This window comes from Sceloporus occidentalis, unplaced genomic scaffold (genome assembly GCF_023333645.1).
Source record: "Sceloporus occidentalis isolate IW3139 unplaced genomic scaffold, rSceOcc1.0.p SCAF_248, whole genome shotgun sequence".
Classification (NCBI taxonomy): Eukaryota; Metazoa; Chordata; class Lepidosauria; order Squamata; family Phrynosomatidae; genus Sceloporus; species Sceloporus occidentalis.
Genome location: NW_028317228.1, coordinates 446,366 through 590,544, shown reverse-complemented (window position 1 = coordinate 590,544; position 144,179 = coordinate 446,366). Strand labels below are relative to the sequence as shown.

The window sequence follows — 144,179 nt, the reverse complement described above, 5'->3', positions numbered from 1 at the left end:
CTCAAACTGGTTTCATGAACATGACAATGAGTTCATTGTACTCCAATAGCCTCTACAGTCACCAGATCTCAATCCAATAGAGCACCTTTGGGAGGTGGTGGAGATTGGCATCATGGATGTGCAGCTGACAAATCTGCAGCAACTGCGTGATGCCATCATGTCCATATAGACCAATATCTCTGAGGAATATTTCCACCACTATGTAGAAAGTATGCCATGAAGAATGAAGGCAAAAGGGGGTCCAACCCGGTACTACCAAGGTATACATAATAAAGGGGCCAGTGAGTGTATGTGGTAGAGGTTAGCACAGACATGCATGGCATATGTATAAGGCTGTCTTGAATATAAGGCATGGCCAAGGACCAATTAAAATTGCAGTCTTTACAGAAGTAATAATGGGTAAACCTCCTCCTTCTATGTTCAGGGCACATTCAACCTAACCCTGCCCCTGTCCTACCTGCTCCTCTCCAACATCACACCTTCTCTTTTGCCCACTGAAATGTATGCTCTGTCTGCATCAGGCATATAGTCATACAAGAACCCTTATATCTATCTTAACTACAATATTTTTTAAACTTCCTACTGAGTAGGTGTTTTTTGGTCTTGTCTTTCACTTTACATATGAAAGTGGCTGACACGTGTAATTAATGGTCCGAAAATTTAAATTCATAATTAAATAAAGAAGCAGAAACAGCAGTGCCAGTCTGCTGTAGGTTATATTGATTTCACATAATTTAAATGTTTTACAATTCTTTTGTGTTTAATCCATAGTAATTAATTGACTTCCTTCCACAAGTAAGTAGTATTTTTGGTCTTACACAGTCTACAAACGTCAAATGTCGTTAGTATTCTGTGATTAAAATATAACATGCAAACATATTTGCGGTTGCACATATTTGAGGTTGTTGGCTCCTCATCAGTCTGGTTGCAGCTTGCTGTCCAGGGGTTAAATGGGAGGAGGTTTAATTATACCTCCCCCAACACATTAATAAGGTTTTGGTAGCAGTATACACTGCTTTGTGTGCCCACTATGTAGGAGGTGAGAGTAGGATCTCACCCTATTGAGAGTGTGCCTTGACGTGGCGGGTGAGCTTAATTATGCTTTGGCCAATTCATATAACCAAAACCTCTCATTTATATTATGTTTATATATTTGTTGCCAACTTTATTAGGGTGAGAAGCGCAGACAGTATTTTGTTTTTTGTATTAAAATATAACATGCAAGATATCAGTTATTTTTAGATATAGTGGTTACATAGGAATAAAAAAATCTTGGGTAGCTGAAGCTACTCTATAAAATAAAGGAACTATCCCGATACTGTGAGTGTCTCACTTGTTCTTCTGCTCTCAGAGATCCAGTGCAAAAAATTTAATTTGGAAGCATTTACATGTGAGCATTTACATGTGGGAAATTGGATAGAAAAAAATACAATTTTCTGATCACTGATGTTACACATCATTTATTGAAATGTAGTGTGCATTGTGACATTTTCAGGAGAAAATATGTCACAATGCTCATGATGCACATAATGCTAAATGCATTTCCACTGATACTGTATTGCATGCTGATGATAGAGTTGAGGTTTAGTTCACCAACTGGACGTTTAATCCATTTTTGTAGTTAATAGTTCTGATCTGGTACATTTGACAAAATGGAACATCTGTGGATTATTAAAATGCTTAATAAAGCTGAAATAAACATTCAGAAATTCTAAACATCCTAAATACCTGTAATTGTTGCCACCACTGCTTTAACAAATTCAAATTTTGCCCTAAAGCAAATTAAATCTACCAGTTTATTACTTAGTCCCACATAGACAGGGTTGAACGTAAAAAACAATTCCTCTTTATTGATTTGACAGATACAAAAAAACCCAACATACTTTACAAAACATACTTAACTAATCGCCTCCATTTAGTACTCCTACTCATTCATAGTGAATTCATTAATAACATCCTGTTCTGGAACTATTTTAGTACAAATTAGTAGCTGAGCGTTTTTCTCTTCCAAGAGGACAGTGGCTGTCATAGGTGCTTCCATTTTACTAGTAAATGTGATGCAATCATTTTACATGGTTCAAGAATATAATCTGATTAATGCTCATGGGGATTTTAATATTCAGCATGGAGAAAATCAATAACAAATACACTGCAGCCAGTCAATAACATGCACTTGCACCACCACATTTCTGACCTTTTGGGACCTCTTGTCCCATTTTTAATCATATGGCCCTCTGAGTGGCCCTTAAACATCTGCTTAGGGGCAGCTCATTCTGCAATTTTCCGAATAAATATGATGGCACAAATGTACCGTATCCACATAGGTGGATTGGCAGGTTAACAGGGCAACTGCCACCCACCTGTGTAAAAAACAGTGGCATAGAGATAAAGGGGTAAGTACTGAGTTCTGGACAAATCACTTTGGTGACCTCCCCGGGGTAGTTGCACTGAAGACGGAGTAGTTGCACTGAAGACAGGATGAAGCTTGTCAGGATAATTGAGTTGCGTGTGTTTGGGTATGTTAGTGTGTGGCTATTTTAGTGTGTGTGTCTGGGTTTGTTGGTGTGTGTGTGTATGTCAATGCTAGTGCATGTGTGTATTTTAGTGTGTGTCTGGCTATGTTAGTGTGTCTGGTTGTGTTAGTGTCTGTATTTGTGTTGGTGTGAGTGCCTGGGCATGTCCGAGAGTCTTGAGTCTGTGTGGGTGTTACTTGTGTAACTTGACATATTTTTTTAAAGATTCAATTTTCTAATACACGATATGCATTTTTTTTGTTCAACTAAGAGTAAAATAGTGTTTACTGTTGCTAGATTAGCAAAATAGATCAGTAAAAAGTCTTATTGTCAATCTGCAATCCAATGTAAGAAACTACATTACAAATCCATCATGCTTGGTTTATTAACCAAGGAAAAAGCAAGTCTCACATCTACAACAATCAAACATTTTAAGCATATCCAGCCATATTGCAAATTCAAACTGTGTATTTAATTCCAGGCTCTGGACCATTTTTTTTTGGATTTTACCCAAAATAAGTCTAGCCTTTTCATAGTTACATAGTTATATAGGCTGAAAAAAAGACATGCATCCATCAAGTTCAGCCTTTCCTATATCTGATTCCTAATCTTAATTAATTACATTCTAGACATAGTTGTTTTTAAGTTGGTTTTATTTAATTGTTCAGCAATCTAATTGCATCATGGAAATCTATAACAAACAAAAGTACCTCTAATTTTGTTAGTGCTGATCATTTGTTCCGCCGTACAGACCTAATTTCCTTTATTTATTTTTTTAACATTTATTTTTTTAACAAGTCCTACTTAAGCCTTTCAGAGAGTATTTTTGTCATTGTGATGTAAGATTGATTATTACTCTACAATCTGGTGTCTATACAACAATCTAATTTATTGTGCTCAGACTACTTTGAGAATGCCATATTTTCTTCCTAGTGTGCAATTAACCTTGGCATGACCTTTAGCTCTTGTGTGTGTTGCATGCACTATTTTTTTTAATTGTGCCTGTATTTTCACTTTTTAAATGCATTACTAGTTAATTAACAAGATACGGCTACATGCTTTTAATCCAGGCAGAACATCGTCCGTGAATGGGGAGGCTGAGGGCGCCGTCCTAGGTCAGGCCTAGGAAGCACAGAAAGTAAATAGATCTATGGCCATATCCACAACTGAGATCAATACAAGATGGTCCTCAAAAAGTCTATTAGTCTTGCCTAGGATTTTTTATGTTTTAAAAACGTGAAAGATGAAGCTTTTTTAAATTAATACATCAATGTTGCCTGTAATAATATTAATGGGAAACTCCAGCCATCATATGTATCATGGTGTCCACAAGGCACAAGATTAGCTGGATCTGTATTATACAAACCATAGTCATCAAATGATGGAGTGTCGCGGGTCAGCCATTAGCACTATACAGAAACACCATGAATCCTATACTATTCCCCATTTCATTTATTTTATTATTTTTTTTGTGAGTGGAAGTTTACACACTTTACACATTTTATAACCTGCAACAATGGGTAATTTTGTAGTTTCTTATGCTGAAAAAATCTGTCAAAAATGACTTCATAGATGGTTTTGGTGACCTAGGTCAGCCTTCTCTCAAAAAAATACAGCATTTGTTTTAATAATGCAATTCTATTTATTTAACTAGTAGCAACTGTTGAAAAGGGCGTTTGCAAGAAACAAACTACCTAACTGGATGATTTCTGTCTTTTTTCCCAATTGCAGTAGTTCAGTTGGTTTCTTTCCGCGAGTATGTGCAAGTACAGACACAACTGTTGATTTATAAAAAAGCAACACCTCCTGAGTACAGCAATATGCCACATGCTTAAGTCATGTTTTTTAAACATTGCTAGGTCAAAATTGGAACATGTGCACACCGTTAGAATTCTTACTGATCTCTTTACTAGGACCATGTGTCATTTGACCACCATATTCCCTTAGCTCACCTCCTAGCAATACTTACACTAGTGTGGCTGGTCCATCCCTTACAATGGCACTTGTTACCTATTGTGTATTACACCCTAAATCTCTCTAGATTGTAAACTCGTTTAAGCAGGGCCCTCCTCACCTGTTGTCTCTGTTGTCTCAAATTGTTATGTTACATACAACTTGTGTCTACCCATTGTACAGCAATACGGAATTTGATGGCGCTATATAAAACAATAAATAATAATAATAATATATTCTGACCTCTGAGTCTGATGTTTTAGAAAACTGATAAAATAACCCCATAATTACCATTCAGATGTTAAGATGTTCTATTGGTCAGCTGAGAATATCAGCAGGATAGCAGGATAACAAGACGAGCCTTAAATCCACTGTAGGACACCAAAAAATATGCTTTAACTTGATTCTGTTCCTTCTTGAACAAAAGTCCAATTCAGACTTAGATATGTCGAAAATTAGCACGTAAGGTAGCGCTAATAAAAACAAGAAGATTTTTTTGATAAGAAATTGGAGGGTTTCTGTCACGGAGCTGGCTAGTCCGACCGACTACCTCCGCTAACTTGTGCTCCCTTAGCCTGGGACAACACACATTCCCCGGTTTCCCAGTCACTAGGGTATAGGGTGTCACGGGCAGGGCTATCGGCCGAGCCGCGACGTGGGAGTATGGGTGTACCAAGGGTTAAACGCCAACCAGACTTCCGGCGCGTTTGGTCACTTTCCCCGCAGGGCACCAAGCAACCACCACCAACCCCAACCAGTCACCCCAAAACTCCCAGTGTAAACCACGCTGCCACCACCAAGAACTTTAAAACCGGGCGTCTTAGGTTACCCAAAAACAATCAGACCGCGATAACTACGCAATCCCCAAACTGATATCTATATAGTTAACCGCTTAGTAACGTGACGTATTTATATGTATACAAAAGGCTATCTCCAGGCTGAATTCGATTAGAGAACAAAGACCAAACTGATTAAAAAATTTTAATCTGAGTATAAAATGGGTCACAGTGCTGTTACATAAAAATGCATATAAAAAAGAGACATAGACTTAGATAGTACAAAACAGTGTAAAATAAAAGGGATAAAACAAAGTATCATACCATACTTCCTTGGAGCCTTGATGTTGTCTCTGTGATGGTAAAAACAGACTCTCCCCCATTACCAATTGCCCACCTTTTTATCCCCCCCCAAGACCGCCCTTTTCCTGTTACCTGAGCAAGGGGATGGGAGTAGGGGGTTCAGAACTATGACCTTCTGAAGGCGGGGTTATATCTTCTCATCTTGGGTCTGGGATCACAAAATATGTAATATGACGCTGGCTGAGCTTGGCATAATTATGACACCAGGATCATCATAATTCTCTGGTCCTAGTGATCATTTTCATACCAAACTCCACACCTGTATCAGTTGGCACAAGGACACGTTCGCATAACACTTGTTATGGTCATGCCTGCATGGCGTGTTTGGTCTCCCTGACACCAGCACGTCGCAGGCATAAGGATGCAATGTACGATGGGGCCCAAAAGTTATGTACCCATCATATTTTAGACATTATACATTTAATAATTGTACCCTGTGTCTATTGATACACTGTCTCCACACCCCAGGGAGATGTTGCCAGGATGTCTGGCCTTCCACTCTTCCACAGGAATCCCTTCCTCTCCCAGGTGACAATACCCAGCATGGGGTAATCAAGTTTTATTTTGGGTTCTGGCTCCAAAAGGAAAGGTGTGAACAAATGTTACTGGACTTAGCCTCAAATCCCTTAACCCATTCAGTGCCAAGCTCCAGTTACTCATGCCGTGGCATGACACCTCCCCCTTTAAGATGGTGGACAGAGGGATTCAGCTACAGGCTAATAAATCTGTCCAACATTAACCCTCTATTCCCCCCTGACGAGACAGGCCATCTGCATTTCCATGTAGGCTGCCTTTTTTGTGTTGAACAGAGAAATGATACTGTTGTAGTATAAGACTCCAGCGAAGCAGCTTGCCATTGTTACCTGACACTCTGTCTAGCCAATGTAACGGGTTGTGATCGGTTATGACAGTAAAATCTCGACCATACAGGTATGGCTGCAATTTCTGCAAAGCCCATACCACAGCTAGACACTCCTTCTCTATTACTGCATAGGCCACTTCCCTTGGTAACAGCTTCCTACTAAGATAAAGTATTGGGTGTTCTTCTCCTTTGGAGTTTACCTGACTGAGCACAGCTCCCAGCCCAAAATTAGAAGCATCTGTCTGTACCACAAACCTCCTACTAAAATCAGGGGCCTGGAGGACTGGAGAGTTAGATAATGCTGTCTTTAGGGCAATGAAAGCCTTTTCACAGTCCTCAGTCCATGTAATTTGCTTTGATACCCTCTTCTTAGTCAAGTCTGTGAGGGGTTTGGCTATCTCACTGTAGTCTGGGACAAATCTGCGATAATACCCTGCTGTCCCCAAAAATGACATGACCTGTTTCTTAGTCTTAGGGACTGGCCAGGCCGTAATGGACTCCACCTTACTGGGTTCAGGGCGTATGGACCCCCCGCCTACTCTGTGTCCCAGGTACTGCACCTCTGTCATGCCTATCTGACACTTTTCTGGTTTTATGGTGAGCCCTGCCCCTCTTATTTTCTCTACCACCTTGCGCAGATGAACCAGGTGCTCCTCCCAGGTTTTGCTGAATACAGCAATGTCATCTAAGTATGCCACAGCATATTCCTCGTGGCCTTCCAACAACTGATTAACCAACCGCTGAAAAGTGGCTGGGGCATTTTTCATCCCAAAAGGCATCACGCTAAACTCATACAACCCAAAGGGAGTAATAAAAGCCGACCGCTCCTGGGCTACTGGGGTCATAGGGATTTGCCAGTACCCTCGGCTCAAGTCCATGATAGTTAAATACTGGGCACCTGCTAGCTGATCAAGCAGTTCATCTATCCTGGGCATGGGGTAAGCATCAAAGGTGGTCACTGCATTTAACCTTCTGTAATCTACACAAAACCTGGTGGATTTATCTTTCTTAGGAACCAGCACTACAGGGGAAGCCCAGGGGCTTTTTGACTTCCTAATTACCCCCAGCCCTAACATGTCTTCAATCTCCTTCTGGATGTGGGCCTTTACCTCTGGGGATACCCGGTAGGGTACCTGTCTTAGAGGTGTTTGGTCCCCAGTGTCTACATGGTGGGTGGCTAGTGTGGTTCGTCCTGGCTTCCCGGTAAATGTGTCACTAAAGCAGCTTAACATCTGATTTAGCTGCCTCTTCTGTTCAACTGAGAGCTCTGGATTGATCTTTGCATCCTGTAGGGATCCTTCACCTTTGGCTTCCTGTACCAGGTCCAGCAAAGGATCATTACTAGACTTGCGCATTCGTCTTCGGGCGAACATGAAAACGAGCACGAAGAGGCCGTTTTTTTGTTCGTTCCGAAGACACGCCGAAGAGAATACAGTGCCGGCAAAACGTAGGAGAAGACGAAGACTCCCAACCACGAAGAATCGAAGATTCTTCGTGATCGTCTTCGTTTTTGCCGCGCAGCCGCCAAAATTTCAAACAGGAGTGAGCTGATCTCGTCTGTCCAATCAGCTCACTCTTGTGACGTCACGCTAAGGGTCTCGTCCAATGCCTGTGCTGCTGTTTTTTGAATTCTGAAGGCGCCTTTATAAGACCAGAGCTTGCCTGAGAGATCCATTCATTTTTCGCTGTGACTGCTTTGGCAACACTCCTGTGCTGCATCCGAGCGTTACAGAGAGAGATTGTTCTGTTCTGTGTGAGACTGGTAAGCCTTAGCCTGCCATTTCTCACAGTGTACTTCATCCTCACTTCAGTGCTACTTAATATAATTAATAATAATAATTTGATTAATTTAATTTTTTTTTATTTAATTTGTCATCAACTGTAGTGTAAGTGCTGTTGAGTTGACAGTGCACCCAGTGTCTCAGTGGCACTGGGGTGCCCTTGCCCTGGGCTGGCACTAGTGCCTACTGCCTGTCCTGCTTAAATAAATTAAATAGAATTTATAAATAATAATTTAATAGAGTCTATAATTTAATAGTTCATTATAATATTATATATATATATATTTGTCAGTCATATATATATATATATATATATATATACTATAGTATACTAGTGTAGAGTGTACTGTAGACATTCATCTACTAGTGTCTAATTTAAAATCAGTAATATTAATTAATATAATTAATAATTGAATTCATTATAAAATTATATATATATTTGTCAGTTATAGTTAGTAATAGTATACTAGTGTAGAGTGTACTGTAGACATTCAAGACATCTACTAGTGTCTAATCTAAAATCAGTAATATCAATAATTCTATAATTCTTTCTTATCTTAATAGTTAATTAAATTAGCTATAAATAAAAGTAATAATATTAATTAATTACTACTAGTGTATAGTTCAGCTAATCTTATTAGTACTGGTGCTGCAGCTCTATAGTTTGTGCTTTGTTTTAGCAACAGCAAGAGACCAAGTCAATTTTTCTTAATTAATAATCTTTCATTTTATTTCATTTGTTTTGCTCACCTCAGTCCATCAGTGAAGTGAACTTGTTGGGCTAGTGAGTGCAGCCGCATAAGTGCTGTGTTTTTTTTTGATCAGCAAGCAGTGACGTTAACTGTTTTGCAAAGATTTTCTCATTTATTTTACATTTTATTTCAATTTTATTAAAAGTACCCTTAGTGTTTTGCTCACCTCAGTCCATCAGTGAAGTGAACTTGTTGGGCTAGTGAGTGCAGCCGCATAAGTGCTGTGTGTTTTTGTTCAGCAAGCAGTGAAGCTAACTGTTTTGCTGTGACATTTTATTTTATTTCTAATTCTTTTCAAGAAAAATTGACTGTGACGAGCTGTACTAAGCAAAGCTTCAAGCTACTAGCTGTAGTACTAAAATAATTCTAATCTTCTTTAATCTTAATCTATAATATATTATAAATAATATATAACAATATAAATTCTAATTCATAATCTATAATATAAGTAATTCTAATTCTAAATTCTAATTCATAATCTATATTCTTCTATCTATAATACATAATATATAAGTAAATTATTTCTAATCTATTAATATTATATAACTTAATATTAATTAATAAATCATACCGAATCTGATTTAACCTCACTTTAGCTTAGTGGGTTTGAGAGCGTCTGCCTAGAGGTAGACTTATAGTAAGGAAATATAGCTTTAGGCTAGCATAGTAGTAGGCTAAGCTCTTAGGCCCGTGTAAATTCAAATTAAAAATAAAATACTGCTAGTTATTAAATAGTTAATAATTTAAATAACTTTAGCACTTTGCCAGATTGCACACAACAGCACAGTGCAGTAGTGCATAGTTTTACTTTTTAAGCAGTAGCACTGAAGAGAACTTCCTCTAATTTTTTTGTCTTTAATTCATTTTTCCTTTTTTTTTAATTTTTTATTTTTTTATAGTTTTTTAAACACTACACTACACTACACACACAACACAAAATTTGAAATGGATCCTCCTTTTGGGACTAAGGAGGGACAAGCTCCATCTACCACCACCACCACCAGCACCACCACCACCAGTTCTAAGATGCAGCCTTTGCGTCAGTCTAGTCGGCCAAGTAGGCCAAGCTCTCGCTTATCATTTGGGGAAGCATTGCTTGAAGGATCATCAAGTAAAGGCAAGGCACCAAAAGCAGGCAGTAGTAGTGCGGCTAGGCCCACAAGCTCTATGGTTTTTTACGGAAAGCCTAAAGCACCAGAAGCACGTTCAAAGTTAAAGGGTAGCACAAGTAGTACCAGCCCAGTGACTAAAAAGAAGTGCCTTTTGCCCCAAGCAGCATCTTCCCCATCCACAAGCAGCATGCAAGGTACCAAGCAGAGCCAAATTAGCAGCAAGACTCAGAGGGGTCCCAAACAAAAGCGATCTCATTCCTTTGTAGGGAAAACCACCACCACCACCCCCACCGCCTCTACCACCACTAGTGCTGCACCTACTGTTCCCACTGGTACCGCCACGCCATGTCCTCCTAGTACCTCTAGCAAGCCACCAAGTCCTTACAACATTTTTGTAAAGACAGTTAGAGAGAGGGCTACACATAGTGGGACTCCACCTAGCGAGGTAGCAGAGGAGCCTGAGACTGAGAGGCCAAGTGCAGAGTCTATTCTTCCTGCTCGCACTACTACTAGTCACGAGTCTCACGACGATATCAGTCTTAGCTCCAGCCTAGCAGGAATTCCATTCGATCTGGCTAATGAAGAGCTAGACTATGAGCCAGAGGAAGTAGAGGAGATGAGTGGTCAGGAATCAGATTCCTCAGGGAGCAGTGTCCAAATGACTAGTGCACAATTTTCCCCTGAGCCTCCACCTTCTCCGCTACGATCATCACCATCACCACCAGCAGCAGCAGCAGCAGCAGCAGCAGCAGCAAAACCTAGCAAATCTAAAGCATTTAGCAGTCCCACTATGGCCAGTACTGTTACCACCAGTCCCACCACCACTAGTTCTGCCTCTGTTCATCCACCCCGAGCAGTAGGAGCAGCACCCAAGGGACACTCCAAGGCTATGCGCGCCCCAATTTGGGAGCACTTTGAAAATGTTGAAGAAGGGCGCTATGGAAAGTGCAAACATTGTGGGAAGCTAATAAGCAGAGGGAAAGTGTCTGGCCATTTTACCAGTGCTAGCATGAAGCATCACCTCAGCACTCAACACAACGCTGTGCTATTGGGGAAAGATGCAGAAGTAAAACTTAGTGCAGGCAGCATAGCTGGTGGCCGTGGAAAAACCCCAACAGCTTCTTCTTCTGAGCCAATAGCAGCAGCAGCAGCAGCAGCTAGTGCTGGCAGCCAGAGACCAAGGCAGGTTGGAGCACTGCATGTCCAGCCCACCCTGGAACAATTTGTGGCATTCCAATCCAAAAGGTCAATGCCCAAACAGCAGGCCAATAAAGTAACGCGACTGATTGGTCAGTTCATTGCTGTTGGAGGGGCATCCTTCTCTATGATCGAAGGGGAGCCTTTCAAACAATTGATGGCGGCTGTGGCTCCACAATATACAGTTCCGTCACGTTCCACTTTCAGCAGGAACATTGTCCCCTCATTGTATCGGTCCTGTGTTGCAGCAGTGAAAGAGGAGCTTTCCAAGGCTGCTGGTCAGTGTGTTCATTTCACTACAGATTTGTGGAGTGCACCTAGCGGCCAGCATGCCTTTCTTTCTTTGACAGCACACTGGTGGCAGCCCGGTGTGTCTAAGGAAGCTGCTGCAGCAGGCTACCGATCTTTCCTTCTCCATGCAGAAGTGATGGATGAAAAGCACACTTCCCAAAATATTCTGCATGCAATGAGGAAAATGTTTAGCCTTTGGGTGGGAGCAGAGGCGGGCACCAATGTTGAAGTTGGTTTTGTGGTAACTGACGGAGGTGCCAATATGGTGAAAGCGCTGCGAGATGGTCATATTGTTGGTGTGCGCTGTGCAGCCCACATCATCCATCTTGTAGTGAAGGCAGCAATGTCAGAAGGAACTAATGTGGCAGCAGTAGTTCTGTCCCGCTGCAGAAAGATCGCTGGGCACTTTCACCATAGTGTTAAGGCTAGCCAACTTTTGAGGGAAGAGCAAGAGAGGTCAGGTCTTCCCGTACACTGCCTACGCCAGGATGTCAGTACACGGTGGAACTCCACGTTAGACATGCTGGAGAGGATTTTGGAGCAGCAGAGGGCAATCCATAATCTTGCCTCAGAGCACAATATTGGGATTACCTCTCCATTGAATAGGGAGGATTGGACAGTGATCGCCCAGCTAGTGGCAGTCCTTAAACCATTCAGGGATGCCACAGAAAATTTAAGCTCAAACACTGCCAGTCTGGCCCAGGTAATCCCAGTGTTCTCCCATCTAGGCAGCAAGATGGATGTGTTCCTTGGAAACCGTGAGGCTGTTCAAGGTGGCACTCTACATCCTGACGTAGCAGCCATAGCCAGGAAGCTGAAGGATCTGCTAAAAGTACACCTTCGCAAACGAATGGAAGAGAGTCCCGAAATGATGCTAGCGTGCCTTTGCGATCCAAGAATTAAGGGAAAGCTAGCTTTGAAATTTAATGTTCTCAGTAGCTACCGGGAGCAATTGGTCAACAAGGTGCGTGACTGGCAGCGTAAAATGGGAATGCTGTCCGAGGAGGGAGAGGTGCAGGAGGAGGAAGAGATGATGTGGTCTGCTACTCCTAGCAGCAGCATCAGCAGCAGTGCCACAAGCAGCACAACACAGCTGAGTGGAGCAGCTGCGTTTTGGGAAGAGGCACTTGGGAGTATAGTTGGACCATCTGACAGAGCTAGCAGCAGAAAGGAGAGTAGTGCTGCTGAAATGGTCAAACTTTACCTCTGTGAAGTTCCTTCTGCGCCTAATGTTGATCCTCTTAGCTACTGGGATGAAAAGAAGAGTGTGTGGCCTGCACTCTCATGGGTTGCGCAGCAGCTACTATCATGTCCGCCAACCACTGTTCAAAGTGAGCGCATGTTTTCTATGACTGGAAACATACTGAGTCCACAGTGCTCACGCATGGCACCTCATCTGATGGAGCAGATCGCCTTTCTTAAATTCAATCTGCCCAAGTTGGGTTACCCAGCTCTTAGCTTGGAAAGTTAATTTTTTTTCTCTGTAATGTTTAAGGTAGTTTCTCCCCCTGGTTGCACGTGTTTGTGGTGTGGCAACGTCTGCTACCTCCGCCGGTGTAGCCAATTTACGCTAGGGCCTAGTGTCTGAGTTCTGGAAGTCCGCTCCCAAACGCCAAGGACTGACAGTCTTCGGATGCTTTGCCCTGGGGTGAAACAGGTGAGCGGGTCGTCAATTGCCCACTCATTCACCTTTTTCCGTTTCCAACGCTGCTGCTGGTGGTGGTGCCAGTATCTTTTGCCAGTTCGCTTCCTGGCTGAAATCATGCCTCAAATGTCCCTAATGGAGAGGGTAGTTTCTCCCCCTGGTTGCACTTGCTGCGGTGTGGCAATGCCTGCTACCTCCGCCGGTGTAGCCAATTTACGCTAGGGCCTAGTGTCTGAGTTCTGGAAGTCCGCTCCCAAACGCCAAGGACTGACAGTCTTTGGATGCTTTGCCCTGGGGTGAAACAGGTGAGCGGGTCGTCAATTGCCCACTCATTCGCCTTTTCCAATGCTGCTGCTGCTGCTGGTGGTGGTGGTGCCAGCGTCTCTTCTCTGCCAGTTCGCTTCCTGGCTAGTGTCATGCCTTAAATGTCCCTAATGGAGAGGGTAGTTTCTCCCCCCTGGCTGCGTCTGTTTGCGGTGTGGCAACGCCTGCTACCTCCGCCGGTGTAGCCAGCTTACGCTAGGGCTTTGTGTCTGAGTTCTGGAAGTCCGCTCCCAAACGCCAAGGACTGACAGTGTTTGGATGCTTTGCCCTGGGGTTAAACAGGTGAGTGGGTCGCCAATTGCCCACTCATTCGCCTTTCCCAATTCTGCTGCTGCTGCTGGTGGTGCCAGCGTCTCTTCAATGCCAGTTCGCTTCCTGGCTAGTGTCATGCCTCAAATGTCCCTAATGGTAAGGGCAGTTTCTCCCCCCTGGTTGCACTTGCTGCGGAGTGGCAACGCCTGCTACCTCCGCCAGTGTAGCCAGCTTACGCTAGGGCCTTGTGTCTGAGTTCTGGAAGTCAGCTCCCAAACGCCAAGGACTGACAGTGTTTGGATGCTTTGCCCTGGGGTGAAACAGGTGAGTGGGTTGCCAATTGCCCACTCATTCGCCTTTCCCAATTCTGCTGCTGCTGCTGGTGGTGCCAGCGTCTCTTCAATGCCAGTTCGCTTCCTGGCTGGTGTCATGCCCAAAATGTCCCTAATGGTGAGGGCAGTTTCTCCCCCCTGGCTGCGTCTGTTTGCGGTGTGGCAACGCCTGCTACCTCCGCCGGAGTGGCCAGCTTACGCTATGGCCTAGTGTCTGAGCTCTGGAAGTCTGCTGCCAAACGTCTAAGACTGACAGTGTTTGGGTGCTTTGCCCTGGGGTGAAACAGGTGAGTGGGTCGCCAATTGCCCACTCATTCGCCTTTCCCATTTTTCACTGCTGCTGCTGGTGGTGGTGGTGCCAGCATCTCTTCCGTGCCAGTTTGCTTCCTGGCTAGAGTCATGCCCAAAATGTCCCTAACGGTAAGGGCAGTTTCTCCCCCCTGGCTGCCTCTGTCTGTGGTGTGGCAACGCCTGCTACCTCCGCCGGAGTGGCCAGCTTACGCTAGGGCCTAGTGTCTGAGCTCTGGAAGTCTGCTGCCAAACGTCTAAGACTGACAGTGTTTGGGTGCTTTGCCCTGGGGTGAAACAGGTGAGTGGGTCGCCAATTGCCCACTCATTCGCCTTTCCCATTTTTCACTGCTGCTGCTGGTGGTGGTGGTGCCAGCATCTCTTCCGTGCCAGTTTGCTTCCTGGCTAGAGTCATGCCCAAAATGTCCCTAACGGTAAGGGCAGTTTCTCCCCCCCTGGCTGCCTCTGTCTGCGGTGTGGCAACGCCTGCTACCTCCGCCGGAGTGGCCAGCTTACGCTAGGGCCTAGTGTCTGAGCTCTGGAAGTCTGCTGCCAAACGTCTAAGACTGACAGTGTTTGGGTGCTTTGCCCTGGGGTGAAACAGGTGAGTGGGTCGCCAATTGCCCACTCATTCGCCTTTCCCATTTTTCACTGCTGCTGCTGGTGGTGGTGGTGCCAGCATCTCTTCCGTGCCAGTTTGCTTCCTGGCTAGAGTCATGCCCAAAATGTCCCTAATGGTAAGGGCAGTTTCTCCCCCCTGGCTGCGTCTGTTTGCGGTGTGGCAACGCCTGCTACCTCCGCCGGAGTGGCCAGCTTACGCTAGGGCCTAGTGTCTGAGCTCTGGAAGTTTGCTGCCAAACATCTAAGACTGACAGTGTTTGGGTGCTTTGCCCTGGGGTGAAACAGGTGAGTGGGTCGCCAATTGCCCACTCATTCGCCTTTCCCATTTCCTTTTCCATTTCCATTTCATTATTTTCCTTCTGATACACAACCAACCAACCAAACATAACACACACAATAACACAAATAACACAGTGACACAATACATAACACATATAACACACAGTGACAACACACATAACACACATAACACATACACGTACAATGCACAAATCACAAGGACCTTTCCTCTTGTTATTTGTCCTGGCCTTCACTTCTACACTCACTAGCATTAACGCTATAACTCACACTTCATACTATAACATTTTTCCATCCACATACCTGCCAACAGACCCAACTTTTTCAGGGACAGTCCTGCTTTTTTCCAGTCCTGTCCCATCTAATTTAGCTGTCTAGGTATGCAAATACACGTTGGTAGTTATAGCTCGGTAGGTAGCACTAGTATAAACATTAAATAAATATAATAAAGTACTAAATAATAAATCTAACTTTAAAATACATTTAAATAAACCCCTTAATTTTTTAAAACCCATTAAAATTAAATTATTATTTAGACATAATACATCTTTAACCAAACCAGTGCACTGCTACTAATCTTAAACATAACCGTACATTAACCCTAAGCTATTTTTTAGTTCTTGTCCAACATTTTTCCATCCGCATACCTGCCAACACACCTAAGATTTTGGTGGACAGTCCTGCTTTTTTCCAGTCCAGTAAAAGTTGGGTTGTTGCAAAGTATGCCATTGTGAATAGGTAGCAAATGTTAGGCATGTATTACAAGTGGTCCAAAATCAATTTAAAAATGTAAAATAATCCCTATTCTTTTATTAAACATCTATGGATGTGTGACTGTGTATGATAAACGGAGGCCAAGTTCCTTGGAGCATTTGTCTCTAGGTCATTTTGTGTACAGTACACCTCAGTACGTGTGTGCAACTCTATTGGTCGTTTCGGCAGGGGGCTGGCCTGCCATCAACGAATGAAGTGCGTTCTGCAATTCACTTGTTGATGCCAGACCAGCCCCCTGCCGAAACGACCAATAGAGTTGCACACACGTTCCTTCACGGCAGCTGCTGCTGCTCCGATGTGTTGTTAACCCCGTATTAACCCCTGCTAGGCAACCGGGAAGGAAAAGAAGATTAAACGAGCACGAAGAATGTCCGCGAATATTCGCCCGAAGAGAAGACAGGCACGGGCGAATATTCGCGGAATACGAAGGTTTTTTCCCCCCGAAGACGAGCACGAAGACGAACACGAAGAGCCCCCTGGTGCCCAAGTCTAATCATTACCTAGTTCTTCCTCCGGTGCAGTGCATACACTGAGTACCAAATTCTCTGGGTCATAATAGGCCTTTAACATGTTAATATGGTACTGCCTCTGCCTCTCACCTTTCTCATCAAGGGCTACTACATAGGTGGTGGGGTCTAAACGCTGTAAAATGGGGAAAGGGCCATCCCAGGCAGCCTGCAACTTATTTTGCCTGATGGGGTTCAGAACCATTACCTTTTGTCCCACCTCGTAGACCCGGTCCCGAGCAGTGCGATCATACCAATATTTCTGCCTAGACTGCGCTGCTGTCAGATTATCGTGTACTAACCCGGTCAATGTCTGCATCCTGTCTCTAAACTTTAGAACATATTCCACTACAGAAGTCTCTGGGGTATGTAGCTTCCCTTCCCATTCTTCCCTAACTAAATCTAGGGGTCCCCGCACTCTACGACCATACAGTAATTCAAAGGGTGAGAAACCTGTGGACTCCTGTGGTACCTCCCTGTAAGCAAATAGCAAATGGGGTAAATACTTCTCCCAGTCCCGGCCCTGTGATTCTACAAACGTTTTGAGCATCTGTTTCAGGATCCCGTTAAACCTCTCACAGAGACCATTCGTTTGGGGATGGTATGGGCTTGCTACCAAGTGCTGTACATTTACTTTCTTACAGAGACTTTGCATCAGGTTAGACATAAACTGCGGACCTTGATCAGTGAGCATTTCTTTAGGGAAACCCACCCTGCAAAATATACTGAGCAAAGCATCAGCTACCTTATCTGCCCTGACTGAGGATAAGGCGATGGCCTCAGGGTACCGAGTGGCATAGTCCACCACGGTAAGAATATATTGTTTCCCTGTGCTGCTGGGTATAGCTAACGGTCCCACAATATCTACGGCCACTCGTTCAAAAGGTACAGTTATGATGGGCAGGGGCACTAGGGGAACACGAGTAACATCTCCAGATTTACCCACTCTTTGACAAACATGACAAGACCGGCAGTAATTCGCAACTGCAGTGCCCATACCAGGCCAGTAGAAATTGTGGGCCAACCTGGATTTTGTCTTGGCCACCCCCAGATGTCCGGCCAAGGGCGTTTCATGGGCTAACCTCAGCAGCTCGCTCCTGAACTGCATAGGAACAACTAGCTGCCTTTCTCCCTCCTTGGGTCCCCGCTTGTCACTGGGTAGGGACTGCCAGTATAAAATATTGTTATCCCAAAATACCCGGTGCCTATCCGTGTCAACAACTGGTTGTTCAGCGCGATATCTCAAATCTTCTAGGGAGGGGTCACTGTGCAGAGCTTCCAGGAAATCCTTATTGCCTTCTCCCCACCTTGCTGCACCATGGAGTACAGCTCCCTCTGGCAGAGCTCAAGGGGTGGGGTCCCCCCTCCCTCTGCCCGCAGGTCAGACAGATCAACCCTTCCATCACCATCCTCCTCGTTGGCTAACGCTGCAGCCCTGGCACTCTGCTGACGTGTTACCACTGCTACTAGTGGTACACATCCCTGGGGCTCGCACTCCTCCTCCCCCTTACTCACAGACATCCCAGTCGTACAGAATTTTGACCCAGGCACATCACCCTCGTCCATATTCCTTTCCAGTTGCACACAAAACCCTCTCCCTAACCCGTCTCTACTAGGTTCGGTCATTTTGAATTCATTGTATGCACGTTTTACAACACACCCCATCTCATACGTGGAAGGCATTACTGGTTCTGTTATAGGTAGGGATTTATCTATCTCCGGCTCTCCCTCCCAGTGACCACATTTCACAGTGTCCCCCAAAGTTTCACACAGTACCTTAGGCGAAGCAGGGCTGTCAGTTATCCCTTCCGACTCGCAAGCAGTGTCCTCTGGAGCATAGTGACAGACCATCCGGCCCAAATCATTCCCCAACAGAACATTAACAGGGATATCCTCTGAAACACCCACTTCCCGCAAACCTTTCCCCGCACCCCAATCCAGGTACACACGTGCCATGGGCACAGCAGGGCGCACCCCCCAATTCCTTTGATGGACATGGTTCTTCCAGGGATTATGTCCTCCGTATTTACCACTTCAGGGCGCACCAAGGTGAATGAAGCTCCAGAATCTCTCAGTCCCATGGTCACCCGATCACCCACAGTTACACTCTGCAGGTTATCCTCCTTTCTCCCCGCAGGCCCACCCACAAGCAAAACTGATGGTGCCTCTTCAGTGGCGCTCCCAACCCCACGAGCAGGTTGGGGTGGATTTCTAGTAGGGCAATTAAAGCTCAGATGCCCAATCTGGTTGCATTGAAAACAACGGCGGGCATGTGACTCACCAGACCTAGCAATGGGGTAACCATTGGCAGTTGGTGGTGAAGTCCTCACTACTGATCTTGTGGACGATGATGGAACTGGAGCCCCTCTCCAGGTGGAAGTACCAGCTGACACAGCTCCACGCCTGGATGCACGGATGTCGGCGTAGTCATCTTCCAGCTCTGCGGCATGCCTAGCTGTTTTCGGTTTTCTTTCTAAAATCCATTCTCGTACATCGGGGCTCCGGGTCTGTAAGAACTGTTCCAGGACCATTAAGTCATTAACAGCTTCATAGGTAGTAACTTGTACCCCAACCCATTGCTTGTACGCGGTTTCCAATTGTGCAACATATAGAATGCAGCTGGATGACGCACTCTGCTGCATGCTCCTAAACTTTTTCCTGTAAGCCTCAGGAGTAAGGTTAAAAGTTTTTTGCAAGGCAGATTTGATTGTCTCATAATCGTTATCAGTCTCTGAGGGAAGGGACACAAACACATCCAAGGCTTTTCCTTTCAGTTGTGGGGTTAAATATCTCCCCCACTGGTCTGAGGGTAGTTGGTGCTGCCTGCACACTTTTTCAAAACTTTTTAAGAATACATCCAAATCAGTCCCTTCTTCCAGGGAGGGAAAATCATCCTTGCGTGTGCTGGGATCTGATGCATTGCTGTTCAGGGAGTACTGAACAGTAGACTGCAGCTTGGCCATTTCCAGCTCATGTCTTCTTTGTGCCTCTCTTTCTGCCTGCCTTTCTTGTCTCTCTGCTGCCTGCTGTTGAATCATCACCTGCATGGCCTCCCGAGGATTTGAAGCCATCAGTTGCCGAGATAACTCCGTTGTGCAAATGTCCATAGCACTTTGAGGGGTACAACCACTAGGCATTCCAATGAGCGCTCCTGCAGTAGTAGGGAGCTCTGTCACGCTTTCGGTGTCCGTCTCTGGCTGTACAGTGTGCCTGTCGGTCTCCATAAGGTCAGCAATAAGTTGTTCCTTGCTTTTGCCAAAAGTTTGTATATCCCTTGCTTGGCACATCAATTCCAGGGCCTCTTTGGGTTGTTTGCGATAGGCCTCCATATTCGGAAATGGTATAGAGAAAGAAAAACCAGAGTAGGGAGGGGAAACTGTTTTGTACTTTGTATGTCTTTTTAAATCAGCACTGAGCTCTGTCTTTGGAAATTACACAAAAAGATATGCAATTTCTTCTAGTGCTTCAGGCAAATCCAGTCAGCACTAAAAACCTCTAAAAAATATATATATATCAATATATCTATCCCACCGCTATGCCACCAGTTTGTCACGGACAGGGCTATCGGCCGAGCCGCGACGTGGGAGTATGGGTGTACCAAGGGTTAAACGCCAACCAGACTTCCGGCGCGTTTGGTCACTTTCCCCGCAGGGCACCAAGCAACCACCACCAACCCCAACCAGTCACCCCAAAACTCCCAGTGTAAACCACGCTGCCACCACCAAGAACTTTAAAACCGGGCGTCTTAGGTTACCCAAAAACAATAACTACGCAATCCCCAAACTGATATCTATATAGTTAACCGCTTAGTAACGTGACGTATTTATATGTATACAAAAGGCTATCTCCAGGCTGAATTCGATTAGAGAACAAAGACAGAACTGATTAAAAATGTTTAATCTGAGTATAAAATGGGTCATAGTGCTGTTACATAAAAATGCATATAAAAAAGAGACGTAGACTTAGATAGTACAAAACAGTGTAAAATAAAAGGGATAAAACAAAGTATCATACCATACTTCCTTGGAGCCTTGATGTTGTCTCTGTGATGGTAAAAACAGGCTCTCCCCCATTACCAATTGCCCACCTTTTTATCCCCCCCCCAAGACCGCCCTTTTCCTGTTACCTGAGCAAGGGGATGGGAGTAGGGGGTTCAGAACTATGACCTTCTGAAGGCGGGGTTATATCTTCTCATCTTGGGTCTGGGATCACAAAATATGTAATATGACGCTGGCTGAGCTTGGCATAATTATGACACCAGGATCATCATAATTCTCTGGTCCTAGTGATCATTTTCATACCAAACTCCACACCTGTATCAGTTGGCACAAGGACACGTTCGCATAACACTTGTTATGGTCATGCCTGCATGGCGTGTTTGGTCTCCCTGACACCAGCACGTCGCAGGCATAAGGATGCAATGTACGATGGGGCCCAAAAGTTATGTACCCATCATATTTTAGACATTATACATTTAATAATTGTACCCTGTGTCTATTGATACCCTGTCTCCACACCCCAGGGAGATGTTGCCAGGATGTCTGGCCTTTCACTCTTCCACAGGAATCCCTTCCTGTCCCAGGTGACAATACCCAGCATGGGGTAATCAAGTTTTATTTTGGGTTCTGGCTCCAAAAGGAAAGGTGTGAACAAATGTTACTGGACTTAGCCTCAAATCCCTTAACCCATTCAGTGCCAAGCTCCAGTTACTCATGCCGTGGCATGACATAGGGTATAAACCCAGTGTGTTATTTTAGACACACAGGGCTGGATATATCCAGCAAAACATACATTAACATAAAACAAGATATTGGGATACAAACCGCCCCCTCAATCTGCTTTCCAGAGATAACAGGGGCAGTAACGGGATTAACAATACAATAGGGTCCCAACCTCCACTATCTAATACTGGCCAAAATCAGTTCCAGGGATGGCCGGGGTAAATGTCTGTAGTGGTGGAATTGGGGGGAAGGAGGGGGACAACATAGTAGTGCACCTTGGCGTAGAGGGGTCTGATATTAAAGTAAAACAATGGCGGTCACTCCCTGGTTGCAGATCCTGCTTGCAGATAATCTCCTCAGCAAGTGATGAGATGATATACTGCTGGGAGTAGCCACAGAAGTCTTTACAAAGTCAGGGCCCATAGTCAGTAGGGAGGAGGCTGGCAGTCAGGCCTCTCCAGGAACCACGTTGATGGAGGGTTCCGTCACAGTTTCATACCGCAATAAAGTCTATGAAAGGCTAACGCACAGAGGGTTATATTGGAAATGAACAAAGGTGTGACTGAAATACAACAAGAATAACAAAATATGGGGGGACACAATTCTTATAGGGATTATGACATCACATGTTTACAAAGATGAAAAGACTCATCTTTCTGCTCAAAAAAACAATATAACACACTAGACATGTGCAAATGAAGTGATGGGGAAAGAAGGTAGGGAGACATTCAGAGAGTGGGAGTGAAAGAATACATACATTTTGGATGAAAACTCAAAGCCTTTTGCTTCAATTTTGTTAGAGACAAGGAACCAGATGGACACAAAACATATAGTGCAAAACACCAAAAGACAAGCCAGGGGCAGGAACCAAAGTGGGTAGTCAGACGAGACAGAGTCCGGAGTACAGAGATCAGCGAAGTCAGGGTACAAATGCCAGAAATCCGGAGGGTAGTCAGACGAAGCCAGGTTATACACAGGCACTCAGTAACAAAGGAATGCACTTGATAGCAGGAAACAAAAACACAAGGGCAATGGAATCCTGCAGCACCAAAAGTATGACAAAACCAATCAGAAGTTAAAAATAGAAAAAAATACACCTTTTTTAAAAATCTTTTTATACTTGAGTCTCTAGGGTGGAGCATTTGGAGAAAAGTCTGGGACTCTTGCTCCACTCCATATATTCTTGGCAGCTGCAGGTAAAGTACTCCAGTCCAGGAGTAGTATTAAGTATTGGCTTCACTCACCTGCTGTACTTAATGAGATAGGCTGAATAAAAAAAACAGCTCACTAAGAGCCTTCATTTTTGGACCAGCAAGCTGGGTGTGTATTGAGAATGCTCTGAAAAGGTTTTGTTAAAACGTTAGTTTTTACATGTGTGAAGGTGACGTGCTGACCACAAGTTTGAGGATGCAGCCGTGCCGCAGAGAAACCGGAGGTTGGGAGCAGCGATTCGGGGTGGCGGTCCCCGAGGCCAGGTAGGAGGTGGTCTCAGTGCCTCACAGCCAACCACTTCTGCATCTTCTTGCTCTTTATCTTCTCTCCTTTATTCTTTATTTTCTCTCTTCGTCCGCATCTCTGGGGCCATAACCTGTGGCAAGTTTCATTCCAGTGACGTCCTCTCCCCCAATCCTCCAATCTTGCCCAAATCAAAGGCGGTGAACTTTCGCCCAAATCAAAGTGCTTTCTGTGACGTCCTCTACCCCAATTGAAGGAACATGGGAGAGGACATCAGCAGAAGCATCGTCATTTTGCCCTAAGGTAAACTACCGCCCAAATTGTGCTGCTTTCACTGACGTCCTTTCCCTTGATTGGAGTGATCGGGGAGAAGACATCACCGGAAGTACTGCCATTGTGGGTGAATATTGCGACGGGTTATGTCCGGGGAGATGCAGACAAAGATGAACGAGAGAATATGGACAAGAGAAGATGCACAAGTGGAAGTGGTTGGCAGAGAAGGTAGGGAAACATTTAGAAAACATTAGAGACAGAGTGAACCAGAATAAGAGTGGGAGAGCGTGTGAGAGTGGGAGCGAAAGGGCCCACTAATTTTGGATAAAAATTCTGAACTTATTGCTTTGTTTTCTACCTCTTCCTGTGGGGTCTGTCTTAATTTTCATTGCTTCGAACAAATTGACAAATTTGCAGAAATTCAATTCATGTTCAATTCACATGAATCCGAATGCACAAGTGTAATATATATATATATATATATATATACACATACATACATACATGCTTGCTTTCACTACTGTCATTGAATGTCCAAGACTTAATGTTGAAGATTTCATAATTGAACTCATGGAAACCCCAAATTGCTTTCAACAAATATCTTGATGTATTGCACTGCACTGTTTGTTTTCTTACTATAGATCTATGTGTTTTTCAGCATCTGTTCCTTACTTGAAGAATGGTTTTGTCAAAGTAAACCCAAGGAAATGTATCACCTCAGGCATAAGGGATATTTGTGTTTATCTCACTTGCTATATATCACTGTGCTGTATATGGAGAATGTTTGAAAGTTACCTACTACTGTTAGCATTTTATTAAGATGAGAAGAAGGAAAAACAGGTTTACAGCTACAGGAAGACAGTTGTTTGATAAGTAGTACAGTTCCTACCCTGACATCTTCCTTTCATACAATTTTTATTTTTAACGAAAATTGGGTTTGTATGAATCAATGAAAAAGGGGGTAATCTCCAACAAAACTGACGAAAGTAAACTGCAAAAAGGGCGAAAATGTGTCCATTATTTACCACTTGTAGCCACCCCCAATGCAAGCCTTTTTGGTTCCATTACAAGCTGTTTTGGCACTCGTTGATGAGGTAAAGTGGGAGGGACTGTGTGTAGAAGGGTACATAACTTGTTTTCCAGTTGTCAGATCAAGAGACTTCTTGGTGTACTCCATTCTCAGGTATACCACACCTGTGGAGGATCGACATATCAGCTCCAACTGCTCCTTGTTTTAAATAGCACAATACACAGTTACCCTTTGGCCTTGGATGGTCCTACCTTTTTCCAGTGGCAGATCAAACATTGTTAATTGACTGGAATTGGGCCCACAGAAATTTGTACAGAGCTGCCAAATATGATGGCGATATAATAATAGTAGGCATAACAATACATAATAATATATCCAACCTACATGCATTACACTTGTATATATTTGCATCTTAATGAATAGACCCTAATGAATTAAGATTACTGTAGTAATCATTATAATATTAACTATTGCTGAACTTTAAAAAAGTGATGCACAGTAACATTTGACCTATAAACGGCCAAAATAGTTAAAACCCTCGGCATATAGGGTGGGCTTGTTACTTAATATACTTAGGGTATTTTTCCCCTTTGGCTCTAGCTGTGTAAAATGTATGCATGTGTAAAACTGTGAAAAAAAAATGATTTTCTCGTTCGCTCTCTCTCTCACACTCTCAAAATGTTTCCCTAACTTCTCTGCTGACCACTTCCTCTTCTACCAAGAACACCTAAGAAGTCGGGGTCACAGTCCAGGGTCAAAGCAGGCAGCAAAGATCAATAACAGGGTCACAAGCCAAGGGTCAAAACCAGGAAGACTTCAAAGTAGATAAGAGGAGCAGGTAACAAATAGGTACACAGCTCAACTAGTAAGTCCTGTGTGAGGTGTCTGTAGGGTTTATATTAACTATTGCTGAACTTAAGAAAAACAAAAGAGCTATAGCGTGGGTTCATCAGCTCAGATATTGTTTGCTTAACTGCAGAACGTATGCCATAGCAAGTTTTAGTTTTATCTTAAATTCTGCAATGGTTTTGCATCAAGCCATCATTAAGTTATGGTTTGTTTTTATAGTAAATATATTAAAAATACACATGTGCACACGTTTAACCCCTTAACGACCTTTGCCGGTTCAGGACAGTCACGGAAAAACGGTCACTTAACGACCTTTGACGGTCCTGAACCGTAAAAAAATTAAATAAGCTTAGAAAGTGATCAACGATCACTTTCTTTGCTTAATCGGCGTTGCTGTAATGCCTCGATGTCGAGACATTCAGTAACGCCGAGATCGGCATCAGGGGCCATGTCTGGCCCCTCCCCGGGGCGTCAACATCCGCCATACATTGTATGGTGGTGGACGCCCGTTTAAAAAGTGTTTAGGAGGCGATCAACGATCACCTCCTAAACTTAAATGGTGTCGCTGGAATGCCTCGATCAGGAGGCATCCAGCGACACCAAACACTTACCTCTGGATGGACTGTGACCGCTCTCCGGTGCCGGTGATCTTCACCATCAGCAAGATGGCGGCCGCCCTGTAAAAAAAACAATCACGTTTTAAAAGTTCGCTAGATGGTCTCCAGACCCTCTAGAGAACTCTGGCTCCACTTGCAGGTTGAATACAGGTACAATTACTGTGGAAAAAAACAGTAATTCAAAATACTGCTGGTATTCAGCCTTTATCAGATGGTTTTTTTTTGCTATAATTAGCTATAAACATCATAGTAAAAACAACTAAAAACATCTTATTTGTACATTTAAATGTATGTAACGACTCGCATTGTGGTACTGAAAGGGTTTAAAGATACTTCCACACTGCACAAGAAGTGAAGAATTAATTTCACCCTTCATTACCCTGATGTTCTGAACTGGCTTGCGTAGCCCTCAATCTAATTTGTAGCATAGTAGCACAGCCATTACTATATCCTGAACACAATACTCGAATCCCTATATTATGTCCTCAACATTTCAGGTGCCTACAATTTATTGGGGGCATGATAAAAGGAGGAGCTGGCCATGTAGTCATTAGCAGAACTGCAGCAAGAGCAGACAAAATAAACTAAAGATGAGGTCAGGCCGAGGTCAGGATTCCAGAAATCCACGTCGTCCAAAATCAGGCAGGAGTCAGCACCAGTATAGGAGTCAGACAGGCCAGGTCATGTCATGTCATGTCATACACAGGAAACCCACTGGAAGCGCACACTCATGGGTCTGGAACCACAAAAGGGCAACTGAACTAGCTGGGTAATTAATAGTTACAGCCTGAAGGAAGAGGATGGGTTAGCTGGATACAAAAGTTGTGAGAGGAAGGGGGTGCAGCCTGACAAACAGAAAGCCATGAGGAGGAGGAAAGCCAGTACAGGTAGGCAAAAACCCTGACACATCCCTCAAGAAGAGGGAAAGCTCTGGGTGGCCTACCTTGTCAAGTTCCCAGGTATGAACACGATAAATATATTACTCATTTTGCCTAATTTAGGGCAATTTAAAGGATTTTTTATATTTAACAGGAATCTCACGTGTGAGTGCATAGAATAATCCCAGTAAATAAGCGCAACTCTAAAACTTATTTGCTGTTGTTGATTTTTTTCAGGAATATTATATGCAGAATGTTGATTTCAAACAATATTTTACCGTTATCTGTTTGCGGCCACCTCATGACATAATGAAGAATTAGCACCAGTATATGAATTCATTGTGGTATTCCATTGTGGTTGTGAAGTGTCAGGATGGGAACTGTGATTGTGGTCTGTGGTGCAAAAGCTACTTCCTAAAGCTCGGTATTCTTGGTTGTTTGATAAGCCTAAGGCATAGTTTCTTTATGTGCCCATACTGATGACATCTGATGCAGGGCCTCTTGTGCTTTTTCTGGAACCAAATCTGAGCTTTTGAGTTGGGTTTAGGGCGTACAAGTCTAGATTCTGGAGCAGGATATCCTGGGGTGAAGGTTAGCAGAGAGGAACTGATTTCTAGAAAACGATTAGCCAGTTTTGCTGCCTCAGTGAGAGTAGTAGGATTATGGTCTATTACCGACTCAAGCCTCCGCTGGGCTTTTTTCTTTTAGAATTTCTCCAGCAGCACCAGCTGGATTTCATCTTCCACTGTGATGACTGCCATTTCATCCCACCATGCTCGGTAAGGTTCATTCGGTATGCTGCTATATTCCATACCCCTGGTGGTAAGCTTCAGGGAAAACAGCATATTTTGGCAACAGAATCCACTTAACCTCCCCAAAGTCTTCACAGTCCTTTTAGGAATGGCTCTGTAGGCTTCTGCTGCTCAGCCTAAGAGCTGTCCTGTAAGAATTCTGACACACTCATTTGGGTGTGAGGCCATCTGCAGTGCCTCTGAAAGTCTTGAAGGCTCCATCAACAAATGAGAAGGATTTGGGAATTGTTATAGACAACAAACTAGGCAACAATGTGCAATGTCAGTCAGCAGTTGCTAAGGCCAGTAAGGTATTGTCATGTATAAAAAGGGGCAACAATTCGCAGAATAAAAATATAATTTTGCCCATTTATAGATCACTGGTAAGACCACACCTTGTTTGTGCACAGAAGGATATTACAGCACTGGAAAAGGTGCAGAGGCGGGCTACAAAATGAATAAAATGAATGGAACACTTTAGTTATGAAGAAAGGTTAACTAAGTTAAATCTGTTTAGTTTAGAAAAACGGCGCCTCAGAGGGAATATGGTAGCATTATATAAATATATTCGGGGCCAATACAAACCATTGTCGTAAACAGGACTATGCATAGGACACATGGGTTTTTTACAGTAAGGGCAATAAGGATGTGGAATTTTCTGCCTGCAGAGGTAGTTTTATTAGCGTCTGTACAGACGTTTAAACAGCAACTAGATTAATACTTGCAAAAAAATTTAAATTATGGGAGAACAGCTTCTTGATCCAAGGAGAGATCTGACTCCCATTCTGGGGTCAAGAATGATTTTTCCCCCTAGTTTGTTGCAAAATTGGGAAAAGCCACAAACTGTTTTTTTTTTTTGCCTTCTTTTGGATCAACCTGCAATTAACAGATATGGGCTGAACTTGATGGACGCATGTCTTTTTCATCCTAAATAACTATGTAACTTTCTGCCTCATTAAACTTTTTAAAACTGGGATAAGACAGCTTTAGACTATGTTGAGAGCTAGTCTTTATATAAGGTTGAGACCTTTTCATCTTCCATCCGGTTTTCCTCTCTATCCATATCCTCTTGAAATTGCCCCATGATTACCAATTTCACTTCCAGGGGCACACATGGACCGCAAAGCTGGAGGCACTTCTGGACCCTAACAGCAAACTCTGATGCTGCTCCCTGTCGATTGCTGGTTCTCAAAGAACTGCCGATGGGAGACTCCAGACTGCCTGAGATGTCTCAGTAGGGATATGTTTCTTCATCCCATAGACCTCTGTGATAATCACATTACTCTTTCACTATGCCCCTTTTCTTTGGTGACTTCCTTTAGAACAGGAAGAGTATACTACTAAGTGCTTTGCTCTCCTCTACACCCTGTTTTCAATCTGAGGCTGTCCAAGTGGTAGTTTGGACCTGGTGCAATTTCACCACTGCCAGCAGTTTGTCATGAAAAAAAGGCTACAGGGAAACCAAGTATAGTAATGCTTCTTGTTCCAGGCAAGCCTTCCATTGTAAACTTTGCAGGGTCATACACTTTGTGCACATGTGCTGTAGTAGATTGCTCCCATTGAAATCAGCACCTTTTTATATGTGTTTTCTACTCAAATTGTCATTGCTATGGGTACTGGATTAGGCAGTAGTCTCTGTGCCGGGAGCAGGTTCAGAACCTTGTGTAAAGCAGAGGACTATAGATGTGCCTGGTTCCAAATAGCTGTCTGCTGCAGCTTTTAGCTTTTTCCTAAGCGCCATCTACAGTAACAGGACTGACGGACTGAAGAACTCGCACACGGCAGGCTGGAGACTAGCAGATGGACTGAGGAAACTGGCAGCGGAGTGTGGGGTGACTGAGATCAGGCAAGCCAAGGTTATATGCGGTAAGGTCATAGTACATTGGGATGAGACAGATGCATAAACTAAGGACAGTCCAATAAATCATCCAAACAGAGTGCCAAGACAGGAGACGGGGACAAAACCCCAGTCCAGAGCTTGGGGTCAAAACCAGGATGCACAAATCAAGCAATAACACAAATACTGCAATAACAGAACACTGGTATAAAAAATGTCACTGATGACAAGATTGGCCACAGGTGTGTCGGGAACCTGAACAAGGATAGCAGGGGGCATGACGACAGAAATACAGGTGGCCACAAAGCTTCCTGGTGTTGGTCACTGGTTCTAGTCCTAAAGCTCCTTGCATAGGTACACTTCCTGCTTTCCAAAGAGGAGGGAACATTTTCAATTTGAGTACTACAGAGCAATTGTATGAAATCTAATTCAGTTTCTGGTCCTGCCCATCCCAGTTGGTTGCCTATATCTGCTCTTTGGTTCCCGTGTATGATCCAGATGTGACAGTTTACCAGCATTACTTTATCAATTCCCTGTGCTGAAGTTCTTTCTTTTCTCCTCAACCAGCCCTTACAACTATCATATACATGTATGTGTTAATCTGGTACAAAATATCTTGCCTGTCCACATAGATATCTAAGCATCTCACAAACTACATATTCTGACTTCATGGAAACCTGACCAGATGCCAAATGGGCGTTCTCCAAAGAAATGTTCTTCCATTAGGAGGTGATTGGAAACAAACAGTTTAAAAATGCTGCATTTGGAGTTTTACAAACAAAATAAAATAACTGGTATAGGCTGGCCAAAAACAGGGGGCAAGAAGAAAAAAATTACATTTTGTGACAAGGTTTACAGATTTAGGGATCTTCTAGGGTAACAAACGACAAAGTCAAATCACAGAACAGGTAGTATTAAGAAATAAGAGAGTAAGAGAAACTTGCAGGATCTAGTAGTTGAAGTCTTTTATTGCACCTTGAGGCCATTGAAATCGTTCCTCTGAAACAAAGCACATTCATTAATCAATTAAATCAGAGGCTGCCACCTAGACACACACACACACACACACACACAAATACATAAATTATTTATCATGTGTATTACACATTTATTCTCATGGTATACAATGCATATCACACTAAAGTTCCAGAACCAGAACCACAACTTCAATTATGCCAAATCACCAGCTATATATTGTATCCCGGTAAAATATATAAAGAATCTGTATATTCATACTGCAACCCTGCAACCTATGAAAAGTTAAATATTATATTCAAATGTTTTAAGTAATTTTACTATATTTATTAACTGGTGACCATATTTACATTATCCAGCAAACCAGAATTCACCCCTTTAAGATGACTTAACTAAATTACAGCCTTGCACATAGGATACCGATTTGAGCAACATATGAAATGTGATGTGTTTTTGTGAGTAAACCAGACCAATTTACCAAACCTAAGTAAGACATTCATATATGAGTGCTTAATTTTATTTAAAACCAATTTTATGTCATTTATGTCATAATTAAGCCAGGTATGTCTCTATGCAATATAGCATATAGATCTGCAAATGCATTTTGGTAATTTTAAAAACATACTGTCCAGAACATACAAAATACCATTTAACGATAAATCTTCCATAAAATCTTAGGTAGGATAGTCTGGGTTTTTTTCTACTTAATTAAAATCTTTATGATATTCTCAAAAAAGTGTTGTTTTTTTTTGTAAAAATTAAAAAACAGATCTGATAAATTCAACATGATGGCAAAATGCCAGAGCTTCTATCAGCATATCTCCCTATGGTGTCCTGTCTCTGGTCCATTTACCCTTAGCCTGTGCACATATAGAAATAGGATTTTCACTAGAAACAAAGTGCATACCATAAAATTATTCAAGTATAACTGATAACCCCATGTGTCTGCACTCACTCCTCCCCCACAACTGCTCCAGGCTGCTTCCTACTATGAGCTGGGATTGCCCACTCCACTCCCAGCATTTCAATTATTGATTACACACAGACCTCCCCTCCCTATTCATTCCATCTGTTCGCTTTTACTTCTCCTCTTGTTCAGAGCAAAAAAGAAGGCATGTCTCTGTGTGTGCTTGATTGAGAGAATTTGTTCTCTCTATAGTGTTCCTATTCAGCACTGCAGCAGAAGAAAACTGCAGAGTAAGATCCACCCAATCTGATAGTCATCCCTTACTGGTGGCCTTTCAGCACTGAGAGGAGGACAGCTCCCTGCACTGCGAGCTTCTGCTGATGTGCTCACAGGAGGCAACTGTCTCGAGGTGATCGAACAAGCCCTTGGTGATCTGCTGATGTGAAGAGGTAAGTGGAATGAAAGAGAGAAAATTATATTCTCCACTTTAGCAACTACCCCATATCTACCAATTGTCCTGTATGAGCTTTGTGGTCCATTGTAAGCAGCGATGGTATTGCATGTTCTTAGCAACTTTTTGCAAAGCGATGTCTATGAAATCAAGGTTAATATTTAATTTTGAAGACTTTTGGAACGTTATTTTATTTCACTTGGGCAAATCATTTAACCTTTTAGTTACTGGGAGCATACCCCCAGATTGGCACAAAACATAGAAAATAGAAATCTAGTGCTTAACTCATGGTATTACTAGTAGTTAATCAAGTTAATGTCGTTTTAAATTGCATTGCATTGCACTTATTTTATTCTATACATATACCCCCATGACATATGTGTTTGGTATTATGCTTGTTAAAATCACAGCGAGGGATCGTAAATCTGCTTTATGTTACGAAGTGATCATTATTTTAAAGGATTTAATTGAGATATGATTTTGTTCTGAATCTTGCTATGGTTGAAATCCTTCATGAGAATGCCTGAGTATGAAACTTATTGCAGTCTAGTAGTTGGCTCAAAGTGCAGAGCTCATGCTGCAGAACCAGAGAAGTGCTCTGCCTGCTCATCCCACACAGCTTAAACGCTCTGCAGTACTTTCCTGTAAAGGACCCTTTGGTGCAGACAGGGTTAAGCCAGACCTGCAGGTTCTGTTAAGACTGACTCATTCCCTGTGAGCTGTCATCTGTCATACATATGCACAGCGAGGGGAAGGTGTCAGGGCACAGCAAATCTCATTACCAGAGGCGGTGTGCGTCAAAGGGAGTCTCCTGTGCTGGGTACTAGCCACGTTACCAGCAAGTGATCATTCATAATATATATAGCAAGACTCTGAATAAAGAAAAAAGAAATAGCAGTGCGAGTGTGAGTGTGAGTGTGAGTGTGTGTGTGTGTGTGTGTTTAAAATTCACTGAGCTGCATTGAACTGCAGTGCAGGATGCACGTGTAAAGGGACGCTTCTAGTTTGGAGGTCCCTCCTTTGTCACTGTATCTAGGGGAGTTCCTTGAAGGTCTAATTAATTAATTTACTTGACAAGAAAAGTTCATTCATGGTAACAATGAAATACTAGGGTATTTCATGAGTACTACAAAAATGACTCTGTAGTTAAGAGTCAGTACTATATATATTCTGAGCCCTTCATCCTATTTTCATTTATTCCAAATATCATAAACTTCCCATGTTTCATGCTGAGGTGACACTAAAACATTCCTTATAATGTATACACACATGTAAAGATGAACCCCCTATAGAATTAATCAGCAAACATGTAGCACATGTATTATATAACAATTCTGATTTTTTAGTAAGTAAATTATAGTCATAATAATTAGTGTTAACTTGAAAAATGGGTTTATAGTAAATGGTAATATTTATTCATAGACTTATTTGTTTTCTTCACCTCTTTGATTGTAACTGGGGTAGGATACCCTGTGTAATGATTCAGATTGCCTTTGCACCATTACATCATATCATAAATTATTCTATGTAGACAACATTATTACTTACCACCTACCATTGACTGCTGGAGGACTTTGCACTCCGCAGTGCGTTACCATTGAGAAAATTACACTATAAAAAATCACACTCCTAACAAAAGAATTCTTGATCACGGTACAAGCTCTGTGCATATGTGCCTTAGCTTTTTGAATTTTTTCATTTATTTATTTTTTATCAAGGCGCACTTATGAATAGATTCTAAAAAGCAACAAATGTACTCTTCTCTGCCTCCAATTTTTTTCTGGAAAACATATTAAAAAATGAGTAAGGAATTTTGCTTTGTAAAAATTGTGAACATTTGACATGCTCTTGGGGACATTTTTCAACTATAACAATAGTTAACTATCTCTTTAATACAAATGTAATACATTGATGAAAATTATTGAAGCAATACAAGCAATGTGTTAACACCCTTCTTGCACATTAACAGTTAACTAATCATTTACATCATAAAATACCGTACACTGGTAAAACCCATAAAAAAGGAAGCTAAATAAGCAAATACAGAGTGTAAAATTAATACATATTTTGGAAAAACTTAAAATACTCAATATTAAATGTATTTGTTTCTAACTAATTGCCAATTTAAAAAGTATATTTTTTATTTGAAGCACATAACTGACTATGAAGTTTGATGTTAATACTATGCACTTCTGCTTAAAGCTCAAGAGACTGTAACTATGTACATAATGTAATGTCATTCATACAAACATAACATTGAACATAATCAATCCAATTACAAATATATCTGTTTGCAAACACTATAAAATGAAGCCAGCCGCCACAAACATTTCTGGGGCTGAGTTGTTCCTAGAACTGAATTCAACCAGGTAGATCATTGTCAGAACAACGGAGATCCTTAAGTGTGCACAACACCTTAATATCAACTGAATTACCATTAACGTGCCAGGTACCAGTATTTGAAACCGCAGACAGGTACAAAAAAACGTAAAATGTTTTTCTAGTAAATATGCTGACAGTATAAAAAACCCAGCCAATATGAAATACAATGCATAATTAGCTGTATTATTTTCGATGATATGGTATGGCCAATGCAGATAGAAGCAGTGATTCTAATCCACAGGCTGCTAGAATTGCTATGCGTCCTTGTACCGCACAATTGTATCTGGTAGGTGGGTGGTGAATCACTTAAAATTTGCATTCTTTTGCGTCATTATACTGTGGTGCAGTGCTTTCAATTGATCATGTCACGATGAACCAAAACAGGGAGTGGCTATGGTGAGAAAAAATCAAGAATGAACAGATAAGGCACCAGTATGTGCGAAGCTTGTATAGGACTTCCTTTTGATCGGCAGAATAATTCTTATGTTATAAACCACTGGACAGAAATGTAATTTCTATCTCACGAATATCCCTGCCTCATATAAAACACCCCATAACGATCCTTGTACTAGCAGACGTCTTTAAATTTCAGTGTCGAATTTACGTTGCTGAGGTACTTACGCTACATCTCACAGAAGATCCATGGTTGCAGGACCTGATCACAGTGCAAGATTTTTCTTTAGCTGAAGGGTATTTGGGGAACATTTGGGAAAAATGTGAAAATTGAGAACGTTCGAGAATCTACTCATGTATTCGTAATACTGAGTATTGTGATGACAACACATTCAAGATAAAAAAGAAGTGATTAATGGTATTGCCTTTTTAGTTTGGAAATGTTGTCCATCCACTTAAACCATCCCCAAAATAATTTTATTTGGGTTGACAAACCAACATCTTTCCTCTCAATTGTTCTTGTACTTTTATACCCCATTCAAAATCTCACCTTATAAATGGTTCAATGACTCCGTTTGCTGAAAGGAAAGCTAGATGATGAAGGTGGGCAGTAACATCATTCTGCAGTAGGGATATAAAATACATCCCAAAAAAGACATAATCCTCCAAGGAGGAATCTAAATAAAAAAAAATAAAAAAGGACATTGCCGTATATTACACCAAGAGAAAAATGGAGGAACACAGAAAAAGAAATAATGTTTCATAAACTTTTGGGACATTATTGATGGGCCAATAAAAGGTATTAACTTTGACTAAAAACTCCAGCATATATCTCATAAGCATACACGCAAACAATTACTTTGTAAGGTACCAAACAATATGACAAATAGTATCTCGAAGTAAGGATATGTCTATGACCTGGAGGACTGTTTTACACCTGTGTTATTATAGACTGAAACACTAGTGTATATTCCATATTCTTGCAATAACTCCATAATACATAATTATAAAATGTAGTTCCAATATCATACTGGATCTTTTGTATTCTCATATAAATTGTGTAATGGCTTGATTACCTTGTGACACTATACAATATAATTATAGGGTCCGTTTACTGCCCCTGACAGCTCCACTAAAGAAGAATGCATGTTAAAGTACTCTGTGAATATGAAAAATATATTAAAGCACTTACCTGACATAGAAGTTGGTCCGACACTTCTTGCCACTGATTGGGTGCTTGAAGCCGCCAATTAGCGGCAGGAAAGCACTCCTATTAAATCTCCCCAAATGAGATCACACCAATGAGATCACCTCTGCCTACAGCTTTTCCAGAGCCAGGGCTGGAGCCGACTGGCAATAAGTATATCACGTGCGTGGAGGTGTGTTCAGCCAAACATATCTCTTGTAAGGAAATTAGCGAGGGGAGGGACACATGCTTTTGTCTGTAACATGTGTTAAGCATACCATTTCATAAAAAATGTTGTATTTCCTAAACAGAAACAAAAACCAAGCCAGAAATAAAACATGTCAAATGAAAAAGCCGAAGACAATGGAAAAAAAGCAAACCTTGTATATACTTCCTGGTTATCTATAATTAAGGTGCTGATAAAAACACCATGAGACTTATCTCTCCCCACATAGATACCAGCTTCCCTTGTGCACATGTAATCATTAATGACTTTAGTGACGCAATAAAAACATCTATTTTCAAAATATCCTGTATGTTAGCATAGATTGGATGAATTGATTTAATTTAAGGATATGTAACAATATTTTATGGTACCAAACATTTAAAAAAAAAACAAATTGTAAACTTTTCCACAAATGAATTTAAAATATATGACTTGTTGGCATTATCAGTAATTTTGTTCTTGATTTAGATTATACATAAAAAAAGAAAACTAAATAATATTTAATACTATCTAGAGATAATATATTACAAAGACTGCTTTAAATAATTTTAAATTATGAATAAACTGTGTTTTTTTAAGCCAAGTGCCCAATTACAGTTTGTGTACAGGTTAGATGATAAATCTATCAGACCTTGAACTCAATGGAACACTGATCTTGTAGTTAATTATATAGCGTTACTACCTCCTATGTTATAAACACATTCTGGATTTATGCATAATATACACTTAATGGGGAAAAGGGGATTTGATAACATTGTAATCACGTTACTCAGCTTCAGAAATGTTAGAGGTGACAAATTTATACATGTTAAATATTCTGAAATTTAGTTAAAATGTTATTAGGATTTTCATGCGCTGTTGGGTTACTTAAATGAGAAATACAGTAAGCCTTAAACAAGTCCGGTAAGGTTTCACTAAAGAACTCTCTAGTGAAGAATGCAATTTGTTATAGAACTCCTTCCTTGTATCTCATTTCCCATTAGAGCTTTCAGTATTCCTGACAGTGACAGACTACCTTGTATGGAGCAACCCAGATACAAAGGAAGGTTTAAAAAAAGCATCCATCTTCCTTGGCACAAAGCAAAGAACTGTGTAAAATCTGTAACTAAAGCGTTAGTTGTTTTGGTAAAATTATACATTATACACAAAATATATACACAGGTTTATCACTTTAGATATACATAGTTTACCCCAAGATATCATACCTATTTTATTAGTTATTAGAATATTTAAATAATCCAGGCACTTATGCACATACCTGAAGGCCTGACCACATATAAGGGTCCCTTCTGGAAAAATAAATAATTGGTTATCACACCAACTGTTTGAAAGACATGGTCCAAGAAGACATGGTAATGTCTTTTTCACATAGTACTAGCTATACTATTAGGAAATGTAATTGAAAGACATGTTATTACTCCAATGAGTGGGTTCAAATACACAAGACTCACAATGCACTTTTAATCGGGCAATGCATTATGGGAGCAAGAACAAAGCATCACATTACTGTTGGGTATTTAACTTGTCTTTATCAGAATACAATTGTGTACAAATGTTAGAATGGAATTCTTAAATAGATTTAGAAATGTAAGAATTTAAAAAGCACAATAAATCAAATTAACAATTGTCTAGAGTCATACATCAATGATGGAGTAATCAGGTATTCAAAAGCCAATTCTACTGCAAGGTTACTTAACGGTGTTATAATAATGATACCCTTCCATTGATGTGTCAATGGGGCTTGTTGGAAATCCCTGTTCTAACTCTAGTCCATAGTAAAAAAGAAATAAAAAAAACTCTGTCAAAGCACTAAAATTGATTCTAAGAAAGCACTAAAAGAGTTAAGTCATAGGGCAAGAAAGCAGTAGTAAACCACATAAGTTTGAAATGTTTTCCGCAAAAAATATATCTCTACAATCACAGTTTCATATATATATTTTATATTACACTGATTTTGGGATACTGGAGAACTACGGGAAATTGCACATTTCAAATGGCACCATGTTTGTAAAGGTGTTGTACTTTTTATTTACTGTAATCAAAGTATACCCACTATAACAGGGTGGTCAGCAGCTTTCTTTAAATGAAGAACGTAATCAAAATGCATTATGCAAAGCAGCAAGGATTTTAATGTAGTATACACTTTTCCTGATCATCCCCAATTAATAGAGTATGTTGGTCACTCTACTCCCCTATTGGATTCATGCGACAAGCTTCATTGTTAATAGACCTTGGAACATGAATGGGCAATTGCTGCTCTATCTTGTGGAATTTATTATGTCAATTAGTGTAGTATAGTAGGTTAAAAAATGACTTCAGTCTATCAAGTTCAACCTTTCACACATATCTACTTCTAAACTTCTAAAGTTCTATAGTTGATCCAAAAGAAGGCAAAAAAAACCATACTTGGGGCCATTACCAATTATGCCACAACAGGGAAAAAATTCCTTCGTGATTCCATATCGGCAATCAGATTACTCCGTGGATTAATTTTCTAATACGACTGTCCTTTTAGCAGTTGTAGCCCTTTATGCTATGCTTAACCAGAAAAGCATCCAGACCGTTCTTAACAATTTCCACAGAGTTAGATAACACAACATCCTTAGGCAGAGCGTTCCATATTCTTATTGTTCTTACTGTGAAGAACCCTTTCCTATGCTGATGCTGAAATCTCCTTTCCTCAAGTCTCAACTGATGACCCCGTGTCTTTGGTAGAGACCTCTTGGTGAATGGATCACTAGAGAGCTGTTTATACTGACCTTGTATGTATTTGTACAATGTGATCAGATCCCCTCTTAGACGTCTCTTTTCAAGTGAAAACAAGTTCAGTTTTTCAAGTCTTTCTTCATAACTAAAATATCTGTTCCTCTAATTAGCATGCCTCCGCACTTTCTCCAGCTCTATAGCATCCTTCTTAAAAACTGGTGCCCAAAATTGCACTGCATATTCAAGGTGAGGCCTCACCATTGCTTTTTAAAGAGGTAAAATTATATTTTCATCTCGTGATTTAATACTCCTCTTTATGCATGCCAATACCTTACTGGCTTTTGCAACCGCTGACTGGCACTGCACTTTGTTGCTAAGTCTATGGTCTACAATTATACTTGCCTATATTGAATCTCATCTGACACTTTTTTGACGAGTCCCCTAGTTTATCCAAATCATCGCTACATCCTGATCAGACTTTATAACCTTACCTAATTTTGTGTCATCAGCAAACACAGACTTCCAATATCTATTTCAAGATCATTAATAAATAAGTTAAAGAGAACTGGACCCAAGACAGAACCCTGAGGCACCCGCTTACCACAGTTGTCCATCTTGAGAATTTACCATTAACAACAACTCTTTGCACCCTGTCACTAAGCCAAGTTCTAATCCAAACCCAGGCATTTTCTCCAAGACCTATTCGTCCTAGCTTATACAATAACCGCTGGTGTGGAACAGTGTCAAAAGCTTTTGTGAAATCTAAATAGACAACATCTACAGCAACACCCTGATCTATACATTTACTCAAAACATCATTAAATGCAATTAAATTGGTCTGATGTCATCTGTTCTTCACAAAACCGTGCTGACTCCTACTGATGATATCATTGTTCACAATCTATTCCATCTCTTAATAAACTCTCAAACAATTACCCCACCACAGATGTTAAGCTTACAGGTCTGTAGTTCACAGACAAATATTGGTAGATATCATCAGGTTTGAAAAGTAGGCTTTTCAGTACCGCAAGAAGCTGAAGTGCCCAATCAGCAGGACCACTCCATTGATTAAGACCACTTACATTTCTTGTTAAGTAGTAGTTTGTACCAGAATCATATTTTAAGCATCATAGACTCTACTTTTGTATTCCAATGTTAAATAAAGAAATGCAAAAACCCATGACCTTTGTCAATTGCTTAAGAAAACACAAGGACAGTAATTAGAACGATAGCAGCATAGCTTTTCTTTGAATATAGAAAGCACAAAGGTACAAATGTTTACCATTGCCAGTAGCTGAGGCCATGCGATGGCTAGCTAGATAATATAAGCCATTCAATTAAGTATGTTAATGTTCAGGAGTATCGCAAACTGCAATGAATCCTGTTTGTGTTAATAGATAATGGCGTCCAGGGCTGCAGGATACGTTGAAACTACTGGGAATCACATCAGTTAGAAGATTATCTGAATTTCATTAAGTGATTGGATTTCTAGCACATAAGGAAATATTGCCCTATAGCTTGACAGAATCATCCCTCGGGACAATAAATATTTGTCCAGCAATAAAAGGCTGTCACACTTGTTATATCAAATGCTATTTTTGCTTTCAAGGTACAGAAACACACATAGCTTTAGACCACCTAAATGTTTAATAAAATTGCATTTATGTTTCTGCTACCATTTTGAGTTATTTATTTGTTACGAGCTAATATATTCTTCAGCGCTGTATGATTGAAATAACAAATTGTATTTACACATTCAGATTAAACAGTAGTTAGGACCCTGTCCGTGATATTGCCAAATTCATGCAAAGATCCTGGCAAGAATGATGGGTTTATGAGGGCCGCATAACACTTAACAAAAATAATCAGACTATATATATATATATATATATATATATATATATATATAGCAACTAGCCATTTGGATTTACATTTTGGGTGAAGACTACGTAAAAAAGAAATAGTCTGTTATGCCGATATAAATTTTCCCTATGGAATGTTACAGCTGAGCAAACATTTGTGATACTCCAGAATGGTGATATTTAACATTACCTGCTCTTGGCTGAGTTAATCTCATACTCTTGCCCATGTAGTTTTATATGATGGAACAACCTCAGGTGTAAAATATTGATTGGTTTTATATTAAATAACAACTGCTCTATGAGATTATTCTAAACTACACTTGTAAAATGGTTTGGTAACTTAATTGATGAAGGATATCTCAGCAGCACTCACTGAACCATTGAGTCTGGACTTATAAAGGTATTTATATTACCATCCCTAAAGCACTTTTTCTAATCGCCAGCAGTGAAAATGTAGTTTTATTTTTTAATTTGCAATGTTTTCCTACCAAAAAAGGTAAACCTAACGGCCAGTTCTACTCAAACATTCAGTTGTGCACCGCTGTACAGCAAAAAATCCCATTTCAGCATATACTACTGATAAAGGCTAAAGATTTTAATTGGAATTGATGATAAACATAAATTATGTATTTGTAGATATTACATACAGATTTAATTTACTGAACTGAAATTGAAAAAGACGAAAGGATAAGGCATAACTAAACAAACGCTATCTTTTCTTGTTCCTCCACTACATGGATTTCCCTGTTATACTCTATAGTCACATATTCTGGATATTCTACCCATCTCTTCTGTAATCTAAGCAAAGCACAGCCAATCAATTGATTAAAAAAAACCCACTTAATTTACTTTTATGTTTTATGTTTTTTTACTGTTTTAAGCATCATCCACCATAAGTTGTTCTCTGCGCCCACATCTATATTCTGTCTTAGAAACATAGAATTTAAAGCACATAAGAACCATTTGGCCCACCTAGGCTGCCCATTTTCCCTGTTGTAAAGAGTGGGACCTCAACCAATCCATGGTCTTGTCATATGCCTATCCTATTCATATTTACATTCTTTCAGTCTATTAAACACTATCGCATCTGCAGGGAGACTGTTCCATGTATCTACCACCCTCTCAGTAAAGTAGAACTTCCTTCCATTACATCATCTTCTGACCTTCTAGTTTAAGACTATGACTTCTGCCATCTGCAATGCAATTTACAGCTATTAGTTGTTCATGATTTAACATTTCACATTTAGCCTGTTCATTTTTTCAAATGCTTATTTTCTATCTGCTCTAAACCTTCTTCCTAAAAAGCCAACCCCCTTTGCTATTGGTCCAGTTACAGTAAGTAAATGCATCAAGTTTCAGAAATTATATAAAAAAAATATGCTGACCATGTTGGTTTGGGGTGAGCTGTGGTATTACCATACCTGGGAACTTCTGGGCTCTGGCTACCCGGAGCCTTCCCTTGTGGGACGCGGCCAGTACGGCCCACTGATGTCAGTGGGAGGTGATGTTGGGGGGGTTCCTGCTGATAGCAGCGGGAAACACCCCCATTTAAAGGTAGGAGGATTCGGGTCTTGAGTTTCCAGGTATGGGTATAACAGATATAACTGTGCTTCTCCTACATAGTTGTGTACAATTACAATGTACTCAAAAATATAAGCGAAAGGTATGTCTGTTAAAGAGGATACAGAAACCAAACAAAAGACTTCAGTTAATATCAGTAGGTGATAAACACTCCCTTTAATAAAACACATTTTAAATTATTAAGGCTAATTCATGCCAATGTTAAAATAGCAAAATAACAATTATTATTTTATTATTTTTTATTGTTTTAGCACCTTCATATTCCGTAGCGCTGTACAATGGGTAAACAGGACATAACAAGTAGTATATAAGATAACAATATGACTTGCAGAACAACAGGTGAGGAGGGCCCTGCTCAAATGAGCTTACAATCTAACTCTTGCTTTGGTAATGGGGCACAATATTTCCTAAACATAAAAGGAAATAATTATAGTGAACCCTAGAGTGTGATCCATTGTATTCTGCAATTTTATATTCACAATAATGGTAAATTTTATCATCATACAACTTTATGAAACCTACAACAATCATTTACGACACAAGAAACATGCAATATTTTGAAATCAATTATAGTTATGGTTCTGTAAGTTTTACTTTTCATACTGGATGGTGTTACCACCTCCTTCCAACTATCTGCACCTCTGTAGACAACACAGAGAAGCTATTATGGGGACATTGCGCCTAGTGAGTGCAAGGGATATTTTGGCTATTGCTAGTAAGCTTCACATTAAGGCAGTGAGAAATATGGAATGCATTGAACAAAACATTGACGTTCAAAGAAAAACACCAAACTATTTTGGTATATATACTTAGAATGCATTCACATGATCATAATAATTTAGTTATAACAAGTATTCCTATGTATGGTCTATAATAATAGCATTAATACAAGGGTAAATCCAAAATACAGCATATTAGAGTCTACGGTGAATTGTATGAATTAATAGTTTTTATATTCCTAAACAATGTCTTACTAAGAGTCACCAAAGAGTCCATCTGGAACATAATTGTGAATTTATTAAAAAAATATTTATTTTTGCATATAAGGGGTGCTCAGCTTAGAGGAAACACCAAGCTCGATGGGATCTGTTTTTCTATAGACAGGCTGAAAAAAGATAAGTAGATCTGTAGAAGTAACAGTTATTTCAGTTAAGGTCTAAATGTAATGCGATTCACAGCCATTAAACATAAGCTGCCATTTTTTTCTCTGTTTTTTTCCGCATGGTTTTGGCAAGCACACATGGGAGGATTATAAATATAATCTTCACATTAACAACAAGGGGGAATCCATCCCTTGTCATGTGTAAATAATAATCTTCAACTCACCTACTTCTTCAAATGATCAGATAAATATTTTGGCTTTGTCATTAATATCTCTATGTACAGCTCTATGAGTTAAAAATGCATCCCCCATACAATATTAGAGGTAATCCTTTTGATGATGTATTTCAAATCAATTGAAAACCACAGACATTTTCTGTGATGATTTCTTTTAGAATTTAAAAAGAATATTTGATACAAACGCAACCTTGAATAGTTTTGTTGGATTCTTTGAAGCTTAGAGGTTTGTCCATTTTCTCAATGGATAAAACTAACTACAGTATCTGTTAGAATTACCATTACCTCCCATCTGCTCGTGTCTGCCTGGTGCAATGTAATTTTACAGAGCGAAGTCATCTTGTTACAAAGCCTTTTCATTACTGCAGATCCATGCAGTTTCCGTTCGGAAACATTGGGTGAAACAGACCCATAAATCAATTTGACTTCTCTATGCAGATCTGACACATACTGTTATCAGTGGAGAAATATACTTTATGGTTTATACTTTATTTACTTTATGTGAAAGCAAATTTCAATTGCATTTTCACTTTGCATGCAGATGTGATTTTTGTAATATTTCACAAAATAAGTGTTTGGACTTTAACATTTTATAAAACATTATGGACTTGCATGTTTTATTATGGCAAAATTGAAAAATAATATTTTGTTTCTAGAATGATTCTTATAAATCATATTTGTTGTATTAATACTTTTATTAACATAATATATTCTGTAGGAACAAGTTAGGAATACATACCCTTTCAGCTCTTGGTGTCTATATCTCTGAGCCCAGGCTATAGTAGGGTACACAGGATAACCTGTTAGAAGCTATTACATAACTATTATTACTGGACAGACTAGATGGGATGAATGGTTCTTATCTGCCTTCAAATTCTTTGTTTCTATGTAGACTGGAGTACATCTTTTCCCTGTAAATCTTTCTCAAGTTTATGTGAAAGATTGGCTATTTTGTTTAGAACAAATGTACAAGTTTAGGCTAGCTAGTAGCGAAAGACGACTTGACCTGAGGACAGAAATAAATTAACAGCCATCCCAACTCTGATATGAAGAATTTGGTCCATTTTTCTGGCACTCACTCCCAGATAATGCAACAATGTTTTAACATGCTCATGTAGACTCAAAAAAGCATTTCTACTTGGGACATAATGTGTTCAGAATTATAGCAGGTGAAATATGTTTCAATGATTCAATTTTCCAATTTATTCATACAAATGTCTGAATCCACATCATTGTTTTGAATGCAGTTGCGTTCTGTTTATGTTTTAAGTAATGATGAAAAATACATTACAAGAGATGGTGAATTTAAGCCCAATGGGCAAGCCTGGACAGCAGGGCCAATAACATAGCAAACACTTTTCATGTGCACTACCCACTCTTTCTCATTATCTCCATTTTCCCTAACTCTTCCCCTTTTGTTTTATCTCTCAACTTGTTCTTTGATCACCCTTTCTCATTATCTATCCTCTGTTTCACTTTATTTCTCCTCCTATTTCACTTCATCTCTCCTTTTTCTTCCTACCCCACTCCTTTCTCTTTATCTCTTCTCTTTCTCTTTATCCCTCCTCCTCCTCGTTCTCTTTATCCCTCCTCCTCTTTCTCTTCATTTCTCTCTTTTCTTCCTATCTATCCCACCTCTTCGCATCTTTCATTATCTATCTCTGTATCTCTGTTCTTTCTCTTTATCGCTCCCATTTGCCCCCATCTCTGCTCGTTTTCTCTGTCTTCCCCTTCGGACTCTCTTACCCTTTGAACTTTCTTCCTCTATCTATCTCTCCCTGTGTCTCCACATTTCTTAACTTACCGCAGAGCTCTGTTCTGCTTCAATGATGAGGGCTGGGATATGAAGTCATACTTCTGTGCTCAGCATCTATTGGCGGCATGGGCATATGAACCCCTAAAAATCTGGGGGGACAGCATTTTCCCCCATCAGATCCCCACATGCATGTATAGATTAACTGAATAAGACATACAAACCCTATATTTGCAGGCATATATATAAATAATGTATGGAAACATAGCGTAGCAGATATGGATCAACAGAACAGCATTAAAGATAGAAACTCCCTAAATTACAGGCACAGATCACAGGTTGCACACCCCAAAGGCCAGCCCTGGCGTCCACATTCCCCACATATAACCTGACCAGCACTCAGATTACACAAACAAATTACAGTCCAGAGTGAGACAACTTTGTCCCCAAATAGCCCAGTGTAAGCCAACGTTGCCCCCAAACAGACCAGCGTGAGCCAACTTTGTCCCCAAACAGCCCAGCGTGAGCCAACTTTGTTCCCAAACAGCCCAGCTCACAAATAATTAAAGCAATTCATCCACACATTAATTCATTATTTCACTAATTCACACAATTCATCCACACGTGGATTCATTCATTCTCTTACTCATTCACACAATTCATCCACATATTAATTCATTCATTCTAACTCTTTATTTCAATATACTTACTACCCCCTTTTGTTACTTTTATCCCCACTTCACCCCTTCTCACACTATCTACCCCCTCCTCATACTATCTACCCCCTTCTCACACTATTTACCCCCCTCCTCATACTATCTACCCCCTCCCTACCCCTCTTCTCACACTATCCCCTCCTCATACTATCTACCCCCTCCCTACCCCCCTTCTCACTAGCTACCCTCTTCCTGCCCCTCCTCCTCGCTAGCTACCCTCTTCCTGCCCCCTTCTCGCTAGCTACCCTCTTCCTGCCCCCCCTTCTTGCTAGCTACCCTCTCCCTACCCCCCTTTGTAGGTTACTTACCGTGCAGTCCTGTGGTGGGAGCTTGAAACGCCGGCACCGAGACAGATGCCTCACGCTCCACCCACTGCAGTGGGGGCAGCGTTGAGGCAGGTGGCGGCGGCGGCAGGGAGCAGAGGAGATAGAAGGACGCCGAGCGGTTGCTTAAAATGACCGCTCGGCACCCCTCTCTCTCCTCCTGCGGCGTTTCTATTGGGGGGGTTCCTACGGCCCTGGGGGGGATTTCTTCATTAACAGTCCCCCCCGCATGAGTTACTGGGGGGGGATCTATCCCCCTCGTCCCCCCCCCGGTTCCTACGCCCATGATTGGCGGGAGCATTACGAGGGAGCAGTAGACATGAGGTCTGCATGAATAGACCTCACACTTCCTATATTTTGGGGTGGTTTGATGGAGATTCATGATCTCCCCAACCAGCTCTGCTTCTCTAGTGGCTTCTCTATTAATTTTATTTTTCCCACGACAGCCCTGTGAAAGAAATATCCAAAATAACCTATTATGTTCTAGCATTAGTATATAAATTACACTGTAATGTATCTTTTTTATGTATTTATAAATAATATACTTATTTTTAGCTCCTGCAGTGTACACAATAGTTTTCAGTGTAACAGTTCTATTAACAGTTCTATTAATTCATATTACTGGGCTGCCCAAAGACCAAATCCTCACTTCTACCTACTATTATTTAAATCTAGTCTTGGACATTTCCCCATTTTCTACTTTACAGGGAAATTGAGTGTTTTATAAGCGATATGAATTATGAACCAATTAATAATTTATCCCTGCCAAATCTTGTCAGTATAAAAATGTCTTAAATGTTAAAGGATTATCTGGCACCAAGTGCATCCAACAGGTGGTTTTAGAGGTTTCCTAAACAGCTAACTTAATTCATTTTATATTGTTTACTATTACACACAAATCCACAAAAATGACACTTATGTAAACTAAAACTCTTTTCTAAGAACAAGCATAACTGCAAAAATCTCCTCTGGATATACTACTGTATATATGTAAAATAAATAAATGTATTCATTTTGCGGTAATTATAATTAAAATGTGTACAGTGGCTTTTTATTCAGTTCATTAAATTATGGTTAATGGTCTAGTTGATAAAAATGATTTTGCAGCGAAACATTATTCCTGACTAAGTACCATTAGATTCAATAAAATTTACTTTGTTAATCTGCAGTTAAGCAATTGCATATGTGCATTCCAGTCTATACAATATACCGTATACATGTATTGTTTTAATCATTTATTGGGTTTATAGTGTGTATAATTAAGGTTCCATTGCAGGTTAGGCACCAAACCATATTGTAAGACAGTGTACGTGCAACCTAGAATGTTTCAAATGTTTCTCAGAACTTCCGCAATGATCAGATATATATTTTTCTTTCTTATTATAACATAGAAGGCAAACAAGACAGGAAAAGTATTCAATCCTGCCTTATGTCTACTTTCAAATTTTATAAACCCAGACATTCCATGAACATGATGTAGGTAAAAGCTCCATTCTGAATGTTCGTTCATTCCAGATAGGAATACATGTAAATAACCTCTGCTCTCTACTAAATCTTGACTTTCTTAATAAAGGGGTAAGCAATTTGGGGCACAACTGCACCACCAATAATTCTTTCCTAGCAATAAACAGGCCACAAAATTTTAAATTAAGGTACAGCTCCTGACTAAATAATTGTTTGATTATTATTAAGGTTTAATGTCATCTATACTGTATATTTAAGACTTAATTGATTAACCACAAACTAATGGATCAAATAGAGAGAACTCTTAAAATCCATAAGTGGAGCGTTCTTTGTACTTACTAAACTATACAAATTAATTGGTTAGCATTGTGGAAACATTGCCCATTCTTAACTGGTTGTGCTTAATAAGCTTTTTTTTTCTTTTTTTGCCTTGCAGATGTGTTCTTAAGAATTGTTATCTTATACGCTGCACAACAAAAGCACTGAGCCAATTCCAGAACAGATCGATAGTGACTAGTATTTGGAAATTGTAAACAATGGAAAACTCCTACAGAGACAGGACTTCACTAGTAAGAGGTGCTAAAGATATAGCCAAGGAAGCAAAGAGACATACATCAAAAAGTTCAAGCCGAGTAGTAGAAGTAGATCATGATGGGTATACTTACAGATCCAACAACCAGTACCCCAATGAAGAGCCATATGCACATGGAAACTATAATGAAGAAGGTAATGATGATGAAGGGTCTAGTGAAGCAACAGAAGGACATGATGAAGATGATGAGATGTATGAAGGAGAATACCAAGGAATACCAGGCATGAGTCAAGCTAAAGATGGCTTGGTGGCTTTGGGCCAGCCTATCTCTGATGAATATAAAGATCAACGTGAGTTAGAAAGTGAAAGGAAAGCAGATGAAGAAGAACTGGCTCAACAGTATGAGCTAATAATTCAAGAATGTGGACATGGCCGTTTTCAATGGACTCTCTTCTTTGTCCTTGGAATGGCATTAATGGCTGATGGAGTAGAAGTATTTGTGGTTGGATTTGTGCTGCCTAGTGCAGAGACAGATATGTGCATTCCTAATTCAGGCTCAGGATGGCTTGGTAAGTCTAATTTATGTTACATTATTAACATATTGTACTTGCATTGAGTCTTCTGTTGTTGCATGTTGGAGACTTCTGAAAATTTTAACAGATGTGTTTTAAAACCAACATTTATTTAGGGTTTGCATGCAAAATAAACACTTTATTTTAGCACAAATTTAAGTAGAAAAGAAACATGCCTTCTGAAGTACTCAAGGCAATCAGCTCTTCAGTGGGATACACCTCTATCCCCTGATTGTTTCCTCTTAAAAGGTCATTAACAAGCCACCTGATCTTGTTAAGCAACAGCCAATTTCAAGGGAGCAAGTTGGCTGAATTCTTATAAGGTTGTTCTCCATATGTTACACGTGTATTCTCCATTCATAGGCTCCATTCAGTAATAAAGCCCCAGACAGTGGTGACTTAAAGATAAGCAGCAGAGCATGGACATTTGGAAATGAACAACAAAATCACCACATCTATTGACACCATTGAAAGCACAATGTTACTCAATATTATTATTATTTATTTTATGTAGCGCCATCAAATGCCGTAGCACTGTACAATGGGTAGAAAGGACATAACAAGTAGTATGTAACATAACAAATTGACTTACACAGACAACAGGTGAGGAGGGCCCTGCTCAAACGAGCTTACAGTCCTATATATATATATATATATATATATATATATATATATATATATATATATATATATATATATATATATATGCTCAAGATATATGATCCCACAACCAGAAGCCCCAGAAATGTGTTTAGCCACCTTCAGCTTCTAAGAATACCCAACATCATATGTTTTTACCATTGAGTAGATATACTGTATGATTAAAATTTAAAAAACACAGGAATTGAAGTTACAAAAATTCCACATGTTTTTTAATTTTTCTATTGGTTTACAAAACATTTTCATGGTCAAAAGGTTCAAAGAGATAAGAGATTTTTATGCACTCATTTTATGCTGGCCTTTTAAACATTTTGTCTCAGTTTGTTGCATCATATGGTCTGGGTTTTTTTTTTGTGTAAGTCTACCAAGAAAACCATGCATGACTTTGTAAGAAAAAGAAATATGAAGCTGTAAATTCCAGCTGTCTTATTGTAGAACCCATTACTAAGCTGGAGATTTGTTCTCACAGGATAATTAATTATTCTAATGAAATTTGTTTTTGACTTTATACCAGTTAAATCACGTCTAGAACTATTAATGTTTGTTTAAGACAATAAAAATTGTAATTATTTTAATTTCAATGAATATGCTCACTCAGTGTTTACTATAATACATTATTGTTTGTGTACAATTTAATAATTCAAAAAAATATGTTTAATAGCTTTTCAAATTTAGATTATTACATTCATATGTGCCTCCTACACATTGTAAGCTTGTGAATAGGGCTCTACTATGCAATGGTTTGCCTCTGTTTGACCATCAAAGTCGGTAGTTCTCCAGCATTATGCTTTGGGAAACACTTTTAAAGGACTGGAATCATTATCATACTTTGAACCATTTCAGCCTAAAGGCTTAAAGCTATAATTAAGAATCAGTTCATTCCTACTCCAATTTTCTATCTTGTGCACCCACGTTATTTATAGCCACATGTTCTCTGTTCTATCAACTTTAGGACCAAGTGTCCTGGAAATCAAGTACACTAGCTGTAGAATATCACCTTGGACCTGCTCATGGAGCCCATGGACAAAGCAAGCCAACTCACCCTGTAGAAACACAAGTCTTGTGTCAGGATTGGGGGGGTGCATAACCTAAGCTCTGACACATGCTCCTCTCTTTCCTGACAAACTAAGTCTATGTGTTAACCAGCATTAATTACCAGGGCCGGACTGGGACTGAAAAGCAGCCCTGGAAAAATTTGGAGACCAGCCCCATATAGTTTATCTCACGGTGAAGCTATTATACCCACACGCACCCCTTATACATACCCGAGTCACACTATGTGCAATTCTTTTTATCTCATTATTTGTATTAAAATGCCAGAAAGCAAAAGTGTTAAAAGGCCCTAATAAATTAAATACATTACACATAATAGGATCAAAACATTTACTACTGCGAACATTGTTAGATGAAAGAGTTCCATTTTATTTAGTGGAACAAAACACTGATCACATTATTCTTCACGATATTCTGGTAAGAAACTTTTATTTCTTTATTAATTCATGTAGACTATTTTTTTCCATATTTAATAAAAGCTATGATTGAGACATATTTGGTTTTTATTTCCTTTCATTTGACAACCTACCCCCGAGTTATGCACCTCTGCCCCCAGGCTTGCCACTCTGCCCCCCTGATATGCCTTCTAACCCCCTATATGCCACTCTGCCTCCAGAAATGCCTTATACCCCCTATATGCCACTCTGTCCCATGATATGCCTTCTAACCCCCTATATGCCACTCTGCCATATAGGGGGTTAAAAGGCATATCATGGGGCACTCTGCCTCCAGAAAAGCCTTATGCCCCACTATATGCCACTCTGCCTCCCTGATATGCTTTATACCCTCTCTTTATACCCTCACTCTGCATCCAGAAATGCCTTATACCCCTATATGCCACTCTGTCCCATGATATGCCTTCTAACCCCCTATATGCCACTCTGCCATATAGGGGGTTAAAAGGCATATCATGGGACAGAGTGGCATATAGGGGGGTATAAGGCATTTCTGGAGGCAGAGTGGCATAAAGACGGTTAAAAGGCATATCATGGGGCACTCTGCCTACAGAAAAGCCTTATGCCCCCTATATGCCACTCTGCCTCCCCAATATGCGTTATACCCTCCTATATGCCCCTCTGCCCCATGACATCCCTTTTAACTCCCTTTATGCCACTCTGCCTCCAGATATGCCGTTGACCCCCTATATGTCACTCTGCATCCAAAAATGCCTTATACCCCTATATGCCACTCTGGCATATAGGGGGTTAAAAGGCATATCATGGGACAGAGTGGCATATAGGGGGGTATAAGGCATTTCTGGAGGCAGAGTTGCATAAAGGGGGTTAAAAGGCATATCATGGGGCACTCTGCCTCCAGAAAAGCCTTATACCCCCTATATGCCACTCTGCCTCCCTTATATGCCTCAACCCTCCTATATGCCACTCTGTCCCATGATATGCCTTCTAACCCCCTATATGCCACTCTGCCATATAGGAGGTTAAAAGGCATATCATGGGACATTTTTGTTTACTTTATATGGCAAGCCGATCCAGCTTGCCATATTAAATAAAAAATAATATATGCCACTCTGTCCCATGATATGCCTTCTAACCCCCTATATGCCACTCTGCCATATAGGGGGTTAAAAGGCATATCATGGGACAGAGTGGCATATAGGGGGTATAAGGCATTTCTGGAGGCAGAGTGGCATGAAGGGGGTTAAAAGGCATATCATGGGGCACTCTGCCTACAGAAAAGCCTTATGCCCCCTATATGCCACTCTGCCTCCCCGATATGCTTTATACCCTCCTATATGCTCCTCTGCCCCATGATATACCTTTTAACCCCCTTTATCCCACTCTGCCTCCAGATATGCCTTTTGACCCCCTATATGTCACTCTGCATCCAGAAATGCCTTATACCCCTATATGCAACTCTGGCATATAGGGGGTTAAAAGGCATATCATGGGACAGAGTGGCATATAGGGGGGGTATAAGGCATTTCTGGAGGCAGAGTGGCATATAGGGGGACACACTTACATACACACACATGCCGATTTTTTTTGTTTTTAACAAATACAAAAAACATTATACAGTACAAAAAATACATTATTTTACTCACCTTCTACTTGTCTTGACTTCCTGGTAGCTGCACACTGTTCTCCTCTATGCTGACAGGATGCCACTGACCTGACATCCGGTGCTGCAGCAGTCTGAGTGCGAGGGGGCGGAGCTTCCACCTCACGCTGCTCCCATCACTATGCAGCCATCAGACTGCTGGGAAAGTAATCTAAACGGCCGGTGCGTGCTGATGCCGCCGGCCGGAGCTACTTTAACACTTTTTTTTAATTATATGGTAAGCTGGGTCGGCTTGCCATATAAAGTAAAAAAAAAGTATTAAAGCAGAGCCGGCCGGCGGCATCAGCACGCACCGGCCGTTCAGATTACATTCCCAGCAATCTGATGGCCGCATAGTGATGGGAGCAGCGTGAGGGGTGAAAGGTCAGTGCGAGGGGGCGGAGCTTTCACCCCTCACACTGCTCCCATCACTAGACGGCCATCGCACAAGGCTGCTGGGTGCTGATGCCGGCCGGCCGCATCAGCACCCAGCGGTCGCTTTGATTAGATTTCGGGAAGCCTGGGGGGCAATTGCCCCCCTGCCCAGCCCGCCCCTGGCACCGAGGGAGGCGTTCATTGCCATTTGCAGCCGCTCAGCGGCTGTCTTCATGGTAAGTCTGCCGGCCGCCCAGCCCACGGACCTTCCGGCCCACCGGGAAATTTCCCGGTATCCCGGTGGGCCAGTCCGGCCCTGTTAATTACTCTGATCTTCTTGCAGCGACACATTACCGAATCATCTGGGATCCAGCAACGTATTCTAGCTTAGGCCATCTGGCACAGCAGAGGGCGATCTGCTCCTCTGCTGTGCCACTGCTTAATGACCCATATACAAGAGAGATCTCTGATCTCCCCAACGGGCCCATTTACACTATGAAGGTTATGTAGCGCCTCAATAGGGTGCATTACAAAGCACTAAGGACACGGAGGGCCAGATATGATGTCATATATAAGATAAATATGTTGCTACTTGAGTCCCCAGCCTCATTAGCTTTGCAATAATACCTAGGTATACTTTTACATTTGAAAAATTGTAATATCAATATTTTTACATTTTATTTACAAAGCACACGCAGAATCTGTAGCACTATAGCATTAAGGGGAAAATACAAATTTAACAATAAGATTACTATCAACAATAACATGAACACATAAAAGACATACTAGTATAGATGGAGAAGGGAGCTCTGCTTTTTACGTCTCTACCCTCATTATCTCTTCGGAGTGTGATGGATTGTGGTTTGATACATATAGTCAGACTAATTTCTAATTTAGTTATATTAGCCTTTAAAAAAAAAAAAAGATTGATCTCAGAGTCTAAGGTAGCAAGGAATTTTCAAGGATCCATTAGTGATGTTTGCAGACCTAATCTACTTATGTGTACTGTAGCAGCACAAAGAAATACAATTAGACTAACAGCATACACAGGGATAGCAATATGTTCATTATTTGGCTTGAAGAAGAAAAGGTTTTAAAGCAAAGACCAACTTGAAGCAAGAGGAAGTGATTTTACGAGACTGCATCTTCACTTTGCTCCAGGTGCAGATGAGAAAATTGTGTTGCTATAATATTTATAAATATTATGTTTTGTATTCTTGCATAATAACTGAGTTTGTTGCTGCAGCTAAATATCTAAAGTTAGGAAACTAGGCAGAGAAAGGCAGTACAGATTCATGTAACATGAAAACATGATTCAGAACTGTGTCAAAATATCTGAGCGTTATATGTTATTAAAAAAAAAACTTTTTTAAAAACTTATTTTTTTGAAATACCTTTGGGGGACATTTCTGTGAGTCATGGCAATATTTGCACATGTATGGTTATGGTTTATACACACTAACTATAGATACACAAGGAATAAAAACCGGTGTAATATATTTCAATAAAACATGTACATAATATCATAACATTAACGGGTGTCAGGAGAAACAAATTGATCCCACCGAAGGTGTTTAGAGTGCTGATTAGTCAAACATAGAATGTCTGATGTGGGAAGGTTTCTTACAGAGAAAATGATTCTCATAAAATCTCAAGATGACTAAATGCACAAAAAACGGGAAAGGGCGTAAACCATTGGGCAGATTCACAAATACCTCAAACAGGTATGGGCAAATGTATAGTTCAAACATTTCATGGCACAAATTCTAATGGAAACCCATACTTAAAAAGGTAGTACACACAGATTTTGGTGTTTTACCAGTGTTTTTCATAATGCAGTTTATATACTGGAATGTTTAATAATTTTCTCAGTGCATTAAAATATCATATGGCTCCTCCAATTCTTTACAGCTAATTAATTAAATGCAACATTTTTATATCACTTCACACTTATAGAATATAAAGGCAGAAATTCGCATTAAACACTTATATTGTATAATCTGTTTCATGTGTAAAATTGAATCAAGGCTATATTAATTCTTTACTCACTGTCAACATATATTAGCCACATTCATCTTCCTTTATCGCAAAGTGAAATGCAGTTAATGAATGTGGTAATACAAGGACCTTATACACATAGTACATACAAGAATGAAATCTTCCTAAGATCTTTTCTATTTTTAATCAATTTCCTTTTATAGATTTAATAGCGTTAATACCATCAATTCTGTATACTATAATAATGAGTATTTTATTGGTTCAGAGTCAAAAGTGGTATATACTGAGAATCCAGACAAAGAGATATTTTGTTTCAATATTTTGCAATTTTTATATCTGGGTTAAATAAAGTGAAAAATGCTTTTTATATAAAGAAGGGCAAGAAGAACAGGACATACCGGTACGGCCATAGGGGACTGAAGGGGTTAAGTATAGGTAAAGTTGATGCTCTTCAGTCAGAAAACCCACTTGTTTTGTTGCCAGTTGCTGTCTCTGTCATGACAGTCCGCCGAGCATCGTCACTTGCATAGGTCTTGGGAAGTATATGTTCTCTCAGGGAACTTAAGATCTGGATGGTAATGGCAGATCCAGGCCAAAAATATAAACACAACGGATAGGCTCACCAGTAGACAATCTGATATAATAATAACACAAACATATGCCATAAACCATAATACACATACAGTGCATTACAATTCTGGTACGTCTATTCACCCATAGGCAGTTAGAACACGATTCAGCCTAGAACTGGAAAGCCCCAGACAGTGGCTTTCCCAGGAATCATATTTAACCCTTTTGTGACAAGACTGTTTATTTTTTTGTACCCACACAAATTATATTTGCTTTTTCAAAATAAAAAGATTTACCAAGAAATAACATATTGTTGCATTTTAGCAACATCGGCTGAGCAACGCTTGCTTCCTAAATGCTCTTTCCAGCAACAGGGCACAGTTATATTCGAAAGACACGTGGTCTTTCTCCAGGCCCCTAAATAATGCACATGCGTACATACACACAGTTATGCTTAGAAGGCAATAGCGCATAGTAACATAGTTCATAAGGTTGAAAAAAGACCAAAGTCCATCAAGTTCAACCTATATACATATTGTGTCCCTACTGTGTTGATACCAGAGGAAGGCAAAAAAACCCTTATGAAGCAGATGCCAATTGCCCCATACCAGGGGGAAAATTCCTTCCCGACTCCAAATATGGCAATCAGAATAAATCCCTGGATCAACGTTCTGTCCCTATTAATCTAATATCCATAACTTGTAATATTATTGCTTTCAAGAAACACGTCCAGGCTCCTTTTGAACTCTTTTATTGAGTTTACCATCACCACTTCCTCTGGCAGAGAGTTCCATAATCTCACCGCTCTTACTGTAAAGAACCCCCGTCTGTGCTGGTGTAGAAACCTTCTTTCCTCCAACCGTAGAGGATGTCCCCTTGTTATAGATACAGTCCTGGGTATAAATAGGTCCTGGGAGTGATCTCTGTACTGTCCCCTTATATATTTATACATAGTTATTAAATCCCCCCTAAGCCGTCTTTTTTCCAAACTAAATAACCCTAATTCTGATAATCTTTCTGGGTATTGTAGTCCTCCCATTCCCCTTATTACTCTGGTTGCCCGTCTTTGAACCCTCTCCAGCTCCACTATATCTTTCTTGTACACTGGTGCCCAGTACTGTACACAGTATTCCATGTGTGGTCTGACTAGTGACTTGTACAGTGGTAGAATTATTTCCTTGTCGTGGGCATCTATGCCCCTTTTGATGCACCCCATGATTGTATTTGCCTTAGCAGCAGCTGCCTGACACTGGTCGCTACAGGTAAATTTACTGTTAACTAAAACTCCTAAGTCCTTTTCCATGTCAGTCGTCCCCAGTGTTTTCCCATTTAATACATATTCCCAGCCTGGATTTTTCTTCCCCATGTGCATAACCTTACATTTATCTGTGTTGAACAGATACCCCATTTTAATACATATACACACCTGCATACATTCCAAGCTCCTACCTGCAGAGTATCTGTTCCTGAAGCTGCAGATTCCAGGCTGCGTAATCCTGGCACCATAACTCTAAGCCTTTCCTTTCCCTTCAAAGCAGACAGCCAAGGACCTTTCCTTCTTACTGAATGTAACATATGACCACTAAAGTAGCTTCTTACTGGTACATCCTCTCACATGTCAGAAAATAGGAAAATAATTATGCCCTTACTGTTCATACAACCATAATACCCCTGCTGCAAGAGAGGCACTGCTGCCCCTTGCACCAAGTTGGCCCTATCTGACTTCTCGCATTACCTCACAAGTACTGTATTCCTTCTGTACAGTGTAGGCTTCTCCAGAAATAACACAAGAGCAAGTGGGGTCCCCTAGCCACCAGGGGCATGAAACATATGCCCCATTGCTAACTCTCCCCTGGATATACTGGTAACTAGGTACCATTAGTCAACCCTTACGAAAAAATTACTGCAGTTTTTCTGAAGTAATACTGCTGTTTTTTGGACATGAAAAAACTGCAATACTGCACTTTTACTGCAGTATTACTGCACATTTACTGCAGTTGTACTGCATTTGTACTTCACTGTACTGCAGTTGTACTGCAGTTATTTTTGTACGGAAGTACAAATGCAATAAAGCTGCAGTACATTGAAGTACAACTGTAGGTTTGCAATATAAAAAAAAAGTGCAGTAAATGTGCAGTAAAACTGCAGTACAGTGAAGTACAAATGCAGTACAACTGCAGTAAATGTGCAGTAATACTGCAGTAAAAGTGCAGTATTGCAGTTTTTTCATGTCCAAAAAACAGCAGTATTACTTCAGAAAAACTGCAGTAATTTTTCGTAAGGGAATAAATGAACCCAAACAATCCACACCAAAAAAAACGAAATAACCCACAGGTTGATACAAATATATAGTAGGCTAAGACACAAAATATGACACACATTCCACAAATAACTGAAAGTAAAATCACAATATAAGTCCACTTAATACATACCGTATATCCCTAATCAGAGGGTTCCTTCCTACATAATATAACCATTATATAATGATCCAACCACCATCATTATGACTAGAAAGTAAATCCATGTAATTGTATCAATAGCCTCTACATTCATCAGCCAATGTATCTTCCAACAACAGCTGCACATTGTCCCTTCTGACCTAACCATGCAAATGTCATACTTCGCTGTGTTACATGTTAATTAGCCAGAGTATCCTGCAGGCATAGTTGTACATATAACTGTAAGTTTTTAGCTATACAGAGAAAGGTCCAGGTCCAATGCAGCACGGTCCCTGTGGATGTAAAGGGCATGGGACACAAAAGTGTGGTCTTGAATCCAATGGAACTGTGTGTTCTCTCTCGATCGAAAAAAAATAATAGCTGGTTACCAGTTTCCAGCCAACTTTGGAATCAGAATTTGACAGCAGATGACCATTTAGTCCATCTGGTCTGCTCTTCTGGTCTGCATGGACCTTGCTTTGTGCACTGGAGCATAGTCATGCTGGAATAGAAAACGGTCTTCCCTAAACTGCTCCCAAAAAGTTGGAAAGATAGCATTGTCCAAAATGTCTTGGAATGCTGAAGAATTAAGATTTTCCTTCACTAAAAAAAGCCTAGCCCAAGCCCTGATTTCAATAACTAAGAGGTGTGTCCTAATACTTTTGTCCATATAGTGGTGCACAAAGCCAAGGTCTATAAAGACGTAGTTGAATAAATTTGGTGTGGAAGAATTTGACTGGCCAGCACAGAGCCCTGACCTCAAGCTTGTTGAACCCCTCTGCGATGAACTGAAATGGAGATTTCAAGCCAGGCCTTCTTGTCCAACATCAGTGCCTGACCTCACAAATGGTGTACTTGAATTGGCAAATATTCCCACAGAAACACTCCAAAATCTTGTGGAAAGCCTTCCCAGAAGAGTAGAATCCATTATAGCTGCAAAAAGAGGACCAACTACATATTAATGTCTATGTAATTAGAATGCAATGTCCCTGTTGGTTTAATGGTCAGGTGTCCCAATACTTTTGTCCATATAGTATACATCATTAACAGGGTCAGAATAAAGAATATATATATATATTTCTTGTTTTTTTAAGTATACCCATACAATTTTCTATAATATCTGTTCTTCATGAAACCACAAAGATGTTAAGTGTCTTTGTTCCAAACTAGATTTGGTCAAGGACAGAACATTAATTTCTTTTGTAGATGGTACATTACTCTCTGTTTGGGTAAGCAATTTATATTCACCAGACATCTATGCGAGTTTCCACTCGAGCAGAAGTAGGCACTAGAAAAAAAAGATTACACCAGTGCTCCATTGCTGACAAGCAAGTGTCTCTTGTCAGATCAGCTTCCTCTCTTTCCCTGGAGGTCAGATGTGTCAGCTTAGCTTTTGTTCCATAAACCAACCGCAGACAGGCAGGTACATGCTGCAACAGAGGCTTATCATATCCTCCTTTTGGTAGTGGATTATACGTAAACAAACCAACAGCTACATTTCTCGCAATATCTTTTTTGCTCGTAATGAATAATAATTATGGCCCCAAGTAAGCACAGGGAGGGTATTATAAAGATCAGTGTGGTTCACTCTAAGTGGATAATTCCATAGAATAAATTAGCTAGAAATTGGTCTTCTAGTGATGCAGTTGCAAAATAACTTAATACTGAATATAAATGAGTTATTTCCACAGACTAGAAAGCTCACTTAGATAAAATATTTCAACAGACCAGAGCTATAACTGTATTAACAAAGGTGGTTTTCTATATACCGTAATACATGCCAAAGAAAACAAAAAAAAAAAAACCAAATACTGAAGTATGTGTTGTGTGAGTGTTGCTAAGATTATTCAGAATTTCTATTGTCTAATGCAGTGAAAACTAACAGGAAGTTTAATCAGCATTATGGATGTTATGATTCCACAACAGCTATAGCACTGCCCTCTAGAATTATATAAGCATACCTGGGAACTCCGGGTTTGACCCGGAGATTGCCGGGTGAGCGCTGCTCCTCCGGTTCGCCGGGTCAAGACCCGAATCCTGCGGGTCGCGGCAGCGGGGTCTTGATACGCCCCGCTCCCTGTCCCATTTTTTCCTTTAAATGGGGGTGTTTCCCGCTGCCATCAACGGGAACTCCCACCGACGTAAGCCGGAACTCCCCCGACGTCAGTATGAACGCCGCCGACGCCAGCGGGAACTCCCTTGACGTCAGCGGGACCGCCGACCGATGGCAGCAGGACCGCCCACCAACGTCAGCAGGACAACCCACCAACGTTAGCTGGAGCGCCCGCTGACGTCAGTGTGCAGTCCTGGCTGCGTCCCGCAAGGGAAGGCTCCGGGTAGTCGGAGCCGAGAAGTTCCCAGATATGTATATTAGATGCAAAGCAGGCATTGTTATACAAAATTGGTGGAAGTGGAAGTTCATCACATTCAACTTTTTATTATCTTTTGTACACATCTAGAAAAAAGACAAAAAAATATCCTTAATCTGTCCTGAAACTTTTTGGTTTCTTTCTGGTCTATTCATTTTCAGCAAGGAAATTTGTTGTCCACATTCACATGCCCACATTTACTCTCTTAGACTCACACTATCTCTCATGCTCTCTCTCTGAATGTCTCTCTACCTTCTCTGCTGACTTCTGCTTCTGTGTCCCGCAGCTCTTACATCTTCCTGTTCTACATCTTGTTCTCCTTTTGCCTCTCGTCTAGCTTCACTTTTGTCTCTTCTTTCTTCTAACGCATCTCCCCGGACATAACCTGCCACTGAATTACTGCAAAATGTTGGCGCTTCTGGTGACGTCCTCACCCCTGATTGGAGCTCTGGGGAGAGGACGTCACCAGAAGCTCCAGCATTTGGCTAAAGTTCACACTAGGTTATCCAAGAGCAATATGGTGGAGCTTCCAGTGACCTTCTCTCCCCGATCCTCCAATCAAAGGGAGAGTATATCACTGGAAGCTCATTTTTTGGCTGAAGTTCACACAGGGTTATCTTAGGGCAAAATGGTGGCACCTCCGATGGCGTCATCTACCCCAACCCTTAATAAGGGAAGCGGACATCGACAGAATCTCTGCTATTTTGGTGGATGTTCACAAAAGGTTATCTTAGGGCAAAATGGTGGAGCTTCCATTGACATCCTCTCTCCCAATCCTCCAATCAGAGGGAGAGGGCATCACTGGAAGCGCCGACATATTGCCATAGAGAGACATTCAGACAGTATGAGATAGTGCAAGTAAAAGAGCCGAAAAGTCTATGCCTTTTTGGTTAGTTTTCAGCCATTTCGTAAGGGGTCTGGCCTAGTTTTCATAGATTCATACAAATTGACACAATCTGCAAAGTTTGTAAAATTGTCAATTCGTGCGACCCCTTGGAACAAATGAAACAATCTTCTTGTTTGGCAACACTCAAACTCTTGGTGCCCGAGCAGGACTCCACCCTTTCCAAAACAACAAAATTAAAATAAAACAATATTCCATTAATTCCAACTTTAACAAATGCCCAATTTAAAAGTAAAAACCAAGTATCCAATAACCCCAGTGTAGATGGCCAGGTAAGGCCCAGCAGTTCAATGCGAGTTGAGAAGATAGTTTTCCTGCCAAGTAATTACAAAAAGGTATTAAAGCAAAATACCAAGGCCCTACATATAAAATATATTTTACATTTGTAAACCTATTCCAATAGTTTCTTTTGTTCAATTTATACAGACTTGACTATTTTAGTCTTTGGGGGAAATAATCTGTCAGAGCTGATCTACCTGCTCAGTTTTTCTCCTGATACATAGTTCCCAGTTTTTGACAGATATATCAAACGACAATGCATATATACAGCAAATAAACAATAGAAGATCTTACTGACAGTAATTTATGGAAATGGATAATGTCATAATTCAGTCCAGTGCTCTGTGAGGTTTTAGGTGAAGCATATCATTTTTTTTGTTCCTCTTGTCTCTCTTGTTTAGCAGAAGAATATATCCATTGCTTGAATTTAATTTCACATTGACTGATTTAATGGCTATATAGTCTTACACATGGGAAAGAAATACTTGAAACATATTGTTCTGGGTTCTTCTTTTTTCCATCAAAGACAGATTACAATGAAAATTGTACATAAAAGCCAATTCTATTCAGTGAAATAGATTCTCCAGCTTCCCCTAATCATTATCTCAGCAGGAATACATATCTGCGCAAAGAGAAAAGTCATATTACTGAGAGAAGTCTGTCCCCCTTGACCAAACAAAAGAAACTGGTGAATCTAATACTAAAACCCTACTTATTGTGTTGTATTGCATTATGATGACCCTTTATAACAGCAATTCATTGGTCAGCCTGGTTTACTACCTATATCTTCTTTCTAAGGGTGTAGGCATTATTCTCTGATCAGGACAGAGCACAACATGCCTGTTGCTCTTGGGTCTTAAAATTATTTAGAAAACATTTTGGGTCATCACTCTTATATAATGAGAGTGATGATACAAACAAGGTGCCCATGATACATTTTGTCAACAGTGGCACTAAATTGCTAGAGGATACATGGTAATTCAGTTCAGTAGTGGAAGCTTTTAATTCTGATTATTGCTGAGGAGCTGCCTTCATGGAATATGTAGTACATTCCTTTGTTGGAATAGAAGTATGAACAGTATTCCACAGAAATGAACAAGTCACTCTCATCTATTGCTCTGTCTGGAAGCTTGCACTGTATTTTTCTTATTACCTAAAGTTATCTTCTTCCATTTATCACTGTGTACACTATTTGCTTCATCCATCATTCCTCTACATATTTATCAGTGCACAGAACTCTTTTCAATAACACTGCTATCATCTATGTTAACTCCCCAATTGCTGACATAAAGTTAGAGGCTCTTTTCAGAGTATGCACAGCATGAGGACAAGGATCCATTGCTTAAAATATGTCCTGTGTGGATGCTGGGTTACTCCCCTAGGCCAGCAATACCTTGGAGCAACTGCTGCAGTGCCGCTCACAACGGTAGGGCCCTGGAGCAATCACTCCATGTGCTCCACCATTAATCCAGCCCTGATGGGCAGACCAGATGGTTCTTATCTGTCATTGAATTGAATGTTTTTATGTTTCTATGTATAAAGAGACAGGGGAAGAGGACTTAAATAGCCACCTTGGAAAAAAATCCCCCTGGGTGGTATTTCATTAGTATTATTGGCTCACTATGCTACCAGACCATTGGGAACGAGAACCAGTTTTTTCTTCTGGCATTGTCTTCAAACTACAAGAACATCTGGAAAGAATATGGAGTCCTTCCTGCATTAACATTAATATCATATGCTGATGGCCGGAGCTGGGAATTTACAAGGTTTTACTTGGAGTATCCTGATAAAATGCTGCTCTCCTGGAGTTCGGGGTTAATGTCCTTAATTCCTGGACAGGAAGCAGTGGCTTAGTTCTAATCGCTCTCCACCCAGGTTCTGCCCATTCAGGGGTGGATCCAGGGTCTGACCTCGAGAGAGGTACTCACACTAACACACACATCCAGACACTTGCAGTAGCACACACATCCAGACACGCGCGCACACAGACACTCAGCACTAACACACATGTGCACATACAGACACCCACACAAACATACCCAAATACTCAAACTAACCCAACCAGACATACTGACATACTCAAAAACATATGCTCACACACTAAAATACCCACATACACACTAGTATACCCAGGCACTCACACTAACATACTTAAGGGACACATGTTCACACACTAACATACCCAGACACACACACATTCACTAACATACCCACACACACACTAACCAAAGACACAGGTTCACACACTAAAATACCCCCCAACACACTAACATACACACACACTTTCCATAACATACCCAGATGCACACACTAACAAACGCTAACTCAGATGCTCATACTAGCGTACCCAAGAGCCCCTTTTTCACATAATAACATATGACAAACACACTTTCACTAACATACCAAGACACATACACTTTCCCTAACATACCTAGGTGCACATGCTAACATACCCAAAGACACATGTTCACATACTAACATACTAACATACCCAGACAAACACACTAAAATTGCCAAACACACTTTCCCTAACATACCCAGACACACACGCTAAAATACTCCCATAAGGATGCCCATACTAACATACTTAAAGACACGCACAGGAACCAATTTTTCACTGCCTGAACCATGGCTTTTTTTATACCTGTGGCGTTTACATCTGCGACCACTAGTGGCCGCCCTCCGGAGCACTCAGAACTCAGGTGTGCCTTGTTACCTGGGTTGAGCCCTAGTCCATACATCCAGCTGGGCCTTTATGAACCTGCCCTGCCCTTTGCTCAGGGCCTTTGTATTGAAGTCTATGGACCTTCCTGCTGTGGCTCTGCACCTGTACTGTTCCTGGTTCCCTGCTTTGTGTCCTGATCAAGTGGATTCCCTGCTTTGTGTCCTTACAAGTGGACTCCCTGCTTTGTGTCCTTACAAGCGGGCTGTGTGCCTTTTGTACCCTTCCAAGCGGGCTGTGTGCCTTTTGTACCCTTCCAAGCGGGCTGTGTGCCTTTCGTGCCCTTCCAAGCGGGCTCTCTGTCTGTCGTACCCTTCCAAGCGGGCTCTCTGTCTGTCGTGCCCTTCCAAGTGGGCTCTCTGTCTGTCGCGCCCTTCCAAGCGGGCTCTCTGTCTGTCGCGCCCTTCCAAGCGGGCTCTCTGTCTGTCGCGCCCTTCCAAGCGGGCTCCCTGCCAAAAGACTTATTACCTGTATTTTATTTTGCCATACGTCTGGTTACTTGCTTAGACTATATTACCCTTATTTGCTGGTCCTGTTATATACATGAAATACACTGCATTACCTGGATTTCTGTTTGTGGTGTCTTTGTTTGCATAATCATGCACTGTGGGTTACATACTGAACCCCAAGTATCCCCTGCGCATGGGCTCCTACCCGACCTGATCACCCGAGTCCTGACACGCACAGACTAACATACCCAAAGACACATGTTCACACACTAAAATACCCAAATACTCTAGCATACCCTCACACACACACACACACACACACAAATGTACCCAAAGACACATGTTTACACACTAACATAACCCTGACACACTTATATACCCCAAAACACACACTAACACACCCAGACACACATACCTAGACAGCCAGCCCTGCTAAGTTCCCAGGTATGCTGATGGTACATGTAGACTACCCTTTTATTGAACATTAACTTTTTATCACCTTAACCCCTCCAAGAAACTAAGTAAAAACATTTGTTAACACACATGTACAAATAGAATAGCAAAAAACGTTTGTCATATTTACTCTAATTATCATCTCCATCAACCAGGGCAATATTAATCACAAACTCTTTTTGTAAATTAAGTTCTTAATCTAGGTGAGCAAATTAAAAAAAGAAACAATATGACCACATACACAAACAATATGACCACATACTTTTGCTTTCAGATTGTTATTGCAACATAGTATATTTCCCCCCAGTTATAGCTTTTACAACCATAGATGCAGCCTATAATTAGTCCACTGTACTAAGCATATTTCCATTTGGCCATGAAGTACTCCTGCAGGTCTATTCCTATCTGTAGAGCTTTTCCACATTGATGTTAGCCCAGACAGGTGCAAAGAGTATAGTGAGATATTGTAAACATTGCATTATTAAACTTGTTGCTAGAGTTCTGATGTCTTTTTTATTCCATTTTGGAAATTGTTGGTTATAGACACGTAGGAATGGATGCATATAAATTCATTGGAGAAAATGCTTTGTCAGCTGCAATGGGGAGATAGGAATGACTTGTGAATGTTTAACAGCTACACAGGTGCAGAGAAATAAATCACTAAATAAACATATTATAAAATGAAATGGAAAGATCATTCAATTTCAATACTAGCGGTTTCTTCTGTGACTTTCTGATTGTTATTTAGATTGCACACGCAGCCCACCTAGGCACGGTACACACAATATTGCAGGGTAGACATTGATAAAAAGGGAAGGATAGAAATATATAAGAAGAGGTTTAACCATATAATCCTTCTAAAAATAAAATCTCACCAGTAAATTCACATGTCCGCAACTGTGATACATGTTTTTGTGGACCACAACTTCCATCACTCATAAATATACTTGCTAAGCATGATTAGAAGTGTGATCTTAAAAAAAACTATTTTTTTGTAATAAATAAATATCACTACTCCCAAACCCCTTTAAACCAGTAGTATTAGTAAATGTATAATATAGGGTAATATGTTGAACATTGAACATATAAAGAATATGTATGTGGGATATTAATGCAATCAGAGAATGTTATAGAACACAAATTGGTCAGCTGTATCACCAATAGTTATTATGTTTTATGTATTTCTATGATTTTAAAGAAGGTCCTACTTGTCCTAAACAAAATCATGTATAATTTGTTCATCAAATATGGAAGGAAGAGGAATCATGGTTTCACAAACGTATGGTGAAAATGGAAAAAAAAAACACCTCTTGTTCTTAGGAAATAAAAAAAGCCCCAGTCCTAAAGGGGTGGTATGCTTGTAATGAGTAGGACTATGTATTTAAACACACTTTTAACCTAGTGCTTTGCAATGGTTGAGAGTTGTATGCATATTCCAGCTTTCTTAGATGATGTTTTCTTTCCATATGAGGCGTGACCACGGTTTTGGCAGAAAGAGATGCACAGGTGCTCAGGATTTTAATAGCAAATTACCTGGGGAGAATCCAATGATATGTAGCCTTGGTTAGACACTGCATTTCAGTGCCATCATTTGATTTTAATTACCACGGACAGCCATTGAAGGCACTAGTAGAGATGGAATGAAGGTTTTGAGATCAACACCATATATAATTCTAATGTTGAATGAATACATTGCATGTATCATGAAACAGTTACATACACTTAAAATAATGTTCAGATAAAACAAATATTAAAATAGCATAGTATTCCGTTCCATAAATATTGTCTAAAAAAATGGATAACACTGTGTGTAGTATTTGTAGGAAAAAGTATAAAGCAAGGCCAGATTAAGGAGGCTGGGGCCCTGTAGCACTTGCATACATACAAAGAGCCCTTTTTTGGATCCATCTGTTTTTCACTTCGACAAAAAAAAAACATTAATGAAAAATAAAACAGAAACATTTTATTGTAGATTTTTTACATTCCTTCATGAAGTCACACCATGTTCATGTTGAGTGGAAAAAAATAGACACGTAAGCTCCTCTAAAATGACCTAGAGTTGCTATCAGCCACTTAAAGACACTTCCTTCTAACCAGGGGGCTGCCATCCCTTACAGTATACAAGTACTTGTGCACCTGGAGACTGGACACACTAGTTCATGAAGGGAAAAGAAAGAGAGGACAGTGAACAAAGGGAAGAAGAGGGAGGATGAACAGCCAAAGCATACTCTGATTATAGGCAAGTTCCCTGTCTGGGTGCTGATGGGCACTGGAAGAGTGGAGCTGGCTCTTCACCGGGTTAATCAGGTAATATAGATACTGGCTGTAGAGTCGGCTCTTCTCTGTTATTGTCTTATAGTCCTTCATATTAATTGAGAGAACACAGCAGCACAGTTCATGAGAGCAGTGGAGAAGTTTGGGCTAAACAGTCAAGTAAGTATAATAGAGGATGAGTACCTACCCTACCACCCAGGGGCTCTTGCACAATAGCTTCATCTGCTTTTTGATTAAGCCTTTAAGGACTGTGGATGTAAATGATATGTCTCCAATGACCAATGACATATCTCCTACGTCATGGCCTTTTTGCACCAGCAGGAAATATCAGGCTGTCCAAATTTGTGGCCCTGAGCAGTCAATTGAATTTAATGGCACCCTAACTAAGCTCTATAACATCCAAAGAGGATTTATATGCCAAAACTAAAGTTCAGGCATTTCCCACTAGTGATGTCATTACTGTCTTCACCAGAGATCCCTTTTATGTAGCAAGGACTTGCTTGTCACAGAGCTGCAAATATCAATCATAGGGTTCCCGATAGGATCCAGCTAATTTCTGTACAGGGGAACCCTTAAGGCGAACCCCATGATTACTGTGGAACTCTACTGGTAATGTAGTAGTGGATATCCATATATTGTACATTGAGAGCAGTGTAAAAATGAATAAAGTTGAAAAAATGTATAATAAAAGTGAAAAAATCTTCTGCTATATTATTCCCTAGAGAAATTTTTAAAAATCCCTTCTCACCCCCTAAAATATATATATATATATCATGCTATCTCAAACTCTCCTGCACTCCCATTAACTCTCTCGCACACACTCTCTCCTTTTCCGCAGCTCTGCTTCTTCTCTTGCTTATTCTTAGTCTTCTGTCTTCTTTCTTCATTGGCTTCTCCTTTGTATTAGCGCCATTAACCTGGCATCTTAGTGTTTTTACGCAAAAGGGGAAGAGGCTGTCCCTGTGGTGGCTGCTGTGGCTCCATCCTTTTTGTGGAAGTACTCCAAGAAGCCATAATATTGCAGATGGATTCACAGAGAAAGAGATTCTGCACCTCTCTTTCTCCACGGATGTGGCTGCATTATCCGAGTGTTTCTGCAGGATATAATCATACCAGGAAACTCTCCTGATCCCAATGCTTCTCTGAGTCACTACAGGGACTCTACGGGTCACTGGAGAGGCGTTGGTCCTGAAAGGGGTTAATCCAGCCCTGTACACAGGCTCCTATAGCCTTTCCTGCCTCTTTTGTTGATGTAAGCACTAAGCCTGTTTTACAATCCAAGATTATATCAGCGTGTTGAGTGCCTTTGGGTAAAGTCAATGAACCCATCTATGTGGAAAGAAAGCATTATAAGTAGATGCACACAGTCTCTAGGCAGATGCACGAGACAGTTTTCCTGCAGGAAGGTACTAAATGTAAAATACTGCAGCAGAGGTATACTATATAACCTCTAAGGAAGACTTTAAAGATAAAAGAGCAAATAAAGATTCAGTGTGGCTTCCATCAACATTGTGATTGCTGTATATTTAAGTGCATAAAAAAGCCTTATAAATCAGAAAATAGAACAGAAATCAGTGGGATTACCACACATTTTACTATAAAATTAGTTTAAAAAAATTGGTATTACTTACATCAATAAATACTTTGAAAGATTATGTTTCCCTGAATAGTATAAAAAATATACTTCATAGAATCAACTAAGTGTATCACATTGAAAATAGAAAGAGTGTTTTTAGCCTTTTGCAACAAAAGAGCACACTTAATTAGAAACTGTTTCAATTAGAGTAGGAATTTGCCCCCTTTTGGCAAGAATACAATTAAAGTAATAGTTCAATTACCATGTAATACACACCACCTGCAATTCTAAATACAAGAACCTGCTGCCAAAGGATTTTTTCCCTGAGTTCCGTCAATATAATTAATTCTAATTTTTAGATGCTGAAAATATATGCATGGCGCATCACACAAAGGCGTTATTTGAAGCAGGTTTGTGCTCAAGCTAGGTCCCCAGTTTTTTTTAATCATTTTTTGTGATTGTGCAAAAATACTAACAATTGGCTGCAACAAACATGCATAGTCCAGATACCTAACAATTACACGTGGTGTGGTAATCCAACATATGAACTGTAATCATTAAAAAATAAAATATCCTTTCTATAATCAAAGCATAAAGTTCTAGTTAATAAAATGTTCCTTCGAGCTTACAAGGCTTGTGAACACACTTTTAAGATGCCCCCTTTTTCATATTTTTGCCTCATACTGAAAACTACTTTTTAGATTTTAGGGTTCCATCAGTGGTCAGTTTAACATATTCTGAGTATTGATGTGTTAGATTAGTTTATTGGGTACTTATGGACATAATAATGCTCTGTTTATATATATATATATATATATATATATATATATATATGTATATCATACCAAGCTGTAAGGTGTTGTAGAAGTGCTGGTTTGAAATAATCGTAGCAGTATAAATAATGTAATTAGCAATTCAATATTTTGACAAAACTGACAACTAAATGATTAATTAAATCATCAGACATCAGCTATCAACTGAAAAAACACATAGAAACATACATGTTATACCATATTGAACATGTATTGAAGAATTAAGTTATATTTATATAAAATATTTATATTTTATGTAACTTGTCCTAATAGAAAATAACTCCTGAAGTCACCCTAGCTGACACTCCTTTTGTTTACAGTGTGGTGGCATGTTGCATATAGTACGCATGGAAACACAGTAATGCCAACAAGAGTTGTCCAGCATCAACATCAGTAACAGGCATTATGCAGACCTCTGTGGTACCTGTAGTGCAGGTTAAGGGCAGCTCTCATGGACCACAAGGTTTTTAGTGCACCTGTGAGCCCTTTAAAGTTGGCACTAATGACAATTGCTATACAGTATATGTCTTAGGTACTTCCAACATACTTGATGTAGTATCACTGGCTTGAGGTTTTGTGTAATGTGAAAGCATGTGGGAATATTGGGCCCCAACAGGATGTACTTGGGATCTATACCCTGCCCCAGTGTTTCTGTGTTATCTGGAATTAGGCCTTATACTAAAACCTGATGCAGCACAAGAGAGATGGACAAGCAAGCACCTGGCATGTACACCAATCAAAAGCCCAAGTCCCTTAGCCTGTATTACTGCAAACCCATCTGCAGGATTATTCCCTGCTGTGACCTGAGACAGCTGTAAGGTTTAGCTGCCATCATCAGCTCTAGTTTTATTGTAGACTCTGGCTTAACTTCCTTAAGACACAATGAACGCGTTATAACATGCAGAAAAACATGCCAAGAAGACTCTTAGGACGTAAGTTTGTTTCTTTCAGTATAGTTACCAAAAAATGTAGGGGTTAAAATAGTTTAATTTTTTTCAAACTTTGGTATTTATTGCAATGTTTATAATACATGTAATTATTAAATGCTTGATGAGGAAGACTATTAGCCGTCTTTTTCTAGGTTCTAATCTGTCAGGAAATCACCAATCAGAGCCTCTCCCACAGTTTATGTTTCTCAGGGGACTGGCAGGTCAGAATCCAATTACTAAATTTCATTAGCCTTGTAATGCTTCACGTGCCATCAGGCTGTACCCCAGAGCAAATTGAAATCTTTCCTTTTAAAAAGTAAATGATCTTAAAGGTTTGTTTAGCCATGTGAGACAGAAACACAAAACTATGTAAAGTGTTTTAAACTGGTCTTGATCACATAATATAACATCAAGTATTATCACACTGTTTTAGATTACGCCTTATTGATAAAAAGTAGACTACCAATATTTGCATAAAAGACATTCTTAAATCTGTATAAAACCTTATGTTGCTAATAAAATTGAATACATTTGTAAATGCCGTATTCTTAATTATTTTTTTTTTGCTTGTTATTAAAAAGTTTTTGCTTGTTGTCTCACTCAAGTATATTCATTGTTAGTATTATTATTATTTGTTGTTATTATTATTTATATAGCACCAAGAAGTTACCCAGTTATACCATTTAAAAGGTATGACAAAGCTAGAATTGACTGACTAAGACATTAGGTAAAGCGGACCCTGCTGGCAAGATTACATCTATCTTCAGTAAAAAAAAAATATAGTATTGGTAATACTATTAGTTAAAATTAAATTACATTGTGAAACATATCTGTACTTTTGGATGAGATATTGAGTGAAGATTTATATTTTCCTTCACACCTACAAGTGGTGGCCCTTGGCTTACTTGGGTATTTGTTGAGCCATGACTACGGGGCTCCCTCCTATGTGTACTTGCTTGGTAACAGTAGACTTCCCTTCCAGATAAGCATCCTAGGTAGACAGTACACATAAGTCTGAACTGACTTTCTTTTAAAGTGCTCTAAAGAGCTAATTATTAAACACTATCTTAAATATTGAGCTTCTAAAATGCTTTCCAAAACACCACTTTTGTGAAATTAGGGGAAAAGTTTCTGCTTTGTTGCAAAAACTTAGTATTTTGGGGCTTTTTTAGTGTGTTCCTGAAGCAGAGTTTGACAGTGATTGTGGGTTGTATAATTACTGCACTTGTCAAGCAGCTGAATTGCCTCTGTGATTGTTGTCACTGTGCAGCCTACACCTTGTCATTTCTTTCTTTATACATAATACAGTCTGTCGAACTAAGTGCTTCATCAAAAACGAAATGTTTTTGTAAAAAAGACCTGCATAAATTAATTTCTTCACTTGCTTTAAACATCTGAAGCAGATGATCCTCTGGAACAACAAGCCCACAGGGCTTTAGCAGTGGCAGCAAGTGGTCAATTCAGACCCACACATGGCTGAATTTACTTCTGTGCTGATGAATTTGGTGACATTTGGCCAAAGTTACCTTGAGTACTGGCACATTCTCCAACTCTCCATTTGTTCTCATAGAGATCAGTCTGTAGCTAGTATAGCTTTGTTATAGGCAACTTGTAAGGCTTGAGTTTGTCACGTCCTCTATTAAATCTGCACTTGGGGCTCTGAGCTTGTTAAGAGTGGTACTGATGAATTATTCTTCTTTTACAGCCTGGGACATGGAGTTACAATACTCTCTTTAATTACCAGGGATGCAGGGCGGGCTAAGAGTGCCTCCTTATTTACTAAGAATATGATAAGAATAAGGGGTAGCATAAAAACGGGACCTAAGCAATCCAAGGCCACTGCAGCTTTTTTTTTTACTTTGTCCCTAGTTAATTTCTAGAGTTTAAAAAGAGAACAAGAATGATATTTGCTGCCATTCAGGTACCCAAGTTGTACTAATTCTATTTTTATGTTCCTCCTATTTATGCATCCCTTTCCATCTGTGCAATCATAAAGAAATAGTTTGTGGTTTTCAATGAAATTCACAAAGATGGTGCTTCCTGGTAGGAATAATAGCTTTTGTCTGTGTTGGATGCAGTCCAGTCACTTTTGGATTTGCTTTGCAGGCAAAACTTACATTGTTGATCAATCAAGCCAAATAATGATCTGAATGATAGTAATGTTGGAATGAGAAAAAGGGAGACTGGTGTTAATAGTATTAGAATACATTAAGCGGATCAGTCTATGTATAGTATAAAAATAAGCAAAAATAACAGTACATTAATATTCACAGCACATTGGATCATTTACTCTGCATTAAAGGAACAGTGATTCCCGTTTTTAATTTTAAAAGAGTTGGAATCCTGAAGTCTTCTGTTCTATGAAAAACAATACAGAGTCCAGTGGCATAGTATGGCAAGGGCCAAAGGCAGCACATATGCAGGACAGCAACTTCACTATAGGCTGATCACACAGTAGTCAATTGGCCCCCTTAGTTCACTGCAGCTATCAATTTCCCAGCTGGCAGGAGGGGGGCTGACTGGGGGGGGTATAAGTTATGGGAAAGGGGCTGATGGGGCCACCCGACATTACCTGTCCCACAGTCCAGAAGATGCCCTCCCTTGTGAGTCATTTATACTGTGGAGGTCTGTGCAGATGTAAGTAGTATCTTTTTCAAATGACCTAAAGTAGAGTACCAGAATAAGAGGCAATATTCCAGCTCTCTGAAGAAAGCCAACAGATAATATAGGTATGCCATGTCTGGGGTGGGAGTTGGGGCATTACACTTGGTCAGTCCTAGCGAAGGGATCCCATAAAAGGAACACTGCTAAGATCTTACCATTTGCTTGGTGTCTGTGGCGAGGTCATAATCGAGTTTAGTGCTGAAAGGAACCCCATGGGAGATATGTAATAAAAACACATTCTTCCTGATGCATATATATTTATGGATACTCAGCACTCCTGACAGAAGGTGCTCATTCACTTGAGACTTCAGGAGTCAGCAGCCCATGTAAATTACAAAGCAGCATTTTACACTGCTGCACTGTTCAGACATACTTTACCTTGCTGATCTTTAACACTTTCCTAAGTTACATTGAATTACATTAATGCAAGACTGCTGATTTTTCCATCAGTTGTATTCTTCTTTCAATTATTTCTTCATTCTTCACTTTTTCCAATGTTTAATGTCTGCTGTGTCATGTGAAAAGGACATTATATCTCCTTGTCAGGACCATCCTTATGGATGAACTAGGTAGCTGCCTACGGTGTTGAACTGCATCCATGTTAGCAATCATGTGCATGTAGGAGGAGGCATTATAGGCATGGTTTGCCCCTTGTACTATTCTTTACCTAATTGCATTAATTTACCATTAAGTAATGTATCTTGAGTAAGGAGGAATCATTTGGAAATGGTAAAAATATAAAATACAATCAACTAATTCCGTAATAAAGCTGTGAGTCTAATTTGCATAAAGCAAAGTCTCTTGGCAAAAAAAAAACATATTAGTAGATATATAACGTTTATAAAACCTGAAGTCATAAAACTCATTTTGTACAAAGTCACTGGTTCACTAGTTCATTGTTACTCTCATATGTATTTGCCTTATCTGAGCAAACAGCTGTTCGGAGGAAGGTCTGCTTTTGACAGTACAATCTATTATTTGTGATGACATCCCTTGGCGTTGCTGTTCTTAAATGCACTGCCAGCAGGAGTTTATCTATGATTGTATTAATGAAAAGAAATGGAAACATACCTTTGGTAATACAGGACTCACTGCATGCTATGAAACCTTGTAGAGATGAAAATTATACATAGATAGTCTGGCATTCAAGGTATTAGGATTTTTTTTGTAAATGATCTTATCTTTAAAATTAACCCACACGTTGGTCCTTATACAAAGAGACATTCTCCTAATCTGTGCACTGATCTAATGAAAGATATGAAGACGTTAAATGTTAATATTGACTAACCATGGTACTGTGCATTTTAAAATTTAGAATATTTGAAACCTGACAGTAGGAAAAAAAACAAGGGATTAGGAATTATTAATTAGTCATTTTTGGAGTATGTTTTTTTTTAACCCCTTAATGACAAAGCCCGTACATGTTTTCAATGGGTTTAGGGACCACCCATTGTCCTTAAGGGGTTAAAGAAATAAACCCTATATAATCCCATATACCTAACACATTCACAAAAGCTTTAAAAAAGCTAAGATTAAAAGGAAGAAATTAATTATAATTTCATGAGGTTGGGAAACAGGCCTTCTGGGATCTTAGTTTACATTAAGCATGACAGGTTATCATGAGCAGGGCCGGCCTTAGGGGTGTGCGACCTGTGCGACCGCACAGGGCGCCATGGTTGCAGGGGCGCCTGACCGGGACTTAGATTAAAGCATCGTTTTTTTTTTTTGTGTTTTTTTTGAAAACTTTATTTAACATCATTCATGTTAAATAAAGTTTAAAAAAAAAAAACGATGCTTAAATCTAAATCCCGGTCAGAGGCGCCGAGCGGTTGCTCGTGAAGTTCTCGGCAACCGCTCGGCGCCCCTTACTCTCCGTGACTCCATCGCTGTGCCGGCATCTCATGTTGAGCGCCGGACTATTCCGGCTCTCAACATGAAATGCCGGCACCGCGGCAGAGCGAGAAGACGGATGCCTCCCGCTCTCACCGCAGGACTCCGGCAACAAGGTAAGTGGGGGGGCGGTGTAGTTTGAAGGGGCAGAGGGGGGGGTGCAGTTTGAAGGGGCAGAGAGGGGGGGGTGTAGTTTGAAGGGGCAGAGGGAGGGGGTGTAGTTTGAAGGGACAGGGGGGTGTAGTTTGAATGGGCAGGGGGGGTAGTTTGAAGGGGCAGAGGGGAGGGGTAGTTTGAAGGGGCAGAGGGGAGGGGTAGTTTGAAGGGGTAGTTTGAGGGGCGGTAGTTTGAAGGGGCATGGGGGGGTAGTTTGAAGGGGCAGAGAGGGTGGGTAGTTTGAAGGGGCAGAGAGGGCGGGTAGTGAGGGGGGCGCCAGAGGAGTAGTCCGCACAGGGCGCCACAACGCCTAAGGCCGGCTCTGATCATGAGATACGCCAATTATACCAGATATTCTAGCTGTACTTGACCTACACATTAATTAACGTGTTTTGGATAGAACAAAATACTCCAACAAATTATATGTTCTTAGCTGTAAGCTAACCATAGGACATGTTCTGTAAGGGGTTTAAGAAATGCCTGACTCCTACAAATGACTCATTGTTCCTGCATGTCTGTAGTAAAGGTCTTTCAAATCAATGCCATTTGAATACAGTAAATACCTGCCCCAGTGTCTTGTAATTATCCCTTGTCTGTATATCTATAAAGCATGCCATTTAGTAGGTCTCACAGGTCACCATTGAAATTATTAATCTGTTTAAGAAATGACTGTCACTATCTGCTACTGTATTATTCAGTTTGAGATCTTATACCTATAATCTAGATCCAGGGTGGAGAGATGGCATGTATCTTTTAGATGTACATTTATTTAAATTCCCTTGCTATATTTTTTTTTTACTTAACATTTTAACACCATTGCATGGTACATGCTTGCACATTACAATCACTTAGACTTTTGGTCTGTCCAGGTTTGATTTAACAAAGTTGAGAGCTCCAGTACTCTTTTGTGCATAGGGGTATCTGTGAGGTAAACAACTTCCCCTATGGAAGATTATGTTCTTTAAACAGTCTCTTTAACCCAAATGAAATTATGTTTACAAGCACTCATTTACAACATTGTTAAAATTCTATTTTCCTTTCCATATCACTCATATAATTTGAAATGTACGGTGGTATAGCATAGGATCTCAAACCATAGATGAGGATGCTAACTAAAAAGTTACATTAGAAAACTTACAAAACATAATTTCTAATTCTGTTGAAGAAATTCTATAAAATTTTGCATAACACAATTAACATTTTTGCTTAATTATCATGTTACACAAAAGCATGCACTCACACTTGTGCTGCTTTATGTGATTAAATATGAAAGATCTGTTAAGGTTTGTTCGCTTAAGATACTAGAAACTGTATGCATAAGATATTAGAAACATTTTTTTATGTTCCATATGTTCTGTGTTTAGATCATATGTTGCAAATATGATCTAAACACAGAACATATGGATTTCTTTCTTCGCTGTTGCATCCAGCTCTGATCTGTCAGCATTCACTAAAATGTCTTTATCGGAGAACCTGTACTCAGGGTTGGTCCTCAACCAAATAGCAATAAGCCTCTTAGAGATCAGTTAAGGTTTGTCCGCTTAAGACACTAGAAACTGTATGCCTAAGATATTAGAAATTGTATTTTGTTATGCACATTTTCTTCTAATGGTACAGCACCTCTAACTGATTGCCTTTCTTCTTAACCTCCTTAATGTTTCTCACAGGCAGTATAGTATACCTGGGGATGATGATTGGAGCCTTCTTCTGGGGAGGACTGGCTGATAAAGTAGGAAGAAAGCAGTCTCTTCTGATCTGTATGTCCGTCAATGGATTTTTCGCATTCCTTTCATCCTTTGTTCAGGGATACGGACTGTTTCTTGTTTGCCGCTTGCTCTCTGGGTTTGGGTAAGAAACTTTTCCTTGTATTGCTGTTTTGTTGATAAGTTTGTTACATTTTGGGGTTTATTCAATAACCATGAGGTTATAGTTCGGGTAATATGAAACACCATTGCCACGGTAAAAGTGTTGTTGATGTAATGACGTTCAAATAAAAAGTGATCAACAGTCGCTTTCTTTGCTCAAACATTATTGCTGCAATGCCATGACATTGAAGAATTCAGCAACTTGAAAAAAAATGTCAGAGTTTGCGGTAGTAATTTTTGGTGTAATTTATTTACTACCACGAACTTTGACAAAGGCTGGTGGTAGCATTAGTGGATTGAAAGTGTTCAAAAATGTATGGTTTGGTTGGGGTAAGTTAAATTGGCCAGCTTCAAAATGTCCCAAATAGAACATTGACACAGGATGTCAAAATTCCACATTAAAAACTGAAACACACATGTCCAAAATGTGGCCTTTTTGCCAACAAACAATCTATCAAACCTATGTATGGGTGGTATCACTGTACTCAAGAGATTCTGCTGAACACATAGTGTGTTGTTTCTTAATTACCCTTTAAATTCTTAGTAAATGTATACCTGGATTGCAATCTGTGTGGGAAAAATCACCAAAGATGTTACCTATTTGGCAAAGTTTGGCAAAGATTGGTGGTAAAATAGCTGCTTTGAAAGTTTAAAGATACACTAAATTAAATCTTGGGCTTTCTACTTTTGAAAAATATGTACACGTGGGAGGTGATTCAGGGACTTTATTTTAAAGTTCTTTTTTTGTTTGACATTCACCATAATAATTCGTTGAAACACTGCAGTCAGCACAAGCAGGAAGAAACACACTTCCCATACTTTACACACAATATTTTTGCACAATGTGTGTTAAAACTATAATCTCAAGTATTTTCTTGGGAGGCAGTAATTTAAAACAGTAACAAAAGAGCATTGCCAGGAACCTTTCAGCTGTACTTACCCCCTGGACCTGGAAGTTGGCCTACATATACAACGACACGCATAACCTGTTTTGCTCACATAGTCCTGGAATTAACCTGGGGCTCCCTGGAAATCCTAAATGCTATTAAACTGCAATCTGAGCAACCTAATATTTTACAAAGGGGAGCTCATAGACCATAGCATGATTACTGATTGAAAATCTTTTGTTTAAACAAATATTGATTAGTGATGTGTTTTATAATTAAAATAGACTATTGAAGGAAAGTATTGACTGCCATTAGCATTATGGATTTTCTCGGCTACAGTTTAAATGATTGAATGAATATACACTATAAGGACAACGGTATTGGGACACACCTCTTAATTATTGAATTCAGGTGTTTCAATCAGACCCTATTTCCATAGATGTATAAAATCAAGCACCTAGCCATGCAGTCAGCATTTATAAACATTTGTGAAAAAATTGGTTGTTCTGAAGAGCTCAGTGAATTCAAGCGTGGTACAGTGAGAGGATGCCACCTTTGCAATAAGTCAGTTTGTGAAATGTCATCCCTGCTAGATATTTCAACTGTAAGTGTCCCAATACATTTGTAATATCTGCAGATACACTATACGGACAAATACCCACCATTAGCAATGGTAATAATATGATTTTTATGTGTTAATTTGCTGTCCTCTGTGTTAATAGAGCACTGCAATAAAAAATGAGACAATAGAGTAGTTTTGGTGATTCGAGGAGAAGATACATTTTCAACTCACTTCTATGCATTATGGAGAGCCAGACATGTTGAGTTTTTCCAGCAGTAAGCTCTAAGCTGCTTCTAAGAACAATGCATATTAAGTGGGCATCATACATAAGTAGCTGTGCTTTATCCAGGCCCATTTTAGCCATTCTTACAGACGAAGCTCACTGGTATTGGATGTTGATAACGCATAATATCATGTAACTGACATGTTTAGCTCTTTTACTGTTGCTTTTTGCCTCAGCAATCAATAAGAAAACTTGGTACAGTATCCTCTTGGCGCCCAGTTTCACAGATCAAACCAGATGGTTATTTTGATAATTGCATTCCAGTGTGTCTGGAAAAACAAGACAAAAGATAAAATTATATGACATATTTCATATAGTGTCATGAATCAGTGCCTCAGCCTTACTGTCTGGGTCAGTTATGACTCACTGAAGAATCATTAAGAAAATATTCCTTTCCATAGATTCCTGCGGTGCCATCTTTTTGTTTATCATTGAGTTTTTGTATGCATCTCAAGAAATCTTTTATATCGCCGTCATATTATAGCCATGCTTTGTTTGTTATTACGTTATAAAATTGGTGAGACTGGCCAAGAACAGACAATATTTATAATCGCTTTCCCTATGGTGAATCCCTTCTCAGGAAAACCTGAATATTTCATATCACACTGACCCTACTCACAAGGGCTGTCTAGAACCAAAATGTGTGGCAAATTTCCTCTGCACAAAGGATCCAACAACCCCAGTCATATGTCTCCTAGGCCTCATAAGTGAGGTATGGTTGGTATTAGACTTGGATGCCGGCAAACTCTACGTGTTCATCTTCATGGGGGAAAATTTTTATATTCTACGAATATTCGCCCGTTCCTGTGTTCGGTTTGGGTGAATATTCGTGTACATTCTTCGTGTTTCTTTTTTTAGAAGGGGTTAATACTGGGTTAACGCGGTATGCTGCATCTTTGGCGCCAGGATTTTAAAGGTCCATACGAGCAACTCTATTGGTCACCGGCAGGGGCATCCTCTGCCATCAACCAATGTAGTGCAGCTGCTCTTCACTGGTTGATGTTAGATGAGCCACCTGCTGGTGACCAGTAGAGTCGCTTGTATGGTCTCCCCGCTCCAGTAGAGTTGCTTGTACAGACCTTTAACTCCTGACAGCAGACCATTGATCTCCCTGCTCCAGGAGTTAACTCTATTGGTCGCTGGCAGGGAGCTTCTTCATTGGTTGATGCCAGAGGAGCTCCCTGCCAGCGACCAATAGAGTCGATTGCACCGACCTTTAACTCCTGATGCCGAAAATTGGCCTGGGAAGTTAACAATAGTTAAAGGTCCACGAAAATGCACCGTTCGTGTTCGTTTTCATGGTCGCCCGAATACTAATGCACAAGTCTAGTTGGTATCTTTCTAGGCACAATGTGAAAAGGCTGAATAGCACGTATAGTTTAATGTCTTCCTTTGGCCTGTTCCTCAAACCACCTTCCCAGGAGGTCTGCAAAGTACACCACTGCTGGCATGGTTACCTCTAGCCTAGCTAGGTTTAGGCATTTAGTCTTGAAAGTGGGAGTTTAGGTGAGCTTGCAGGAGAGTTGCAATTTTTACCAGTTGGTAAAAAAGTAGCGGGGCTCTAAAAAAACATAAGTGCTATTTATGGAAATTATTATGGATTTAGTTAACTTCAGGATTTTGGCCAATGTTCCACTGCAGACAGAAATATATATGTGTTTATTCTCTGATCGACATATTTGCTTTGAAGGGTCTATTACTTTTCTTGCCTTTTAAGATTATGTATTACTTTTATTATTCTTTATTTATTAACATTTACACATTTACACATAAAGATACAATATAAGTTCACGACCATGCTTATGAGCTTGCAATCTAACCTTTTAGCATTTTAATAGAAGGTTCCTGCCAAGAATGGGGGCTTATGACAGCCCTGCTTATGAGCCTACATTGTAAAATAAGAATATATCTTACCTATTTTAATTTTCAGCTACTTAAAATAATCAGCAGTGAACATATATTCACTTTTTTATGGAGCTTGTTATATGGAATGTATGGTATTATATGAAACATATTGTATTTACAGTTGAGCTCGTGTATTACACATAAGTGTGTATTGTACCAGATTTTAAATTTTCTTTTATAGCTCAGTTTTTTTTAGCTGTGCTGCTATGACCCAAACTTATGATCTATAAATGGTTTTCCAGCTGCTCTGGTCTCCAGTAACCATGTAGCCGAATGGCCAGTGGCTAGCTAAGGGAAGAAACCATCCACAGCATATTAATATCAATGGTTGGCCACCACCGCTACTTTATTATTGTTCACTATACTTTTCCTCTACCTAAAGTATTCTGCTCACCTACACAAAGCTTGGGGCTGGACCTTTGATGACCACTTTTCCTACAATATGACCTGTGTAGCATCCAACATTTATTTGACATGATTACAACAGTGCCTCTCAGGTTAAGTATTTTATTTATTTGAAAAAATATATACCACAGACTATTATATGCCACAGTAACAGCCGTGTATTATTGGATTTCCACAAATGATTTATGATGTGAGGATCTGTTTCTTGGGCTTTGTCAGTTTCAAAAATACACATTTTTCATGTTTAAGATAATGGAAATTTGGACAGGTTATAAATTAGGTTGAATTCAAAGTCAATATTAATCCCAGAAAACACTTATTAGTTTTGATTCAAATGGTATTGAATCTGTAGGTTAACTATTTCAACTGCGAGTTCCACTTCTGCCTGAATGTTGAAACTATATGACTATTCTAAGATGGATAAATTATTAATATTTTGAAATGCAGTTCGACATATTAAAATTTGCATCCTAATGATTTGAAACAAATGTGAATATTTACTTATATGCATGATAATGAGAATTAGGAACTTTAACCAATTTAATTATTATAAATTGGATAAGATTACCTACATAATCACGATGTTGCAAAAGCACACTGAGGGAATCTAAACGACACAACTTTTATTACTATCCAACATAAGTCTCTGTTCAAGAACGATGCTACCAGCATGCATGTGAACCTCATAGGACTGGCCCCCTTGGACCTTTCTTTCCTCTGTTCCTTATAGGAGGAAGGAGGTGAGGCTAGCCACAAAGAAGGACAGAGACTTCAAGACCTTTTGCTAGGGTTTTAACTGATCAGTACCAGAATAAAGTAAGTCCCAGGCCCCAAATTTACCTCCTTATGTCCCAAGAAATGCTTGGTCGGTGGTCATGTTAGCCTGCATTCCGCAGGTTGGGACTGAGCAGCCTTTTAAAGAGAAAGTGGCTGGTTGCCTCACTTCAGAGTGCACTGGAAAGTGGTGGTACACTTATGGAGGAAGGCACAATATTCAGCATGAGTGAGAGAAATAGTTTAAATAGTTTATGTTTTATGCATGCGCTAGTTGATGCACATGACAAAAGTTGAGTTACCCTCTCGATGTGTATATATGCAGGAAATCTTTAAACCGTAGAGATGGCCCACAGTCCTGCCTACAAGTTCTGTGGAAAGAAAATGGTTACTGATACTGCCTGCAGCGCTCTATTGTTTTCTTTTCTCCTTTTGCTTTTTTCCCCTCCCATTTATCTTTAATGTCAATGCCTTTTTCCACATTTTTCCACTAATTTCTCTCTTCTCTCCATATTTTCTCCCCTCTCATCTTTATCCTTTCTCTACATTCTTTCCTTTCTGTTGGATTTCTCTACTCTCTCTTTTCTTCTTTTTCATTTATTTCCCCTTCTCTTTGTTCTTGTTTCTTGTCTCTCCTTTCCATCTTCTCTCTAAGCTCTCATTTTTCTCTTCTCTCTCCTTTTAGTTTTTCTCTCCTCTCTTTCTCTGTTTCTCGCTGTCATCTGTAAGCACCCATAGTGAAAAGGCAACCAGAAAACTGCTCAGAAAATGGTGTTCTAAGTAAAGGTTATGCAAAAGAAGTTAGTGGTGAGGAATCTAAAAGGCAAACAGAACATGTGGTTCCTTTGAGAATGCTCGTTGTGGGACACAAGTTTTTGGCAGAGCAAAGAGGGCAGTAAAGAGAGTATTTGGAGATATGAGCATAGGTATAGAGGGGCTGTGTAGGTAAAGGTCATGAGTTTAAATTTAATTCTAGGGGTCTGGGGAGCCAGTCATGGGCATGCCCTTGCACAGATGGGCAACAGATAAACAATAAAGAGGTATGGGAACATTTGTCTGAGGCGTTTAGAATACATTTCTGTGGCAATCATACGTAAATTAATAGGTATTTTAGTAGTGCCGTTAATAAATATATATAATTGAATATGATTTTATCATGCAGGCACATCTTGCAGAAGTATACAAATTCTCAATTGACTTATTCCCAAAGCTAGGCACTGACTGGCTTAGAATCCTTGGAGTTTTAGTTTAACAACTGCTGGTGGGTTGTATAATGTCTTGAAAAGTCAGTTTTATTAGCATACTTGATGAAGCAACTTACCATGCAGTGCTTGATAAATTACTTTTGTAAAAACGTCATCCATCACAGCTAGGGCACAGACGTGAACTTGCAACATTTTTTTACCTCCACAAATATATATAAAATGTTGAAATTTGTTGTACTTCCAAAAAACAGCATAGATTTATTGTGGATTTCACATTTATATCGATATTTGTGATTTCATTCCACTAAAGAGCTTAATGTATTTACATTTCTAAACATCTTACTCAGTTATGTAAATAGTTCTCAATTGATCACAATATCAAATAAAATGTCTTAGTAAAGTTAAACCTCTAAAACTTGTTGTGAGTGGTCAATTATCTTAATGGTTAACTCGGCTGACCAGACCTGACTTCGTAAAAACATACCACCTATATGCAGATGACACCCTAATCTATATTTCACCTTTCACCTTCTCTTCTAACTTGACTCACTGACTGTCTTTCAGGAATTGTATCATGGACGATATCCCTTTACCCAAAGCTCAACATCTCCAAGACAGAGCTTATGGTTATCCCGCCATCTGCTATGTCCACAATTCCTGACATTTCTCTTACTGTTGACAACTCCACAATCCAACCGACAGAGCAAGTTGGTGTCACACTTGACTCTGATCTCTCCTTCATTCCTCACATCCCGTCTCTCACCAAATCCTGCCACCTTCACCTGAAAAACATATCCCAAATCTGCCCATTTTTCACAGAAGAAAGACTAAAATATAAGTCTCTCTTGTGATATCCTGTCTGGACTACTGCAACTTCCACCCCTCCCACCATTCTCCACTCCAATTCATCCTCAACACTGCAGCTAGCTTAATCTTTCTCTTTCAGCGTTTCTCATCTGCTCCTCCAATATGTCAATCACTTAATTGGCTCCCCATACACTTCAGAATCAAATTTAAACTTCTGACCCTGACCTACAGAGCCCTTAACAACTCTGCACCCGCTTATACCTCGACCCTCCTATCCAAATTCACCCCTAACCACCCTTTTCCTTCCACTCATGACTTGTGGCTCTCTTCTACTGTCATTACCTCTTCCTATGCCTGCATCTAGGATTTCACCTGTGCTGCACCCCTTCTGTGAAATTCCCTTCCCTGTCCCATCATACTTTCCCCCTCGATCACAACGTTCAAAAGCTTTCTAAAAACTCACCTTTCTTGAGAACCATGCAACCTTTTCAAGCCATCTGAACGATCAACACGTCAACAGTTCATCCGGACCCTATCAACTCATCCCAATCTAAGCAGTCCACTCCTATTGTTTCTTTTCCCCCTCAACCACCAACTAGATTGTAAACTCACCAAAGCAGGGCCCTCTACGGAATCTTCTGCCGCTTTATAAATAAATGTAATGTAATAGATACATAGAATTTGACAGCAGATTCCAGCCCATCTAGTCTACCCAATTTTCCTGATAAGGAGAAGGATTCAAACCCCTACAAGCCCTTGGTGACATAGTGAGGATAGATTTAAGTCTATTCCATGCCTGTTTAACTTCCTTTACTGTATTAGCCTCTACTCCTTCTGCTCAGAGATGGATCCATTTATTTACTACACTCTCAGTAAAGTAGAAGTTTCTTACATAACCTTTCAGCCTCTGACCCTCTAGTTTTACACTTTGACCTCTTGTTCTAACATTGCTCCACCTTTCAAATATGCTTGCCTCCTGTAATTTATTATTATAAACTTTTATTTTTGAATTTTATTATTTGAATTTTTCTATTGCATCTCCGCTCTCTTTTTTATTTCCTCCAAGCTCTACATATTTTAATATAATTTATATCTTGCAAACCACTTACCATTTTTGTAGCTCATCTCTGAACTCTCTCCCAATAGAAGTAACTTGAGGTTCACAGGACCCTTGAGATTTTTATTTTTCCTTTCCTCATCTTTGTATCTCTTTATTACAAGTTGGTGATTTTTATTTACACTTACTGGCCACTTTATTAAGTACACCTGTTCAATTGGTTGTTAACACAAATAGCTAATCAGCCAGTCACAGCAACTCAATGCATTTAGGCATGTAGACCTGGTCAAGACAACTTTCTGAAGCTCAAACCGAGCATCAGAATGGGGAAGGAAGGGGAGTTAAGTGACTTTGAATGTGTCATGGTTATTGGTGCCAGACAGGCTGGTCTGAGTATTTCAGAAACTGCTGATCTACTGGGTTTACATGACAATGAGTTCACTGGACTCCAATGGCCTCCACAGTCGCCAGATCTCAATCCAATAGAACTTGTTAAAGTAATTCACAATATAAAAGTAATGCAGGAAATGTCCCATGCCAGCACAAAAACAGTTAAAGCATTTCAGAGGATATGTTTTTAGTCAGCTACATATAAGCCATGTATGTGTTCTAGACTGTCATATTTACTAAATGCTAAATGTCAGATAATGTCTCTCAAATGGACATAACCAGGAAGATGGATGCTTTGACCCTTTAGGTGAAGTCTGGAACTCTGGGTCAGTTTCTTCAATCTCCGAGCAGGGGAGCAGCATCTGGTCACACCTACTCTTCAACTAGTTTTCACAAACTTCCTGCATATTCCCTGCCTATCACCTACTACTTACTACCAATAGCATTGATACCGGAAAAACAATTGTTATTCACTCAGATTTATTTTAATGGATAGTGCTACTGTGTATTGATTCTAGACTTTATTTTATCTTGGGTTTTTTTGTAATTAGTGTATACTGGTATTTTATTCCTAAAATTGAAAAGCATTAAAAACATTTTAGCATTCAATTGCGGTACAGTTCGGCAGGTAAGAAAATAAGATTGCCTTATTTTACTTTGTACGTTAAAGAGGTCAGGAACTTACAGCATCACAACAAGTGCTTTTGGGGTGAATGTCTTTAAACTGTACTGCTATCACCACTAAGCTATGTATAAACTGTTTATGTATTTTGAATCATCTGCAATACTGGTCCCTTTAGGACCATGAGGAGAAATGGGATAACGGTATGCTAGTTTTACCTACATCTAACATGAGGCTCTTTGAAAATTAATTTCTCTCTTTTTTCTTCTAGCATTGGGGGAGCACTTCCCACAGCATTTTCTTACTTTTCTGAAGTGCTTGCAAGGGAGAAGAGAGGAGAACATTTAAGTTGGTTATGCATGTTTTGGATGATTGGTGGAATCTACGCATCAGCTATGGCTTGGGCTATAATTCCACATTATGGTAAGTAGGAAAACATAAAAGAGCAAACTATGAGGATCTTGAGTCCATTGGAGAAGCAGGGGAGCATTGAAGTTAAATGCCAAGCAAAGGAAAATAAAGCCAAGTGCTCACAGCCCCTACAAATTAATTTTCATGACAGTCAACCTTTACATGTTTCATCCCTGCACAACTCACCTGCAATTCATACACTACTGAATGATACCTATACGTTTGAGTATTGTTAGTATATATTGGATCCTGAACAAAATGTACTTTGTCGCGCCTGATCCTTAGAGAATATAGCATAAAGATTGGGGAGACAGGAGTAAGCAAAAGTAGGGGTGAAACATGGTTAAATGTTTAGTATGCGAACAACATGTCATGGAGACCTAAGTAATGGATAGTTTGGATGACCAAAAAATCTATCAGGAATTGCAAAAAGAGTGGCAGTAATCAGACTTTCTGTTTTACATGCTATTATAGTGATTGTGGTCTCAGTGAAATCTTTGGATTGTAAACCTAAGTAGATAGGATTCAGCTAAAAACCTCTGTTGTGTTATGGGCAGACAAAATCTGTTAAAGTAGAAGTTTCAAAATCTATAAAATGTAGTGTTGATTATTATTAAATGTTTTTAGAACCTGTACAGATTTTCATATGTAGGGACTGATTGGAAAAGGAATTATTTTTCTAGTGTATTTCCATTGTATCCTGATCAAAATATCTGTATGACTACTTTACTTAATATATTACTGCAAATGGACAAATATTTACTTTCGCTTTTGGTCCATTTGTTTTTGGACAGTGAATTTCATTTACTGCCCTTTCGGTTTGGATGAAATTCTGTGGGCGTTTTCCATTCAGAAACAAGATTAATTGTCACTCACCCTCATTCACGCTGTCACATTCTCTAACACTCTTTTTGACTCTCTTTCACGCTCTGTCTTAATTTCTCCCTACCTTGTCTGCTGACTGCTTCTGTGTCCTTGTCTCCTTTCCTGCGGTTCCACTTATCTTCTTGACTTTTCTTGTTCTTCTGTCTTCTTTCTTCATCTGTCTATCCCCGTGTCATCTTTCTTCATCCACTCCTCCGTGAGCCAGGCCTCCTGACACACCCTCTCCACCGATTGGAGGAACGAGGAAGAGACTGTCCTTGTGACTCCTTCCTTTTGCGTAAGTGCTCCGATAAGCCAAAACAATGCAGACAGATTTGCCACGAAAGAGAAGGGAACATCCCAATGCACAAGTCTATAAAGCACAAAGTATACCTGTTATACCTAAATAATAAATACATCTATACATACATTGCAGCCAAGTACATTTAATATAGATTCATGAAGCTCCCTGTCATAATCTTCGATTTCTAAAAAATTAATGTATCATTATTCATATCTTCATTTATATTCTTCAAGAATTTACATAATACTATTCAAACAAACTGTAAAATGATTAGCAAGCATGTTCTAAAAGCCCAGGCTGATATCTGCTTCTTTGAGGAGAAACTCTTGCTGGCTGATTTCACCCAGGCAGGTGGTAGCTGTGAAGCAGCCTTCATAACAGGCACTTGGAGGATTTTTAATCTCTTTTAATTTATTTGCTTTGAAAGTGGGGTAATGACACTGCTTTCAAGACTTGTGTGTGGTTAGAAGACAATATAAACTGTATGGCAGGTGGATGTTATGTTGCACCAAAGATCGTGGTATTTTTATAGCAAACAGGGTATTGTTTTATGTAGGTTCTGTTTTTTTTTCTTTTCTCTTTATTACATAAAAACAACCAAATAAAAAGCACATTAAGGCACACAATATTTCCATACTTAAAGGGACAGTTTAATGCCCAAAGCAATCACCCATGCCCATCACCGAGAGCCGTAGCTAGCTCCTTTTGCACCTGAGGCAAGAATAGAAAATTGTGCCCGCCAGCAATTTTTTTACAGAGGCTATTTTATTTACACTGCCCTAACACGCTGCCTTTACACACACATGCCTATTAACACACATATACACATACAGTGCCCTTACACACCCCTGCCTTTACACACACCAGCCCATAAACACACATATATACACATACACTGCCCTTACACACGACTGCCCGTACACACTGCCTTTACACACACCTGCCCATTAACATGCATATACACATAAACTGCCTTTACACACACCAGCCCATAAATACACATATACACATACGCTGCCCTTACACACAAATACACATACGCTGCCCTTACACACACACAAATACACATACGCTGCCCTTACGCACACATACATACACATACACTGCCCTTACATACGACTGCCCTTACACACCCCTGCCTTTACACACATATATGCACATACACATACACACACCAGCTTACAGACACACAAATACCTACACTGCTCTTACACACACCTGCCCACACACACACACACACACACACACACAAGCTTACAAATACACACATATAAATACACATACACTGCCCTTACACCCCTGTCTCCCCTTTCTCATCTTCCATCCTCCACCTTCTGTCCTCCATCAAATTTTGGGAGCGCGAGGTCTGTCACTCCAGGCCTCTGCTTTACTGCTCCCTCATCACTATGCGCTGGCTATTGATGGAGAGTGTGGGGATGGCGTCACATCCCGGCGCTCGGCATCTATTGCTGGCGTGTAGTGATTAGGGAGCACAGAAACCGAGGTCTGAAGTGACGAACCTTGCGCTTCCTAATGTTGGGCCGGTTAGAGGGAGATTGTGATCAGTAGTACACTACGCCCTTCATTGCCTGAGTTTCACTTGAAGCAGCCATTTAGTGGATGGAAAGTGCTCTCAGTAGGAGAACATTCTGCACATGCATGCAGGATGTCTCATTGGAACCCCTGGAACTCTTGCACAAGTCAGAGCTGAAGCTGGCTGGCTGTGAGTATACATGTATGTGCATTAGCAAGTGGGAGATGTGTTTGACCAGTGCAAAGTAGGTTGTGAAAATAGTGCAATTGAATCTACCAAAACCCTCTGCGCACTTCCAAGGTGGCATATGATAGCTGGAGTGTCCCTTTAAATTCAGGAAACCTGAATGTATTTGTAAACAATTGCACAATACCACAGATTTGCTATATACACTCACTGGCCACCTTGCTAGTATCGGGTGGGACCCCCTTTTGCCTTCAGAACTATCTTCATTCGTTGTGGCATACTTTCTACAATGTGCTGGAAACATTCCTCAGAGATTCCACCACATCCCAGAGTTTCTCTATTGGATTGAGATCTTGTGACTGTGGGGGCCGTTGGAGTACAGTGAACTCATTGTCATGTTCAAGAAACCAGTTTGAGATGATGTGAGCTTTGTGACATGGTGCATTATCCTCCTGGAAGTAGCCATCAAAAGATGGGTATACTGTGGTCATAAAGGGATGGACATAGTCAGCAACAATACTCAGGTAGGCTGTCACGTTTAAACAATGCTCAATTGGCTGAGGGCCCCTAAGTGTGCCAAGAAAATGTCCCCCACACCATTATACCACCACCAGCAGTCTGAGCCATTGATACAAGGCAGGACGGATCCATGCTTTCATGTTGTTTATGCCAAATTCTGACCCTGTTGTGGGCAACGTTCTTCCAGTTTTCCATTGCCCAATTTTGGTGAGCCTGTGAAAATTGTAGCCTCAGTTTTCTGTTCTTAGCTGACAGGAGTGGCACTCAGTGTGGTCTTCTGCTGCTGTAGTCCATCTCCTTCAAGGTTCGACATGTTGTGTGTTCAGAGATGGTATTTGAGTGGTTATTTGAGTTACTGTTGCCTTTCTGACATCTCAAACCAGTCCGCCCATTCCCCTCTGACCTCCGACAACAAGGCATTGTCCTCCACACAACTGCCACTCACTGGATATTTTCTCTTTTTCAGACCATACTCTATAAACCCTAGATAGTTGTGCATGAAAATCCCAGTAGATCAGCAGTTTCTGGAATACTCAGATCAGCCCATCTGCCCTCAACAACCATGCCACATTCAAAGTCACTTAAATCCCCTTTCTTCCCATTCTGATGATCGGATTGAACTTCAGCAAGTTGTCTTGACCACGTCTACATGCCTAAATGCATTGAGTTGCTCCCATATAATTGGCTGATTAGCTATTTGTGTTAACAAGCAATTGAACAGGTGTACCAAATAAAGTGGCCGGTGAGTGTATGTCCTTTGGCATAACACATTTAAACTTGATGTTTAGTGTCCTTTAAAAACTTATCAGACACAAGAAGAGTGCATAGAATTGTGTTCCACAGATACATAACGTAATTTATAGTTGCTTTTTTATGATGCAATTCAAGTTTCTTGAATAAAATAGCCAATGCTGGAACATCTGACATATCTATATTGTAGTATTGTCATCTCTTGAGTGTCATTACAGAAATGCTTGCACTCTATGAAATTACCCATGCGTGACATGGCTGCATACACAGAGCACAGGAGCTTTCCCCATCTCAGTTACTGGTTGAGTGCACACCATAGAAATTGAGAAACACAATATAAGGCTGCCATTAGCCAGAAGGGTTTCTTCAAGGAACAATGGTTTGTGTTTGTCATAAGGGACTGGGATACACAAAGAAGAAAATGAACACTAAATGGAAATTAATAATATATGTTTTATTTTGGTTCACTGGGTTCTTTGGTATCCACTAGATGGGAAAAAAAATTTCAATGATGGTATGACATCAAGCTAATCCAGTGAGGTACTGCTTTGTTGTTAGAATTCAATTTCTTATATAAATGTCTCAGATTTTGCTTTCATAGCGTCAAAGAGTAAAACAAATATGTACAAGAAACATACAGAGGCTAAAGCTTCACACATATAACGCTCAATACCACCAACAATAAAACACTACAGTACATAAATTAAGTGTTCGTACGTTAATAGTACCCATAAACCTTCAAAATAAAACACCAGTGGATACAGTTAAAGGCGGTGGTTTAAATGGTTACACTATAAGGTGCAATGTTTTGTAAACTAATATACATATCATTTATATTTAAAATCAATTTACAATAAACCATGCAATATGACAATCTTAAGTTGCATAGTGAGTAGACTTGGGCACCAGGGGGCTCTTCGTGTTCGTCTTCGTGCTCGTCTTCGGGGAAAAAAAAATCTTCGTATTCCGCGAATATTCGCCCGTTCCTGTCTTATCTTCGGGCGAATATTCGCGGACATTCTTCGTGCTCGTTTAATCTTCGTTTTCCTCCTGGTTGCCTAGCAGGGGTTAATACGGGGTTAATAACACATCACAGCAGCAGCAGCTGCCGTGAAGGTACGTGTGTGCAGCTCTATTGGTCGTTTCGGCAGGGGGCTGGTCTGGCATCAACGAGTGAATTGCAGAACTGCAGAATGCACTTCATTCGTTGATGGCAGGCGAGCCCCCTGCCGAAACGACCAATAGAGTTGCACACACATACCGAGGTGTACTGTCCATAGATGTTTAATAAAAGAATAGGGAATATTTTACATTTTTAAATTGATTTTGGACCACTTTACATGCCTAACATTTGCTACCTATTTACAATGGCATACTTTGCAACAACCCAACTTACTTATTGGACAGGACTGGAAAATAGCAGGACTGTCCACCAAAATCTTGGGTGTGTTGGCAGGTATGCTGATGGAAAAATGTTGGACAAGAACTAAAAAATAGCTTAGGGTTAATGTACGGTTATGTTTAAGATTAGTAGCAGTGCACTGGTTTGGTTAAAGATGGATTATGTCTAAATAATAATAATTTAATTTTAATGGTTTTTTTTTTAAAAAAATAGGGGTTTATTTAAATGTATTTTAAAGTTAGATTTATTATTTAGTACTTGATTATATTTATTAAATGTTTATAGTAGCGTTACCTACCGAGCTATAACTACCTATGTGTATTTGCATTTTGCATACCTAGTTTAGCTAAATTAGATGGGACAGGACTGGAAAAAAGCAGGACTGTCCCTGAAAAAGTTGGGTCTGTTGGCAGGTATGTGGATGGAAAAATGTTATAGGGTGAAGTGTGAGTTATAGTATTAATGTAATGCTATTAGTGAGTGAAGGCCAGGGCAAATAACAAGGAAAAGGTCCTTGTGTTTTGTGCATTGTAAGTGTGTGTGTATGTGTGTTATGTGTGATGTCACTGTGTGTTATATGTGTTATATGTGTTATTGTGTGTGTTATGTTTGGTTGGTTGTGTATCAGAAGGAAAATAATGAAATGGAAAAGGAAATGGGAAAGGCAAATGAGTGGGCAATTGGCGACCCGCTCACCTGTTTCACCCCAGGGCAAAGCACCCAAACACTGTCAGTCTTAGACGTTTGGCAGCAGACTTCCAGAGCTCAGACACAAGGCCCTAGCGTAAGCTGGCCACTCCGGCGGAGGTAGCAGGCGTTGCCACACCGCAAACAGAGGCAGCCAGGGGGGAGAAACTGCCCTTACCATTAGGGACATTTTGGGCATGACTCTAGCCAGGAAGCGAACTGGCAGAGAAGAGATGCTGGCACCACCACCAGCAGCAGCATTGAAAAGGCGAATGAGTGGGCAATTGGCGACCCACTCACCTGTTTCACCCCAGGGCAAAGCACCCAAACACTGTCAGTCTTAGACGTTTGGCAGCAGACTTCCAGAGCTCAGACACAAGGCCCTAGCGTAAGCTGGCCACTCCGGCGGAGGTAGCAGGCGTTGCCACACCGCAAACAGACGCAGCCAGAGGGGAGAAACTGCCCTTACCACTAGGGACATTTTGGGCATGACTCTAGCCAGGAAGCGAACTGGCAGAGAAGAGATGCTGGCACCACCACCACCACCACCACCACCAGCAGCATTGAAAAATTGGAAAGGCGAATGAGAGGGCAATTGGCGACCCGCTCACCTGTTTCACCCCAGGGCAAAGCACCCAAACACTGTCAGTCTTAGACGTTTGGCAGCAGACTTCCAGAGCTCAGACACAAGGCCCTAGCGTAAGCTGGCCACTCCGGCGGAGGTAGCAGGCGTTGCCACACCGCAGACAGAGGCAGCCAGGGGGGAGAAACTGCCCTTACCATTAGGGACATTTGATTCATGACACTAGCCAGGAAGCGAACTGGCATCGAAGAGACACTGGCACCACCACCAGCAGCAGCAGCAGCAGAATTGGGAAAGGCGAATGAGTGGGCAATTGGCGACCCACTCACCTGTTTCACCCCAGAGCAAAGCATCCAAACACTGTCAGTCCTTGGCGTTTGGGAGCGGACTTCCAGAGCTCAGACACAAGGCCCTAGCGTAAGCTGGCTACATTGGCGGAGGTAGCAGGCGTTGCCACACCGCAGCAAGTGCAACCAGGGGGGAGAAACTGCCCTTACCATAAGGGACATTTGAGGCATGACACTAGCCAGGAAGCGAACTGGCAGAGAAGAGACACTGGCACCACCACCAGCAGCAGCAGCAGCAGCATTGGAAAAGGCGAATGAGTGGGCAATTGACGACCCGCTCACCTGTTTCACCCCAGGGCAAAGCATCCAAAGACTGTCAGTCCTAGGCGTTTGGGAGCGGACTTACAGAGCTCAGACACTAGGCCCTAGCGTAAATTGGCTACACCAGCGGAGGTAGCAGGCATTGCCACACCGCAGCAAGTGCAACCAGGGGGAGAAACTACCTTAAACATTAGAGAGAAAAAATTTAACTTTCCAAGCTAAGAGCTGGGTAACCCAATTTGGGCAGATTGAATTTAAGAAAGGCAATCTGCTCCATCAGATGAGGTGCCATGCGTGAGCGCTGTGGACTCAGTATGTTTCCAGTCATAGAAAACACGCGCTCACTTTGAACAGTGGTTGGCGGACATGATAGAAGCTGCTGCGCAACCCATGAGAGTGCAGGCCACACACTCTTCTTTTCATCCCAGTAGCTAAGAGGATCAACATTAGGAGCAGAAGGAACTTCACAGAGGTAAAGTTTGACCATTTCAGCAGCACTACTCTCCTTTCTGCTGCTAGCTCTGTCAGATGGTCCAACTATACTGCCAAGTGCCTCTTCCCAAAACGCAGCTGCTCCACTCAGCTGTGTTGTGCTGCTTGTGGCACTGCTGCTGATGCTGCTGCTAGGGGTAGCAGACCACATCATCTCTTCCTCCTCCTGCACCTCACCCTCCTCGGACAGCATTCCCATTTTACGCTGCCAGTCACGCACCTTGTTGACCAATTGCTCCCGGTAGCTACTGAGAACATTGAATTTCAAAGCTAGCTTTCCCTTAGGATCCCTTCTTGGATCACAAAGGCACGCTAGCATCATTTCGGGACTCTCTTCCATTCGCTTGCGAAGGTGTACTTTTAGCAGATCCTTCAGCTTCCTGACTATGGCTGCTACGTCAGGATGTAGAGTGCCACCTTGAACAGCCTCACGGTTTCCAAGGAACACATCCATCTTGCTGCCTAGATGGGAGAACACTGGGATTACCTGGGCCAGACTGGCAGTGTTTGAGCTTAAATTTTCTGTGGCATCCCTGAATGGTTTAAGGACTGCCACTAGCTGGGCGATCACTGTCCAATCCTCCCTATTCAATGGAGAGGTAATCCCAATATTGTGCTCTGAGGCAAGATTATGGATTGCCCTCTGCTGCTCCAAAATCCTCTCTAGCATGTCTAACGTGGAGTTCCACCGTGTACTGACATCCTGACGTAGGCAGTGTACGGGAAGACCTGACCTCTCTTGCTCTTCCCTCAAAAGTTGGCTAGCCTTAACACTATGGTGAAAGTGCCCAGCGATCTTTCTGCAGCGGGACAGAACTACTGCTGCCACATTAGTTCCTTCTGACATTGCTGCCTTCACTACAAGATGGATGATGTGGGCTGCACAGCGCACACCAACAATATGACCATCTCGCAGCGCTTTCACCATATTGGCACCTCCGTCAGTTACCACAAAACCAACTTCAACATTGGTGCCCGCCTCTGCTCCCACCCAAAGGCTAAACATTTTCCTAATCGCATGCAGAATATTTTGGGAAGTGTGCTTTTCATCCATCACTTCTGCATGGAGAAGGAATGATCGGTAGCCTGCTGCAGCAACTTCCTTAGACACACCGGGCTGCCACCAGTGTGCTGTCAAAGAAAGAAAGGCATGCTGGGCGCTAGGTGCACTCCACAAATCTGTAGTGAAATGAACACACTGACCAGCAGCCTTGGAAAGCTCCTCTTTCACTGCTGCAACACAGGACCGATACAGCGAGGGGACAATGTTCCTGCTGAAAGTGGAACGTGACGGAACTGTGTATTGTGGAGCCACAGCCGCCATCAATTGTTTGAAAGGCTCCCCTTCAATCATGGAGAAGGATGCCCCTCCAACAGCAATGAACTGACCAATAAGTCGCGTTACTTTATTGGCCTGCTGTTTGGGCATCGTTCTCTTGGAGTGGAATGCCCCAAATTCTTCCAGGGTGGGCTGGGCATGCAGTGCTCCAACCTGCCTTGGTCTCTGGCTGCCAGCACTAGTTGCTGCTGCTGCTGCTGCTGCTGCTATTGGCTCAGAAGAAGAAGCTGTTGGGGTTTTTCCACGGCCACCAGCTATGCTGCCTGCACTAAGTTTTACCTCTGCATCTTTCCCCAATAGCACAGCGTTGTGTTGAGTGCTGAGGTGATGCTTCATGCTAGCACTGGTAAAATGGCCAGACACTTTCCCTCTGCTTATTAGCTTCCCACAATGTTTGCACTTTCCATAGCGCCCTTCTTCAACATTTTCAAAGTGCTCCCAAATTGGGGCGCGCATAGCCTTGGAGTGTGCCTTGGGTGCTGCTCTTACTGCTCGGGGTGGATGAACAGAGGCAGAACTAGTGGTGGTGGGACTGGTGGTAACAGTACTGGCCATAGTGGGACTGCTAATTGCTTTAGATTTGCTAGGTTTTGCTGCTGCTGCTGGTGGTGGTGATGGTGATGATCGTAGCGGAGAAGGTGGAGGCTCAGGGGAAAATTGTGCACTAGTCATTTGGACACTGCTCCCTGAGGAATCTGATTCCTGACCACTCATCTCCTCTACTTCCTCTGGCTCATAGTCTAGCTCTTCATTAGCCAGATCGAATGGAATTCCTGCTAGGCTGGAGCTAAGACTGATATCGTCGTGAGACTCGTGACTAGTAGTAGTGCGAGCAGGAAGAATAGACTCTGCACTTGGCCTCTCAGTCTCAGGCTCCTCTGCTACCTCGCTAGGTGGAGTTCCACTATGTGTAGCCCTCTCTCTAACTGTCTTTACAAAAATTTTGTAAGGACTTGGTGGCTTGCTAGAGGTACTAGGAGGACATGGCGTGGCGGTACCAGTGGGAACAGTAGGCGCAGCACTAGTGGTGGTAGAGGCGGGGGTGGTGGTGGTGGTGGTTTTCCCTACAAAGGAATGAGATCGCTTTGGTTTGGGACCCCTCTGAGTCTTGCTGCTAATTTGGCTCTGCTTGGTACCTTGCATGCTGCTGGTGGATGGGGAAGATGCTGCTTGGGGCAAAAGGCACTTCTTTTTAGTCACTGGGCTGGTACTACTTGTGCTACCCTTTAACTTTGAACGTGCTTCTGGTGCTTTAGGCTTTCCGTAAAAAACCATAGAGCTTGTGGGCCTAGCCGCACTACTACTGCCTGCTTTTGGTGCCTTTCCTTTACTTGATGATCCTTCAAGCAATGCTTCCCCAAATGATAAGCGAGAGCTTGGCCTACTTGGCCGACTAGACTGACGCAAAGGCTGCATCTTAGAGCTGGTGGTGGTGCTGGTGGTGGTGCTGGTGGTGGTGGTGGTGGTGGTAGATGGAGCTTGTCCCTCCTTAGTCCCAAAAGGAGGATCCATTTCAAATTTTGTGTTGTGTGTGTAGTGTAGTGTAGTGTAGTGTTTAAAAAACTATAAAAAAAAAAATAAAAAAATAAAAATAAAAAAAAGGAAAAACGAATTAAAGACAAAAAAATTAGAGGAAGTTCTCTTCAGTGCTACTGCTTAAAAAGTAAAACTATGCACTACTGCACTGTGCTGTGTGCAATCTGCCAAAATCCTAAAGTTATTGAAATTATTAACTCAAGATTAACTATTTAATAACTAGCAGTATTTTATTTTTAATTTGAATTTACACGGGCCTAAGAGCTTAGCCTACCACTATGCTAGCCTAAAGCTATATTTCCTTACTATAAGTCTACCTCTAGGCAGACGCTCTCAAACCCACTAAGCTAAAGTGAGGTTAAATCAGATTCAGTATATGATTTATTAATTAATATTAAGTTATATAATATTAATAGATTAGAACTAATTTACTTATATATTATGTATTATAGATAGAAGAATATAGATTATGAATTAGAATTTAGAATTAGAATTACTTATATTATAGATTATGAATTAGAATATTATTATTTATAATATATTATAGATTAAGATTAAAGAAGATTAGAATTATTTTAGTACTACAGCTAGTAGCTTGAAGCTTTGCTTAGTACAGCTCGTCACAGTCAATTTTTCTTGAAAAGAATTAGAAATAAAATAAAATGTCACAGCAAAACAGTTATCTTCACTGCTTGCTGCACTCACTAGCCCAACAAGTTCACTTCACTGATGGACTGAGGTGAGCAAAACACTAAGGGTACTTTTAATAAAATTGAAATAAAATGTAAAATAAATGAGAAAATCTTTGCAAAACAGTTAACGTCACTGCTTGCTGATCAAAAAAAAACACAGCACTTATGCGGCTGCACTCACTAGCCCAACAAGTTCACTTCACTGATGGACTGAGGTGAGCAAAACAAATGAAATAAAATGAAAGATTAATTAAGAAAAATTGACTTGGTCTCTTACTGTTGCTAAAACAAAGCACAAACTATAGAGCTGCAGCACCAGTACTAATAAGATTAGCTGAACTATACGCTAGTAGTAATTAATTAATATTATTACTTTTATTTATAGCTAATTTAATTAACTATTAAGATAAGAAAGAATTAGAGAATTATTGATATTACTGATTTTAGATTAGACACTAGTAGATGTTCTGAATGTCTACAGTACACTCTACACTAGTATACTATTACTAACTATAACTGACAAATATATATATAATTTTATAATGAATTCAATTATTAATTATATTAATTAATATTACTGATTTTAAATTAGACACTAGTAGATGAATGTCTACAGTACACTCTACACTAGTATACTATAGTATATATATATATATGACTGACAAATATATATATATATAATATTATAATGAACTATTAAATTATAGATTCTATTAAATTGTAATTTATAAATTCTATTTAATTTATTTAAGCAGGACAGGCAATAGGCACTAGTGCCAGCCCAGGGCAAGGGCACCCCAGTGCCACTGAGGCACTGGGTGCACTGTCAACTCAACAGCACTTACACTAAAGTTGATGACAAATTAATTTTAAAAAAATTAAATTAATCAAATTATTATTATTAAATATATTAATTAAGTAGCACTGAAGTGAGGATGAAGTACACAGTGAGAAATGGCAGGCTAAGGCTTACCAGTCTCACACAGAACAGAACAATCTCTCTCTGTAACGCTCGGATGCAGCACAGCAGTGTTGCCAAAGCAGTCACAGCGAAAAATGAATGGATCTCTCAGGCAAGCTCTGGTCTTATAAAGGCGCCTTCAGAATTCAAAAAACAGCAGCACAGGCATTGGACGAGACCCTTAGCGTTACGTCACAAGAGTGAGCTGATTGGACAGACGAGGATCAGCTCACTCCTGTTTGAAATTTTGGCGGTTGCGCGGCAAAAACGAAGACGATCACGAAGAATCTTCGATTCTTCGTGATTGTGAGTCTTCGTCTTCGCCTACGGTTTGCCGGCACTGTATTCTGTTCTACGTTCCTTCGGAACGAACAAAAAAACGGCCTCTTCGTGCTCGTTTTCATGTTCGCCCGAAGACGAATGCACAAGTCTAATAGTGAGTTTTAAAGACAATCATTATTTAGGGGCCAATCCAATATTTAGGAGTTTTAGGACAAATACCTCTACATCTGTCTGAATGGGGGCCTAATAAGGTTAGACCATAACCTCCAAGCATCTCTACAACTTTATTTGGCACCTGACAATAGGATGCTTGAGAGGAGGTTGAATGTGAAGCCTATCTGTTGAGTTGATGCCAGCTAAATATAGTTTCATCTAGTATGAATGTGAGTATAATAGTAAATATGTGAGTTGGACATTCCCGAAGGCTGCCAACTCACCTGTATACTTTAGAAATGAGGCACATGACATTTAAAATGAGACCCTTTACCAGACTGAAGATTCCATTAATAGGAAGTAACTAGAAACCAAAATTGGAAAAAGTCTGTCACCTTCTTTTTCAGGGAAATCACTGGCATAACTACAGAGGTCGCAGCTGTCACAGTGGTCGCAGCTGCGACGGGCCTGTGCCTCTAGGGAGCCTGGTGCGATCCCTGCAACCCCTTCTTCCTGTCTCTTCGTTCCACTTCAAAGTTGTTTAGAAAGACCTGGACCATACCCTTTCTAAACTATTTTGAACCAGCACAGGGAGACAGGAATGCTTTGTGGTCTGTTGGAGTGGTGAGAGGTAAGCAGGGGCGGGATATATACTTGCGTGTGTGTTTGAGTATGTATGTGTACTTCTGTGTGTGTCTTTGAGCATGCATGTGTACTTCTGTGTGTGTGTTTTATCATGGATGTTTAATTGTGTGTTAGTATGAGCATGAATGTGTAATTGTGTGTGTGTATAAGCATGGATGTTTGTGTGTGAGCATGAATGTGTAATCGTGTATGTGTGTGAGCATGGATGTTCAAATGTGTATGTGTGTGTGAGCATGGATGTGTAATTGTGCAAGTGGGGTGAGATGGAGTGAGTGTTAGTGAGTATGAGTAAGTGTGTGGAATGTCCGGAAATGAGGAAGGACCCCCAAGGAAACAAACTAAAACGAAGCAGAGAGCTCCAAATTTTCTTTTAAGTTTTGTTGCTTTTTCACTCTCACTCTTACTTATACTTTCTTGCACAGAAGTACAAGAAGAGGCAAGAGATGAAGCGGACCTTTGGAAAACGTGATAGGCACATGAAAGCTGTCTGCGAAGAAGGGAGAGAGGGAGAGACAACAAATTTTGCTTTCGAACCAAAAGGGCAGGATGTGAAAATCATTGTCTAAAAACAAACGGACCAAAAACAAAACAAAGAAATGTGGCCAAATCATTTCTGGTCCGTTTGCACAAATCTAGTAGTTATAACTCCCACAAGCTACCTGATCACTTAGAAAGTACAGCATGTCTGAAGCAGATTGTACATACTACTTTAGTTTTTGTGTTGAAATAGTTAAAGAAGAAAAACACATGTATCTCCTGTCTTTATGAGAGTATCTCTTAGAAACACTGCTTTATAATGCTACTGCATGAATTGATAAAATGTATTGTTTAGAGCATTATAAATGCCATTGTGTGGGCTGAGCTGTAATAACCGCCCACCTTCAATGCATTGTAAGGTAAAAGACGCATCTGAATGTTTAGGAGGTTTGTAAGTAATTACTGAGCAGCCCACGTGTGAACAGATATTTTTTTCTGCTTCGTTAACTCTTTATGCATAAGCTGCACTAAATTGTTTACAACATAACAGTCACAGAGCCCTTAGTTAACAAAAGCTGTACAAGGTGGGATGTAATATTCATTTCAAAAGGCCCCTCTCATTCATTGCTTCATTTGAATTCATTGTTTGTTGCATGTCCTGCTCAAGTCACCAGTACGTGAACATGAGTACTTCTGTAAGAAGAGCATTGAAGGCTCCTGAAAAGCTTCTCTCAGCTACAAGGATAATATAACACCTGCAATGGCAGTATAAAAGTAATGTCCCCTTCACCCTGCTCAGCTCTCATTGACAGATTTTTGCTTAATTTGGGGAAATTTCCTTTTCCTGATATTTTTTTGTTGGAGGTTACTATGTGTATAGCACTTTAACTGAACACCAGCATCAAGCCAAAATCAATCAAGGGCACCTATGGGTATATAAATCTCCCTAGACGCTAGTTCAGTCAACCGTATAGTGAGCTCAATTGGATCATGTGCCAAGATCCTTGTAATGAGATTTCCAAAAGGTGTCAGTCTAACATTAACTCCTGGTGGGGTTTTTCATCATAAAACCTCAGTTCCCTTGAAAAGCCTGTTTTCCTTGGATACCTTTTCAAAATGATAGTTGGAGATTGTTTAACCCTTCTAGTGTCACCACTTATGAGATATATTGTTGGTCAAGTGGACCCAGGATGCCAACCACGTACCACCTTAATGCCAGATTGTCAGCAGCACCCCTATCTCTTGGGGAAGTCTCGCATTGCACAACAATGCTTTTGACAATTTCCATTTAAACAATATAATGTTAATATAGTTTTATGGAATATTTTCACTTATGTTCACTCAGTTGTTTTACCCAGTTTTCTTGTTTTGCCTTGGGTGCTCAGCTTCCTACAATACCGAACAGCTTTAATATATAACCTTTGTAAATTGAAACATGGATAGTCAATCCTCACTGCACGAGCAGGTTCTTGACAAAGGTGGCCATAATCCCTTCCTTCATTGTGAGTTTTAATACATTTAGAAAATGTGCTATGGGGTTTCATTCGTAATCCCTTTCAAAATAACTTTTGAAGTAATAGCTATATATCTATATCTATATATATATATCAAATACAATGTATGTATGTATATACCGTATTTGCTCGATTATAAGATGACCCTGATTATAACACGACCCCCCAAAATCTGAATATTAATTTAGGAAAAAAAGAAAATGTGCCCCCAGGCATGTGTTATACCCTCCTATATGCCACTCTGCCCCATGTTATGCCTTTTAACCCCCTATATGCCACTCTGGCATATAGGAGGTTAAAAGGCATATCATGAGACAGAGTGGCATTTAGGGGGACACTTACATACCCAGACACTAATATACCCACCCAGACACTTACCTACCCACTGAGACACTTACACTTCCCTACCCACTGAGACACTTCCCTACCCACTGAGACACTTCCCTACCCACCCAGACACTTTCCTACCCACCCAGACACTTACCTACCCACCCAGACACTTACCTACAAAGACACTAATATACCCACTCAGCAGGGGCGTAACTAGACGCCTCAGGGCCCGGGTGCGAGAATCTGTTAAGGGCCCCCCCACCCCCTCACCCCCCCCAAAAAAACATGATTTTTACCCAACAATTTTTTTTCAACTAATTCAACAAATTCAATTTACATATTGAATCATAATCAAAGAAAAAGGGGCGCATGTACAAAGGGCATAATCCAGGGGTGTCCAAGTTTTTTCTGCAGTGGGCCACTTCATCAGAATTGTATACGTGCGCGGGCCGCACTCATTTTTCACTGTGACAAAAAATATGGCCTTTAATAAAATATGCAGATTAAAATAAAGTAAAATGACACAAAACCTTTACTCTTCCTCTCACTGATTTCTGGGCCTTGAAAGTTTTGCGACTACAAATTCAGGATTCCCTAGATTTATTCTAGGGATGAACTAAAATGAAAATTCTGGACCAAAACATTCAGGGTTCACTTAGCCAAAACCGAAAATGACCCCCACCTTTAAAAATAATAAAAACGCACATGTTTAATAAAAGTAGGTAACACGCAATTGGACAAAATTAGCAATATGACTTGGCATGATAGGAGTGTGATTGCTGTTAGCCTAGGCAACCAGTAAATGCTGGTACCTAGGCATGATGGGACTGTGCTCGCTGTGATTGCTGTTAGCAATCACACTCCTATCATGCCAAGTCAGCCAGTACATGCTGGTACAGGGTGGCTGTAAGTGATGTGCAGACCCCATACTGCTGGCAGCATCATTACACAAGGGGGGCAGCTAGCTAGGTTTCAGCATGTACTGGCTGACTTGGCATGATAGGAGTGTGATTGCTAACAGTAGTCACAGTCCCATCATGCCTAGGTTCCAGCACTTACACATCCATCCAGTAAATGCTGGAACCTAGGCATGATGGGACTCTGATTGCTGTTAGCAATCACACTCCTATCATGCCAAGTCAGCCAATACACGCTGGTACAGGATGGCTGTAAGTGATGTGCAGACCCCATACTGCTGGCAGCATCAATACACAAGGGGGGCAGCTAGCCAGGTTTCAGCATGTACTGGCTGACTTGGCATGATAGGAGTGTGATTGCTAACAGCAATCACAGTCCCATCATGCCTAGGTTACAGCACTTACACATCCATCCAGTAAATGCTGGAACCTAGGCATTATGGGACTGTGATTGCTGTTAGCAATCACACTCCTATCATGCCAAGTCAGCCAGTACATGCTGGTACAGGGTGGCTGTAAGTGCAGACCCCATACTGCTGGCATTATCACTACACAAGGGGGGCAGCTGGCCAGGTTTCAGCATGTACTGGCTGACTTGGCATGATAGGAGTGTGATTGCTAACAGCAATCACAGTCCCATCATGCAGTGGCGGATCTACCGGGGTCGCAGGGGTCGCGACTGCGACCGGGCCCCGGCGGCAGGGGGGCCCAAGCCAAGGGGCCGCCCGAAATCTTTTTTACGTTTTTTTTTTTTTTTTTAAATAAGGCAGGGGCGTCCAACATGCGGCCCGCGGGCCAAATGCAGCCCGCGAGACCTCGAGGTGCGGCCCGCGTAAGATCGGCAGCCAGGGCAACCGATCTTACACGAGCCGCACCTCAAGCCCTGCTACTTACTTGTGGGAGGGTCTTCTGGACAGCACAGAGGAAGCGGAGTTCACGTGACTTCCTACTTCCTCTGTGCTTTAGCAGAGAAGGCAGAGGGAGGCCGCGCCCCCTGCTGAAGTCTGTGAGCGGCATCGAGGGAGCTGCAGTACAGGTAAGGGGGTGGGGAGGGTGTTTGAATGAGTGTGTGTGATTGAGGGAATGAATCTGTGAATTAATGATTATATGAATAAATGTGTGTGTGTGTGTGTGTGTGTTAGCTAGCATGGATGTGTAAGTGCTGGAACCTAGGCATGATGGGACTGTGATTGCTGTTAGCAATCACACTCCTATCATGCCAAGTCAGCCAGTACATGCTGAAACCTGGCCAGCTGCCCCCCTTGTGTAGTGATAATGCCAGCAGTATGGGGTCTGCACTTACAGCCACCCTGTACCAGCATGTACTGGCTGACTTGGCATGATAGGAGTGTGATTGCTAACAGCAATCACAGTCCCATAATGCCTAGGTTCCAGCATTTACTGGATGGATGTGTAAGTGCTGGAACCTAGGCATGATGGGACTGTGATTGCTGTTAGCAATCACACTCCTATCATGCCAAGTCAGCCAGTACATGCTGAAACCTGGCTAGCTGCCCCCCTTGTGTATTGATGCTGCCAGCAGTATGGGGTCTGCACATCACTTACAGCCATCCTGTACCAGCGTGTATTGGCTGACTTGGCATGATAGGAGTGTGATTGCTAACAGCAATCAGAGTCCCATCATGCCTAGGTTCCAGCATTTACTGGATGGATGTGTAAGTGCTGGAACCTAGGCATGATGGGACTGTGACTACTGTTAGCAATCACACTCCTATCATGCCAAGTCAGCCAGTACATGCTGAAACCTAGCTAGCTGCCCCCCTTGTGTAATGATGCTGCCAGCAGTATGGGGTCTGCACATCACTTACAGCCACCCTGTACCAGCATGTACTGGCTGACTTGGCATGATAGGAGTGTGATTGCTAACAGCAATCACAGCGAGCACAGTCCCATCATGCCTAGGTACCAGCATTTACTGGTTGCCTAGGCTAACAGCAATCACACTCCTATCATGCCAAGTCATATTGCTAATTTTGTCCAATTGCGTGTTACCTACTTTTATTAAACATGTGCGTTTTTATTATTTTTAAAGGTGGGGGTCATTTTCGGTTTTGGCTAAGTGAACCCTGAATGTTTTGGTCCAGAATTTTCATTTTAGTTCATCCCTAGAATAAATCTAGGGAATCCTGAATTTGTAGTCGCAAAACTTTCAAGGCCCAGAAATCAGTGAGAGGAAGAGTAAAGGTTTTGTGTCATTTTACTTTATTTTAATCTGCATATTTTATTAAAGGCCATATTTTTTGTCACAGTGAAAAATGAGTGCGGCCCGCGCACGTATACAATTCTGATGAAGTGGCCCACTGCAGAAAAAACTTGGACACCCCTGGATTATGCCCTTTGTACATGCGCCCCTTTTTCTTTGATTATGATTCAATATGTAAATTGAATTTGTTGAATTAGTTGAAAAAAAATTGTTGGGTAAAAATCATGTTTTTTTGGGGGGGGTGAGGGGGTGGGGGGGCCCTTAACAGATTCTCGCACCCGGGCCCTGAGGCGTCTAGTTACGCCCCTGCCATCATGCCTAGGTTCCAGCACTTACACATCCATGCTAGCTAACACACACACACACACACACACATTTATTCATATAATCATTAATTCACAGATTCATTCCCTCAATCACACACACTCATTCAAACACCCTCCCCACCCCCTTACCTGTACTGCAGCTCCCTCGATGCCGCTCACAGACTTCAGCAGGGGGCGCGGCCTCCCTCTGCCTTCTCTGCTAAAGCACAGAGGAAGTAGGAAGTCACGTGAACTCCGCTTCCTCTGTGCTGTCCAGAAGACCCTCCCACAAGTAAGTAGCAGGGCTTGAGGTGCGGCTCGTGTAAGATCGGTTGCCCTGGCTGCCGATCTTACGCGGGCCGCACCTCGAGGTCTCGCGGGCTGCATTTGGCCCGCGGGCCGCATGTTGGACGCCCCTGCCTTATTTAAAAAAAAAAAAAAAAACGTAAAAAAGATTTCGGGCGGCCCCTTGGCTTGGGCCCCCCTGCCGCCGGGGCCCGGTCGCAGTCGCGACCCCTGCGACCCCGGTAGATCCGCCACTGCCACTCAGGTACTTCACTCACCGCGATGCCTCAGCAGGCACTTATTGCAGCTCCTACATGATTTCAGGATGACGCTGTGTGACCCCGCTAGGCCCCGCCTCCTCCAGAAAATTGAAGCGGTGAGTCTACCGGATCTGCTTTGGGACGGCACAGTGCCGCCGGGTCCCGGTCCTGCTTCTGGAGCAATCTCCCCAACCGGCTCTGCTTCCCCGCAGTGGGCGGGCTATCCCGGGAGTAGGAAGGTACGCGCGTATGCAACCTCGGCAGCTGCCGGCACTTTCGCTGGCGCTCGGTGATAGACGCCGGCAGCAGCTGAGGTTACCATACAGGAGGATCCAGGTCCCCCCCAGCGTTGCGGGGATCTGGATCTTAGTCTCATAGTCAGACCTAGTTGAGGTCTGATTAGAAGACGACCCCGATTACAAGACGAGGGGTATTTTTCAGAGCATTTGCTCTGAAAAAACCTCGTCTTATAATCGAGCAAATATGGTACATATATACAGTATATATTGCTGAAGGCATCAATCTAACTAAGGTATTGCCATTGAAACCACATATATATAAAAAATACATAAAATGCATTAGTACATTAAAAAGATTACATATATTATTTACTGATTCCATTTCTAAACTTTAAATAAAATACTGTGCATTACTATACTATACTATACTATACTATTATTATTTGTGATGATTAGGTTTGTTAGCAGATGAGAATTCGCAGTAGTAAATTTTACTTTATGTGCTTCAGTTCACTATTCCTGCCTTGCAATCCATCACTCTTGGTGATTTATACAGTCATGCCATGTAATCACTAGAGTGAGAAGGTGATATTGGATGGGAGACTGTGGGAAGCTTTAGTCATTGGGTGGATTATATCTCCAGGTCTTTCCATACTAGCTGTAAGATGGATGATATTGACATTTTTTTAGTTCAAGCACATACTGTTTTCAAAATTAACCTTTTACTGTTCAGCTTGGAAAAGCTTAATGACACGTATAATGATAACCTACCCTACTGATACATCAACATTTTCTTTACATAATTATTTTTAAAAATAATGTATGTTCTATTTTGGTAATGTTATGTAACAGCTAATTACATTTCATATAAATATGCTTTATAAGAATAATGTTGTGCATCTTGTCTATGCTATGGCATATTGTGTAGCACAGCACTTACAGAGCTCTTCTCTTACAAATCCTGCTTGAAGAAGCTTCAAAAAACCTTGACAATTCTTACTCTTTACAGTTCAATAATCTTAATGAGCCTGTGTAGGGGTTTTAGAGATTGAAATAGTAAGCATTTATTGATCAGAAATCCATTTTTGTATGCTGAAAGGAGCAGATATTTTTACTTTCTTCACAAAGCTCTTATATATTTTGAATATATATTTATTTATTTATTTTTTTTTGCAAAATCATTCTAGAGATCAAAGTTTATCTCCATATACAAAAAGCTGGTTAATGGGGAAAAAGCAGCATTTAGCTTTCAAATGATTCTCATTATGCCCAACCACGTACATATATAAGTATAGTGCTTACTATTGTGGGAAGTGCTGCTTGATAGCAGCTGGTGCTCATGCTTTGGCTAATTGTTTACCATTTATCTGATTACTAATAATATATTTAAAATTGGCAGATATTAGGCTAACTGACATATGTGTGGCTCCAGATCTGCCATGTGAATGGAAGTTATGGTAAGTGACCTATATCATCTGGCACCGGTCTACATGCCCGGTTTGTCAGATTGCCAGTCCAGGTCTGATAAAAGGTATGAACTTTGACTCTATTTTCTTTTCAGCTCATATGGCTATATATATCCTTTCTTTCTTTCTTTCTTTCTTTCTTTCAACGCTGCTGAGTTATAGTGAATTTAATATTGAACAAATAGGGACTCATAGCCACCCGATTCCTATCAATAAAAACTGAACTGTTGAACCAGGACTGGAGTGAGATTAAAAATTGGCCCTGGCACTTTAAGGCCAGCTGGCGATATATCAGAGGTATGCAACTGCCATCTGAATTCATGTGGCATCATGCTGCACTTTTACATCAGCCTTCTTTACAAAATGTAGAAATATAGCTCTTTGTTGCTGCCCAAGCAGATTTTGAAGGTGGGTGTAAGGGCTATCAAGAACCAGTCCTTCAGAGCATTTAACAGGCCTAGCTTTACCAGTAAAAGTGTGCATATTCACCATTATATCTTTCTCCCAAATATCTCTCAAATTCTAAATATAGTGTGTTTGAATATTATGGTGTTTTAAAAATACAATACACACAAGGTATACCGTATTTGCTCGATTATAAGACGAGGTTTTTTCCAGAGGAAATGCTCTGAAAAATACCCCTCGTCTTATAATCGGGGTCGTCTTATAATCAGACCTCAAATAGGTCTGACTATGAGACTAAGATCCAGATCCCCCGCAGCGATGCAGGGGACCTGGATCCTCCTGTGTTATGCCCCCCCCCAACTTACCGGTGCATCTGAGTCCCCGGTGCTTAGTCTGGGCAGCGTGTAGAGCTCTACCCGATTCGCGTAGACAACTTCCGCTGCAGCAGCGAATCGCGTAGAGCTCTACACGCTGCCCGGACTAAGCACCGGGGATTTAGAAGCACCGGTAAGTTTGGAGGAGGGAGGGGGAGGGAGTGTTAAACGGGGGGCATAAGGCATTTCTGGAGGCAGAGTGCTCTGTGAAATGCCTTTTAACCCCCTTAATGCCACTCTGCCTCCAGAAATGCCTTTTAACCCTCTATACGCCACTCTGCCTCCTGAAATGCCTTATACCTCCCTATATGCCACTCTGCCCCATAATATGCCTTTTAACCCCCTAAATGCCAGAGTGGCATATAGGGGTATAAGGCAATTCTGGAGGCAGAGTGGCACATATGGGATCAAAAGGCATATCATAGGGCACAGTGGCATATAGAGGGTTAAAAGGCGTATCATGGGGCACAGTGGCATTTAGAGGGTTAAAAGGCATATCATGGGGCACAGTGGCATATAGGGGGTATAAGGCATTTCTGGGGCAGAGTGGCAAGCCTGGGGGCAGATGTGCATAACGGGGGGCAGGTTGTAAAAAATGGAAATAAAAACAAAATATTTTTCTCAATCATAGCTTTTATTACATGAATTAACATTTACTGGTAAAACTTTTTTCCTATAGGGTCGTCTTATATTCAGGCTTTTTCTTTTTTTCCTAAATTAATATTCAGATTGTGGGGGGTCGTCTTATAATCGAGCAAATACGGTATTTATTTGTATAATTCAGCAACTGGTCCATATAATAAACATATTCTTTTGTGTCATATGTATCACCGTATTTAGATCATACTCTTTAAATATTTATCTAACGGGTTAAAATATAATATTAATGTTTAAAAAGCCTATACGTGCCAAACTGTTCACCAAAGCGTTGCATAGCAAGAATTCCATGATACATTTCAATGAGACTAGATACATTATATTTGCTATCTGTATAATTTTATTAATCGCTATAATAAATATTGCCAAAGGCAGACTTTTATATATTTTAACAATTAGGGCAATGCATGGCTCATTGGTACCATGTTTTCCACTGATAACCCTTTGAAGTGTATTCAGATAAATACCACAGAGAGATATTTTATTCACATATACAATGTGAGTCACGTTAAGAAAGCAGTGTCATCTTATCACACAAGCTATACATAATGCATTGCCAACCCCTTACAGGTGCAAACTAGACCTTCATAATGCATAGCCTATATGGTCAGTTGACAAGTTACAATTACTTGTTTGACAGCAACAAAATGTAATAACAGCACTCCAAGAGCCAAATATTAGTCACAACTGCTTCAAAACTAGCAAGTCTCATGTTTAGGGTTCCATGACTTTATGTACCCGCTTTTTTGCAATACCTCAGAATGTTTGCTGTGCATCACAGAGCTACACTACACAACCTTAACTCTTTTTTACTACAACCCCTATGATGTTCATCAGCAACACTGAACATTGCTAGTTGATTATTATAATAACAGTATCTAGTAACTGTTGATTGGACTTTTAGTCTACATTACAAACACTAACTTTTGTTGACTGCATCTACAATATTGTCCAGTAGCCATATCGCTAGCTGAACTTCATGGGAATTGTCGTTATAGACTGGGCCTGTGGTTGCCTAAACTACACACTGACTTTTTTGTTGTTGACTGCAGTTACCATGATATACAGTCTTCCATTACTATATTGTAAACTGGGGTAGTTGGGGTTAATCTTTACCACCCAGAGATTGTAAACTGGGGTGGTAGAGGGGAAAGGTGGGGAGGATATTTTGCCTTCCCCTGGAAAAAATTTGACAATGAAACAGCAAACGAAACAGCAACTTATCAATTTACTAAAAGTCCAGTTGTGAGTGCAAGTGCATGGAAAAAAATACAAGTTGCATTCAACTAAAGTTGAAATAAACCTCCAATTAGACATGTATGACATTAAATATAACTCACCTCTATTCGTTAATTGTTTTGTGATATGTGATTGTGTGTTACATTGTTACATTACTATATGTTTTTTTGCTAGCATATTTCAATATTGGTTTGCTTTAATATCAAATTCTTTATCATGGGATTTTGTTGTATGAAGATGTCTCTTTATAGGTGTGGTATTATTATGTCTGTTTTCAAAGGTGTCCAATGACTACCGAGTATTATGTGGGTACAAAATTATATCTGTACTAGCCTACCCCCCAGATGCCCCCTATTTCGCCTTTCAATGCATTACATGGATTTTTAGGAAGTTGGATGCCATTGTTTTGATCGCCTAGAGGCTTAATATATTCAATGCTTAAATATATTACTGAATAATGGGAGCCCTCCTTTAAAACCTGACATAACTCAACAGTCTAGTCTAGGAGCTGTGTGAGCTGTGTGCGGATTCAATGGTTGCCTCCTTTTCCAAGCTACTTTTTAAAGTAAGCCACAAAAGGCCAATGTGAGGTCCTTAACACTTTGAATGCCAGATAGCTGTGACACACATGCCTCTGGAGATGAAAGTGCTAAATATTGCTGTTAAACAGTTTTATGTAAGGGAGAAATACACACACAATGCAGCTGCCGCATAAGACGTATTTGAATGTAGAAAATGACTCAGCCTTAGATCATTAATCATTTTATTAAGGCTGCACTATACTATGATTATAGCTGGCTAAGAATCTACACTCATTGCCTTTATTGTGAGCTAAAGGATGACAGGGATAAGCATACTGTACGCAGCCAGTTATAGGTGGCATTTATAATCTGGATTAAAGTGACAATGTATATGGCAGGTAATTTTGAAAAAATGCAAAGGGCCACTATACAATAAAATGGTTCGACTACAAAGGCATCTGAAGGTAGGAAAGTAAATATAGCTCTCAAGCAATTATGATAGGTCAGAAGACAATCATCTTAAGGAAACGAATTATGCTAGCTGTTAAAATAATCACAAAAACTTTCAATTTAGCAGATGTGAGTATGGTATATGATCCATAGATAATTGGGCCAAACATTGATGAATGAAGCATTATAACAGATGGCGGTAAAGGTTACTATGCATGCAGTAAAATGTGCAGATGATGCATATTTCCTCTCCTGTCCTTGTGAGAAGAATTGACTGTGATAACTTGTGTGCACCAAAGGGTGACCACATAAGCTGTCTAAGACACACATACACATACATTTGATAGGTAGCTGGTCAGCACATGCAAAGCACTGCTCTACAGAACATGAGATATATAAACCTGATAAAGGGAATTGGGTTCACATTTATGCATACCACATATTGCAGGTAAGCACTAGTGAATGAGTATCTGAATGAGTGAATATTTGTGAATGAGTATATGTGTGGCAAAAGCAGCCTGTCATTCCTTTGATGGTGCTGCCATAAACCTAAGGCCTAATTAGTCCATCAATGTTATCTATGATAAATCTCATCTTATACTCTTTTCAAAAAGTATTCTCTAACTGGTTGACTTTAGCTGTAATACATCATCATCAAACAGCCAGCTGCTGCCTCTCTTGATCTGTGTCCTGATTTCTGAGACAATTGATGCCTATGCATGCCAAACTGATCATTGTATATGAATAAAAGGGAAAGTATTGGGGTGTCATATAGATACCAGTCCAATGATTACTTACCCTTTTTAGCTTACGGTAAGTATAGTCTTCTCTTAAACACTAAACTCTATATAAAAAAACATGGTGTTCACAAAACCCCAAAATACCACTGTGTTATTTTTCACAAAATATTAAAATGTATAAAGCTTATTAAACAATTTATAAAAAAAATTGCAGCATCTATTTGTTACAACAAATTCTGTGAATTATTTCATTTACACAGGTCATGATGACAGTATGCAATCTTAAATTAACAATATACAGTAACTGTAATAGAGATTTGCTAAATAGCTAGATACATTTATATTTTATGCCCATGGTGAACAAACTGTAGGGGTTTATAAATTATGTAGTATCGTAATTTGTAAAATCCTTTGTGTTTTCAAGGATGGAGTTTCAGCATGGGATCTGCCTATCAGTTCCACAGCTGGAGAGTGTTCGTCATTGTTTGTGCACTTCCCTGTGTTTCTGCAGTAGTTGCTCTAACTTTCATGCCAGAAAGTCCGAGGTTTCTATTAGAGGTAAGATAATTCAAATGCAATCTTCTGTACTCTTAAACATAAATAAAGAATGACACACAATGCAATATGTAAAATATCATACTCTATCAACCTTGGTTACTTTTTTGATATAATGTTTTATAGCTTTTATTTCTGATAATCCACCCTTTATTTGCAACTGAATCATTAGCTTTTATTAAAAGGGATTTCCATCTTACAATTCTATGGTACAAAGAAATTGCTGCTTAATTACATTAAAGCAATGCCTATTGTAATTTATATAGCTGCCATGGATATAGTTAAATCTATTCACTATGGAAAAAACGTTGATTGTGAGCCTATGTGAAGTTTCAGGAGAGGGCATGCAAAACAGTCAGGGACCATGTTAATCACAAATTCCACTGGGCAAAAGATGAGGGAGGAGGCAAAGGTCAGGGTCTATTCCTCCTGTAGAATCCTTTATGAGAAATGACCTCCCCATCCTTCTGAAAGATGATGAATAGAATTTGACCCATATTCAAACCTTTCTGTCTGCTTCCTCAAGTTAGATTTGTTTAGAGGTGAAATATTGCGTGAACATCTGTAAAAGTTTATTCTATTCATTTAAAGCTTATTTAAAATTACCACAAAGAACATTTTGTTAAATTATTTATAACACATTATTAACATGTATTACTAACTATAGTGCCTTGTTTTTGTTATTATTTTATTCTGTTATTGCTGTTTTTAGATTGGAAAGCACGATGAAGCCTGGATGATCCTAAAACAAATTCACGACACAAACATGAGAGCCCGAGGACAACCAGAAAAAGTCTTCACAGTAAATATCTAAAGAAATCATACTTTTTTAGCCATATCTACGAAAGCTTTAATTTATAAAATACTAGTGATTTTCTTTATTATTGCCATTGTTGTATTTTGGACACATTTATCCTCTGTTACTAAGTGACTGTACCTCCTCACTGTCTCTTCCACCTCACTGTTTGTCTGACGGCAACTAATTTGTCCTTACTGCTTTTGTATCAGAGTGGAGGAGAAAAAATTAAGCAAGTTCTGTCACCTTTTGACTACGATCTCAGTTAAAAAACTGTTGTAATAAATAAATTGGTTAAAGCTGAAAGATATAATAAGTGCCCCTTTGGGAGAGGCATGGCTGCAGTGAAGCATCTCTTGAAACAGGCTACAGCCCAATATGACTTCATAATCTACTACTGACTAAACTGCCATCCCATAACAGTTTGTGCAGCAATACAGGATACACATCACACAGGGTAAATTAGGACCATATCACTTTTATGTAATAGAGGAACAGCATCCTTGATTTTTTTTATTATCCGGTAGAAAATGTTTTACCTTAATTCCACAATCAGATATTGCTTAATATACAATGTCTGTGCTCTGGAAGAATAGAGGGTAAACTAAGGATACAAAATGCAGTGGCGTCTCCAGCTTTCATATTTAGGGGGGGCACATGGGGGGCCAGGAACCAAAGTATGGGGGCCAATTATAAAACGGTACATAAACACTATATATATATATATATATATATATATATATATATATATATATATATATACACACATATACACACACACGTTAGGCAGTTATTTCTCATTCTTTAATATTAGCCCCTGCTGATGACAATATATAGAAATATTACACCCTGCTTCTGATATATATTAATATTAACCCCTGCTGCGGATATATATTTATATTAGCCCCTGCTGCGGATATATACTTATATTATACCCTGCTGCCGATATACATAAAAATTATACCCTGCTGCCGATATATATTAATATTTGACCCTGCTACCAGTATATATTAATATTAGCCCCTACTGCCAATATATATTATTAGTCCCTGCAGCCAATATATATATAAACTTAGCCCCTGCAGCCAATATATATTAATATTAGCCCCTGCTGCCGATATATATATAAATACTAGACCCTGCTGCCAATATGAATATAAATACTAGACCCTGCTGCCAATTAATATTAATATTAGCCCCTGCTGCCAATATATGTTAATATCTCCCTCTCCCTCCCAAACTATCCTAACTACCCCCTCTCCCTCCCAATCTATCCTAACTACCCCCTCTCCCTCCCAATCTATCCTAACTACCCCCTCTCCCTCCCAATCTATCCTAACTACCCCCTCTCCCTCCCAATCTATCCTATCTACCCCCTCTCTCCCTCCCAATGTATCCCTATCTACCTCTTCTCACTTCCTATCTACCTCTTTTCACTCTCTAACCCCCTCCTAACTTTCTACCCTCCTCCCCCCCCTTTGAAGTTCACTTACCTTGGGCTTGTAGAAGTCCAGCGGCGGGATCGCGAGGTCTCTGTCTTCCTGGTTCTGCCGCAGTGTGCGCGGCTTCATTGCTGAGCGCCGGATATGACATCATATACCGGCGCTCGGCTTGAAATGCCGGCACTGCGACCAAGGCAGAGGCCTCGCGGTCGCGGAAAAGAGTGAGAGGTGCCGAACGGTCGCTGAGAACTTATTCCTCAGCGACCGCTCGGCGCCTCTCTCTCTCTCCTCCGGATCTATTAAAAAAAAAAAAAAAAAGACGGCGTTTCTATTGGGGGGGCACACCGGGGGGCACAGCATGATTTAGGGGGGGCCATGGCCCCCTCTGGCCCCCCCCTGCCGACGCCACTGACAAAATGTGCATATCATTGTCTTGAAATCATTTCAATAACAGTGGAATTAATGACTAGATATATTTCTGGGAACTCCTGGGTTGATTTAACATTGCCCCCCACCTGATTAGCATTGTTATAATCTGAATAGAAGAGGAAATTAGAAAGAGCTCTGTAGAGAAGTGACAGATATTCTTCCTGACAGCCTGCATGGATTTGGATGAGATGTGAAAGCCGCTTAACTCGAATTCCTCGGAAACCCTATTCTCCTGTTATTTATCAACACAGTCCATATCATGATCTGACAGCAACACCTAGAAATCTGAAAAAAAACCTTTAGGACAATGAGAAATACTGAATTAAATGCCCAGTCATGCTATTTTTATGGATCAGCCAACCATGTTTGTTTTACTGTCTCTGTAAACTTTACCACTTTACTTTCACAGCTTTAGCATAACAATTCAATTATTAACACAGAAACATAGACTTTGATGGCAGATAATCTAGTCTCATCGTTTTTTCAATCTTAATCAGTCCTTGGTCTCATCTTAAAACTATATGTAGGTTGTGCCTTCCATTCCTTAATGTGTAATCGTTTTAGAGGTATATAGTTTTACCTCTGAGAAAAAATGATTAGTATTTATACTAGCATTTCTAGTTATCTTCCTATCCTTATATTGTCTGTACTTCCAAATGTAAAATTCATGTTTAAACCAGTCCCTGTTGTTAATCCATTTTGCTCAACCATATATGATCACCGACCATATTTCAAGCATGATCCATCCTTTAATTCGCATGTATTTAAAAATTATTTTGCAAGTTGTACTTATTTTATTTTTGCTTCAAATATCAACTTAAATTTGCCTAAAGTGTTTGCACGGTTCAGTAGTCAATAGTCATATACAATGCAATGTTGGTTATGGGGAGATGGTATCTATAGAATATAATGAAATCATTTGGATGTAAAGCAAACCCACATTCATGATCATAATGCATCAATTGGTGGGGAAATTTACACTCATGTCCTATTTATATTTTTTCTTTTCTCAGTCCCATTACCAGTTTCCATCCATGCAACTCCAGGCCTCTCCAATCCCCTTCAAAGAATATAATATTCCAATTATGTATTTCTCTACAATAAGATACATTTCTGCAATGTGAAGATTAAAGACATTCCTTTTTTTTCAGGTTCAAAGAATAAAGACTCCAAAACAAATTGACGAGCTTATAGAAATAGAGACAGATACAGGAACCTGGTACAAAAGGTGCTTTGTCAGAATCCGCACAGAGCTTTATGGTGTAAGTGAACGCTCATTTTGTTTCAAAACTCAAAAAAATGATTCACAACTTTAAGATAACTTTCTTGTTTCAAAAATATATATGTGGTTATTTCAAGACTGAGGTAGAGCCTAGGTCGGCACCTTTTTCCCCACCCAAATAAGAGACCACGCCATAAATCTAAGTTTAAACATTTATTAAAGTCAGCTATGGAGAAAATTGTCATTGGTGCTTTCAGTTTGCAGCTCTGCACCGTGACACTCAACATATTCTTAAACAATGTTGTAAACAGTTAACTTTATTGTGCAAATGTATGCAAATTTACCTAAGCATATTAACATATAACCAACCATAACATGAGCTGGAACCGAGCCAACTCAAGTATTTATCAACTATATGTAGTGCTACTAGCGTTCCATGCATAGCAGCCCATATCCACCTTGCACCATTCCAGCGAACAAATGCACCAACATGAACAGCACTAATAATGAGGAGGCAGAGCACATACAGCAAGCATTAACAGTGGGAAGTTCCCTGAGAGGGTCCCTAATATACCCTTCTGGCCCCTGTGTCAACGAGTTTCACCCACTACTGACAGTAGTGTAGGGCTTCCTCGAGGTGTGTGACTTGCTTGTGATCATCCAGAATATCTTCTACAGAGACAGGACACCACTGTATCATGTATAACACGTACGTATGCAATGCCATGAAGTCTGGAAGGGGTTAAACACTGTTAACACAATTAACATATAAACAATGGTTCTGCATGTTTCTATTTTTTACCAGCTGGCATAGTGGTTTTAAAGCCTGAATCATTTACAGAATAATTACCAATTTTCTTTGCTGGAACCATTCTAATGAGCAATTCACCAAAGGGAATATGATCATAGTTAGAACTGACACTCTAGATTAGAACACAGTACAACTGAGCAGTTATGGGTCCTGTCAACGCCAATGATATTTTTGCTTCTTTTCACAAATTAATTAAAATGAAACCAGGTAATTAGTTAGTCCACTAATTAACATTGTCTTTAACTGTCTTGTGATGTATAATGATTTAATGTATAATTTTCCTGACATGCTTGTTAATACTGCATATTATTTTACAGATATGGTTGACGTTCACAAGGTGCTTTGACTACCCTGTCAAAGATAACACAATCAAGTTGACTGTAGTATGGCTCACACTATCATTTGGGTAAGAGTATAACGCAAGGACATGCAGCTGCTTGGTGCTGCCCTCAACATCCTCAGCCAGCCAAGAAAGTATTAATGTGGTGGATGCTTTTGTAGTAGCAATTAAGTAAAAAAAAAAAAAAAATAACATAAAATTCCGGCTGTGTTGAGGACCCCCATCTCCTGTATGTTATCTGTTTTTGTATTTAAATGTTCTTCTGAGGTACATGTGTGAAAACAGTACTTATATGTGATTACAGTAGGGACAAAGAGTGCCTATCCCATACAAAGAAAGCTCCAAATGACCTACTTATGCGCCAAAAAACCTTAGAGATCACCTACGTCTTGAGGTACCCTATTCTATGCAAGAGCTTCTGGGACCTATGCCTATGTTTGACTCTCGTGGTATGGTGACTCTCAGATGTAAATAAATAAATATATTTGGATGATTAAAATTAGAACCTAAAAGAAACACATTTTACTGAAGCAGTTTTTTTTTCGTGTTTTAAGTTAAGATGTTTAATTTGCACTCCTACTATACTACAAATTATAATTGGCATGTTGTGTTTGTCATCACAGATATCAAACTGTCTGCAGTATTATGTTTATACTACATCGGTCAAAGGGGAACTAAAATTTGTGGTATAGTGTGAGTGAAAGTTAAACATCTGATCTTAAAACACAAAAAATGCTATATCTTTAAAAAGGATCTGTTACTTACCCGACCCTAAAGTCATGAATTTTTCATTCATAACCATTCTTTGCGTTCCACTCAAAATACATATATTTGCCCCAAGCCTATTTCTGACAATTTGTACAGTAACCTTTTGTGTGGAACCACATCAAATGCCTTAGCAAAATCCAAAAAGATCATATCTACTTCCATTCCTAGATCTATATTTTACTGACTTCTTCATACACTGCTAATAGGTTAGTTTGAAAAGACTAGCAGCCAGGTTATTGACCAATCAAACTCGTTCATGTCACATAACACCTGCTCTCCACTCCATGCTTAATGTCGTGCATACTTTAAAATTGGTCTGCTGACCTTCAAAGCCTTACACAATTAACCTCCACAGTACCTGAAAGAGATCCTCACCCAATATTCCATCTTGCTCTCTTTGGCCGGCCAACAAACCTCTCCTTTCAGTGCCCAGAATAAAGACAAAGTCACGTTCCAGGGCATTTAGCCACACACCGCCCCCACACTCTTTACGGCACTCAGTCAGGGAGGCACTATCATTACAAACCTTAACAAAAAGACCCACCTCTTTTATCAGGCATTCAGTCATACTTAAGAACTATTATAGAAAACATGGCTACATTTTCCTTCCTATTAATGGTAGACCCAGTTTCTATTGTACCACCCTATATACATTTGTGCGACCATCTATTGGAGGAAGAAAAGACAACTTGCTGGCCGTGTTGTCATGCCCTGCTGCCCTACGCCCAACAACATGTAAAGATGGCCATAGATCTCCCTGCCCCTCCAAAGGAACCTACCCCAAAGACAATGCCCACACAAGTAAATGTAAACAGAAGGTGGGCAAATGAACAGCATAGGGGGATAAATCTTTGGGACATATCTATTAATCACAAACTCGATACAGCTTTCACGCAGCTACTATTTCTTTCTACAGGTACTATGGCTTGTCAGTATGGTTTTCCGATGTTATCAGACACCTACAAGAGAACGAATATGCATTAAGAGTGAAAAATTTTAACGGGCAACATATTTCAAACTACACCTTTAACTTCACCCTGGAAAACCAGATCCATACAAATGGAGAGTTTGTCAATGACAGGTACTTCTTTAAAACCATTTTTTCCCCCCACTTTTAAGGTTGTGTGCCACATACTCTACTAAATGTAAACATTTTAAGTAACTATAGGAATTATAGACGTAACTTATAGTACTGTTGAATGACTTATCCTTTTCCAGATTTTTTTTCTTTTTTAATTTCTCGTGCAAAGCTTATCAGGTGACACAAAAAACATACATTGACAGGCTTTAGAAAAGATTCTGTGTAAAGATTCAGAGTAAAGAAGAAAATTACAAACATTTAGACAAAACATTTTATTATAACTTGAACCAAAAGGAAATCATCTTTAAGTTATAAAATTGTTTAAGGTACCATTACATATTCTGTGCCACATACTCTAGCAATAAAACACAATAATAAAGCATTGTAGACACCATTGTTATTGAGTGCAAGCACCATCTGAAGCCCAAAACCATGGCTTACAAACAGCATATTTTGCACATGAAGTTATTTTTTTAGCCTACCTTTAATTCTGAGTTTATTCTCCACTATACTTATATCCATTCTGCATTTCAACTTGGTGAACTAAAACTAGATTGCTATTTTGGGATTTTGTATGTGTAATAAGTACAATTGAAGGGAAAAAACTGCACTTTATTTTGTCTTCTTTACATTACACGACACAACAAAAGCTGAATTGTGGTTCAATCAATGTAGGTGATTTTTTAAAGAACAAAAACCGGACATAAAGGCATTAAGAATAGGAGCTTTTGAGAGTTTGTGATTAATGAGTAGGGCAGTCAATGAGAGGCTTTGGCTGTGAAAGGACTCTAGAGGTGTCTGAAGTGGTTAGAAGGCATGTTTAATAAGGCACCAGAGGAGAGAAGTAGTTCAGTATGAAAGACAAATGCATTCAGCAATGAGAAGCTAATTCACTTCTACAAATGAAGAAAAAGATTTAAGAGGCATGGGAAATTAGTTACAGTGTATTGGAATTTTAAATATGAAATTGTAGAATTATTGTTTTTATGTATTCCCCTTTATGATATTATATACTTAGAATATGAAATATTTATTAATTGCAACACATTATATACAATACAATAGGGTAAAAGAATTGCAAAAAAACATACCCTACTGTATTATATTTATATCTGGAGGAAAAAAACCTCTACATTTTGGTCTAATGAAAGATATCAACTTCTACTAAATATTCATTTTCTCTTGGATCAATACAGCTATATCCTATTTTCTTACACAAATATGCATACATATTAACCTTTTGAATTATAACATGGTGGTTTCTTACAATGAAAGGAAAATTATGCATGCATTTAGCTTTGAAACGTAACTATAGTTTTTAAAATAGAATAATATGGAAATCAAAACTGTTTTAAAAAAAAACTAGACAAAGAGTAAACCACCGCATTTTTTTCTTGAATTGAATAACATTACAATTGTGGGGTAAAATATGAAACAGATGATATATGAATATTTGGGTGTAGTCATTATCCTGGGAATTTGCATGCAAGTTGAACTTGTCAATGCCGTGATATCACTATGTATTATGAAGGCCCAACTACAATTCTCTTCTCCTGCAATAAGAGCTTGGTTGGCCTGTAAAATCCATAGTTAAATCAGTGAAATGCCCCAAGAAGTCTTCTCTCACTAACTATCCCTCAGGGCCGCCATCAAAGGGTTAGAACCATTACAGTTAAAAGGGGCCCAGCTCTCCTGGGGGCCAGCTCAAGGAGACAAAGTCTCCCTCTTTAAAAAAAATAATAGGGTGAAGGGGGTCTCAGCCAATCAGGAGAGATGTCTCAACTCTCCTGATTAGCAGAGAGTTCAGAAGCCTCTCCTGATTGGCTGAGTCCCTCCACAGGGAGCTTTGTGTAAGCTGCAGCCTGCACCAGGTAAGAAACCTGCTGTGTGCGTATGTGAGTGATTGTGTTTCTCTGTTTGTATTACTATGTGTGTTATGTCTGATAATACAGGGAGTTACTTTTCTGAGACTGTTCATGTCTAGTAATAGAGGGACTCATTTTTTGAGACTGCTCTTGTCTGGTAATGGAGAGGGTTAATTGTCTGAGACTGCTCATGTCTGGTAATGGAGGGGGTTAATTGTCTGAGACTGCTCATGTCTGGTAATGGAGGGGGTTAATTGTCTGAGACTATTCATGTCTGGTAATCACTGTATGTATATTATAACATAAATATATTTTAGATCTAAAATCATCCTATCCCTTATGCAGGGACAGGCCAGTCCTTCTCACAGGAGAAGCCCACTGGGGTTGGCCCTTCATGATGTCTAGTGATAACAGTGATAGTTGTGATAAAAATGGTCAACTCTACTGCAAGTCTCTGTATTAGTAAATACACACCATTAATTACATGAATGCTTTATATTGACAGGTTCCTGTCAATGAAGTTTAAGTCAGTTGTCTTCCAAGACTCTCTCTTTGAGAAATGTTACTTTGAGGATGTCACTTCACTAAACACATACTTCAAGAACTGCACCTTTATAAATTCACATTTTGTCAACACAGGTGGGTAAATTCTGTTTTATGATAACTTTTTATGATAACTTTGATATTAAGTTAAGATTGCCTACCAAAACAGTGCACTTTCATCTCCTAAGAAATAGTTTCACAAGTTTTTGTATTATCATTATGTGAGAAGGATTATTAACAGATTTGTTCCCCCAACAGAAAGTACATGAATACAGCAACACCTTGAGTATCATTCATAATCAACGTTTAAAAACATGTTTATCCTTTCTAGAGAATTAAATGTCAAAACAATTATTCCGAATAAAAAGGAAAAAAATGTGAAAGTCAATGTAAAATAAAAACATCTTATATAACAGAAGGGGCAGCTTATATTTGCATCTGTTGGGAAAAAGCAGCAAATTCATTACTAAATAAAATAATTAAAAACAGTTTAGAAAATAATTGTTATATTGAATAGGCACTTGTAGTTAATAGTGGAATTTAAAATGTATTATCAACATATTATATAATTGTATAATGTAAGCATTGATAATACAGCTTTAATATAACCAAAATTGTTAAAAGCACTAACAAAAATAAAAAAGGAATACATTCTGAAATGTCCAAAAAGATGATTGAGACAAATCCCTGACAAAAAAAGACAAGGTGTAAATATTCTAATATAGTCCTTATATTGACGTTGCAATATTATGAATAGAAAAAATATTATGAATAGGGTAAGAAAAATACTCTCGATCTTTTCCTAACATTTTATTATATTAAAACAAAGGGTGCAACTAAAAATGATCTTCTCCCATTTTCAGTATGCAATATTTGTTTCATTCTGTGGTATCTAGCACCTATGTAAGTAATTTTGACAGTATTGTTATACATTATACACCATATATGACTCTTTGGCCTAAAATGCTGCACCACCAAGATGTAAATTCCATGTATAAATATTTTTTTAAAAAAGATTACCCTTTAAGCAATACAAGTAAAACTTCGAAAAACTTGTTTATGTATTATTACATACCTTATTTTATATTCTTTTTTTTATATAATTTTATATACTTTTTATATACTTTTTTTAAACTAAAAAATATATATTGTGTACATTAAATTGATTTGCATTTATTCCTACAGACCTTGAGAAGTACAAGTTTACTGATAGTAACCTGGATAACTGCACATTTACTGAGCCTAAAGTTGGATGTCAGATTACCTTTGATGATGACTACAGTGCATACTGGATCTACTTTGTAAATTTCCTGGGGACTTTGGCTGTTTTGCCAGGCAACATTGTCTCAGCTCTTCTAATGGACAAGATTGGGCGACTGACAATGTTAGGTATAGTGTTATCTTTAATTTTAAAATAGGAGGAGGGAAACATGTTTGTTACATTCAGAAATCAAATAGAAATGATCAATTTATCAGACATGGTGTAACACTGGTTAATGTTTTTCTATTTTCTGTAAAATTGAACAAACCTATATTGCCATTGATGATTAGTGGTCTTTATTGATAGCTACTATTGAGAAAAAATATTTAAACTACTACCATACTTTAACTACTAATATACTTTGCTAAACAGTAGTCTGAGTTTAACCTTCCTTGTTTGATTCCCCAGTGTAAATGAATAACCCATTATGTTCTGATGGTTCCCTATTGCCAGATGTTAGAGATGCAGATATTGCACATTTAACTGTTATGTTACTTGATTATTAATGAGACAATAAGAAAGTAATATGAACGAGGAAATTGTGGGAGCGAAGCCTAATCATGTGTCCTTTGTCTGATTTTTGCACAGGAGGCTCAATGGTGCTGTCTGGTATCAGTTGTTTCCTGCTGTGGTTTGGTACCAGTGAGTCTATGATGGTTGGCATGCTGTGCGTATACAATGGTCTTACTATTTCTGCCTGGAATTCCCTTGATGTGGTTACTGTGGAGCTCTACCCTACTGACAAAAGGTAACACGAAACAAAACCTATGTTTTACAAAGAAAGTGCTTACTTCCAAATTAAAAGGAGGAAGCCATCCTAATTTTTAATAAAGCAATGAGATGTGTTCCAAATACATGTAAATTGCCCTAACTACACTTAATTACTTCTGTGAACCTTCTAAAGAAGTCATTGGGGAAGGAAAACATACTAATTTAAGCAATTTTAAAACCCCTTGTACTTTATAGTGTGTGATTTATGTATTTTTTTAAAGACTAAATTATATAGAAATCTAATCTGGGTGTATTTTTAAAATGTTATATAAATAGAAAAGTCTAATTCCCATTAACAAGGTTGAGTGGGGAGGATCATAAAGGGGCTTCGGGAGCCTTGTCCCTGATGGTCTGTTGGGAAGAATCTGGGGGATCTCATTCCATCCCCTGCTCCTTGGTTCACTTAGCTGAGGTTATGTGCCAATCTTTGTGTTGGCTAGTAATAAGGGAGTAACATGGGCCATCAGTAACTCCCTTATTGCTTTACAGATCTTGTCACACTATGTTCACACATATCTGCTCCAAAACAAACACATATGAATCTAATGGGAATTACACATTCAGTTAAAATATGTTATTGCATTAAAATCTCATTTTAAAGCCGATTATAGTCTCTACAGAATGATGGGGTGTTTGACCTTCATCCAGGACCATTCTTCCTTCTGCTCTTTGTTTTTTTTTCTACATAGATAAGTCTACATTGTAGAATTGAAAAGCAGCATTCGTTATTCCACCTGAAATAAACTTTTATTTTTAACAATAGATATGTTGATTTTTCTCTCATTTTTTGGGTTTGTTTTCTTTTACAGGGCAACTGGCTTTGGGTTTTTGAATGCTCTATGCAAAGCAGCAGCTGTACTTGGAAACTTGATATTTGGTTCACTTGTTGGAATCACCAAAGCTATTCCGATCTTGCTGGCCTCTACTGTCCTTGTATGTGGAGGTCTAGTGGGACTGCGACTTCCTGATACCAGAAACCAGGTGTTGATGTAAACGGAAACAAAAGCCATCTGTAATATTACGTTACTTTTCCTGAATTTCCCTGCAGTGATCACCCTGGCCAAATCAAATCCTGAGAATTCCATTCACTCTCACTACAATTATCCTTGCTGTAGATATAGACCGCAATCTTATATTTTTCCAATGCTTTTAATTTTTTTAAGACTTTTTTTTATGACACCTACAAATTTGGACTGTGGATAATTCTGAATGTCTGTAGTTTATCCTAATTTTGAATTCAGATGTTTTCTTATTTACCCAGCCTGAGAGTATAAATGCTAACTAGAAATAACCACTTAATTGAGTCTATGTTTTCTTATTAACTGAAGGTGAACAATTTTTAAAGGGAAACATTATTTTAATAGCAGGTGCTTTAGCTGTTGGCAGAGAAGCTGCTGTGCTTTTTTAAATAGAAATTAGCATATTACATGGCATACTTTGCTATATTATGTATCAAATCACTAGTTCTAACTAGTTAATGGGTTGGATTCAGCGACAGAGATCTATCACAAGTAAATAAATAATGATAGAATGCAATTGACACTGCAGTTTGTGTGAGGTTTGCCATTCAATTATTTGTGAAAGATATACCTTCAGTATGGAACCCAGCAGAATCTCTATTAGCTCTAGGCTAGAAAACAAATATACATCACATTCAAAGTATCCTTCCCTCCCCTCTCTAGAGCATGTTATGGTATTTATAGAATGCACCATTTATGTAGCATACATTTTATATCTGTTAGTTTCCCTTTAAATTTCTAAAAAAAACATCCCCTAGATGAGTAGGATTAAATGACAACATGATGTCACTTCCTGGACAATGGTGCAGAAAACAAAGTCAAATTTGATAGCATCTTAATACAAACAAACTATAAGGTTTTATTGGTGAAACACAATGAGATGGAGTTGATAAAGTAAGATATATTTTCAGGATAGTAAGTTATCCATGTGTTTGCATTATATAGTTGTCTGCTTGACCTGTTTACATATGTCAATGCTAACGTATGCTAACAGCAACCAAGCGAATATCAAAAGTAAGCAAAACAGAAGTTGTAAGAGAATGAAAGAATCATATCAGCTACAAATGTTATTTTGAGCTTCCTTTATTATGTCACATTACAGTTTGTTTTGCTAGCTCTGAAAAGGGTACTGACTTCCTTTTAACCCCTGATTTTCAGTACAACCTGACATTATTTTCGTTAACCTTTCACCAGCTGTTTAGACTCTCCTTCTAGCCTTCAACCTCTGTAGTCGTTTTTCTACCTTGTCTCCCCTTGGTCATTGAGGTACAAATCACCTTTGACTTTTTTTAGTATCCGAGAATGCCCTTTCACTGTCTGACTGCTGAACAGTAACTGGCCCCTGTAATTAACCTTCTATTACAATTCTGTAAGGACCTTAAATATTCACTTGGAATTTCAGTTTAATTGAGCTATATTTCAAATATAATCTACTAAAACCAGAGACCTATTTATGAGGGTACCTACCCCAGACCTGACCCTGGAAAGCACCTCCAGCCGAGTTTTCTCATTTTGCTTTGGGATATATCCTATCCTGGTGTTTTGCCTAAGAAGGTAGTGCATCTCAAGGATGGTTACAAGTGAGATCAGAAAAAAATGCCCTTTAAGCTTCAGCCCACCTGTCCTGCCACACTAGGTCTGGGCCTAACTAATAGCATCAACTTTAAAAATTAGTCAGTGCTAGAAAATGCTCCACAATTAAGTTCTGATGAACGCTTCTGCAAATTACTGAGGCTGAGACAAAAACTCATGCAGAATCCATAGAGAAGATTCTGAGAAATACATCTATGCATTTGCTTGGGGGTTCTCCACAAGCCTTGCAGATATGGCACCTCCTTAAGTTTATCTTTCTACCAAGAAGTTATTTTAGGTATGTATCGTACCAAGTAGAACCTATTCCTTAGCTCAGGAATGGTGGTGTACACAAATGTCATATTTTTTTTCCAAATTGACTATATCAAGCCTAAAAAATAAATATATAACACATAAAAATGATAAATACTATTTCCATTGTATATTATAACAAAATGTCCAAGGACGTAAGCCATACACACACTTTAGTCATAATAGTCTACCTACAAGTCATTGTTCTATATTAGAGCAATGTGCAGTTAGTGGGAAATTAGCTGAGACTATATCTGCCATTCACTGTGCAACCTCCCAGTATAAGGAATCATTTACAGTCCATGACTAAGCTTGTACAAACGCTCAGAGTGTAGTTTACATAAAATAGTAAAAATGGATGATGTTCTTTTCTAACTTATGACATTTTTACTTAGAATATCATAGTACTGAGCGCAGGGATCCTGAGTCTGGAAAATGATTTCATAATAATTCACTATATAGATTACCCTTAAAATATGATTGCAGGTTATATGGGCACTTGACCCAACTTCCAAAAATGTTTTTTCTTTTTATTCTATGAACTCAGTTACTCAGTTACTTTCTCATGGCTGGTGTTCCTTTCTGTTATTGTATTGTTTTTGCAGATTATGACAATGTATTTTTCAAAGAATATTGTTATTTCTTTCAATCCATTTTAGTAGATGACTTTTAGAGAATTTCCATCACTCCTTTATATATGTGTAAGCATGATGTGTGCACTTTAAAAATGCTTCCTTCAGAATTTATTTTGCTGTTGATGTTAACAGGGGCAGGCTGACATGAGTCTTAAGAAGGATATAGTTGCCATATTCAAGCCATGTAAATCTGTTAAAGGAGCAGCTTCACATAAATCAAAAGTGCCATGTTCCTTTAATGATTTGCACCATCAAACAAGGCTATTATAAGAAATCTCACAGCTGTAGCAAAAGATCCAGTGACATTCCTTTATACAAAACGCCACTGTCCTATGTTGGTGTATTATACTTGCTATTTCAGCTCCCATCATGCCAGTAACAATTCATATATCTGCCAGTCCATGTGCTCTGAGCCTGCCTCTGAGTTGGTGCAATCGTTAACTCATCTATGTGTAAACTGCTACTGTGTGTCAAGTTGCCAAACTCTTCCACCAAGTGTGCTTTTACCTACTAAAAGTTCCTTGAGCAAATGTTGTATGTTTAATTGTTGGAGGGCATGTTCTATGTCACATGATCAATGTACACTATGAAGATAAGATTGTGTATACATTTATCTGACCATACCCATTATTGTAATTAAAGACAAATATATTTAATGAAGATCAAACTGAAAAAAAGAGTATTTTTTCCATCTGCTGTACACCAATAAAGATTGATTCTCTATAAAGAATGCAATGCAGTCCTGTACCATTACGTTAATATTCTGTTTTGCAATTATGCTAATGGTTATCTCCATTTGGCATTGAGAAAATATTGACAGTGACCTTTTTTTAAACATGGACCTGCTAAGGTCATAGAACTAATAGCAGGAGCAATAATGGTTCTTCACTGACCTCCGAAAAATTAGTTTACAAACGCTACCTTTGCTTCTGTCTTAGGGTTGGTACTTCTATCCCGGTTCACTCTGTCTGCAATCTGTCTTTCAGTTAGAAGGCCCCTGCAGTCCTGGTCCTGGTCCAACTTTGGAGGTAGCATTAAAATGGTAAAAATGCCATTAGTATACTGTGCATGTAGTTTATTTCAGCTTTCTGATATAGGAAAGGACTTGCAATCAATACTCTGAGGACCAGATACTCAGACATTTTAGTATAATCACCTGTCATATCATACAAATAGCAAGCCAACCTTCATCTGGTTAGAAACAGATGCCCATCTATTGTGCCATCGCTCACAGGGACCTCACACTGCAACAGATAGAACTGTGCAACCTGCCAGCACATCTCTATACAAAAGACACATCCAACAAAACTGTTAAATGATTCTTGGAGCATTCACTTGCAAACCCAACAGCATGGTGTATTTCATGGAACACAAGAAATGCTCCAATATAAAATATGTTGGTGAAACCAAGCAACCTGTGAACTGACTTAACCACCATAGGCACTCTTTATCTTAACTAAACAGGACAACACTGGTTTGTCAACATTTCTCACCACTTGGATACGCTGTGTAATATTAATATTAATATTAAAAGACATCTTCAATAACACACTGGGTCATATATTTCGACTACCCCATGATTGTGATTTTATGTCGCACTATGAAATTTATTCTCACTATGAAACTTATTCCCACCCATAATCTTTCCGGTCTCCTAATCCCATGTCTCATGTCCCATGTCTCAATCCCTGGGTCCACAGTCCCTAGGGATCATGATTTTATGTTAATCCCCCAAACCACTGTCTCTGTCTATTCATGTTGCATATATTTAAAACCCCTTAATGCTTATTCTGCCATTCCATCTAAGGTATCTTATGTGGCATCAGTTTTCACTAAAGACTCCATTGTCTCTTGGGCTGGTGTGGATATATGAGACATAATGGTATTCCCTTTGTTTTTCTCATGAGTATGGTGATCTTTTTAACTCTAACTTTTGGTCAGGCAGTCTTTAACACAGGGCAAAAGGGGTAGCTGCCCTGGGTACCACGGGGGTGGCCCGCACAGGGCACCTGAACACCTAAAGCTGGCCCTGATCACTGCTCACATGTCTGTTTCGGGGTCACTCAGCAGACCCTAGTCATGCAATGGTTAGAAGGAGGGAAAACCGAACTGACTTTGACAGTCTCCTCCAAACCTGCAGAGTCAATGTGGCAAGTACTTTTGTGTTTTTGTGGGTTCTTTTGGTGTTGGAGGGGAGGATGATTGCATGTAAGGTGGGGAGGGGGGGTTACGAGAAAATGCTTGCCTAGGGTCCAATATTAAAGTAAGCCCTGCTTTTTGGTTAACTGCTATCAGCATAAAACCAGTTCTGTTTCTTTTTTGTGCTGAATTAATAATATGAATAATCATAATTTCAAGTAGACAATTTTTTAATTCTAGCTCCATGATATTAACCATTAAGGAAATCAGATTTTAATATTAAATATAAAAAATTCATTTTGATGGTTAGGCCACTAGATGGCAAACTCTGCCCTTTACATTATGAAATGTAACAGTGTATAACATTGCCCAAATACCATAGTTTCTTAAACCAATCCCAGTGCCTGCCCAACTTTGCAAGTCATCAGAAATTAGTCATGGGAACTGAGAGGACCTTGAGAGTGACCGGTCTATGGAGTATTTACACTAGTGTTCAAATTTAATGTAAATTCAAACTATTTTTGTTAACATGTATTTATTACAAATGTTAAGTTAAAATAATATATAGCCAACATCTTTAAAAAGGGGCAGGGGAAAAAAACAAACTATTTTGCATTAGGATGCTGTGAAGAGTATGAGCTGATACTTGCGCACCTCTCGTAGTAGAATGATAGACTCCAAAATTAATCCAAGCTTTATTCTATTATAAAGGTACATTCCTTCCATTTTAAGATGCCGGGAATTTCTTCCTATAAGGTTGTGTAACTCATTTAGTAAAACATGAATTTAAATCATAGTAGTTTCTCTTCTATTTCCTAAACTAAAGAACGTCAATTAAGCATTGTGTATTAATGCTCCAGATGTGTCAGTTAAGCAAGTCACACATACATAACAAATACGAGGACAACTGCTTTCCATTTTATATTAATAACTTATTTTCTTTAAACATATTAACACATTTTCTGTTGTACATGTACAGTTTTATTTTAGACTGTAAAGATATTACCCACCAACATGGCCAGACTGGAGCTGTCTAAGCAGCCTTGGCACTTTAAAGCCAGCATACATGCTGGCGTTAGGTGTCCAGGCGCCCTGTGCGGACTACTTCTCTAGCGCCCCCCTCGACAAAAAAAGAAAGGAAAAAAATCTTCTAACAAACAACTAGTTTTAACAAACAAGTACAATAATATATAACTGGAAACACTGGTAACAATAATGTACCTTATATACATTAAACATAGGGAAAACAGGTTTAATGCAATCTTTGTAACAAAAACATTTTTTCTTTACATTTTGAAAAAATTGGACCCTAGGCAATTATTTCCTTGGCACCCCCTCCACGCTCCCTAGCATGCAATCACTCCCTCCGCTCCCGCACCAAAAAATAAATATTTGCCACACTGACTGCAGATTAGGGGTTGACTGTGAGAGTCAGTGAAGTCTTCCCTCCTTCTGACTGCACCGTGACATTGAGAGGTCCTCTCCCCCGTAACCATCCCCACTTCTCTATTCCTTCCTCCATGTAGTTCAGGTATAGATCAGATAAACAACACATGTAAACAGCACTTGCATGTACAGATCACCTGAATAAGACATACAAACCCTATATTTGCAGGTATACATAAATAATGTATGGAAACATAGCATAGCAGATATAGATCAACAGAATAACATACAAACCCAGCTTTGCAGGTATAGATCAATTGAAAATCACATGTGAACTCAGCATTGAAGATATAAATCTTGTACGGAAACATAGCATTGCAGGGAGCAGAGGAGACAAAGGTGGCCTAGCGCCCCTATTTCTTCTCTGCTCCCTGCTGCCTGGGTGCTGTGCACCCCGTGAACCCACCTCAGCGCGGCCCTGGCCTTGGTGATGGGACGGCCGCATGGCTCCCCTGCTGCCATGGCACCCTGTGCGACTGCACAGCTCGCACACCCCAAACGCCGGCCCTGGTCACTGGGCGGCTGCCAGCGCAGCTGCTCATTTTTTTATACTGTTGTGGCATGCAGTTGCACATATCCAGCAGGATGCAATCTGCCACTGGCTTGACAGTATCGGTAAGAATGCTGCCCCATCAGCCACCAGAACAATGGGCATTTGCCTGGTATGCCAGATGACCAATCTGGGCATGCCAGCCAAACACCTACCACCTACAAAAGAGGGGCATCATGGGAGGCAAAATACACTATAAAGTACCTTTTCCCAAAGTTGCAGAGCATTGTCTCCCCATTGAGTTGCAAATGTTAAACAAAATGGAAGTTCTCCGCTGAACAGAGTTTTTATAGTCATCTGGACATTTTGACATACAGAAGATTTATGTATATGTACAAAGTGCATAAACCATTTACAGCTGAGGGTGTGCAAAATTAAGTTGAAGTCACTGATTAATCCTGATTGGACTGAAACATGTGCTCTTAATCTGGTATCTAAGGAACTCAGCAAGATATATAGCACCGACGTGTCAGATTTAATAAATGTTCATACTGTTTGGATTTCCTACAGTTTACAACTGTACTCTGGATTTTATCACATTTTCTTACTAAATTGGATTTGTGCAATAACTATATTTCCAAGCGGTGCATACATACCTCTCATTAAGACAATATTTCTGTGGGGGAGACTAGATCGTCAAGAACATGTTATGGGTATTTATATAAAACTTGCAACATAAGGAGAGTATGAAATATCTTATAACTCATGGATTACATATAGAGCATTACAAATATATTAGGAAAAAAAGCTTCCTACAGTTCTGTTTTAGATTTTGACAACACGTTCAAAAAAATATAAAACTAGCTTGCTTATTCCAAATCAGTGTAATTTTATGCTTTATATCAATTTAGAGCACAGAAAAGTTTGATCTATACAAAATGATATCTAACACCTCAGTGATAAAGTAAATAACATGTGTACTCATATAATTATGTTGTCATTCTCATAAATCGTTGGGGTCATGTATCATTAATAAAAAAAAAATTTTTAAACAGACAAGAGGCTTCGCATTAAATCCTTCTTTACTACTCCCAGCAGCAAATAGTTAACAGAGAAAAAAAAAACGGTTGAACAAGAAATCTATAACACAGGTGTGCAATCAAGGTGAACACAGGTAACCAATCAATAAACAGCAGGTAGTATAAGAGCAAGGTCCCCCCATATATCATCCTCTTTCTTTGCTGCTCCCTGGAACAGATAAGTATCCAGCACATTTACTAGATTACTATTTTGGCATTTCCTAAATATATAACTTTCACATACTGTGACATCTGCTAGTTTGTGCAATACATATTCACATTTCCTTCACTTCCACACACTGACCAGGCTGACCCCCCGACTGTTATACCTCTTCGCCGTCTGTATTTTGGTTTCCCTGCATTGCATGACTGCAAGTTTAACACACCTGGTTCCGCCCCCTCGTACTCACGAGCGTTGCGGACCCGCCCCCCCAGCTGGTTGTCAGCTGTTCTCCCGCTCTTTTTGTTTTCCCTCACAGTACACAGTCAGAGTTTTGGGATTACCTCAGGATTTAGTCATTCTTTTTTACTACTCAGCCATTCTGTGACTTAGTACCCCTATTATATTGTTTCCCTCATGTCCAAAGATTGCTCTAATATGCCTTCTGAGGACATTAATCCCTCTCCTTCCCCTGAAGGGGATTTTGTAAATGAGGAACACTTCCAGAGGATTTTAGACTCAACAGTTAATAAAACTGTTTCTTCAGCAATTGCCCTGCCATCTATGCAGGATTCCATTGCCCAATCTGTGGCATTGGCCATTGCCCATTCCACTGCCGGTACACCTAGTACCTCACATACTTCACACCACAGGACCCCCTCTGACCATTTCTGGTCAGCTGAGGAGTCTGTACGCCAGCTAGCCACTGGCATGAAGAGGTCTGGGAAGGCCACCCAGAAAAAGACGTCATTGTTTTATTGACGCACCCCAAGAATCGCCTAAAAAGCGTAGGGGACAATTTAAAGATGACGAACAGACCTTACGCCCCGAGCGTAAAACTACCGAAGGTGTCAAACAACCCTTCACACGACCCTCTACCCGTGAGGAAGACAAGCGGGCAGGCAAGGCTGCTGTAAGGAGCAAACCTGACTCCTATTTCACCGCTTCATCTACCGATTCCTCTGATTCTAACTCAGATTCAGACGATTCGGAATACAAGCCTCCCACTTCATCAGATTCGGAGGCTCAAGGGACTGACCCTCATAATGGGGAAGATAAAAATGCACCAGTTTTACTGGATTCAAAAGGGCAACCATTGTTTGACCCAGAGTTAATTGCTCACCCTCGCTCAGGAGAGTGGATTTCGAACACTCATATTTCCAAATATTTCTCAACCTGGCTAAGAAAGCCTCTAGATAAGGCAACACGTAACAAATTAAGGGCTGAATGCCCCAGGCCTACCTTACCTAATAAAGTCGCGCAGACCCCTGAATTGGATCCTACTATGGTCCGTTTCCTGTCCAAATCAGGAAAGAATCCTAACAAAGGCCTGGACAGGTCTTTTTAAATCATGCCAGGACAAGGTGTTGGACATAACAGGCCCTCTGGCAAATTTTTTTGAATTAGTTGAGGAAGCAGAGAGGACCGATACATCCTTTGACAACAGTGTTATCAAAGGATGGCTCCAAAGGGCTATTTGTAGACGCTCGATCCTCATGAAGATTGACCAACAACTCACACATGTGGCTGAAAATGAACCGGGCCCCTCTGCGGAAGGTCTATTCAGGGACTCTTTCATAAAAGATATCGGGAAATATGTGAATATTTTCACATCCCTCGATAAAGCCCAAAGTTCTATTAAAAAAGTATTCAACCCAAAGGTTTTCGGGAAGGCTGGGAAAGGCAGGGGCCACTTCCCCAGCCATTCATCTCAGAGATACAACTCCAGAGGCTCTCGATCCTCATCGTACCAACAGTACAAGGAGACCTCCGAAACCTTACCCTTCTTTCCTCAAAGAAGCCGACTTTGGCAGTCCCGAGGATACCGAGGGGCATCACGATCCAAAACGTCGACCGGTAGGTCCCATAACATGTCCCCTTTCTTCCCCAGTAAACTTGGGAGGCAGACTGGGTCATTTTTTCCATATATGGGAACAGATCACATACGATCCATGGGTTTTAAACACCATGAAAGGTTAGCTGATAGAATTCGTAACCGAACCCACCCAGGTGACACCCCCTGGTCCCATTCATTTCTCCACACATGACCAATTATTAGTCCACAACGAGATTACCGATCTGGCATCCAAACAGGCCATTATTCAAGTCCCTCTTGCCACTCCAGGCTTTGTGAGCAATATCTTCTTAGTAAAAAAGAAGGATGCATGCTACAGACCTGTCATAAATTTAAAACATCTAAACAATTATGTCAAATACCAACATTTCAAATGGAGGGAATAAATTTTCTCCGCGATTTGTTAATTTTCAACGATTGTTGTGTCCTTCTCAAACTAGACAACATCTCCGCGGTGCAGTACATAAACCGATTGGGAGGTACCAAGTCCAAAGCATTAGCGGATATTGCCAAAGAATTCTGGCATTTCTGTTTAGACAGACACATCGTCCTTCGGGTCGAGTACCTACCCGGTTTATCAAACACCATAGCCGACTGGAACTCTCGTTTCCTCTTGGACCTCAGCAATTGGATGTTGGACCCAAACGTTTTCCATCGCATATCTTCCCTGTGGGGCCCATTCAGCATAGATCTCTTTACATCGAGACTGAATCGCCAACTCGAAATCTTTTTCAGCTGGCGTCCAGATCCCGAGGCAAGGGACCACTCGTGGTCGGAGGGAACCAATTATGCCTTCCCTCCATTTGTCATTATTCCCCGAGTTCTCCTTCACACGACATCCCAGAGAGCGACCATAGCCATCATAGTACCTCTCTGGCCAATGCAACCATGTTTTCCCCAATCGCTCAACATGATGATAGACGTACCCTGATTGCTCTCGTCACACAACCACATCCTCCACGACCCTTGCGGGAGACCCCATCCACTGATTCTATCCAACTATCTACATCTGATGGCATGCTTCATTTCGGGTCAATCTCATCTAATCCTATCAGACGCCTGGGCTCCGGGTACCCGTATCAATTACGGATCAGCCTGGAAACTTTGGGTTCGTTGGTGCTTGGAGAGACACTTGGATCCCACACATGCCACTGTAGCCCACATACTTAATTTCCTTTCCTTTCAATTTGATATGGGTAAGGCATATCGCACACTAAATGTATATCGATCAGCCATTTCTGCCAAACACACCCCGATTGACTCTCTACCTACTGGTCAACATCCCCTGATTTGTAAACTTATGCAAGGTATTCGGTTCAAACACCCCCCTCAACCTAAATACACCTGCACATGGGATGTTAATATTGTACTGCAACTTTTGAAATCCTGGGGACCTAATGACTCTCTTCCTCTAAGACTACTGTCCTTTAAGCTCACCATGCTCCTTTGCCTGATTTCCTTCAAACGAGTTTCTGATGTGAAGGCATTAGACCTTACCTCCCGAAACTTCTCTCCATCTGGAGTTTCCTTTTCAATTCTCAGACGTACTAAAACTCATACCTCATCTGTATTTTACCCGTCTTTTCCTGACCACCCTGACCTGTGTGTAGTTCACTGCCTTAGAACATATGAGACTGCAACTTCTTCCCTTCGTAATCCTACTCTTCCTCAACTTCTTATCTCTTTTCGCAAACCTTTTCTCCCTGTCTCTACGACGACCCTAGCTAGATGGGTTAGAACTACCATGGAGATGGTGAACATCGATGTCTCTCTATTTGGGGCTTATTCCATTAGGAGTGCAATGTCTTCTAAGGTTTTCCGAGCCGGGGGATCATTAGCTGAAATCATTAAGGCAGCTGATTGGTCTTCAGACTCCACTTTCAGAACTTTCTATTTTAAGCCTGAGGTCCATGTTTCAACTGTAATTTTGTGACATAATTGGCTAGATCATAGCGTTGAACATGCATAATATGAAGCCTCCTGTCTGTTTTAAAATTTTAGATTTTCCTAGCTTTGCGTATGAAAATATAGATTTTATTAACGACAGGAGGCGAATATTATCCCGCCCTATTAACCCAACCCTGTTTTTTATACCGTTTTAGCATAAAGACGACAGCACAGCTAGTGATCTCCTGTTCATCGCCATTCGGTTCCAGTTACAAGATTTTTTCCAGTTCGCAGTGTGAAAGAGGACGATATATGGGGGGACCTTGCTCTTATACTACCTGCTGTTTATTGATTGGTTAACTGTGTTCACCTTGATTGAACACCTGTGTTATAGATTTCTTGTTCAACCGTTTGTTTTTTTCTCTGTTAACTATTTGCTGCTGGGAGTAGTAAAGAAGGATTTAATGCATAATATTCGCCTCCTGTCTTTAATAAAATCTATATTTTCAAACGCAAAGCTAGGAAAATCTAAAATTTAATCGTATAAAGGTTTAAACATTTAATGGCAAAATCTTGAACAAAGCCTTTTACATTAACTATCTGCCATGGATTCCTAACATCACAGCCGGTCCCCTTTGTGGGTCGATGCGAATTCGATGAGAACTTTAGCGGTTATCTCACATATTATTAATGTAAGAGGCTTTCTTTACGATTTTAAAACTTTTATACGATAAAATGTTTTTTTTCTTTCCTATTAATGATATATTATATAATAATGATGCAATACACCAATTATGTGTGTATATTTTAAAATAACGTGCGTACATTGGGGATGTAGGTAGAGGTGGAAAGGGACAAGGTTAGAGGTGTTACAAGATTGCGTACTAACCTTACCACTTCATGAGGCATTAAAGCAGTACCCTGCTATATGACATCATATCCCAGCACACAGCTTTAGCGCAGAGCAAGGAGGCTAATGTGTAAGGAGGCCATGAGGGAGCTGTGTGCTGTGTGCAAAATCGTATACATTTTCAATTGATAGAATCAATTGAACAGCTTGTGGCCAGTCAGGGACGATCCTCTGTCCTGCCAGAAATAGACAAAAAGTGCTATGTCTTAATCATATAGTTAATTTCATAGTCTAAAAACAGCAATTTTCATGCTAATAACGGTTTACTACCATTTCAGTCAGAATGTGGGTTTTTTCATGGTTAAATGCTATGAGCAGCATATTATTCTGTTTTCACACTTCCTGCTCGCCATTCCTTCAGTTTTAATGAAACACACACTGTCCTGCTTTGAAAGGACATTTTTGGCAGTGTTGTTCTTCATGCCTCATCATATAATCCTCTCCATTTCATTTAATCTGTGGAATTCCATGCAGACAGCTCCTTTACATTAGGAAGAACTGTCCCTTATGGTAGCTGTTCCTAGAACAATCTATTCAATTCTTGGCAGTTGATATATTTTTGCCTTCCAGCAGAAGTGAGAATATAAACATGCATGGGATAGGCATATGGTTATTCTGGATCTAAGATGAGACCAAGGATTGATTCAGGGTGTGAATCTTTACATTAGGAAAGATGGGCAGACTACACGGGTGGAATTGTTCTTATCTGCCATCAAAGTCAATGGTTATTATTACTCATGAAGACTGAACGATTTAGAGACTCCACAAAGCTGGGACATTAATCAACTAACATCTTGAAAATGTCTCAACTGCTAAATTATATCTTTAAGGTGAACTACTGATGCCTTCAAAGCATTTTCCTGTCCTGAAATTCTCCCTTTTCTTCATCCCACAATCACAAAGGCTGCCTAAACCAATCAACAACAATCGGCAACATAACAATATTTAAGGGGTAACATAATGAGGATGGATAATAGACTTGTACATTCGTATTTGGAATAACATAAAAATGAATACGAATGTTACGTTTTTGTTGTTCAAACCGGAAAATGGCGGCAGATAAACGTACATGAAGACAAAGAAGCACAAAAAGTGTTTGTCTTCGTATATATACTGGGCTAGCCTATAAGTTAAGACAAAATCACTAAATATCTCCTAGCTAATCTCCCTGAACCCTTCCCTCCATACAAATCACTGCCTCTAGCCTATCTTAAGTCTTAATTAGTCTTTCATAGCAGGGGTTAAAATGGGAATCCGTAGGGCCCCTCCAGGACTCAAAGGTCCTGAGAAAACCGCTCTGAGCAACTTGGCCTGGGAGGAACAGGGATTTTAGTCCCCCTGGCAAAGGCCAGAGCAAGGAACACCTCGGAGCAACTTGGCCAGGATTTAATTGGTCGCTCGTCTGGCATCAACCAATGAAGAGCAGCTACCTTTCATTGGTTGATGCCAGACGAGCCCCCTGATGGTGAACAATAGTCCCTCTTACAAACCTTTAAATTCCGTATTAACCCTTGCTATACCACAGAAGACTTAGGGTAGAAAACCAACAGAAAACAGAGAAAAACGAATAGGAAGAACATATTTGAATATTCGGAAACGAACACGGGAACAGGCAAATATTCGTAGAATATGAAGATTTTTTTCCTACCAAAGACAAACATGAAGATGAACACGAAGACTTTGCCGCCTCACAAATCTAATGATTAATCACATAGATCCCTGAGAAAAGGAAGATTAATTTCCTCATTGTATACACATATGGTAAGTTTTTAATTAGCATATATATTGTTCATTGCAATCTGTAGACACAGGTACATTTCATTATTTAGTGTATAGAACTGTAAAGTATAGGATTCACGAAAAGTGACAGATCTGCTTTAAGAAAAATGTTCGGGTATGCTGATCTATAGGTTTTCCCCTCCATCTTCATAACAGGCCCTGTATGGGGCAGGGTTTAGCCACGTTGTAAACTTTAGCAGGACAAAAGTGAAAAGTACTGTGGAACCAGAGAGTAAGTGAGAGGCTAATGCCACTTTCCTCATCCAAAGGGTAAAGGGGTGAACGATTTGGATCCCTGGTAATCAGCAGTCATACCCAGAGCCTCCTTGGCAGATCTATTAAATTCCCAGGGGCTCCAATGAAGTTACATGCTGTGCTAACATTAAGCCAGACCACTTTCATAGTATTCTCTTGAGAAAAAGAAATGTAATTACTTATGTTTTCTATTATGTGTAGTAACTGTCCATTGTTATCCAGAACACTTTCATTCTTTATTCAAATATACTGATTAAATTGAAAGATAATATCTATCAATCTGCCTGTGTACCCCTAGTAAGTTAGTAACACTCTATTGTGTATTTTTTTGGGACAAAACTAGCGAAAAGAAAGAGGAATATTTTATTCTGACTTGGCAGTTGAAGTTTCTGGCAAACAACTCATCGCCGTCAGTACAACACTAGCAAAACTCCTCACCACTATGGAATTCATTAATAAGGGGGAAAATTGGCAAAAAGCCAGAGGCACTTTTTCTGAGAGCCAGAAAATGTCAAGTCAAAATGAACTCTGTTTGACATCATCTTTAGTATAATGTTATTTTCTAATGTCTTTTTGACATTTCATTTATACTTCTTTTTATTCCTGACACATGATTACATGGATATAAGGGTAGTAAATTATGTGGCCAGCCTCCTCCAAGATTCCAGTCGGTATTTTCTGTGATCCACTGTTATCATTGTGTTATTTTGGCACTGTACCATACGCGCATTTAAATGCCAACAGGTAGATAAAATTTGGAAAATCACATAATTTTCCTGAATATAAAAAGAAAGATTTATAGAAAAATTTAACGGTTACATCACTTCAATAAATTGCTCAATTAGAGTTAAAAAGGATCAGAGAATCATTTGTTCTTCTTTTTATATGCAAAGCTCGACAAAAAAGTGAAGCCTTGTTGGCAAAGCAAATTACATTTCTGAAAAGCTTAAAGTTCTCCTAATGAGGTAGAGGGACAGAATTCATCTCCGTTCTCACTACATTCACTAAAGGATCCAGTCACAAGTATCCACAAAGAATTGCTCTTTGTTTAGTGCAATGAAAAGAGTAGACCTCCCTCATATAGAAAAAAAATGGAGAAATCTTTTCTGAAACGAAGACAAGACCAAAGACTGATTAAGGTCTTTACATAAGAAAAAATGGGCAGACTAGATGGGCTGCATCATTCTATGTTTCTATGTTTGCCACACATTTTTATTATAAATATCCTTTCTATGGTTGAGGTTAAAAATACAAAAAATATACAAAAAAACTAATCCTTTAAAGATTGAGCAAAAAAGCACATAGTCTAACTGGTTATCAAAGTTCATCGTAATAAACATACTCACCTAGATGATGAGCTTTTGTTTATAAAATGAGCATTGAGATGATTATATTTCATTTGATGGAAGCAGACATCAATGGGCCAGACTGTCAATGTCTTATGGCAGTTTTAGACAAAGAATCTGTTGGGTTCCAGGTTATCCTCAATTCCATTTTTCACACTTATATACAACATATGTTTTCTTTTAGGCATAAACAAAACTACCTTTGCCATTGTTTTATTGTGCTGTATGGCAGAAATGCTATCTAGCGGCTGAATTACATGCAGGGGAGTGCTGGCAAAATTTAACTAATAGGCCTAATACACAATCACTGTGGACCTGCCCAACACACACTCCCCAAGATGAACAAGCTGAACATTCTGCCCAAAGTCATTGGTACGCTACACATCCCAGTGGCTGCGGATGAAACTGAAAGTAAAGCTGCAAGGTCGATTGCCCTCTGTCCCGTTACAATGGTTGTTTTGCCCTCACATCGTCATAGAAATCATTTTTCAGTGATTGTGAAAGACATCACACCCACATACACATCACATCCACAAACCCCTATTATTTTATCTTGAAAAACCAGTAACAGTAATGCCATCTCAAAGGGAAAAAACCCTTCTTGACTTCAATGCAGTCAGACTTAGCATTTTAGTTTTCTTACCGAATTCCATGTTTTTACATTTATCTATATTAAAACACATCAGCTGTCCATGGTCGCGGTCCCGGGTCCGGTTGCGGTCCTGGGATCTCGTGTGCGGCGATCCGCTCGCGGGTCACGGAGACCCGAGCAAGAGAGCTCGGGCTCCGTCTCCGGCGGGCGGGCGTCCGCCCATAATGTCTGTGGGGCTCGGAGTCCCCAATCTCCCTGCACTGGCAATCGGCAACCCGATCGCCGGTGCAGGAAGCAGGATGACAGGTCTGGGGATTCGGCAGCGATCAGAATAAAATCTGCTGGCTGCCTTAGGAATCCCCTGAGAGGTTTACTTACCGGTTCGCCGGTCTCCACTGGGGGCGCAGCTAATTCTCACAGCTGGAGCTGTGAGTCAGAGGGACGTCTTAGGGCACGCCCCTGACGCACTGTTGGGGGCGTGGATTTAGGTGGCGCCAGTTTTAAAAACCCTGCAGTACTCCTCACAGTCACCCTGTTGTGGTCTATTTCCTGAGTCTGCGTTTGAGTTTATTCTGCTACTTTTTGGTTGACCATTGGCTTCCCTGACTACCCTCTTGCCTGCTGATTTTGTACCTCTGCCTGAGACTCTTGTTACCGACCCCTGGCTCGTCCGACTACCCGCTTAGTGTACCTGACCCCTGGCTCGGGTGACTACCCGCTTCGTGTACCTGATCCCTGGCTCGTCTGACTACCCGCTTCGTGTACCTGATCCCTGGCTCGTCTGACTACCCGCTTCGTGTACCTGACCCCTGGCTCGTCTGACTACCTGCATCGTGTACCTGATCCTTGGCTCGTCTGACTACCTGCATCGTGTACCTGACCCCTGGCTGTTCCTATAATCTGCTGCTTGCTGCACCTCGTTGCTTCAGCTCAGTATCTACCTTTCTCTGCTATGACTGCGGCTTCTTCACGGTTGGGATCATCCTGAGTTACCTGGAGGTTCCTGTTCTGAAGATCTCCTGTGGTGAGTGCCTTTTGGTGCTAGCATACGTGACATCCATCATCCCATTTTGTCCAAATCCCCTTCAGATGTCATCTGCCGAAATTGAGACATTGCGCCCAAGTCATTGATAAATAAATTAAAAAGAATCATCCCAAGGACAGAACCCTGAGGCACTCCACTCCGTTGTCTGGAAAACATGCAACCACCCTCTGTAATCTGTTCAACCAGCTCCCTATCCAAGTACAAATACTTTTTTCAATCCGATATGCCTTAGTTTACTCAGTAACCTATTTTGAGGCATGGAATCAAAAACCTTTGCAAAATGTAGGTATATTATATCCACTGCATTACTTATTTTATATTATTTAATTGGCCTATATTGAAACTCAACATTTTATGGAAAGTCAGTAAATTATTTTGACATGACCTATCACCCATAAATCCGTGTTGACTATGGGCAATAATGTTGTTACCCGGAACAAAGTCCTGGATTCCATCTCTTAATATTCCTTTAAACAGTTTTCCCACTGTGGATGTTAGGCTTACTGGTCAATAGTTTCCAAGCTCTTAACAAGGCCTCTTCTTTTGCTGTTCTCCAATCCAATCTACATTTCCAGTCAAAATTGAATCCTTGAAATTAAATATAAAGGTTTATGGGATGTAGAAGGTGGTTAATAATTCTACTTATTGTCTTTATTTGTCCGCTCATGCCAGCCAATCATGCGGTTGCGTGTGGAAGGGTGTGGGCCCTCACCAAATAAACTGTGTAGATTCAATGTGAGCCATATATGATGCCATTAACTGCAATTTGTAATAACTTTGTAAAATCAATAAAATTGTTCAAACTATTAATTGTTCAATTTATTAATTGTTCAAACTATTAAAATTGTTGGTCCAGTATGAGGTCCAGTAGCCAACGGGTTTTTGTATTAGCCAGTCCTGATGTATAAATGATTGCTCTTGATTTCCAGTACCGATACCGGTACAGTCACATTTTATGAGGTCATGTATATGAAAAAACAGGATATATAAGAGCAGGAGGGCATTGCCACTGGATTAATGGTGGTATCATCACAATATAAACTGGGCAAAGTGAATTTGATTGTTTGCAAGTTCATTTCAGATCCAGTATTTCTGTATGCTGATATTACTGGTTATTTCGTTAGGATTGCACCCCAGGATGTAACTTTATAGGTCAAACCTGTATAAACAGACCATCAAGCATCCGATTAAATATCAATAGTGGATTGTTCTTAAGATCAAAATCATAAACATAAGGGACCCTTGTTTTCAGTTTTACATTCCCCAAAATAGCCAGGAATGATGCATACATCAAAACAGATCAGTATAATCATGTAATGTCAAATTAAAAGTAGAATGTCTGATACCTCCTACTAGTATAAAACGTTAAAAGTAAAACACACATAATTATGTCAAGTACAAGTGGGTTAACTATGACCCTTGATTAGAGCCGTGGCACTAACCAAGGATGATTCGGACACAAATTTTGTTTCGTTTTAATTTTCCAAAATGAATTTAGTTTCCGGCCCTTTTGGTTCATACAGAATTAAAAGGGCTTTTCTGCTTCAGAAGCAAAATTCGTCACAGTCTCAGTCA

The 144,179-nt window shown here is 40.1% G+C and overlaps 1 protein-coding gene across 1 annotated transcript; it reads left to right on the top strand.

Moving 5' to 3' along the window:
* The first annotated feature begins 47,889 nt into the window (after nucleotides 1–47,889).
* On the top strand, nucleotides 47,890–125,076 carry LOC149276081 (synaptic vesicle glycoprotein 2C-like). Its single transcript, XM_089503921.1, has 12 exons — nucleotides 47,890–48,454; nucleotides 76,754–76,934; nucleotides 86,120–86,271; nucleotides 112,624–112,757; nucleotides 113,467–113,556; nucleotides 116,573–116,683; nucleotides 117,772–117,860; nucleotides 119,479–119,643; nucleotides 122,014–122,147; nucleotides 123,237–123,440; nucleotides 123,901–124,060; nucleotides 124,893–125,076. Exons 1-12 carry the CDS (start codon nucleotides 47,890–47,892, stop codon nucleotides 125,074–125,076), a joined length of 2,169 nt encoding a protein of 722 aa, XP_089360047.1.
* Nucleotides 125,077–144,179: the final 19,103 nt, after the last annotated feature.

Coding starts and splice junctions, on each gene's coding strand:
- LOC149276081 (XM_089503921.1), top strand. CDS start 47,890: ATGGAAAACTCCTACAGAGACAGGACTTCACTAGTAAGAGGTGCTAAA. Junction 117,861..119,478: donor TGGCTCACACTATCATTTGG/GTAAGAGTATAA, acceptor TTCTTTCTACAG/GTACTATGGCTTGTCAGTAT. Junction 122,148..123,236: donor TTCACATTTTGTCAACACAG/GTGGGTAAATTC, acceptor TTATTCCTACAG/ACCTTGAGAAGTACAAGTTT.